Raw genomic sequence first — 126,414 nt, 5'->3', positions numbered from 1 at the left:
TGGTTGTTCAACAACTTACCATCCGAATTAGTTTTCCAACTTGCCAACCTTGTGTCATTCGTCGACTATCCCAACTAAATCCAACCTACTAGTTTCCAACGTTTTGCCATTGTCGACCGTTCCAACAAATCTCTACCAAAACTTGTTCCAACTTTGTCAACGTTTTGCCATTGTCGGTTGATCAACAACTTTCCATCGAACTAGTTTCCAACGTTGCAAACGTTGTGTATTGTTGGCTGTTCAGCAACTCTCCAATTAAAAATGTGTCCATCGTTTTGCCATTGTTAATTGTCCAACAAATCTCCAACACACTCCTTTCCAACGTTGTGTCATATTGTTGACTATCCAACTAATCTCAAACTTATTAATTTCCAACGTTGTGCCATTGTCGACGTTCAACAAATCTCTAACAAACTAGTTTCCAACTTTGTCAACGTTTTTGCCATTGTCGGTTGATCAACAACTTTCCATCGAACTAGTTTCCAACGTGCAAGCGTTGTGTAATTGTTGGCTGTTCAGCAACTCTCCAACTAACAAGTTTCCAACATTGCCAACGTCGTGTCATTGTTGATTGTCCATCATCTTTCCATCAAACTAGTTTCCAACGTAGATTCAACGTAAATCCATCAAGTTTGTCCAACGTCCAACGACTTTCAAGTTTTCAACGTAGGGCCAACGTTGGCTTTGTTTTGAACAAAATAGCGGCAAATGCCTGTGACGTTCGAACAAATTCAATTCTTTCATTTAAGCTACTACTGTCATCATGGATAGTAGTAAAATAAAGTGGCAGGATTTCATTGAATCAACAGATATGACTCACAGAAAAGCCTGGAAAACAATGCGGATCCTTGGAAAGATTATACAAAGTTTCAACCTGGGCTCCTCGTTACCGCCGTCCGAGTGGCCCACCAACTTTTCGTGACTGTATGTACAGTCTAGATAACCGTAATCATCGCCCGCAAAGAACCAACCTCTCTCAAGTTGGAGGGATAGCCTCCCAAGAGTCATCTGAATTCACAAGACCTTTCAGCATAAACGACTTGTGCAACGTTATCAAAGCTTTGAAGAACATCAAGGCTGTTGGAATGGATGATGTCCTCTGTGAGAAGATCAAACATCTTTGACCTGTTGCACTCCATTGGCTGCTTGACATGCTTAACTACTATCTGAATGAAAACAAAATGCCACTAGAAATGCAATCGTATCAGAACGATGTGCATGCATTGACGCATGTAATTCCTAGGTTTTGCAATCAATAAGCAATATAGAAATACCTGAAAATATGAAATGCGAATGAATATCGAAAGTTATGGCAAGATTATAAAAACAAAAATGAAGCTTTGCATTATTTTATATCAGGATTTTGGCAGATTTCCGCCTTCCATAGGAGGTTACATTCTCGAGTCAAACAGATTTCGTCCATTTTTATACCATATGGCCGCCCAACAAAGAGAGAGAGTGATAGGAATAGGCATACACATTTCCCTGACAATTCAGTGTAAATATATCAGAACAATGTGCATGCATAATACGTTCGTTTTTGCGTGAAACAGATGCTATAGACACTGTACAATTCTGTTGTTGATAATGTGTGCATTGTGAGTAGTATACCATGTGTTCAGATTGGCTTATGTTGAATTTTTTCTGTTGTAACCTATGTAATATTCGATATCACTTGAAAGAGCATTTCAATGCAGTGACATTGATACCACTTTTATTTGTGCGCTAGCAATAGACGGAAGTAAATGCCATATAAAGAAAGACATTAAAAATGAAAGTTTTGCAAAATAATTTTAAGCTGACGTCAGCTCTTTGTCAGTTTCTGTTACAAAAGGTTAACGAATGGTTGAAGTACTGTATTATATCAATACTCATGCAAGTTAGAAAGAATAAGCTTCAATAATAAGGAAATAAGACCAACTTACAGTTGTGCTGGCATTATAGCGTATTTTTGCGTATTTTGCTCATTTTTGGGAGGATTTTCATATATTTCGTCAGTGGTAAGGTATGTATTTTTCTAAATGGTTTGGAAGGGCAGATCTTGAAGACCCTAAATCAAAAAAGGGTACGGGTTTGGCCATGCATGATGCAATGAGGAGCATTCAAAGGTAAGCGTTTTTTGAAACTTTAGAGGGCGCTTTTTCAATAACAGAAAGTCAGTGATGCGTGAAATCTGAATGGTATATATGATATGGTATTGTGATCTATTCCTGAAAACATGAGCTCAGAATGAATAAAAACAAGAACGTTATGGCCATTTCACGATTTCTTGACTTTACAACTCAATAAATATGAAGTTTTTGAAGGAAGGCTATTTCGGATTTGAATTTATAGCATGAAGATGGCATTTTGAAGGTCAGGTTATGTGTCGCAGATGATGGAGCAACTCTTTGACTATATATAGCGATTTGTCAGAAGTCTGTAGCATGCAGGATTAGTGAGATATGACGGAATGAAGAATGGTATGAAAATTGACTTGAAATGGACAAAATGGCGGCTGCACGGTCATGCATGAGTGATTTTGGAAAATGAAATAAAAGGTGCACAACTAGGGATGCTGGAGACAATGACTTCCAAATTTGGATGAATTTGGATGAGGGACGTGGCCTAGGCAGAATTAACAAACTCTATGTGTTAAGTGAATGGGAGTTTTGGCAGAAGAAGACGAAGATTACGGAATAGGAATATGGAACAAAAACAATGCATTGTCGCCATTGGGCGTCAATGCAAAAAGTATGGGGGCAATCAATGGTAGTCGCCTTACTCAAATCAGGCAAAGATTCAGCCAGCCCAAAAAGCTCTGCTCTATCACACATTTAATTTCTTTGAAAGGCTCCTACTCCATCGCATTGCTCCCTTTGTTAATGAGCTCCTCAATCCAGAACAGGCAGGGTTCAAGTCAGGAAAGTATTGTACTAGTCAACTGCTGAATCTGACACAGTGCCTCGAAAATGACTTCGAGAAAGGGCTGGTAAATGGAATAGCCTTTGTTGACCTATCTTCAGACTGCAGCTTCATCATCGGATATTCGCAAGAAAAGTCTTTTAGATGACAAAGACCTTAAGCTGACACAGCTGATTCAGAACATCCTCTCAAACCGGCATGGTTTTTTTTGTGTGTGTGTGAATCTCGGTTGTTCCAGCAGTAGATGGCAGAGGCAGAAAATGGTCTCCCACAAAGAAGCGTCTTCCCCCCACTGTTCTTTAGATCTAAACGAATGACCAATAATCCACTTAGGACTAAGCGCTTCCTGTACACTGATGACCTGTGCATTGCTTAGAAGTAGCACCTTTGAAGAGGTGGAACAAGCGTTCAGCAATGCTCTGGCAGGCCTGACTCCTTACTATGCTGCAAATCATATCCGGGCAAATTCAGAGAAAGCTTGAACATAGTGTCCCCCCCCCCCTAAGAAAAGAGATGCGGACCGGAAACGTATGGTCGATGGTATGGGAAATTGTTGGAATAGACCAGCAAGCAAGTCTACCTCGGCGTCATCCTTGACCGTTCCCTTAAGTACAAAGCACATGTCGCCAAGACAAATACTAAGTTTGCAGTAAGAAACAGCATCCGGAAGAAGCTTGCCAACACGAAATGGAGGGAAAGATGCCAAGACGATCCGTATGAAAGCTCTTGCTCTTTGCTACTCGTCTGCTAAATATGCAGCCCATGACTGGTGTAGATCATCTAACTCTGCAAAGATTGACCCAGCCCCGAATGCAGATTGCAGAGCAAGTACTAGCTTTCTGCGATCAACGTGAGAAGATGATAAGTTCCTGATGCGTGGTTTGCCCCTCTATATACAGAAGAGAAGTGTCAGCACAGGTGGGGAAAAAGAAGCAAGAGGGTAATCCCCTTCATCCACTCTTTAACTACGAACCTCCCGAAAAGAGACTCAAATCAAGACGTAGCTTCCTTCACTCGATTGAATCCCTTCATTGATTGCTCTGGTCACAAAACAAAGAGTCACTCTACAGTGCGTATCAAAAAAAAGTTTACACTTAGAAAAAATCCTGTAAAATTATATATTTGTATTATCCTGACGATTTTTTCCACATTTTAGCATTGGTACAGATCCATTTAAGCAAGTGAATTGATATAAAACTATCGAAAAATATTTCCGCTTGAGTGAGCACCACTTACTTTTGAAAAGTTGGTGAAAAACGATTTGCGCAGAACTTTGAAATAGTTATGCGAATAAAAGTAGACCCTAATCATGAAGAACACGTGGAAATTAGTTAGTAAAATTGATTTGAAGATATATTTTACCTTTTTAAACTTGTTTCCTTGCCCAAACCCTTCAAAGAATGCATTGCGCCCCACCCCACTCCCCCACACACCGAGTCCATCATGATGATATTTGCTTTACACTGAGCTGTGATTTACATGATATGGCTTAGGCTTGATTTTCATGTTGTTAATCATTGCCAAGCTTGGGAAAAGTGTGGAGAAACAAGTATTAAAATGAAAAATGAAATGTAAACCAACTTTAAATGATAAAAACTTAGTGAAAAAATGCTGGAGATGTCTGATATAAACTTTTGTTCAGATTCAGTTATGTCCTCAGATCCAGCTGGCACAAAAATGGTAAAGGTTGTGCTTACTAAGCGTTGAAATTTCAAATTTGGACTGCAAAATTGTTACAAAATGCTTGAATGTATCCGTTTTGTGTCAATTGGCTAAAAGTGCTAGGGAAATTTATGAGAAATGCTTCGCAGGGTAAGTTTGATTTCGCCCTTTCCCCTTGACACAACGTGAAAACAAGCATTTCTGCGCAAACATATTCCTACAAAAATGGACAGTGCTCACTCAAGTGTAACATTCTGTCAAAATTTTCACTTTCATTGGATAGATGAGACCCAAACCAATAATTATATGTGAAAAAATTACCCACATGTTGTATATTTGTTAATTCCCATGGCTTTTTCAAAGTGTAAACTTTTTTTTGATACGCACTGTATAGTCCAACAACCTTCAGTCTTTGACACACAAACTGCCCTATGGACCCCGTGAATCACCCCCTCCTCCCTTATAAAAAAATTGAATGGTATACCATTGACTACCATTTATCATACACCATTGATATACCATTGGAATACCATTAGCACAGCACCCACCATACACCAATGGTATACCATTCAAGCCTCAATGGTATACCATTCAAACTAATTTAAATAATTCGGACCTTACTATTACCATATTCATGAGCACCATTTACCATTCATATACCATTGATCAAACACCATTCACCATTGATCTACCATATGGCCACTATAGACAGGTTTACCATTGACCACCATTCACCATTCAGCCACCATTCACTGGCCTACCATTTACCATTCAGCCACCATTCACTGGACACCATTGGCCTACCAATTACCTTACACCATTCACCATACACCATTCGCGTACCATTCGCCGTACACCATTCGTGTACCATTCACTGCTCACCATACACCATTCAACTACCATTCGTCGTACACCATTCACGTACCATTCACCGCTCACCATACACCATTCAACTACCATTCGTCGTACACCACACACCATTCACCATTGATTGACCATTCACTTTACACCATTCTACCATACACCGTATACCATTGACCTACCATTTACAGTACACCATTGGCCTACCATACACCATTGAACTACTATTCACCGTACACCATAGGCTTACCATACACCATTGGCTTACCATACACCGTACACCATTGACCTACCATTTACCATACAACACTGTCATACACACTATACTATTAGTCAACCATTCAAATAACACCATTGGTCATACACTATAGACCACAAGTTCAATGGTAGACCAATGGTTTACACTGAATGGTAGACAGTAGAACAACGATGTGCAATGTATAGTAGGCCAATAAAGTACAGTGAATGGTAGACCATTGGTGAACAGCATATCTCTGGGGTTAGTGGTAGGCTTAATAATGGAATAAGTATACACAAGAAAAAAATGAAAACAGTTACTTATTTCAAGAACGTCAATAAAATGTTTTTACTATAAGAAGTTTAAGTACAGCATAAATGGCACAGAGTATTCACAAGTATAGACTTTATAATTAAAGCACATAAGTTATTAATATATATGACTTAGCTACTCGTTGATATCTATACTCTGTCAATCTTGTTATCTAAAAGTAAACATGCATCAAGACAGAGTTTGATTGAAAAACACAACAAATGAAGGCTAACATTTCCAAGAATAAACCTGTTCTCTCATATTGCTTTTTACATGGATTGAGTACTTGGCAAAACCACTGTTCTGCATACAAACCTGATACTTGTAATACAATAAACTTGATGTTAAATCTGTTGTGTGTAATTGCTTTCAACGACATTAATAAACATTTTTTTACTAATAAGTTCAAGTACAAAAGAGTATTGACAGGTATGGCATAAAAGCACCATATTATGAATACATGTGACTGTGCGACTCCACAAGAGATCAATGATTGCACTCCACATAAATATTATGTTAATCTTCCTATAAACAAATTTACATGTAAGACACAGTTTGGACAACAAACTAATGAACACCAAATTTCGAAGATTAAACTCAAAATGTGTGATAGCCTTCACATGGCCAAATGAATAAAGGGTACCACACCTAGAAGAAATGAAATATCCCCAAAAGGGGGGAAAATAGTACTCCCAAATTGGTCTCTTTTTTCTTTTCACCTAAAAAGATATATCAATGGCATGTTTCTATATAGAATTGTTAAAAGGTATTACCCGCCTAAGTATCCAGAATCCCTGATAACTTTCCTGTAGAAACAGACGCGATGCGGTTTATTGATAAATTGCATCGCGCAAAATACGGTTTCTCATAACCATCTCTCTGAGAGGTGGTTATTGCCATGTTAATCCGTTTAACTTTCTGTGTAAAAACACGGGCAAAATAGCATACGTGTCTGGCTTAAGTGCTTGAACCAAGAAGTGCGATCTCACAGTAAACATATATTCTGGCCGTTTTTTATCTCGCCAGCTGATCGCGAAACGTGTACCTGCTATAATGAGTGAGATCTACCATGAATTTTGAAAATTTTCCTAACGAGATGCAATTTTTGACATACCAAAATGCAATGTGAGGTTATAGGTTGAATTTTCCGATTTCCACCGTATTTGCGACGCGAAATGCAAGTTAATCAGATTATTCAGTCTGTAGAAACAGGTTGGTTTAAGAACGATAAGGTTATTCAAGTCCGAAAAGATAAACTGTTTTTAATGATTTACTGTAGAAACACGCCAAAAGTTTATCATAAATACAATAATGATACATTAAGAAATAAATAATATATCACACATAGAAAAAAATATAATGAAAATAAGGAAAGAAAATTATTCAATTTGGAACACTAAAAACAGAAGAAAAATAGAGACCTTTTTTGCAAAATATATAGAAAATAATATATACAAGATACCAACTTATTTCTTTTCTGTCTATTTTTGTTGTGTTAAATATGTGTGAGAAAGATTATTGTCTTACACAGTAAATTAGTAGTCAATCGTAATTCGAGTCCGGAAAAGATAAACCGTGTTTAATGATTTACTGTAGAAACACGCCAAAAGTTTATCATAAATACAATAATGATACATTAATAAATAAATAATATATCACACATAGAAAAAAATATAAGGAAAATAAGGAAAGAAAATTATTCAATTTGGAAAACTAAAAAACAGAAGAAAAATAGACACCTTTTTTGCAAAATATATAGAAAATAATATATACAAGATACCCACTTATTTCTTTTCTGTCTATTTTTGTTGTGTTATATTGTCTTACACAGTAAATCAGTAGTCAATCGTAATTTTTTACAACCGAGCTTGGACAAAATCTAAATTCATATAATACAAAAAATATATAAATTGTGATCTTGTATATTCATGAGGACTTGCAGAGAACAGTTTTAGCAAAAAATAACAATTCGTCAAAACTTTGTTAATCCTAAACAAATTTGGATGAGATTTTCAGTGTTTTTTGTTTGTCTGATGTACACTTTGAATTATATCACATAGCTTTCAGTCTCGAGTACCTCTAGCCCTTCAATCAAATTGGTTGGACGACCGGTTACACTTTACATATAACATAGTTATAAGGAGAATGAAGGGGACCATAGAAAGAAAGCATGAGAAAAGGGAGATTTTGGTAGGGAGAGAATGAATCAGAAAAGGATCATGCTGAAAATTTCATTAAAATCTGATAATAACAAAGTTATTGAATTTGAAATTTAACAACATTTTGGTAAAAAATTAACCCAATGTACACACGATCGTCAGGAATATTTGTTAGGCTTATTCTATAAAATGAAATAATTATTTCATATTTTCATACATGTGTGTATGATATGTCCCAAGTATCATATCATTATTTCCAGCAATGCATATCTTCACATTAAAGGTCTAGTCCACCACAGAAAAGATTGTTTTGAATCAACAGAGAAAATCAGGCAAGCATCATGCAAAATATTTCATCTAAATCGGATGCAAAATAAGACCCTCACTTTTTGTTTTGGTTTTCATTGTTTGAATTGTACAATATTTCAATTTTTGTACAGATTTGACAATAAAAAATAAAAATAAAACTTTATTTCATAGGACAATGAGGAGAAAATTATAATATTTCATATTTAAAAAACAAAGAAAAGTGAATGAGTGATGTCATCAGTTCCCTCATTTGCATACCGACCTGGATGTGCATGTAACTATTAAGTGAAATTGAGCGAAACTTAAAAATGTCATACCTTTCTTATTTTTCATCCGATTTTTATGTTTGATTTTTCTCTTTTTAATCAAATCAACTATTTTTGCTAGGGTGGACATGTCTTTGAAATAAATTTTCACTCCATTTTTTATAGTTCTCGGAGGACAAAATGTAAATTAGCGCGACTTCTTGTAATAAAATACAAAAGAGCAAGTGGGGATATGACATCAGCTGGGAACGTCGTGGTCTAGTGGTTCTGACTCTCACCTTTCAAACAGAGGGTCGTGAATTTGAGTCCTAGCCATGGTGTGTTTTCCTTCAGCCCGAATTTCATCCACACTGTGCATCACTAGACCCAGATGAAGTGAATGGGTACCCGGCAGGATTAATTCCTTGAAGCTGTAATAAGAAATATTGGATGAAAACAATGCAAAGGACAGTATATTAGCTAAGGGTTCAAAATATGAATGCTTGTCATGTGTGTAAGCTTTCTTTAGAAGTTCATTTATTTTTTTATATATTGAGAAATTTGCAGTATACTCTACCATTCAATTGAATGATACCAATTAACAAATATCAACAAAACATTTTGTAAAATATGATAAATAAATTTATGTTTAACCATAGATGGGTAGACAATAACCTATTATATAATGGGAGGTTGCCCCAATGATGACAAATACCACAACAAATGAATACCTGGGGAAAAAGTGTCCACCCTTCCCCCCTCAGCCAACATACTGATTTTTTTCTGGGGGGGGGGTGTCAGAAAAGACGTGTGCTCCTCTAAATAGGGATGACATTTGTCCTTTCTAAGGATTTTTTACCATTCCTGACAAGGTTTTTTTTTCAGCTATGCCACTGCAGGAATACAATCTGTTTTATCTCATGAAGCTTTGCATTTTTTTCTACTGAAGAAAATTCTTACACACCTACCTTTCATAAACTCCAATTGTTTCTTGTACACGGTACGTTTTCTGTGTTCAACACCCGTCGTGTCATTCCAAGATAAGGCTGGATCATCTACCTTATCATCCAGTGTATCCGTCGTCCAAACTTTGAAAATGAAATAAAATCAATTTAAGTGTTGTAAAATCTGCACGTATGTGCAGATACAAACAAAAATAGAATACTAATATAGTAATAGAAAAATAATGATCTTAGAACTTTAATGTTAAAAATATTTTTCATGGACCTCTGATTACCAGCCCAGAATTTAGGATAAAAATAAGGAAATGTGATAGTATTTCAGCGTAGTTCAGACAAGGCTGTATTATAACTGTGCATGCTTTATACTAGTAATAGCTATGTCATCTGAAATCAAATTTCTAGAGCAGCAATTTTCAAGAGGGTAATCGATGACATAAATTCCATTTTTCTGGTATTGACAATCGCAGAAGCAGATCCAAGTGGGCACATTTGACCTGTGCCCCCACCTTGAGAGCAATAGTTGATGTGTTTGATAAAAATGTGGCTTTCTTACACAAGTGTTCTCCCCCCCCCCCCTCCTCTTTTTTGGTTTGCTTGTTATTTAAAGTTTCCTTGGGAAAATGTGCCCCACTACCCCCTTTGAGAAATCATGGATCCGTTCATGGACAATCATATGCCAGTGGATGAACTCCAGACGTTTTTTAGGCAAGTTTTGATCAGTAAATAAATAAAAACAGATAAAATGTGATCACAGGACAAACTTAACTTTAAAAGAGGATAAAATTTACTTTAAAAATTGATATGCCTAGCCCCATGAAAGGATCTAAGAATACCCTCCGGCACTAATGCAGTTTCACACCAGCCAACTCACAGTGAACAATTGTGTACAACGGATAGCGGAGCGTGAACGTAGCGGTCGTGTACATTTTTGCTTATTACATGACGTCATCCAGCCACTGCCGAGAACCAATTTATGAATGAAAATATAGTAAGCATGCGCAGTGCAAGCCTTTTGTTTCCCCACACAGAATTCCACCAAAACAAGTGTGCAATTCCCTATCACCTCGTACCAAAATCGACCTAGAATTTCAATTTTCCTATATTTTATATGAATAATGAAAGGTATTCTCGGAGGATCTATTTTCTCACCGATACCGCACAGGTAAGCGAATTTTGAATACTTCTTGCTTTTCCGTCAAAATCTTATGAATTAGCGTCTATATGTCATCGTGTTCCTTGGAATTTGTAGAGTCTATCGCAACGTGCATAAAGTCAATTGGCTTCCGGGTTTTGCAGCGTCGCGTGAATATGCATGAAATTGCAGTTTCGATAATTTTCGATCGATACCGGAGCGAACCGATCACGAACCAAGACCATTTACCGTGTACACAGCATGACCGGATATCGTTATCGATACTTCCGCACGCAGTCCAAAGGAATTATTTTTGGGACCACGTGGTCATGACGTGATCTGCGCTATTGACCAATCAGCGGTCTTCGAATCGCTGTGCGGAGACGATCTATCCGTTGTACACAGTCTATGGACAATTGTTTGTTGTGCAACTTCAAGCAAAACTCCCCACCAGAATTGTCTACACACATTTTGAGATCAATACACAATATGCCCACCACTTTTCAAAATATTGCGGATCGCTTGGATTCGCCGTCATGTTGATATGGACCGAAGTTATGCGATCAAAAGATTCGCATGCGGCATGCTGGCAGTTTGTTTGCAACATGTTAGCATGATTTGGTTGCTAACTTCAGTCCATATAAATATTACGGCGAATCCGAGAGATCCGCGAAGTGATGTCTACGGATTAGATCAACGACGTCGAGATCGAAGACTAAATACAGCCATTCCCAATATTTTGAAAAACGGTGGGTATATTAACATCGAAATGTGACTGAGAGACCTGTCATGACATTTGGGAACAAGTTTTGGTGATGAGGTATGCTGGTAATCGGACGGTGCAAAACTGCATTAGCGCCAGTTTTCTCTGCATATTTATTGCAGCCTCTGTAGAAAAATTGAATAGGAATAGTTTGTCACTCCGTCCAGTCACAGTTCCACACACAAAGTGCACATTTTACCATTGAAATAGTATGTGCAATGAGTGGTGTGTACAGTGTAGCAAAGTTATAGACCTGCGTAGCCTTTATCATTTTTTAAACTTTAGGACCCTTACCATGTTTCACCTCCATTTTATCTCATTTACCAACATCTATCAACAACAACAACAACAAATTATAGGCCTAATTTCAAAGCAATATTTGTCGGCAAGTTTTCAATTTCAGTAAATTAACGTGTGCAGTAACGGTCTATTTATTCACAATTAAAACTTTGACAGTCTTGACATTAGCATTAACAAATCATTCATTCACGAATTCAATGTATTCAGAGATGGTTTTTGTAAAACATTGACAATAAACATCAGGCAATATGAGCGAATTACTATCCAATGCTCGCCGATCTTAAATCTGCCAATACAAAGCATAAACCATAAGCACTCCCTATCGTCAAAGCCACGTCCCGGCCGTAGAGCAGCGGCCAGCGCCAACGGGGCAGTGACGGTGGCAGTGCAGTGGTCGTGCATGTCGTGGCAGTACAACGACATCTAACATTTTGAGACAATTTGAGAAATAAATCAAAGAAAATTGTTATAGAACTTACTGTTATAGCCTTCTACAAATGACTTTGAAGTCGCTGTCCGAATCTGACCCGTGTTCCTTTAGTTTTTGATGAATTATCGACGGACTTATCAACAGCAAAACGGTAGTACCGGTAGATCGAGTTTTCTTTTTCAAATATTGCACTTGGCGGTTAGACGTTCGCGCGTGCGTAGTGCGAGAACAACACGTATAATAGAGCTACCTGGCAAGCAGCCAAGCGGCCCCTCTCGCCAAAGCATATGGGGGGGGGTAAATTATGACAAAATATGGGGGGAGGGGACTTCTTCGCTAAGATAAATACACATCCCGATATGGGTGGGGGGGTGAATTAAAACCAAATCAGGGGTGTCTTCTTTTTCCTCTCGATTGGTTCTGGGTTGGAAACCATGATGGCGTGAGTGCATGCCACTGTTTTCTTGGATCTTGGAATCTATGAAAAAAGTTTTCGATCCCTTCACTTTTTTTTCCTGTTCTCTATGTTATTTTCTTTTTTATTTTCGTTGTCATTTTTTTCTTTTCTGTTAATCTTTCTTTTCTTCTTTGCCTTTTTTCTTTTCTTGTTTTTTCCCCTTTATATATATTTTTTTACTCACTCCTCTTCCCTTTTAATTTGCTTTTGTAATGATTGAAATTGAGATTTCATTCAGTAGATTTCTTTTCTGTTACATTGTACTATACCCTGTATGGCGGCAGGGAATTTTGATAGGGGTGAGGGAGCAAGACCATGTGGATAAATCATTTCAATCAAGTAATGCCGGCCTATAGAATAGCTCTCCTCTTTATAAACGCCGTCCACAAGTGGGAAAGAATATTTAGAGCCTAAAATAGAATTAGAATTTTGGAAATATCATTTGTAAAAAAAGGGTGAAATAATTCATGATTGGAAGCAGCTATAATAGCGTACAAATGGGTCAGATGGGGCTTTTGACGTTGCAGACAGACCAAATCAGGGTTTGCGGATGGGAATTTGATAGAGGTTGGGGGACCAAGACAACCAACAGTGAATTCATTTTTAGCAAAATATGGGGCATTGCAAGAAACTTGCAATCGAAGCAATCGAACGCAAATCAATTTCAGACTCCAAAATCATGAGAGTCATACTTTTCATTGCAAACTTGCAACTGATCCATAAAAAAATCCAAATTGATATGTTCTAGATAAACTTAATGTATCATCACCTGTAAATTTGCATCTGATCGAATTTTGGGATTGATTGCAAATATCTTCTTGGAACACTAAATATATAGTTCTTTTCATAAAAAGCGGCCATAAACAAGCAAAATGATTATAAAAATAGAATAAAACTTATTAATTAAAAATTAAAACCCTTTTTATCAAAAAAGATTTCATTGACCGATTGATTTTATTTTTGCATGCACCCATTGCATCAGATTTAAATTTATGTACAATAGTAAAATATAACAAATTTCTAATATTGTATCATAACCACTGGATCAATAATATTTAAACACATATAGACCTTTTACTTAATAAGGACAAAGACAATTTAAAAGAATGCAAGAGACCATGTTTACAATCATGAGCGATTACACTTGATTTGGGGAAGCTGCTCGCATAAAAGTCACAGGTCAAATATTTAATTAACTCTAAATACCTTTTAATCTTTGATATATTTTCTTTAAATCTTCGGAATTATGATAATGGGTAATGCAACTGGGCATATCATTCAGCATTAACACAAATGGCATTCATTAGGGAAACACCACTAAGCCACTATAGCTTTACAATTATCCAACATGATTATATTATATACCACTAGGCACATACTACTAAGACACCATATTGATACCAATCATACCATTATAGAGGCACATACTACTGAGACACCATTGGATACCACTGAGACACCATTGTATACCACTGAGACACCATTGGGTATATAATGGTATACCACGCAGTCATACCATTAGAGGCACATACTACTCAGACACCATTTGACACCACTGAGACACCATTGGGTATATGGTATACAATTCATCATACCAGTCATACCATTATAGAGACACATACTACTGAGACACCATTGAATACCACTGAGCACCATTGTATACCACTAAGACACCATTGGTGCATGGTATACCATTCATTATACCGGTCATACCATTAGAGGCATATACTACTGAGACACTATTGAATACCACTGAGATACCATTGTATACCACTGAGACACCATTGGATGTATGGTATACTATTCATCATACCAATCATACCATTACAAGCACATACCACTGAGACACCATTGAATACCACTGAGACACCATTGTATACCACTGAGACACCATTGGGTATATCATGGTATACCATGCAGTCATACCATCAAAGACACATACTACTGAGACACCATTGAATACCACTGAGACACCATTGTATACCACTGAGACACCATTGGTGTATGGTATACCATTGATCATACCAATCATACCATTACAGGCACATACTACTGAGACACCATTGAATACCACTGAGACACCATTGTATACCACTGAGACACCATTGGATGTATGGTATACTATTCATCATACCAATCATACCATTACAAGCACATACCACTGAGACACCATTGAATACCACTGAGACACCATTGGGTAAATGGTATACCATTCATCATACCAATCATATCATTAGTCACATACCACTGAAACACCATTCGGTATATGGTATACCATTTACCATTAAATAAACTACCAATTACCATTAAGAACTTACCATTGAAACACCACTTAAATACCATTCGCGTACCATTTACCATTCAGATTACCATTCAACTACCATTCGGCACCATTCAAATACCATTGGCGATTTTTATAAAGGCTCTCCGGATCAAGTGAGGAATGGCTAATCTGGCTACGAAAATATTCCCGGGAAAACCATGTATCGGCTCATGTCAATTAAAAAGGAAATATAACGTGAAGTAATCACGTTTGAAATAAAACAGAATCGTCGTTGGCAGGAAAACGACAACCATATCCCCCCCCCCCCTTCACAGTCACAGACACGCACAAAATGCACGACGCCGTTTCCATTTAGAAATTTGTTCTCTTTACAATTCAAATTGTAGTATTTCAAATGCGGGCTCTAAGTTGCATTATATCACGCTGCAGTTAATTTACTTTTTCGATATTAATAAAAGTTCCCCCTGCATTCTCAATTTCACGATAAACTATTCCTCTTTACAAGGACTCACAAAAATAAGGAAAGCGAAATTTTGGCCTAAATGGGTGGGAAATTTGTGTATGCTAGGCTTACGCAAACTTTTGCCACATCTTTTGATGGACGGCCAATGCATGACAGCCCAACGCAAAACAACTATCCCTGGTAACATGATGCACATCTTTCACGGAAAGCATTTCTTCAGGAAATATTTCAAGACTAACATATTTGTTTCAAAAGAAAATAAATAATTTTTTATTGATAGCAAGTGCAGGTAATCCGGGACTAAATAACATTTCCTTGGATTTTATTTTGTTTTCATTAAACAGGATTCGTATTCTATGGTATATTTGGCGGTGCCAGGTAAAAATGGCAGAGGTAAAAATGGCAGAGGTAAAAATGGCAGAGGTAATAATGGCAGAGGTAAAAATGGCAGAGGTAAAAATGGCAGAGGTAAAATGGCAGAGGTAAAAAATGGCAGAGGTAAAAATGGCAGAGGTAAAAATGGCAGAGGTAAAAATGGCAGAGGTAATAATGGCAGAGGTAAAAATGGCAGAGGTAAAAATGGCAGAGGTAAAAATGGCACAGGTAAAAATGGCAGAGGTAAAAATGGCAGAGGTAAAAATGGCAGAGGTAAAAATGGCAAAGGTAAAAATGGCAGAGGTAATAATGGCAGAGGTAAAAATGGCAGAGGTGAAATGGCAGAAGTAAAACCAACGATTTTTTAAATGTAAACACCAATGTGTGCAGCCACTAACCCTCTGAAACGAACAAGTTCGGGTCTACTTCGAACTACTTTCATAATTTAACCTGGATAAAAAAAAATAACTGAACATTCTGTAATAAAAGTATTTTTTATTTCCACATCATGATGGATCAAGATGAATAGATATTGATGTAACTGGCGGATCCATGGGGCACAGCTGGCCCGTGCCCCCCTTGAGAGGTACAATTAGAATCTTAGCAAATATGCTAACTCAAGTGTGCCCCCTTTTTAAAGCGAGACCCTTTTCTGCTTGCTAATTATCTTTGTGGACGAGTTAGTAGGCGGAAAACTTTTTTGCGTGTCATTTTTCAAGAAAATGTGCCCCCTTGGAAAATCCTGGATCTGCCCCTGATTAATGTGATATGTTAAATGTAAATGATACAATTATTGTTCAGTCTTTAGAGCAATACCTCAATGCAGCTAGTCCAAGTGGATGCCAGGTTCCAAAAAGGTTTGACGTCATATATGGGAAGCTGCCCCATGACATTTTATGCACTACAAAATGGTTCATAATTGTTTTTAAAAAATATTTCAGGAGCGTCAGTGAAATTATTTGTCTCTTGATATATACTGAAGATAAAAAAAAACATTTTGATTTTTTTCTAGAAAATTACATTTCATTTATATTTTCTATATACCAGATATGGGAAAGCTGCTCACAAATGACGTCATCATTAAAATATAAAAGTATAGCTTTTTAAATCTTCGATTGATTTCCTAAAACCCTCACCAATATCATTTTATTTTTTTCTGCTATTCTACAATGACTTTTAACTGAGGTTGAACTTCCCCTGTAATGAATTAAGTACAATTGCGATCAAGAGTGTGCTTCAAATTTGAATATTAATACAGCGATTTGACATGAGAAGGCCGTCCATGAGAGTCCAGAAAAATAAGATATTCCAGCCAAAAGATTATCAATTTGGTGTAAAAATGTCACCCTTTCCATTATTTTCATTTTCTTAGAACCTTTCTTAGTTAATCTATGTAGGGCTTACATGCGGGGATTTTTTTTATTTTTTTCATTGGGGTTTCAGAACCTTTTTACCTATGCCATTATTACCTCTGCCATTTTTACCTCTGCCATTATTACCTCTGCCATTTTTACCTCTGCCATTTTAACTCTGCCATTATTACCTCTGCCATTTTTACCTCTGCCATTTTTACCTCTGCCATTTTTACCTCTGCCATTTTTACCTCTGCCATTTTACCTCTGCCATTTTTACCTCTGCCATTATTACCTCTGCCATTTTTACCTCTGACATTTTTACCTCTGACATTTTTACCTCTGCCATTTTTACCTCTGCCATTTTTACCTCTGCCATTTTTACCTCTGCCATTTTTACCTCTGCCATTATTACCTCTGCCATTTTTACCTCTGCCATTTTTACACCGAGCCATATTTGGCAGCAATTATTAAGGAGTACTTGGTAAGTTTGGATCATTGACGAGTATCTTTTTAATCACATACCTTGTATTAAGATTCTAATCAGTGATTGGTCAGAACTGTATTATGTGAATCGCTGAAGTTATTCTGTCATTGCGTCACGGTTATTAAAGGGCAGCACGCTTGCAGAAAGTTGCCCCCCCCCCTCTTGCAAAAAAGTAGAGATATCATCCATCTTATGTTTGTTTAAGACAGTTTGAACCTAATTTATATTTCTTTTTTCCTCATCAGATTGTATACTTCCTATGCCTCTATTTCAGGCCCCGAAAATCCAAATACTGTTGCTATACTGTATATTGACAAAAATGTATATACTATGGGGTAAGTCGAAGCAAATGCTCCGTTTCTCCCATTGAAAAACTCAGTATCTACAGATGAAAGAAAATTTCATTTACTTTTTATTAGCACTCAGTCTACATCTCTTCTTTACCAATAAATAGTGTATCAGTGTGTGATTCAAGGGAACAATTAAAGCTTAGAAACATGAAGGGCGCCCTCTACCAATAATGGCACCCTCTGTATTAGTCCCAAACTTCATAAATAATGTTAAAAATTACAAAATATGATATCAATATAATTTGTATTAAGCGTTAGCGAGTATAGGGTGGTTGCAGCTATGGCACCCCCCCCCACACACACACACATTCCGTCAGTTGGGAATGGGGAGAAAAAGAAAGAAAAGAACAACATGAAATATATTAATTACCAGTATCATTATTACCAGTGACAAATCAGCTTTTCGTATTAAGAAGAAAAAAAACTAGAATATGAAGGAAAGCCATTTATTATTGTTTTCATGATAAATAGGAAAAGGGAACCAAGTCCATGAACAGACCAAACAATGAACCAGATGTAGACTCGTACTATACAGCTATCGTTAATAACGTTGGAGCAAGCATGAGTTCCAACGACAGAGAGGTTTGTTGCACTTATTACAATGTTTGTAATAAACATCACAAAGGAAATAATTTTAACATTTTACATAATCATTCGGTTTCTTCCCGTACTGAGTTTTTACAGAAGGTTTCCACTTCGGCGAGTTGGAGTTGCGAGTCATACGCGAGCTGCGCGAGCTCTAACTCGCCTTAGCTCGCACAAGCTCGCGTGAAATTTACATTTTTTCATGGAATTTGCTTCAGTGACAAAAGACTCAACATCGAGTTCACTACGCTCGCTGAACGAGTGAACCGAGCGCGAAACGAGTCAGGCCGAGCTTAATATGAGTTGCAATGACCTTTATACGACTTAAAGCGAGTTATGAACGAGTTATCAAGATTTTGTTACGAGTGATAAGAGTTTCATACGACCAAGGGGCGGGATATGCACATTTTTGGCACACAAAGATGGATGCCGGCGGTGGCGGCGTCAACACCAAATCTTAACCGAAGGTTACGTTTTTGAAATGGCATCATAACTTAGAAAGCTTGATAAACATATGGTTTATCAAGCATTACTAAACATCCTTCTTAAGTTTCAGGTCACAAGACCAAGGTCAGAGGTCATTTATGGTCGATGAACTTAAACCATGTTGGGGGATCAACATAAAAATCTTAACCTACGGTTAAGTTTTTGAAATGTCATCATAACTTAGAAATATATGAACCTAGTTTCTGAAACGTGGACATAAGGTTATTAAAGTATATCAACATCCTGCTTGAGTTTCAAGTCACATAACTAAGGTCATAGGTCAATTGACTTTGTCCAATAGGGGTATTTGTTAAATTAACATTATAACTTTGAAATTTTGTGAATCTTATTCATGAAACTTGAACATAAGAGTAATCAGGTATCACTAAGTATCCTGTGCGAATTTCAGGTCACATGTCCCAGGTCAAAGGTCAATGAACTTTAGTGATGTTCGGGTGATCTGTTGAATTACCATCATAACTTGAAAAGTTTATAGATCTGATTCATGAAACTTGGATATAAGAGTAATCGAATATTACTGAACACCCCGTGCGAGTTTCAGGTCACATGACCAAGGTCAAATGTCATTCAAGGTCAATGAACTTTGGCCATGTTGGGGGTATTTTTTGAATTACCATCATAACTTTGAAAGCTTATGGATATGATTCATCAACTTGGATATAAGAGTAATAAAGTGTCACTGAACATCCTGTGCGAGTTTCAAGTCACATGACCAAGGTCAAAGGTCATTTACGGTCCGATGAACTTTGGCCATGTCGGGGGTATTTGTTGAATAACCATCATAACTCTGAAAGTGTATGGATCTAGTTCATATAACTCGGACATATTAGAGTAGTTAAGTATCACCGAACATCTCATGCCAGTTTCAGGTCAAATGACCAAAGTCAAAGGTCATTTACATGTAAGGTTATTGAAGTTTGGCCATTTTGGAGATTAATACTATACTGCTGTCATAACTTTCAAAGTTTAGATACAGTTTATAAAATGTGGATATACGTATAGGGGTAATCAAGTATCACTGACAAGTCTTAGGTCACATGATCAAGGTCAAATGTCATTTTTTTGTCAATGAACGTAGTATTGTGTATCATTCTATGATTTTTTTTAAATAATTATTTTATAGTAGTTTTCAAAGTCAGCACCTCTGCTATATTGGAAAGCGTGATGCAGGTGAGACTGTCAGAGGCGCTCCACTTGGACCTAGTCTAGTTTGATGTCTAGTTCTTTTACCTTGGCTCTGCTCGTCATTGACCTCCTCTTCTTCTGGAAACAGTACAGTCCACCGTCTGGTGTATTGTCTTCCGTTTCAATTGTCTCTTCCTGCACTTCTTCTACTTCTACCCTTGTTTGAATGACATCTTCTTTCGCTGTTTCCCTACCTGAATGGCCACAACTCTTGGATCTTTTGGATAGAAGCATATTTCTCTCCTTATTTGTTGAAAGTTGTTATAATGCAGTGGCAACAGCCTTTTTATAAGTACGTGTACATTGCGTGGGTCAGTTAAAATGTGCTCTCACTTTAAAATAAACTCCTCAAAAAAAGTTTGGAAATCTGACTTTGATCAAAAATTCCTCCTCGGTTTGAGTAAATATCAATTGTTATTAATATCAATGAATAGATCATTTAACTTTCTTTAAAATGATACCCGACATGATATGATTATGGTTCACACGGAGGTGCAGTGTGTGTCTTGAAATGTGGGGCAAGGTCAAAAATCAAAAGTTGCAAAATGACACAATATTGAAAGTCACTGTTCCTTATACCGTGGTGATGAGTAGGTTTTTAAGTGGTTTCTTTTGAGTCTGATCGATAATCCCGCCTCGGTGTTATTAAATATCAATGTTGAATTAATATTAACGAAATAGATCATTTAATTTCTTTAAAATGATACTTTACATGATATGATTTTGGCTCAAATAGAGGTGCAGTGCCTTGAAATGTGGGGCAAGGTCAAAATTCAAAAGTTGCAAAATGACACAATATTAAATTCAATGTTCTTTTCTTCCATGATGATGAGTAGGATTCTCATCAATTGTTTTCATGCATCTTAACATCAACATTCAAATGGAATCAAACACACAACAAACAAACATAAACCACAACAAAACATTATAAAATGAAGAAGCAGGGGTTTGATTTAAATGGATTTTCATCTTTATTGACACAGACAAAAGAATCATGTTTGACCCTTCATGACTATTTCTGCTCGTTTTGCAACTTTTCACTTCAGACCTCATCCAATACTTTTCAATTTTGCTCTTTTGTTGATGGCATGATCACAACAAGCATGGGATCATTTTAAAGAGAATCAAATGATCTTTTGAAAGATATCAAATAAGCATTGTGTAAAATTTGGAGTCGGGAAAAATTAATGGCCAAACTCAGATTTCCAAACTTTTTTGCTCGTTTTGCAGCTTTTCAATTCAGACTTCATCCAACACTTTTGAATCCTGCTCTTTTCGTGATGGTACGATCATAACAAGAATGGTGTCATTGTAAAGAAAATTGAATGACCTTTTAGATGATGTCAAATATGCATTGTGTAAATTTTGGAGCTGGGAGAAATTAATGGCCAAACTCAGATTTCCAAACTCTTTTTGAGGGGTTTATATGTGGGGAAAATATAGATCACTGGACATTTACCATTCAGCTGGCATGCCTCTGAGCCCTTGCCACGCACTCGGAATAAACTCATACGAAACTTGCTGTAACTCGGGGTACTCGATCTAAAGTCGAGCTTATCTCGTGGGCACCTCCAATTGACTCGTAAAACGATCGCAATGCTCGTATCTCGCTCTTGAAAACTCGGAACGCACTCGCGTATACTCAGATGTGGCGAGTTATTACGAGTTATTGCGAGTTTATCTCGAGCTTCTTACGAGTTATTGCGAGTACTGCGAGTATATAACGAGTTTAGGTGAGTTCAGCACGAGTTACAGCGAGTTAGCAAACTTTTTGAACATGTTCAAAAATTTTGAAACTGCTCACGACTTCAAGGAGATTTTTTCCGAGCTTGAACGAGCTCCGCCGAGCAATGCCGAGTTGTCGCGAGTTATCCCGAGTTTCATGGTGAGGTTTATGCGAGTTATTGCGAGTGCCTTATTTTGGCAACTCGCTAGAACTCGCCATAACTCGCGATGTTGACTCGCCAAAGTGGAAACCTTGCTATGTTGTTAAACAGCATGGCTTTTTTTCCCCGCATTTTGAAAATTGAAAATTTGAAAGTCACATATTTTACTCTAACAAACAGCCTGGAAATATTTTTATTTATCTTTCTAACTTTCTCTACTTAATATACATATTGTGTAATTATGAAATTGTTAAATTTGAGGTACCATTATAAATTTCAAAAAGCAATCTAATGCTTAATTGCATTTATACACAGGATTTGATTATCTACTTATTTCAACGTACTAACTCTAAATTCCAGGTAGTATCAATAATCCATATTAGACCTAAAGGATAGGACTAACTGACCAATCGGCCATTAGACGAAATAACTATAATTGATGAAGGTGACTATATGACGACTGGTCATATATGTTTATACAAAACATGAAGCCTTATTTTTTCCAGTTAGACATAAGATTTAAAGTACAAAAGTTATAGCTTGTCTATACATTATATTCGACTTTTTATATTGTATATGTGTATGCGTTTATGCACCCGACAAAAGAAAATATAATTGGTATAGTGTCGAAAATCTGTCTATCTGTCGGTCAATCGAATCGGGCTCAGTCTAGCCACTAACCCGTCTCTGTGGTCTAGTGGTTAAGGCACCGGCATTCAAAGCTGGGGCCCGGGTTCGATTCCCGGCAGAGACATTTTTCGGCATCACCAATTTTTCCAAAGGGTAGATAGCTCTGGGGAACCTTGATTTAAGCTACGCCTACCTATGTTCTCTTCAGCCATTTCTTTGCAATCTTTAAATAAAAAATAGTTGCCAAAAGCTGTTGTACATGTAAAGCTTTACACACACACACACCCACACACACACACACACACACAACATATATATATATATATATATATATATATATATATATATATATATATATGTGTGTATGCGTATATACGGTCAAATACATGATGTGTATGTATGTGTAAACATAATATAAACTCCTCAAAAAAGTTTGGAAATCTGACTATGATCGATAATCCCTCCTCGGTTTTTTTATAAATATCAATGTGTAATTAATATCAATAAATAGAGCATTTAATTCTCTTTAAAATGATACCCTACATGATATGATTATGGGTCACATAGAGGTGCAGTGCCTTGAAATGTGGGGCAAGGTCAATTTTCAAAAAGCTGCAAAATGACACAATATTGAAAGTCACTGTCCTTTTTTCCGTGGTGATGATTGAGTTTCTCAGCGGTTACTTTTGACTTTGATCGATGATTCCTCATTGTTTTTAATATTATATATTTATAAATCAATGAAAGAAGCAGGGGTTTGATTTAAATGGATTTTCATCTCTATTGACACAGACAAAAGAATCATGTTCTGTATTGACCCTTCATGACTATTTCTGCTCGTTTTGTAGCTTTTCAATTCCTCATCCAACACTTTTGAATCCTGCTCTTTTCGTGATTGCATGATCATGACAAGCATGGTATCATTTTAAAGAGAATCAAACGATCCTTTGAATGATATCAAATATGCATTGTGTAAAATTGGAAATTGGGAAAAATTAATAGCCAAAATCAGATTCCCAAACTTTTTTGCTCGTTTAGCAGCTTTTCAATTCGGACCTCATCCAACACTTTTGAATCCTTCTCTTTTTGTGATGGCATGATCATAACAAGCATGGTATCACTTTAAAGAGAATTAAATGATCATTTGAATGATGTAAAATATGCATTGTGTATAATTGGGAGTTGGGAGAAATAAATGGCCAAACACAGATTTCCAAACTTTTTGAGGGGTTTATATGCAGCAGATTAGCCGTGCATCCCTCTCCCTATCTCTATTTTTCTTTCTATATTCTAGGCAGTTGTCATCGTATTGTCCACCCTCATGTACATGTGTTGTGTTGTGTTATTGTCTTTTTGTCTCTGAATTTCACAATCTTGTAATTTAGTTTTGCTCTTTTCGTTATCTTCATGTATTCCTTTACGTATATTTCAATATTCATTCTATCCTAACTTTTTGAGGGGCCCACATTTTACAAGCTTTGCTTTTCAGTGGACCCCTCCATTCTTCTCATGATATATAATTATATTGATTTAATTATATTGATTTAAATATAATATAAAATATAATTATCAAATGTTCAATTTTGTTCATGCTTTTATTTAAATTGAATTTAATTGAATCGAATATAGGTCCATGCCATCAAACTCTTGGTTGATTCCTATTGATGCATAATATGAAATACAGGTCGTATGTTAAACTCTATGCACTCAAATATGTTTCGTAGAATTTAAAACAATTTTGAGAAAATATTTTCAAAACTTGCTAAGCTCCATCTCTGAAAAGAGAACTCAGATCTCATGAAAAAAAAAGTGTCGCCTAAAACTGTTAGAAAATTATTAAAATAAAAGAAGTTCCTGCAACAGAGTCTCGAGAACATCTGTAATCTTACCAGATTGCGTATTCTTACATTATATCATGTAAACTTACAGGATATTGGTATTTGGTGTATGGATCGAACTTTACAAATTTCCACACTTTTCCCCTTTTTAAACAGACCTGTTCCGTTAAATTGAAGAAAAATTCCTGTTTTATGAATTTACAGAATGATTCTGTTATTGCTTTCTGCAAAATTATTTTTTTCTGTAAAATCAGGGTTTTTTAACAGTGTATGTGAAGCAGGGGTGTTTGTACATTGAATCTGCCCCGAAAGGTAAGGAGAATATCACACCCAATCTCCCTGAATTCAGGGCAGTGATATATCATGTATATTTCCATCTGAATATTGGTTGGCTAAACCCAATCTAACATTTAGTTATATTTTTTTGTTTCAATCATTTTCCTTACACAGAAGGAGAAAGCCAACGATGATATCAAAACCGTAACCGATATCAATCATCCTAAAAGTTGGAAGACCATGTGAAAATCGGGAATATACATATAAGAATAAATCAAAAGTAATACATGACAGTGACAGTTTATCACGATATCAGGGGTTCATATGACTTGTTTTATATTCTTGTTGCTTGAAGTAGGAATAGTGACGCGGGGGAGGAGGATGGGTGTGTATTTTGTACTCCATACGCTGATATTCCTAGAAATCAGGGTATTTTTAGAATGTTTGTTTTTTGCGTATCATTTTTTTTGTAAAATGTAGTGTAAATTGTGGAAAATGTATTGGATACCCTTTTGGGGCTATTTTGTTTTAACCAAACCAGCACCCTGTCTTAAAAGAAAAACCCTTCACAGGTTCGTGCCTAGTAAATGTGCCTTTATAGCTTGGTAGTCAAAAAACTTAGAAAGGATTTTTTAAATAGCTACATTTAAAGCATTAAGTATGTAAAACAAATCAAAACGACCTTCATCGGAAATTGGTGAACCGAAAGAGCAATTTTGTCCTATGTTTAAAAATTATGTCGTTTATTCAGGGTACACTGCAGACAAAACTGTTGTTTTGATTCACCAGTTATAGACAAGAATCTCTTGGTTGTCATTTGTCATGCGGGATATTTGGCAATACATGTTCTATGTCCTTGACTCTATCGTGCGTAATGCATATGCTCCTCCGTATCAGCAGAGGTCACTTTGGTCTAAAGGTCTGGTCACACTACCCGAGCGTTGTTGGAGCGGTCGTGGAGCGGTCGTGGAGCGGAGAGAAAAAATCACCGCTCGCTACCGTTCACCATTTTCGATTTCGATTTTTTTTCCATTTTTGTTTTCGATTTTTTTTTTGTGAGCGAAATTAGACCCTCTCTCCCTACCGCTCCACGACCACTCCAAAAACGCTCGGGCGGTGTGACCAGGCCTTTAGGTGGTGAACTCTCTCAACGGTGAGAGGCTAGCAACTACCAAGTTAAAGTTTAAATCATGGGCACGGCACGGTGTTGAAAGGGGAGGGGGCTGACCCTATACAGAAAATTGAATTAAAGTGGTAACTTTTCCGTCTTTGTTTACGTTTCTTGATACCCCCCCCCCCCCGGATCCGCGCCTCTTTACAACATCATGTGCAGGGACAATGCAGTTGTATATCAGCATTAAGATTGAATTAAGAATTTGCCTTTTTTGCCACCTCGGAAATTATGTGATTTTGAGCTATTTCTGTAAATACTTTTTTTTAATATGCATTTCGTATCACAGTTTGAAAAGCACAGGGTGAATTAATGTTTTGTGTTATCACACAAAACAGTGTTTTGTTTAAACTAAATATATATATATACATGTACTCAACGATCAAAACATGCCCAATAGTGTGTGATGAATTGCGGCAGCATTAATAAGCATGACGGCATACAACGGTTTGTAAATAACTGTCTTTCTTCAGTAAGTTGTACTATAATTGTCAAAATAATCAAAATTCGGTTGAAATGTGTTTACAATTCTGTTGCATGATCTGCGTTTCAAAAGAGAATCAATATGACAGTGAAAATTACACATTTTTAAAAACATCACACTGTCCAAACTTTGCTGGCTAAGCTCGACATTACGTATACACAAAGAATTTACTCATGAAAAGAAGCACTTATTGTGTTCTGTAACAAATACCAGCATTGACATCAATTTCAGAATCAGCATCTTGATTAAGGTGGTCAAGTGAATATAATATTTAAAGCTAGATGTATTCATGTAAATATATTTTCATATGTTTTATGCATTTTGTATTATTTTTTCAAATCAAATGCTAAATTCAGAATTTATATCGTAAACCAGTGTAAACCAGTCGTATACCAGATGTCTTTCATCTATTGAAAGTAATTGGATTTCTTCATTTTCAAAATGTACCTTAAAACAGATATGCATTTGGTTACTCGGGAGCTTTAAGTTAGACCTCTAGACCTAGTATTTACGAACACATTTTTTTTTAAAGTCTACTTTCACAAGATTCTAATTGTTCTTTATCATTTCAAATTTTTTGTATTAATAAGGTGTTCATGTTTTTTAAAACAATCAAACATTTTGTATGTGTTTATAGGACCGCGGAACAGTTTTGAAAGTGGGGGGGGGGGGAGTGAGCATGCAAAAAATCACAATCAGATGGTCATTTTATATTTTTGTACACGGTTTTTGAAGAAAGTGGCGTGCTGAAGCCCATCCTGCTGCCCCCCCCCCCCCCATTTCCGCGGTCCATGTATACGTATGGTATATTCCTGTTAAAGTCTCAGAATCGGGTTTGGAGCGAGGAAACAAACAAGGTACTGTTAGATAATTTGTTTTTCTGATTTCGAACTGGAAAAAGCACAAACGAAATATTGAGTGAAAATTGATTCTATTTTCGAGATTTAAAACAGAAACAGTCATTTTTCAACATTTTGATCTAAGAATGAATATGTAAAAAAGGTTCATTTTTCCGTTTTACTGTTTTCACATATTTCAATTTTGAGTTTTTCCTTTGAAATACACAAAATTGAATTAAATTCTCGTGTCGTTTTTTTCTGTTTCGCCTTCACGAAACAGAAACCAAATTGAGCTCGCCTTTTCATTTCCTTTTTCCATTTCGAAATCAGAAACACGATTTTTTTTATGGTAGCCCTAGAAACGATTAGATAATTCATTTTCCTTGGGCCAAACGGGGTATTGAAGAATGCTGGAGATTTTGCCAAAAAGGTGGAGCCAGAATTAACCACCTATGGATGGCCGGCCTTGTCAAACCTTGATGTTAACAATTATGTACTATCCACCTTGGTTTTAAACTATGGCTCAGCAAAAATGTAGCATCTCCTCTCCATCTATGCGTCTTAGTTTTAATACGTTGGTTTATGCCTAAAGTACAAACTTTTATCTAGGATGATGGAATGGTCTAAAAAATATGGCATGTATGTAACAAATTTTAACAAAGACTACCCGCTGGCGCATAAACTTTGATTTGGCGGCATTTTTTTTTTTTTTTTTTTTTTTTGGGGGGGGGGCGGGGTGGATTATAAGTGCAGTGTGAGTCGGTCGAGTGGGCTAGCCCTGTTACAACCGATAATGTCGCACCAACGCATAATGTCGCAGCAACGCATAATGTCGCAATCTGCGACATTATGCCAAGAGCGTCCGACGCATAATGTCGCAGTCAACGCATAATGTCGTAGTTTTTCTAACGCATAATGTCACATGTCGCAACGCATAATGTCGCAGCAAATCGTTAACGCATAATGTCACATGTCGCAACGCATAATGTCACAGCGGTATTTTCTTCAGGACTTGAGCTACAGATAAGATATAAAACATGCTTTTACTTAGTATTTTGAGACACGAAAAAGAGAATGAAATTATTTTGAAATCAGGATTACTCTTTGTATGGATATTTGTCGCTATATTGCCATTTCGTCTACTGCCTTTTCCCCACTATTGCATGGTCTAATATCATTTCGTCTACCATTAGTTAGTCAACTATCAACATAGTCCAATAACCATTTCGTCTAATTACCATCTCGTCTAATAGCCAGTTGGTCTAATAGCCGTTGTGTTTATCATCATTTAGTCTAATTGTATTTTTTTCAATTGGTCAAATATCCATTTTGTCCAATATCATTACGTCTATTACCTTTTGGTCTAATAACCACTTAGTGTACTCTCATTTTCGTCTATGTTCCATTTGGTCTAACTTCAGTTGGTTCGCTATCACTTTGTCTAAACCCATTTCGGCTAAGTATCATTGCCATGGGTCCAATCACCATTAGGTCCTATCACCGGTTCTAGGACAATTACCCCCCAGAAAATCACCTTCCAGACAACCACCTCTTAACATTTAGCCTCCGAGGACAATCACCCCCCCCCCCCGGACAATTACCCCCGAGGACAATTACCCCCGGACAATCATCCCCTGGACAATTATTTCACAGACAATTACCCCCCCCCCCCCAGCAAATGCCCCCGAGGACAATGATTCTCCAGACAGTTACCGCCAAACAATTCCCCCTGGAAATCCCCCCACCTTCTCTCTGGCATCGAATCAAGCGTGACCCCAGGGGGAAGGGGGCACTCGACCAAAAAAGTGGTAGGGGTGTGCCGCGGGCGAGACAAAAAACGGGGTCCTTGGAACGGATCGCTAGCGTGTCAGTGCTGATGCATCCCTGTTGAACAGACATGCGTGCATGATGTAGCTCGCCCGGCGGCACGTCCGCCGGGTGCGCTCGCGCAGTGGTGATGGTCGGACAGCGCTCTGCGGCCGCATTTCACCAAAATTGCAGCTCATTGTAGCAGATCAATGCCACCGGAACGGCTTAACGAAAAATGTGACAAGCTTTGGAGCGGATTTCCTTCTTCTTTTTTCTCGATAAGAAGAAAATGTTTTGCCTTGGAGCGGCTTTATTTGTTCTTTTTCTCAATAAGACAAAGATGCCATGCCTTGGAACGGAAATTTTGGGGGTAAAAATGGGGGTCCCCTCCGCTGCACATTATTATATACTGAGTGCCCCCCCCCCCGGGCGTGAACCATTATAATGGTCTGGGTCGGTGGCACAGGTTTTCAATATATTTTCTACTTTATCTTATGTTAATAACTTTCTCTTTTATATCGCTCTTTCTCCCTTTTTCTCGCTCCCTCTCTCTCATTTTCTTCTTTTTTTCTTCCTTTTCCGCCTTTTTTTTCTTTTTTTTTTTTAGCAATGCCTTCTGCATCATGAAAAATGGGGGTGGGGGCTTGCGCTATATAGCTACGCATATGTACATCAGAAAATGTGTAAACTGGCCCACATACTAAGTTTTCATAGAACAATTGAACATTCATGAAAAGACACGATTAGACGTAATAATCACAAATGCCTAATTTCTCTGATTCCAGCTGATCTGATTTTTTTTCTTGATTAATTTGGGGTTTAATTTCAGGAAAAAATCAGGAAAATAGATAAAACATTAAAAAGACTCCTTCACAGGTAGAAATATTGAAAGTCGGTAACGCAAACCATCAACACTACTTTGACAAGAAGAACCTATAAACCTGTTATTTTAAAACAATTCATCTAACAAGAAGCTAAGAATTATGAAACAATTGGTGCACATTCCAGATTAAGATGTGGCTTTAGTTTTAATAGAGTAAGCAAAAAAAAATATGCAAAGATAATATACACAAGAACGACTTGTAATTTTACTATTTAGGCCCTAACTCTGTGCACTCCCTTTGTCTAGGGGGTTATTGTCCCCGGGGCAGGGTAATTGTTCCCGTTGGTAATTGTCCTCTGGGGTAATTATCCGGGGTAATTGTCCTCGGGGGGGGGGGTAATTTTCCTAAGGGGTAATTGTCCGGGGGTAATTGTCATCGGGGGTAGTTGTTCAGGGGGTAATTGTCCGGGGGTAATTGTCCAGGGGGTAATTGTCCGAGGGGTAGTTGTCGGGGGGAATTGTCCTCAGGGGGTAATCGTCCGAGGGGTAGTTTTACAGGGGGTAGTTGTCCGGGAGTAATTGTCTAGGGGGTAATTGTCCGGGGTGTAATTGTCCTCAGGGGGTAATTGTCCTCGGGGGTAATTCTCCTCAGGGGGTAAAATTGTCAGGGATTAGTTGTCCGGAAGGGTGATTGTCCGTGGGGTAATTGTCCTAGAACCAATGATTGGACCTATTGGTGATTGGACCCGTGGCAACGATACCAAATGAGTATTAGCCGAAATGGATTTAGACAAAGTGATAGCGAACCAACTGAAGTTAGACCAAATGGAACATGGACGAAAATGAGAATACACCAAGTGGTTATTAGACCAATTGGCTATTAGACGAGATGGTAGACGAAATGGTTATTGGACTATGTTGATAGTTGACTAACTAATGGTAGACGAAATGATATCAGACCATGCGATAGTGGGGAAAAGGCAGTAGACGAAATGGCAATAAAGCGACAAATATCCATACAAAGAGTAATCCTGATTTCAAAATAATTTCATTCTCTTTTTCGTGTCTCAAAATACTAAGTAAAAGCATGTTTTATATCTTATCTGTAGCTCAAGTCCTGAAGAAAATACCGCTGTGACATTATGCGTTGCGACATGTGACATTATGCGTTAACGATTTGCTGCGACATGTGACATTATGCGTTAGAAAAAACTACGACATTATGCGTTGACTGCGACATTATGCGTCGGACGCTCTTGGCATAATGTCGCAGATTGCGACATTATGCGTTGCTGCGACATTATGCGTTGGTGCGACAACAAGCCCAAGCTAGGGGCTATAGTTTTTCGCCGCCGCGGCATAGCGAACACGTTGGTGCAGTTAGCATGGCGACCGGGCAAGCCTGGATAATCCACCCCCCCCCCCTTCTTCAAAGGAGGATAGTACATATTGTTAACATCAAGGTTTCACATGGCCGGCCAGCCATAGGTGGTTCGTTCTGGCTCCGCCCCTTTCGGTAAAGCTTCGGTCTTCAATATTCCGTTTGAGCAAAAGGAAAAGAATTATCTGATCGTACCTCCGGCAAGGTACGTGTTTTCTTTTTTATATCGAAACGGAAAGGTAAACAAGAAGTGGCACTCAATTTTCTGTTTTGTGAAGGCGAAACAGAAAAGGTAAACGAGATTTCAATACAATTTCTGTTTTCTGAACGCAAAGCAGAAAAAAGACTAAAAATTAAAGGAAAAGTCCTCCCCAACAAATAGTTGATTTGGAAAAAAAGGAGAAAAATCCAACAAGCAAAAGTTCATCAAAATTGGATGTAAAATAAGAAAGTTATGACATTTTAAAGTTTCGTTTAAATTCACGCAACAGTTATATGCACATCCTCGTCGGTATGCAAATTGGCAGACTGATGACATCACCCACTTACTATTTATTTTGTATTTTATTATATGAAATATTCTTATTTGGTCCTTCTTGTCAAGTGAAACAAAGTTTCATTTCTCCTTGAACATGTGGAATTACCATTATTTTAACAGTTTATAGCTAAGTTAAGTTGGTCCTCCTTATCAAATCTGTCAAAATTGAAATATTGCATTATTCAAACAATAAAAAACAAAAGAAATAGTGAGTGATGGACATCATCGACACTCTCATTTGCATATCAGCGAGTTGTGCATTTAAGTGTTTGGTGAAAAGTAAGCGAAAGTTAAAATTGTCATAACTTTCTTATTTTACATCCGATTTCGATGAAATTTGCAGTGTTATCTTTGTTTGATTTTTCTCTATCGATTCAAATCAATAATTTTCTGGGGTGGACTTGACCTTCGAAATAATGAACCGTTTTTCCGTTTTCCCATTAATACATATTTCATTCATGAATCAAAATATTGAAAAGTAACCGTTTTCTGTTTTAAATATCTGAAATAGAATCAATTTTCACTCAATATTTCGTTTTTGCCTTTTTCTGTTTCGAAATAAGAAAAACGAATTATATAACAGTACCTTGTTTGTTTCTTCGCTCCGAAACCTATTCTGAGTTTACAAAAAAAAATGATACAGCTCCTTTAAAGTCTACGTCAGTTTCAAGCTCCAACCTTTAGGTGGCGGTCTCAAGCATGTCATATGTATTACGTTGATATGCAGGAGATTTTGTTTCATTAATTTGAAAAACATAACATTTTCAAGTATAATTATATTTCTATGTGATGTTGAAAAATGATTGTACTTGTATATACTTTTGTTATTGGACTATGGAACTAAAGTAAAATAAGATCAAATATTAACGGCTCAACACATTTAATAGTCAATAACCAATTTCATTTTATGTTTGGTACTATGCTCAAGTAAAAAATGACCTAGCACCAACACCAAAGGTCAACTCTGAACTTGAGGTCACCCATTATTCACCTTGCTTTTTCTATAGTAATTCAGTACTTTTTTCTCGTCTGAACTGTTAATTATATAAAAGACAAATACATATCTGTTTTAGATTCTTATTGGGACCAATGCATTGCATTGGTGATACCAGGTCTTTTATCAAAACGCGAAGTACAAAATGTGATATTATATTTGTACTGTAAAATTTCAGATTTTTACAATTATTTTGTAGTATATCTAACTCGTAGTTTGATTTGTACATTGAAGGAGGGCGAAATAAGTGGAACATCTTAGCTTGCGTGAAAGCAAGAAATTTTAAAAAATGTAAGATCAACAAAAGTTTGAGTTTAATTTGACAAACACAAAGTAATGAACATTTGAATGTCGAGAACACTGTTGACGATGCGAACAAAATTCGCGATGTCACGCATGTACAACTCTTTTAAACATCTGAAATGTACCCGAAAACGTCTTTTTTTTTGCTCATTCTAATAAAAAAGGTAACTAATTTGACTTGATAATGTTGTGCATGCCCTTTCAGAAAAAGAACAGCTGAACTCTCGATAGTCAAGATACAGAGAAAGGCAATGGGAATATTGTCCACGTGTGACATAGATTTGTTTCGAATGGCCGATGGGAGGACTTGCACAATTATCGTATCAGTCATTAAATCTTCCTCATATTTTGATTGGTTCTTTTGAGATATTTGATTTTCTCTTTTATATGTATTCAACTGGTTTGATTCTCCTTTAATACGGAGCGTATGTCCTATAATATAGGCATGTCGCATGGGCCCTAGCTGATTGTGACGGTAAAACGGTCTGCTCTTAAAAGGGAAGTTCACCCTGACGAAATTTTTTTTGTAAAATCTAGCAGAAAAAATATTTTAAAATATTGGCGAAAGCTTGAGGGAAATCCATCAAAGATTAAAAACGTTATAAGAATTTTAGGCTTCTGATTTTTGACGTCATAATATGCGAGCAGCTTTCCATGTATCGTGAATTTATAAATCAATGAAATGTATTTTTTTATCAATAAAAATGAAATTGGCTTTATATTGTGCTTTGATCACGATATCAACACCTGAATTAGTTTAGACACGCTCCTGAATAAAGAAATTTTGTAGTCATGAACCATTTTGAATTGAACATTATTAGGCAGCTGCTCGTATATGACATCACAAATCAGAAACTTACAATTCTATTGATAACTCTCTTTGATGGATTTCATGAAAGCTTCACCAATATTTTTAATTATGTTTTTGCAATTTTATCCGAACTTTTTGTCAGGATGAGCTTCCCCTTTTAAGAGCCAAGAGCCTTCCTATCATGTTTTTTACTTATAGATGGGGGCATAACGCCACGCTTTCACTAATCCCCCCACCCCCATTTTCTCTTTTTATCTTCGATCTAAATATATTTAGTAATGAAAAGAAAGTTTTGTATAGCACAGGTTCACGTAGCTGTCAGATGAGTGAAATCATGTTTAATGTGATTCAGAAATTGTAATAATTACATTCATATATGTTTGGGGACCAGGAATTTTCCACTGTATACTTGTTATAATTTGTCTTGCTTGTAATCTTCCATTAAAAACAAACATTTCTTCATAAGTATATATGCATTAAAGATTCATCTTTCAACTGTTACAAATTGTAATAGAATGTGCGATATATCGACAAATGATTAGTTAAAATCTGGCAATTGGTATGAGGGATTACTAAAAGTGACGGAAAAGTAAAAAATGAAAGAATAAAAATGATCATTTAAAAATCTAGCTTCAAAAGGAAGACATGGAGTGAAAGAGAGAGGGGGGGGGGGGGGCAGGGAATGAATACAATACGTTCTTAAATAATGTCATTCAAAATTCATTATGTGTATTAATTGTGACCGTAAAAAAATCCAGATTCCGTACCGCCTTCTACTTTTTGTATAATGGCGAGGGTTTTTGTTCCCTGTTAGCATCGGGCTTACTTTTCATATACATTTATCTTGTGTAAAGGTCCTTATGTACATGGATATACAAGCCATTTCCGCTTGGATCAAAACAAATGTGTTATGGGGTGATTAGGGGAAGTCTTGACATCTGTAAGTACCGATTCTATTCATTTCCAATAAGACATGCGTATAGATTGTTAAGTTAATTGCTTTATTATTGGAAATGAAATCAAAATGTTTTTTTTTCGAACAGGAAACGTTACCAATTACACTTAGCTTTTATATCCTTTCGAAAGTGATTCGAACTCCAGCAGCCTTCATCAGACTCAAAGTAAATTATTGCAAGTTCATTATTTGAATGTCGTAGGAGAAAATGACAGGAAGGTGCGGAGTCTGCACCTTGGAAGACCGGCATTTATTTATTTATTTATTTCACGTATTTAAAAAGGGTAGACCAATTAGCACAATCTCTGGTTTTCACTTTGTCCCTTTACATTACAAAGTAACAGAGAGCAAAACTACAGAATTATGCATATAAGAGACTAATTGAACATGTTACAGAATCAAATACAAAGTTTGGTAGGTTCACTAATATAAACAATAATGTGAATCATACGTTCAAAGTTACATGCTAAATAACCTGATGTGATATGGAACAAAATGGATAGCATATTTCTTTACAGTGGGATCGAGTCATAAAACATGGTGAAACTTTATTTTCAGAATTTTAGGAGGCTATAGAATTACATTACTATCTAAAATTCATGGTTCCGATTAGCGGTGACACTGAATGTTTAAAGTACACACCCAAAAATAAGCCAAAGTATTTTATAATGACTTTTTGTGGTCATCATTTTAAAGGAGAAGTAGTACTTATCAGATAATATAAATTCACTTTCCAAAATAGTGATTAGAGTTTGCAGAAATCAGCTCCTAAAAATGCTATTTCTGCCTTCATTGGTCCTCCGGCGAGCTCCAGCTGAGTGACGTCACACCAAGAGCCATGAGCAGCTGAGCTGACAGCAGCCCATTGAACACGATCTTTCCAAATCATCATTTTTGCTCTTAGAATTGTTTATTCCTCACAAGGTTCGTCTTATTATATAAATAAAAGTTTGAATTTTCTGAACAGTAAAATGAAATGCACATTTAACATATTTTGGTAACCGATATTTAGCTTAGAATTTTTTGTTCAAAAAAATATGTGAATAAACAAAGCATATTTTCACTTAGAAATCACACTTGCGTCACGTTGATATTACAATCAATATAAAGCATAGACATGTTTCTTCACGACTGAACAATGGCCTTTTCGCAACTTTAGCTGTTCAGCTATGTTTTCAGTCATTTTCATTACTATATTGCACAAAATGGAAATCAGAAATGCCTATGAAAATCCCTCCAAAATATAATGTTTACTAAAATGGCTAGTCAACTCAATCGCCAATTTGAAAGAACACTTCTGATTGGTTCCCAGTCAGTCTTCTGTGAAAAAAATCTGCATGCAACGATGACCCTGATAGGCCATTTCATTTGGACATTTAACGCAAAATCTACCTACGATCATATGTAGATCAATACACCTTTCAACATTTAACATGATTCGATGCTCTCTCTTGTATCAAAAGCGTAATTTTCAGAGTTATCGCAATACGACGGCGAAAAATTCGATAACCAAGAAAGTCTTAACCCTATCTAGGACGGGGTATTTTGAGAGTTCATATGGCCGGGGGCCTCCCAGCCCCCCCCCCCCCCCTTGAGATCTCGGCCGTCGACCGCGCGATCGCGCCGAAAATTGGCACGCGGGTTGCCTGGGACATAATCTACACATTTGTATAGTAATTTTTTTTCATGCAAATCGCTATTAAAGTAAATATGCTTGATTGATAGATTGATCGAGCGATAGGTTGATCAACAAAATTTGATTTCACTTCATATTTTCAAATAAAATTACAAATCTGAACGATAAAGGCCTATAGGACAACCTCATATAGCGGAATGGGAACCTCTTGAAAAGCATAGTTAATTGAAGCTTTCCATGAATAAAAAAATCAAAATATCCCTTAAAATAGCATAGGTACAGTCTCACATAATATATGCAACTACTGAATGCTCCACGGTATATTCCCCCCCCCCCCCGCATTTATAGGGGCTCCCCCCCCCCCTCCTGCCCTTAATTTTGTTAGGTAGATTCTCACTAATTTCACCAAATGTGTGCACGTAAATCCTTTAATTTCATTTTCAAAAGTCCAAGACCTTCCTTAATGCTATCGAACTTCTACTTTTTTATGCATCTCCCCCCCCCAAAAAAAAAATATATCTGCATATATGACCGTGTTCAGGGGAATTTAGAGACAGTTGGATGGTCAGACGAGTGTGTGCTTAAGATTGGGGTAGAATGTGCGAGCTTGGACGTATGTGTGGGTGTGTGTGTGCAGAGATGCATGGGAACGTGTGTGTAGGTGTGTTTGTGTTTATGAGAAAAGTTCGGTGTCTGCAATAAGTAATAGCATCTCGTCACCCACCCATCCCCCCCCCCTCCTCCTCACCCACTAGGCAAAATCACACACAAAACCCTCACCCACGCTTCACTTACAAGACCTTGGTCCCTCGAAACTGATCTACCAATATCGCTAAACATGCCCAACTTGTCCCATACCTGGAAATTGTGCACGATATACTTTCTATAGGACATAAGTATGTGTGTCACTTGGTTTTTATTCATAATTACACTCCAAATCCTATCCCCGGCCCGACTTTAGGCACAAACACGCACAGTCGCACACACAAAACTCTCACAACTCCTCCCTTACACGACCTCTCAATCCCTCGAAACTGGTTTCGCACTGTCACCAAAGAGCTTCTTGACGGCCGACTTTCAATTGGCTCTGTAAACATGGTAAACGAGCAAGTTTTGGAAACCAAGCCTCAGTTTATTACTCTCATTACATACCGATGGATATGCAGCGAAGAAGGCTGTGGACATAATGAATTACCTGCTTCGATTGTTGATGTGTTTCCTCGTAACAAGTAAGTGTATAATATACATGAATACATCAGATTTACATTAAATTGAAATTATGATCAATATATTATGATTTGCAATTGCATTGATTTTGCACTCAATTTCAAGTTTCAGAGCAACTTTGGATCTGAAAGTCACGAATTGTTATGTAATTCTATTATTCGTCTATCCGGGGGTCGTGAAATTGGTGTCCTACTAAAATTAGGCAGACTTGTAAGAAGACGTCAAGGCAAGGCGCATCTCCTGCTTTTTGCCTTACAGATATATCGCGAAAATGTCGAGGGGGAATAAATCAACCCGACCCAGCCCGTCCCAATACATTATAAAAAAGGGTAAAATTTGGGGGCAGTATTTTACCCAATGAAGGAAGCATATTGTCCAGCAAGGTTAAACAATGGACAGCAATTACTTAACAATGGGCTAAATCTTCACTGGAAAAATAAAAGTGCCAAAAAGAAATGCCCGAAGTTGGTTGGACCCACGATTACCCTCATGGAGCACTTTAACCCAATATTTTTTAAGACTGTAGGGTTAAATTATGTTGAAAATTGTATGATTTGATGTTGTCTATTTATTTAAAAAAAATGGGGAAAACTCGTACCCTTCAGGATGACAATGCTAATAATCGATTACTTTGCTTTTCAGGATCAGTTGCTGCAAAGCTGGTCGTGAGGAGTAGCAGCCCGGTTACCTCCTTTGTCGGCGACCGGACTGAGTTGACATGCTCCTTCTCCCCATCCAGCTCCCCGGGATCCTCATTCGCTTGGTCTCTCGACGGCAAAAATGGATTCAGCGAGCAGGTACGATTATGTGGCGGCGAAGATTGCGATTCAACGCGACACCAATCCGTCATATCTGATGAAAACGGAACGGGGAGGATGACGATCATCATTTTGGATACGGTCCTGTTGGATGCTGGGAATTACACCTGTTTGGTGCTGAACAACCATGATGCGCAATCAGCCGTGGTGAATCTGGACGTTACGGGTAAGAGTTTAGGGGCGTAACCAGGGGCGCGTAGGGGCGTAACTTTGCTCAGAATTATTGTAACGAGCACTCAAAAAGCGGGTTCTGCAGTCTCAGGCTCGTCTCATTTTAGCGCAATACCGAGTAATGCATTCTGACGTTTTCCTCTAAGCAAACTAAGAAATTAATACTGGCATGAAGCCCGGGCAGGAAGCATATCAATATTCTCGTCAATATATCCTCCTTCATGCCGAACTCTTACATTAGGCCTATACATTAGTCTTTGATGTTCACATTGAAGCACAACGATCAAAATGCACATGCAAATACTTGACCCGACTTTGGCACATATTCTCATTTCCCAATATTGCCCTTACTGTCAAGAAAACGAATCCAATCCATTCCTTCCATATATCATAGTTAAATCGCATTTATTCAAACGTTCCCATCACCTTGGCAAAAATATGAAAATAATAATTTTCACGAAAATCCAATATGGCCGCAGAAATTGCCTATGCTGAACCCCATGGGACACGAAATAGCAAAGGGAACGTCAAAAATTGACATGAGAGCCCCCATTTCGGAATAATAAAGCAATATTGACTGGCCTCGGGGCGATACGACATATATCGCCCAAACTAGATTTATATCGCCCGAGTCGCAGACGAGGGTGATATCAATTTAGTGAGGGCGATATATGTCCTTTCGCCCCCAGGCCAGTCAATATTGCTATTATTAACCAAATCAGGCATCTAGAGCAAAAATCGTTATTAATCTAGATATTTTAAATTTTTAGAATGAGAATCTTAGTTTATCGTGTTGAGCAGACTGGGCCTCTGAACTTTACCATTGTGACGTAATTGAAATGATGCGTCCCTTGCCTGGGGACGCAGTATCCAGCTTTGTCTTAACTTGATTACCATTATGACGTATGACCACTGCGCGGTTCAAGGACGCGTGCAAAAACGCGTAGAATACCCGGATATTAGCGCTGCTTTTTATTGCCCGCTACATTTCCACGCATTTTCTCATTGACTTTCCTGAGCGGGCAATAAATTGGGCCCGTGGATAAACAATTGGAATTTTATTGACCGGCAATTTGATCCCAGTCTTAAGCAGGCAACAATGTTTGAAAGTTGCCCTGCTCAGATGTCTGATACGGTTAATAATATATAATGCATTACCTCTTTGTCTCTTGTATCTCATCATCTCGACAATCGGGATGTAATATATTGGTATATATAAAACCGGTACGCAAGGATAATACTTAATGCAGGTTTTTATAAAAAATTATAAAGGCCTATCCATGTTATCTGATCTTTATTGGGAAACAGTTCAAAATAAAATCAATTTTCCAATCCTAAATCTATATATTGTCATCAAATTTGAAAAACTTAACCATTCTGAGAAAAGTTTCTGTTCGTATTTCCGTTATGCTGCTAACTCCCCACTAATTCCTCTATTTTAAATAATACACCGAGAAATTAGTTTTTGTTTCTACCCATTATGCTGCTAATTCCCCACTATTTTTAACAATACACCGACAAATATGTTTTTGTTTCTACTCGTTATACTGCTTATTCCACAATATATATATTTTAAACAATACCGAGAACTGATGCGTTGCTAGATCTGGAATGAAATGAAAACAATGACAAGCAATTTATCGTATCAAAACCATAGGGAAAAGTGCAGATATTCTTAACCTTTTCCATCATTTGTTTCAAAGAATATGAAATAAGTGATTTTCATTAAAAAAAATCGAGAATATCCAGCATAATCATGCTGTTTATTAGGTCTTGATTCTGTTGCTAAATAGCATGTAATTTGTCTTCTGGTGATTCTTCTTTCTCTTCTGTCTTGTAGTGTACTGGCAACTATTCAAAAATTGACTAATTTGCCTCTGCTTGAATTTGGAGCCTTCTTTGTGAGGATGAAAAGTGTGTTTTTTCCCCTTCATCATTTTTCCCCCTTTAATTTTTTTTACTTCACATTTTTTTGTTTTTTTCTCCTTTTGTTTTCTGTTAATCTTTTTTTTCCTTCTGTTTTTCGCTGCCTCTTCTTTTTTTCCTGTTTACTATTATTTTCTTTTTCATATTTTATTTTCTTTTCTTTTCTTGTTCTTGTTCTTTCCTTATCTTATTTTTCTTTTTCTCTGTTTCCTCTATTTGTTTTTTTTTTGTATATTTTTTGTTTGCTGGCCTTGATCCGGTCTATAACATTTATTAGTTCACAATTTACAATCCTATAAAAAACGAGTTGGTTAACATCATCATGGTATAAGAAAATATTTGAGTCGTCAGCGAAAAGTATACAGTAACTTTGATGTCTTTTGAATATCATTAATATAAGTAAAAAAGAAGTAGGCCAAGAAGACTACTCGGTTGGACACCACTACTTAATTTGCAGAGTAGACGAAGTGTTATTATTAGCTGAGGTGATCCCTTAATTACTCCAATGCCTTCTCTTTGACTCCATAATGACGACGTTTATGTAAGAAAATTTCGTGATTAATTATGTCGAAGTCCTTGCAAAAGTCAAGGAAAATATCGACAGTATGACAACCATTATCGATGGAAGTGGTAACTTTATAATAATAAATTATTAATAAATGACAAAACTACACGGGAAGTAATATGTTTTTCACAGAATTCTAGTTGGAAGTTGTTTGAAAAAAAAAGCAGTTGTCCTATATATAGTCATGATTGTATGGACAAGTTTTTCTAACATTTTAGATAGTGTGGTAAGGATATTCGACGATGGGAACGAGTTGATTGTCACCTTTTTTCAACAAAGGGATGACTTTGGAGATTTTCATTTTATTGGGGACCCGTCCAGTGATAAAAGAGACATAAAAAATTTGTATGAATGGATCAAAGATGGCTATAACAGTTTTTTAATAGACAGTTAGGAATGCCGTCACATCCGGGGATTTTTTTTTTCTTCTTCATTTGTAGGTTATTTACAATATTAATGATTTTTTTCTCAAATAAGTCATTAACTAGAAACTTCAGGCAATACAAAGAAAAGTGGGTCAAACACGATGGTGCACGGGAATCCCCATTTCCGACTAGACTAATTTTCTCCCTCTCACCCCCCCCCCCCCCCCCCTCTCTCTCTCTCCATCATATCTTGCGATATGTCAATCTTTTACCTCTCGCTCTCGTCATAACACCGAATGTTGTTGAATTAAAAATGAAATACAAGAAATCATTGCAAGTGACATTAAATCGATTGGTGCAAGCTCTTTTCTGTCTAGCACCTTTCATAAGCTCGAGAAAGACGTTATGAATCATTTTATGCCTCGGCGTAGGTTCGATATGTCAATCTTTTACCTCTCGCTCTCGCCATAACACCGAATGTTGTTGAATTAAAATGAAATACAAGAAATCATTGCAAATGACATTAAATCGATTGGTGCAAGCCCTTTTCTGTCTAGCACCCCTCCCTCCCCCTTTCCCCATAACTCTCCCTATCTGTTTCACTCTTTCCAAAATAATTTTAAATCAAAATTGCCAAGTGGTAGTATGTAGAATGTAGAAAATAAATTCGATTAATATAGCCCTACATTAGATATCCCAATGCCGATAGACCGAAAGTAAACAGTTGAATTTTAAGACTACGACCAAGGATGGGCATGATTAAAGATGCCCTTACAATCCTTGATCATTAGGCAATTGTTGAGATTGTTTCATTATTATTTGACAGGAAACCATTTGACTTATTAGTTTCAGGGTTAAGTCCACCCACAAAGTGTGGATTTGAATCAACCGAGAAGACTTAATAAAACAATAACCATAGACCTGAAAATTCATCAGAGTTGGATGGTAAATAAAAAAAGTTTTAAAATGTCATAACTTTCTAACGTAATTTTACATACCGATTTCGATTAAATTGTCTACGTATGCTAATTTATTTATTTTCTTCTTTATCAAATCAATTCAAGCTGAAAATACATGTTCTAGCCATCGAAATGTTAGCCATCATTCATCAGGTCTGTATTTACCATTTGAATAATCTTGCACATAATTACAGAGTGTACTGTCCACCGACCGACCGTAGATTGCGACGACAGTATTGACCTCAACTCATTCATGGATCTCACGTGCTCATATCTTACCCCGGACCAGACTTTGGGAAAGTTCACGCGGATCGCCAAAATATTCCTCTCACCTTCCTTGAGACCCGAATATACATCAAGTTTGCCCGGGTTTGAGATTCACGTGAACGTTACCCGGGATAGCATTCCAAATGCCTCCGAGGTAGCGGCAGACCTGCGACTGATTTCACAGTGCTGTAGGACGGAGTCGTCTATGCCATGTAGACCACCTGATGGACAGAACGTATGCTCTGACGTCTGCTCCACCGATGTGTATTGTAAGTATAGGACTACAGCAGAGAAACGGTGAGGAGACTCTGTCCTCTTTTCATACTGCAATGGAACGTTGAAATCCTGGCACTTATTATCATAGTAAGCTGGCAAAACTTGATAAAGGACTGTCCATATACGATGCTTACGATGCTCACCGTATCCTTATATCGTAATGGAGTTGCTTGTTAGGCCTGGGTATATGGGCTTTAGTATATGATCCCCTCTGCACCTTCATGTAGGCCATGTAGTTCATATGGTTACAGGCTACGGAGATTATGTTGTTATATATTTTAATACTGGAGTCCCCTATGCTGTAATGGGAAAGTTCGTACTGATTGCGCGTATTTTTAATGTAACATTATGATGCAATAGAGTTGTAATTGAGACCTGGTAGGTATTTGCTTGAACTGATATATAGGAAATTATTGTATCATAACATAGTTTTTTGCCCATTTTAAAGCTTTTATTTTATTTAGCCTTCCCGTCTGAAGGTCTTGGTACTAAAGAGTATATGCGTGGATATTTGTCTTTAATCCTATGTCCATTATAAAAAGGATTAAAGGTTGTCACATAGCACTACATGTACAGGGTAAATTGACACCCGACCCCCCAACCCCGGCATGTATGATAATGCTCTAAAATTCCATAGATTTTTACTTTGCTACAACGGTCAAGTCTATTCTGAAAATATTACTATCTGTAGATCCACCTTCTGACCTCGTCTTGACCCGATCCCCATTGGAACCTTGGCGGGAAGGATGGCACAATGCATCCTTGGCGTGCAGATCAAATGGCTTTCCACCACCTAGTGTCTCCTGGAGGAAGGTTCAAGAGGACACCTCACCTGGCATTGTCTTAGCTAACGGGACAGGGTCATCCTGGTTGTTCATTGCAGAGGTGCATCGCAATCATTCTGGAGATTACCGATGTGAAGCCGGTTTGGCGGCGCAAAGAACAACTATCTCTGTGCAATGTGAGTTAGAATACGGAAACGATTGTGTTTGTATAATCAGTCACAAAAAACACCATTTATAATTATGATACTATGCTCAGTGACCCTAAACTACGTTTGACCTTGCTCGTATGACCGAAGACTTATGCAAGACGACCAGTGGTACTTGATTACTTTAATATGTCCACGTTTCATGAACTATTTTTTCTGGGTGGTGTAAAGTCATTTGTCCCTTGTAATGGGACCTAAAACTCAGGCAGAATGTTTATTGATGCTCGACTATTTTTATGTCCAACTGTTATAACCAGATCCATAAGCTTTTAAAATTATGATGACGTTTCAAAAACTTAATCTTTGGTTAAGATTTGATGACACCGCCGCCGTCGGAAAAGCGGCGTTTACAGTCGCGCTCTGTTATGCAAGAGAGAAAAAAATCACTCTTCTGCTATTTTTGTAGATTCTAACGTCAGATATGGCAAATAATGAAAAGATTTCGGAATTTTAATGACTTGAGTGTTTGACCTCTGTCATGGATCGATTTAATACAAGAAATCTGGCAGGTAGGCAACAGTAAACAAAGGACATTGTACATGTATACTAAGCCATATGGAACATTTTTGTGTTCTTTATATCAATGGATATAGTGTGGGCCGACAATCTAACGTTGAAAATATTTCATAATACACAAACAAGATTATTTAGTTGGAATATCCATCCAATCTTCAATAAACAGATCCCCCTGATATTGATCGACGGGTGTCCATTATTCACGCCAATGAGGGGACCGGAGCCATCCTTTCGTGTCTTGTTGATGCCAATCCTTCAACGACATCGATGATCACGTGGTCAACGCCTAACCAATCACAGGTCACTACTAGTACCTTCAGAAGACTCTCGACAACTCTACTGGAGAGCAGATTGCAGGTCGCAGAGAATGTTCACAGAGATGTCTTCGGGAATTATACTTGTACCGCCATAAATTCACTCGGAGCAGATTCGTTCGTTATTCAGCTCACCGGATACTGTAAGAACATAGTTCCTTGATCGTAACCTACTTCAAGGGTATTCGATTGTCTGTTTTTAAGGCTATAAGGAAAATTTAGAGATCCACTCCCGGTTATTCCTTTTTTTAATCTGATTTTTCTGTTTTGTGTAGCCATTGTTAATATTGCTGAAGCTTTAAAGAAAAACATGTACATGCGAAACGCTATAAATCATGGTCTAGCATTTTCGTGACTGCGGAGTTCCTTTCTTGCAAGTCCTGATGTGCTGTTACCTTTTAGCAATCTATTTATCCTTATTACCAGGTCACCAGGCATGTCTCGATAGGACACTGAGCCATCTGTCCTGTAGTTGCTTGTTTACAAGCATTAGTGCTTTGCAATCACTTATAAATCACTATGATCGACACCATAATAACTTTCTTTCCATACGCTTCCATAAAGGCTTCCCAGATCCCCCTCATGACCTGCAGGTTATCAGCTCCTCGAAAACATCCCTCACTTTCTCGTGGACACCCGGTCAAGATGGTGGCAAGCCGATGACATTCGCAGTCTCATACTGCGTCAACGACACCCAGGAAGAAAGGTGCCGCAGAGAACAGGGGATAACGGATTGGCAGTTCATCCTAGACGGGCTAAGGACCTATACTCAGTACAGAATAATAGTACGAGCAGAAAACGAAGTCGGGAGCAGTGATGGCGTTGACATCTTTGCGTCGACTGCTCGTAAGTCGATCGGCCTTCATCCAGTATGTTAATAATGTAAATGTTTAAAATGAAAATATCTATAGTGATGATATTTACGATGATGATAATTCCAGGCTAGAAAGAACACAATGCCACACAATGTGTACACGTAACGAGCTATAAGGATGTAGCAATGTGACACGACATTTGATCCGGCGATAATTGCTCCGGGTTTTATTCGTCTAAGATATTGGGTAAGGGTTAGTGTTAATGTTATGTTTTATGGTTAGGCTTAGGCTTAGTGTATAACGCGAAGTCCAGGGGAGCATTTCATCAATATTTTTGTCCGACAAGTTATCAGATCTGACATCTTTCCATGATTCTGATTGGCTGGGAGGCATTGTTCCTATGGTAACTGTCAGATAAAACGTCCGACAAGTCCTTTCATGAAACGCTCCCCAGGGTTGAAGTTGGTCATTCCAATAGTATGGGGAGTTTGCAGCGGAGCATTTGTCATTGGAGCAAATGTCATGGAATCGTTAAAAATTGATAATATGCTAAATCTGTGAACACATGTGGGGGACAGTATTGGAAAATATTTATATTAATGATAATAATATAGCTTCTTGCATCAGACTGATAAATCAGCCTATACGGAAAGAAACTATACAAGATACGACAGATGAGGTTTAAAGAGCAAAAATTACTGGGAAAATACTTGCCTGTCAAAATCTATATTAATCTCAGTACAAAGTTAAAATAATGGAAGTGTGAGTAACAAGAAAGGAAAAACTACAGTGGATAGCCAGCAGATTTCACAAATTTTCTTTTTGTTTTCTTCATTTTTTTTTCTTGCATGGCAGCGGGTACTGTAGATGAATTGGGTAAGTGGAATACTTATATAGACCTATATATGCACATGATTTATCAGTATCGTATATTTAGTCTGTCATTGTTGTGGTAGCACTTCTTACAGTACGTGGTATCTGGTGTCGTATAAGTTTCAGTACTTTGCCGAGCGATGATGACAACGAAGTAAACACAACTGATATGAAACTAATAACACTTCTTTCCAAGTTGAGGAGGAAAATAAAATTACTTATGGTATAATAGAAAGTGTTTAGAATTTCAAGTGGATTATGAACTGGCAGAATTGGTGACCTTCTATTTCACTCGAATTAACAAAAGATGATAGTGATACGTGAGTATAACGATTAAAAACAATTCAGTAAGCCGAAAAACACAATGAGGTGCATGTGGACAATGGCGTAACTACAGGGGGACGGTACCCCCCCCCCCATCGGCTGGCAAAAAAAAATGGTGGAAGAAGAAATTATTGTGTATTATATTAATTTTTTACACTTTTCGCGAGAGTGATCACGAATTTCCTTGTTGACCATAGTAGATTGGGAGAGAAATGAATACCCTTTAGCGATTATTTCAGTCCACAATAATGAACCTATTCATTTTATTTTGTGACATTATACTTCAGAAATGTTTTTTTCTTAACCTTATGAAAAAAAATCGCTTAGGGCCTTTGTGTTCATCATTCCTGGTGCTCGAATTGTCTGTTTAAAGAGATATATAATCCTGTTGTAATAAACATTCCGTTTTCACGTAATCATACACGAGATATATTTCCTCGCACTTCAGGTTATTATTGCTATATGTAGTAACAATTGCTTCTTTTTTCGACTTCTACAAGTGATTGCCCTGCAAGGTCTGAATATAAACCATTTCCATTCCGTCCCTTCGCTCGTATTAGTGGATTGGTGAGATATGTTTGCTTATCATGAATTCCTTTAAAAAAAATCCTTTAAAGGTCAAGTCCACCTCAGAAAAATGTTGATTTGAATCAATAGAGAAAAATCGGACGAGCACGATGCTGAAAATTTCATCAAAATCGGATGTCAAATAAGAAAGTTATGACATTTCAAGGTTTCGCTTATTTTCAACAAAATAGTTATATGAACGAGCCAGTTACACCCAAATGAGAGAGTCGATGATGTCACTCACTCACTATTTCTTTTGTTTTTTATTGTTTGAATTATACAATATTTCAATTTTTACGAATTTGACAATTAGGACCTCCTTGGCTGAAGCACAAAATGTTAGAATAATTGAATTCCACGTGTTTAGGGAGTGAAACTTCATTTTACATGATAATGACGAGAAAATCAAAATATTTCATATTTCATATAATAAAATACAAAAGAAATAGTGAGTGAGTGATGTCATCAACTCTCTCATTTGGATGTAACTGGCTCGTTCATATAACTCTTTTGCTGAAAATAAGCGAAACTGTTTGGGGTCAGTATATACAAAAATTTCAACTCGCGCTCACATTGTACGTATAATGATTTCAACATTTTCCTTATAATGTCCTTTTTTATGTCTGAATAAAAAAATGTTCAGCTCGCGCTTGACAATCGCATTATTTGATCAATGAGATACATATCCGTTTTATAGCACAGTACTTAAAATGCCTCCATTAAGTCAGTACGCTTGGCAATTGAACACGCTTCGCGCGCCTACTAAGTGATACAAAATTTTAGTTGGTGCCCCCCCCCCCCCATGCCGTAACCCACGGTACGCCACTGCGCATGGAGGGTTATAAAGGAGCAGGAAATAAGACGAATGTAGCAATAATTGGATTGTGTACAGTATGGTTCTTATGTTTATGATATTCGCACATTCTATTTTCACAGGTATAAGTGCAACATATGAAATGAAAACAGGAAGGCTTGACATCTCCTCAACAGAGAGGGACACAAGTGACCTCTGCATCCATGCTGAGTTTCACGTCGGCGGGTTGCAGAAAATGAATGAAACGTGTTTACTTCCGGGTCGGACGGTGTACATCACGAATGGCGCCAGGGAGCATCAGCTGTGGCTGGTCGTGTGTGGCCGTGGTGTTTGCAGTGCCTCAACACGTGTGGAGTACCTGGATGGCAGCGATGGAAGATGGAGTGCGTTATTTGTCATGCAATTACTCTGCAAAAAAAATCTTATAGGTTGATTTAACAACAGCCCGGAATCTATTTATGTCCACACCAGAAAAGTGTGAAACAACCCCAGTTTGGTTTTGGTCAAACACCAGATAGGTGTTAATACAACACCAATCAGTAGCAAAACAACTTTGGTTTGACTCCGAACTGGTGTTGTTTCAATACTTCTTTGATGTGGACATGTATAGATTCGGGGCTGGTGTTAAATCAATACCGGAGTTTCTGCAGTGTAGTAAAATTTGTTATGGTGAAAGTTATAAGATGATATGAAAGAATTAGAGTATATAGGCCTACATGGTGGGGTGCATGGGAGACCCACAGAGATCATAGTCTCCATACACCGATCTTTAATATTGTTTCTTCACAATGTCATAGGGCATAATGACGAGTCTGAAGTGAGACTAGATTTACTATGTACGCTGGCTGCTTTCACCAAAGACGGGGTTTCGCGCCCCTATATATGGTCTTCACATTTGATTGGTTAAAGTGTCAGATATGAGTCTGAGCTTGGAGACTACAGGGATCAGTAATATTTTGCTAATGTGATAAAATTTCCCCCTATCAATCTAATTCTGGAAGTATTATTGCGTTACTATCTAGCCGCACTGTATAAACTCCGTATTATTGCGTTACTATAGCCATACTGCATAAACTCCATAAGCGCGGAATCTATATATGTCCACATCAGAGAAGTCTTGAAACATCACGAGTTTGGAATCAAACCCATGCTGTTCTAATACTAATTGGTGTTGTATAAACACCTTTCTCGTGTTAGACCAAAACGAAACTGGTGTTGTTTAACACTTGTCTGGTGTGGACATAATAGATTCCGGGCTGGTGTTAAATCAACACCGGAGTTTTTTCAGTACGAGACCTCTCTGTTTTAACATACTTTTCTTCCTTCTGTCTTCCCCGGTGTCATCCTTTTTCTCTCCCTTTTATTCCGTCTTAAAAAATAATAGGGTACCTACGTCACCAGTTGCCCCCCTCTCCCCTACCCCACACCCTTGTTACACCGCACATGTATGTGATAGCTCAATCACTCGCTCACCTTAAAAAAACTGTGCGCACACCTTATTGAACACCCTCTCCCACACACACTTCTTTTTTTTCAGATTTCGCCTTCGCGACCGCCAAATCGCGAATCCCTACTGGAAAGAATATACTCTCACAAAGGGTTTTGCACATGCAGTCTTGAACAGAATGCGAAATGACACAATGTTGAATTTGAGCGTTTCAACAGTGTGAATGTTTATGAACACTGTGATCAGAAGGGATTTGTGATAGGTTCCCTTCATTCATCAGCGAAAGTGCCATATGCATTGCAGAAATTTAAGTCACTACCATGATTGCTGTCAGCTCAGTTTGATGGGGGGATATACCCTTTTAAAATGATGTTTTCTCGTCAAAACTGTTTTTTACAATTTCTGATTATTTCTGTTCCAGGCCTGCTCTTCATCTTGGTCGTTTCACTGGGATGTTGTCTCGGGGTGACTGTGTTAGTTATTATTTCCTACTGGCTGTGTCGCGTAACAAAAGAAAGACGATGTAAGAAATATCCTTGTTTGTAAGCTATTACATCAATCCGTTTCCCTCAATAATTCTGTGACGCCTTCTGCATGAGAAAACGTGGCTTATTAAAATCAGAGCCACGACATTATATGCAGTTGTGTGCTGATAAAGTTCGTGAACCACATCCTACATGCTGGTTGTTGAAATTATACAGTGCGTCCCAGAATAAACGAAACCGAGATTTAGCGAGCATTTATCATAACTTAATCATAAATAGAATAGACAAATGACCTACCAATTTAAAGCTGAGAATCTCCTCTTTCATCTGATTTTACTTAGGATATTTCCTATTCACGCATGAGTGAGCAAAGTTGAAGAAAGGATACCAAAAACTCATTTGGCGGGGGGTATCTGGGTTTCGAAAAGAAAACCACATTTCTAAAACGTTCAATATCTGCTCTTTATTTTGGTACCCCAATTACAGAAAATGGTCAAGAAATAAAAAAGTTGTGGTCATTTGAAATAAGGCTTGTATTTCCGTAATTTCATGAGATAACGTGTTTTCACCGGTTTCCCATAGAAGCTTTCGCATGGTGAACAAAAGATTAAATGCATGGCTGATCAACAAAACGGAGTGTCGAGTGAGTTTGAAAGCCAGCCTAGAGAACCTCTTCATTTTATGACATTATTGAAATTCAAGCCTTATTTCAAATGACCAGAACTTTGTTATTTCTTGACCATTTTCTGTAATTTAGGTACTAAATTAAAGAGCAGATATTGAACTTTTCAGAAATGTAGTTTTCCTTTTGAAACCCAGATACCCCCCGCCAAATGAGTTTTTGGTATTCTTTCTTCAAATTGTTTTTGCTCACTCATGCGTGAGTAAGAAATAATCTAAGTAATATTAGATGAAAGAAGAGATTCTAAGCTTTAAATTGGTAGGTCATTTGTCTATTCTATTTATGATTAAGTTATGATAAATGATCGCTGAATCTCGGTTTCGTTTTTTCTGGGACGCACTGTATAACAGCACTACAATGTTCTGAGAGCCCAGAGAAACAAAACTTTATGACAGTAATACTTTACTATTAAATATCTAAAACATGACAGACCTTGAACACTTTATTTTCTTATGCGGTTTACTAACTTTAAGCACTGTATGTGATTTCAATGCTGGGAAACTTACAGCTTTGATTTCCCTTATGCTCTCTTGTTTTAGCATAGTAACATTTACTGTAAGTAAATAGTTTTTGCAACCTGGTTTAGGTATGTTCTGATCAAGAATTGCTTTAGACATTTTAAAACAAAATGTTCAATTTTCTAATAGTTAGTGAATAAAAATTGAACGTAGTCTTTTAATTTTTTGGAAAAACTTTGTTTAAACCCACTTTAAGCTCTTGAAGAGCAATCGTAGACTTGCATCCACATAATAGTAGCCAGGTTGTAAAATACGTTTAATTTATATTTTACAATTGTAGAGGAAAACTATGAGGTTCCACTATCACTATTTTGTTATTGGGAGTTGGAAAACGGTTTGATAGCTTGAAAAGCTTCGATATATTTCAAAAATTAACAGTTCGATACCCTGTGATTTTCCTCCCAGTATGCGAATTAGGGAACCGATAAAGTTACCCATTCACTATTTTTATTATATTTCATAACATGAAATATGTGACATGCATTTTGATTTCCTCCCTTAGCATATCGACCTCAACCTATTGGAGAAAGGGTCTCCTTATGGTCAAACCTGGAAAAAAATAAATAATTAAAGCAATGAAATACAACAGACACGGAGAAAAATCAACAGTTCTTGAGTGACATCATCGATTTCTCAATGGTGTATGTTGTATCAATGTGTTATGCATAGAACTGTTTGGTAAAATAGAGCGAAACTTTAAATGTCATAATTGTCCTATTTTGCACTTAGATTGATTGAAATATCAGCTTTCTTCTTGTTTGATTGCCCTCTTCTTAAAGGAGAATGAAACCATTGGAACAAGATAGCTTGTGTGAAAACAGAAAAATCAAAGAAACAGATCAACAAAAGTTTGAGAAAAATCGGACAAATAATGAGAAAGTTATGAGCATTTGAATATTGCGATCACTAATGCTATGGAGATAGCAAATTGGCAATGCGACAAAGATGTGTGATGTTACTTGTGAACAACTCTCCCCATTACTTTAATATTTATTTCACTTGAATTGCCTTTTTTATCACATCTATCCATAGATCATGTGGTCTTTCCCCATGAGGGCATGTAATACATATTTTTTTAAGAATACATCATGGATAAAGAGTTTGTATCATCATAAGAAAAAGCAAAAAGAGACATTTTGAGGGTATTTTATAGTCCACCAAAGGGAAAGTTGTTCATCAGTGACATCACACATCCTTGTCGCATTGCCAATGGGAGGGTCTCCATAGCATTATTGATTGCAATATTCAAATCCTCATAACTCTCTCATTATTTGTCCGATTTTTCTCAAACTTTATTCTTATTTTTTTATTTTTCTGTTTCTACACAAGCCTATTTGTTCCAAAGGTTTCATTCCCCTGTAACCACATGGACATTCTTTTGGCATGGTTGGTGTAGAATTCTCCTTTAATATTTTTGTTTGTATATTTGCCTGTACGCAGGGAGTTCTGCGGATTTTGATGGCATGTCAACGATTCAAAGAGCCCTTCCCTTACCCCCGGCCTGTGCCCTGGCGATTGGAATAGGCCCCAATTCGTTCAAAAATGAGGACTCAGAACTTGTAAGTATCTCTTACTTGGTGGAAAAGTTTTAACAGACAGAATATTTTTTAACTCTCATTCATTACTCTCATTGACATGTATTTCTTTTCAAGGTTTTAGTCATTATTTGAAATTTATTAATTTAAAATAACGAAATGGTAACACACAATTTACTATTTAGTCGTGGTGAAGAGGGGGAATAATGCTATAGGGGTTGACAGTGGCGTACCGTGGGTCACGGCATTGGGGGGGGGCACCAGCAAAAATTTCGAGTCACTTAGGAAGCGCGCGAAGCGCGCTCAGTTGCCAGGTATACTGACCTAATAGAGATATTTAAAGGACATGTAGTGCCATTAAACAGATATGTATCTCACTGACTAGATAATGCGAGCGCGAAGCGCGAGCTGAAAATTTTTGATATTCAGACCTAAAAAAGGACATTATAAGCAAATTTTTGTAATCATGATCTGTCTCGCTAAACAAACAATGCGAGCGCGAAGCGCGAGCTGAAATTTTTGTATTTATTGACCCAAACAGGGACATTTTAAGGACTATATTTTAGGAATCCATTTAGAGTATAAATATCTCAGCATAGTCATCTAATGCTAGTGCCATCCTTTGCTGATTTTCTTAGAATTACATCTTAACACATGAAGCACTTTTTGTAGTCATTGTATCGTGATTATCATACGCATCTCACTAATCAAATACTGCGAGCGCGAAGCGCGAGCTGAAATTTTTTTTAATTCACACCTGAAGAGGGGCATTCTAAGGCTTGTTTTGTAGGAATTCACTAAGACCTTACGTATTTCACTAACCAAATAATGCGAGCGCGAAGCGCGAGCTGAAAAATTTTGATATTCAGATCAGAAAAATTGACATTTTAAGGACAGATTTTAGGAATTCATGAGGAGCAGACATCTCACCAATCCACTAATGCGAGCATAAGCACGGACAGGAAATGTTTTATATTAAGACCTTAAAATAGGGCGATCACTTTAGGTAGTCATGAAAAGAAGCAAATGTCACTACATAAAACAACTCGAATTGCGAGGAAATATATTTGGTGTATATTGATTTGAAAACGGGAGGTTTTAGTACAACAGGATCATATATCCCGTTAAACAGTCTATGCGAGCACCAGGAACAATAAAGACATAGGCCCTAAGCAAATAATGTTTCATAACGTTATGAAAAATGCTTCTTACATAATATAACATAACACAATATAATATAACATTTTAATGAACAATAATTTCTTCTTCCCCCACTACGTTTCTCTTCCTTTTCCCTCTTTTTCTCCTTTTCCCGTTTTTTTTTTTTTTTTGGCCAGCCGATTGGGGGGGCACGTGCCCCCCCATGCCCCCCCCCCCGTAGTTACGCCACTGGGGGTTGATTGAAACATTAAGTCAAGCTGTTGGTAGATCTACAGTTGTTTCATACATTCGATTATCAGAGTCACTTGCCTACGGATGGGAGGGGGTAGGGATGGGGGACATTTTTCAAGAATACTTTCAGTGCACCGCGTGTCTCTTCGTAGATGAGACCAGATAATCTTTTGACTCCACCTCTTCTTGCTAGAGCCTTGCGATGACGCTTGCACCACCCTTTCCTCCTTTTCTGTGACCTGATATCTTGATGAATGAGAGCTAGTTGTGTACGATGGGATAAGCCCGTCAGTCATAAGGACCATAAGTCATAATACTAACTGGTCATAAGGACCGCTAGTCATAACGTGTAAAATCCTATACCCAAAAGCTCGCTAGTCATAATAGGCAAAAGGGGTCGCTAGTCATAAGGTCATAAGGACCATGGGTCATAAGGTCCGATTTTCATAATGCAAGATAAGGGTTGCTATTCATAATGGACCATAAGGGTAATTGATCATAAGGATCGCCAGTCATAATCAACAATGAGGGTCGGAATTCATAATACTAGATGAGGGTCGCTAGTCATAAAAAGGAAGAGGCTACATTGATCATAAGGGTCGCCAGTCATAATAGGGGATGAGGGTCGCCAGTCATAATGGTAGAAGGGGTTCGCCAGTCATAATAATGGATGAGGGTCGCCAGTCATAATAATGGATGAGGGTCGCCAGTCATAATAGGAGAAGGGGTTCGCCAGTCATAATGATAGATGAGGGTCGCCAGTCATAATAGTAGAAGGGGTTCGCTAGTCATAATGGTAGATAAGGGTCGCTATTCATAATAGTAGAAAGGGTTCGCCAGTCATAATGATAGATGAGGGTCGCCAGTCATAATAGTGGATGAGGGTCGCTATTCATAATAGTAGAAGGGGTTCGCCAGTCATAATAATGGATGAGGGTCGCTAGTCATAATAATAGATGAGGTTCGCCAGTTATAATAGTGGATGAGGGTCGCTATTCATAATAGTAGCAGGGGTTCGCCAGTCATAATGATAGATGAGGGTCGCCAGTCATAATAGTAGAAGGGGTTCGCCAGTCATAATGGTAGATGAGGGTCCCTATTCATAATAGTAGAAAGGGTTCGCCAGTCATAATGATAGATGAGGGTCGCCAGTCATAATAGTAGAAGGGGTTCGCCAGTCATAATAATGGATGAGGGTCGCCAGTCATAATAGTAGATGGGGTTCGCCAGTCATAATACTGGATGAGGGTCGCCAGTCATAATAGTAGAAAGGGTTCGCCAGTCATAATAATGGGTGAGGGTCGCTATTCATAATAATGGATGAGGGTCGCCAGTCATAATAGTGGAAGAGGGTCGCCAGTCATAATAGTAGAAGGGGTTCGCCAGTCATAATAATGGATGAGGGTCGTCAGTCATAATAATGGATGAGGGTCGCCAGTCATAACAATGGATGAGGGTCGCCAGTCATAATGGTAGAAGGGGTTCGCCAGTCATAATAGTGGATGAAGGTCGCTATTCATAATAGAACAAAGGGTTCGCCAGTCATAATAATGGATGAGGGTCGCCATTCATAATAGTAGAAGGGGTTCGCCAGTCATAATGGTAGATAAGGGTCGCTATTCATAATAGTAGAAAGGGTTCGCCGGTCATAATGATAGATGAGGGTCGCCAGTCATAATAGCAGAAGGGGTTCGCCAGTCATAATGGTAGATGAGGGTCGCTATTCATAATAGTAGAAAGGGTTCGCCAGTCATAATGATAGATGAGGGTCGCCAGTCATAATAGTGGATGAGGGTCGCTATTCATAATAGTAGAAGGGGTTCGCCAGTCATAATGATAGATGAGGGTCGCCAGTCATAATAGTGGATGAGGGTCGCTATTCATAATAGTAGAAGGGGTTCGCCAGTCATAATAATGGATGAGGGTCGCTAGTCATAATAATAGATGAGGGTCGCCAGTCATAATAGTAGAAGGGGTTCACCAGTCATAATGGTAGATAAGGGTCGCTATTCATAATAGTAGAAAGGGTTCGCCAGTCATAATGATAGATGAGGGTCGCCAGTCATAATAGCAGAAGGGGTTCGCCAGTCATAATGGTAGATGAGGGTCGCTATTCATAATAGTAGAAAGGGTTCGCCAGTCATAATGATAGATGAGGGTCGCCAGTCATAATAGTGGATGAGGGTCGCTATTCATAATAGTAGAAGGGGTTCGCCAGTCATAATGGTAGATAAGGGTCGCTATTCATAATAGTAGAAAGGGTTCGCCAGTCATAATGATAGATGAGGGTCGCCAGTCATAATAGCAGAAGGGGTTCGCCAGTCATAATGGTAGATGAGGGTCGCTATTCATAATAGTAGAAAGGGTTCGCCAGTCATAATGATAGATGAGGGTCGCCAGTCATAATAGTGGATGAGGGTCGCTATTCATAATAGTAGAAGGGGTTCGCCAGTCATAATAATGGATGAGGGTCGCTAGTCATAATAATAGATGAGGGTCGCCAGTCATAATAGTAGAAGGGGTTCGCCAGTCATAATGGTAGATAAGGGTCGCTATTCATAATAGTAGAAAGGGTTCGCCAGTCATAATGATAGATGAGGGTCGCCAGTCATAATAGTGGATGAGGGTCGCTATTCATAATAGTAGAAGGGGTTCGCCAGTCATAATAATGGATGAGGGTCGCTAGTCATAATAATAGATGAGGGTCGCCAGTCATAATAGTAGAAGGGGTTCGCTATTCATAATAGTAGAAAGGGTTCGCCAGTCATAATGATAGATGAGGGTCGCCAGTCATAATAGTGGATGAGGGTCGCTATTCATAATAGTAGAAGGGGTTCGCCAGTCATAATGGTAGATAAGGGTCGCTATTCATAATAGTAGAAAGGGTTCGCCAGTCATAATGATAGATGAGGGTCGCCAGTCATAATAGCAGAAGGGGTTCGCCAGTCATAATGGTAGATGAGGGTCGCTATTCATAATAGTAGAAAGGGTTCGCCAGTCATAATGATAGATGAGGGTCGCCAGTCATAATAGTAGAAAGGGTTCGCCAGTCATAATGATAGATGAGGGTCGCCAGTCATAATAGTGGATGAGGGTCGCTATTCATAATAGTAGAAGGGGTTCGCCAGTCATAATAATGGATGAGGGTCGCTAGTCATAATAATAGATGAGGGTCGCCAGTCATAATAGTAGAAGGGGTTCACCAGTCATAATGGTAGATAAGGGTCGCTATTCATAATAGTAGAAAGGGTTCGCCAGTCATAATGATAGATGAGGGTCGCCAGTCATAATAGCAGAAGGGGTTCGCCAGTCATAATGGTAGATGAGGGTCGCCAGTCATAATAGTGGATGAGGGTCGCTATTCATAATAGTAGAAGGGGTTCGCCAGTCATAATGGTAGATAAGGGTCGCTATTCATAATAGTAGAAAGGGTTCGCCAGTCATAATGATAGATGAGGGTCGCCAGTCATAATAGCAGAAGGGGTTCGCCAGTCATAATGGTAGATGAGGGTCGCTATTCATAATAGTAGAAAGGGTTCGCCAGTCATAATGATAGATGAGGGTCGCCAGTCATAATAGTGGATGAGGGTCGCTATTCATAATAGTAGAAGGGGTTCGCCAGTCATGATAATGGATGAGGGTCGCTAGTCATAATAATAGATGAGGGTCGCCAGTCATAATAGTAGAAGGGGTTCGCCAGTCATAATGGTAGATAAGGGTCGCTATTCATAATAGTAGAAAGGGTTCGCCAGTCATAATGATAGATGAGGGTCGCCAGTCATAATAGCAGAAGGGGTTCGCCAGTCATAATGGTAGATGAGGGTCGCTATTCATAATAGTAGAAAGGGTTCGCCAGTCATAATGATAGATGAGGGTCGCCAGTCATAATAGTGGATGAGGGTCGCTATTCATAATAGTAGAAGGGGTTCGCCAGTCATAATAATGGATGAGGGTCGCTAGTCATAATAATAGATGAGGGTCGCCAGTCATAATAGTAGAAGGGGTTCGCTATTCATAATAGTAGAAAGGGTTCGCCAGTCATAATGATAGATGAGGGTCGCCAGTCATAATAGTGGATGAGGGTCGCTATTCATAATAGTAGAAGGGGTTCGCCAGTCATAATGGTAGATAAGGGTCGCTATTCATAATAGTAGAAAGGGTTCGCCAGTCATAATGATAGATGAGGGTCGCCAGTCATAATAGTAGAAGGGGTTCGCCAGTCATAATGGTAGATGAGGGTCGCTATTAATAATAGTAGAAAGGGTTCGCCAGTCATAATAATAGATGAGGGTCGCAAGTCATAATAATGGATGAGGGTCGCCAGATATAATAGGATTTATTTATTGGAAACATTTCTTAATAACTTTGGCGCAATCTCAAAATGTATCACTGCAAGGAAAAGACTCCCTGCAGATTATTCAAATCCAAACGTTAACATATATATATCTCAATTAATTATGATATCAAATTATTTGGGATAAGATGAGATAGGCCTATCCAGCCATAATGATTATGCATTCTCCTTTGGCGACTTGCTGTTTTGAAATTGACTGCGGTATGGTTTCGAATTGGGAGGGGGGGACTCGGGTTAGGTAAGTTCGAAATGTTTGTGTGTGTTTTGGGGGGAGGGGGTTAACATTGTACTGGTTTATTGAAAAGGACGGCAAGGGGAGGGATTGAGCCTCTCATGGTCCCGGTTTCCTGGGTCAGTCAGAATATCAAGGAAAAGTAATATTACATTTCAAGATATTGAAGGTCAAGTCGCAAGAAAAATGTTGACTTAACGTTAAAAATTTCTTATAGATTTATTTATTTAATCATTTATTAAAACATCTTTATACAGGATAAAATGTTCAAATAAAACACTGTTTTTCAACACGGTCCTGTTACATCAAGAATATGAAATAACAATAAAAATGCATACAAACTTAATTAAGTTAAAATACTGAATATGCTTAATTTAAAATAAAAGTTGCAAAAAATAGAGAGAGCAGGAAGAGAAATAGTGTGGTTTAGTATATGGCAGAAGTAGAGAGAGAGAGAGAAAGAGAGAGAGAGAGGGGAAAAAAAGGAGTACAACAGCATAATACAGAATTAACTAGACAGTTAAGTATACAATAAAATATGGATAAAAGGTCAGTCTACACTCTTAAAAATATTGGGTAAAAATGCTCCATGATGGTAATTATGTATCCAACCAACATTGGGCATTTCTTTTGGGCATTATTATTTATCCAGTGTGATGAAAATTTGCTCATTCTAAAGTAATTCCTGCTTACTTTTTAACCATACTGGACAATATGCTTCCCGCATTGTGTAAAATACTACCCAAAATTGGTTGGATACATAATTACCCTCGTGCTGGTTAAAATTTTGCCCAATATTTTTTACAGTGTACTGTTAATTTAAAAATACTTGTTTTTGTACGACCTCTTGAAATGTAGGAGGTTAGAAATATTCTGGAGTTCATTTGACAAGGAGTTCCATGTCTTTATTGCACTAAATTTAAAGGATTGCTTGAAACTTTCAATATTTGGCTTATAGGTAATACAGCATTCAGTGAATCAGCATTACGTGTATCCATGTCTATCAGTAAATAGTTCAATATCATTACAGAGTCTAATAGGGGCAAGTCCATATATACATTGGTAGAAGCTAAAATACATAAAAAAATCCCTCCTTGTATCAAAAGATTGTCACAATTTCAGTTAAATCTGTACAACTAATAGAAAATCATATTCTTTCATTACAATACGTGCCGCTCGCCTTTGCAGTCTATTAAGTTCCCTGTTTTTCAATGAACAATTACCCCAAACGGAACGAGCATGATCTATACATGACTGATTATTTTTTTCAATAAAGTATATGTAAGTCTGGTTTAAGAGTTTTACTTAAATGTCGTAAAGCATTTTATTGATCTACATAGATGTTTGACATGAACATTTCATATGAGATTATTATTAACTTCAACACCTAAATATCTTACAGAATTAACTTGTTTGAGTTGCCATTAAGCTTTATATAAAATTTTCCTTTGTTTTTTTAATAACGAGTTGAAATAAGCATAATACTTATTCTAGTAACATTGATCTTTAAACAATTGTTTATATACCACTTATCAATTTCATGTAAACATACCTGTAAATCGCATTGAATTGTTATGTAGTATTTTATGTAGTATGTATTTAAGTTCCTGTTATCCTTTCAGTCATTCACATTCACTTGTTTACAAACTCCCCCAATGTCATCTAAGGGTGCGTTTATTCGACACTTTTTTACCCTAGAATCATGATTAGAATCATGATTCAAATCACGATTCTGCAGAATCACGATTGCGTTTAGTCGAAATTGAATATAATCATGATTAGAATCACAAACATGAAACACGAAAAAAGGGGCGTTTGGAAAGATGTTTCTGTAGAATCACGAACGAAAAAGGTCGTATAAACGATATCGTGATTTGAATCATGATTCTATGACGTCATTGTGTCATGCTTCTTCCGGGTTCGACTCAAAGGCGCGCGCTGTGTTTCGTGCAGGTCAATTTTCGTGTAGCAGTATTGCCAGCATTTAGGAATTATCATTCTGTGTATTGTACCCCCGGGGTTGTACTGTAGCGTCATTTGTATATTTCATTGTTTTCATCCATCATTTCTTCAAGTTCCAAAGGCACAAATTGGACTGACGATGAAGGCTCAGGGCTCTGCTTGTGCTTTGGGCTCAGCCTGAAGCACAAGCATCCCTTACCGGGATTCACAGAAATAAGACGATCCCTTTCAGCGGCGCTTGCGAGAGAGGGATTTCAACGGAGATGTGGCACCGCCTGTCGAGACAAAATTAACAGAATTCGTGCCCAGTACAGGACCATCATAGACAAGAAAAATCGATCGGGAGGTGGGAGGGAGGATGATGACCCCTTCTGGTTCCCGATCAAAAACAATACGAGGTACAATACACGGAATTCTGGAAGTAAAAGATTTATTTTTCGGATGCCGAGTAAGCGTTGCACTTGCACAGACGATCGCGCGTTAGCTCCGGCGGCAGCAAAAATCTAGCAGAAACACGTGCGAAAATGTTGACCTATACTTCCTGGGTCAAACTGCGCACTGTGATGCGCACTGGATCGGCCCGAATTCAGGGAGAAACAGCGTTAGAAAGATGGTCGTATAAACGCTGATTCTGTCGGATCGTGATTCATGCTGCTGTTTTGAATCATGATTCAAATGGTGATTCAAATCATGATTCTGGGTCGAGGTCGCATAAACGCAGCCTAAGAATCCAAAAACCCCAATGCCATTTAAATCCTAAACCTTGACCATTAATGACCAACCTCCAGTGATGTCAGCTAACTTCAAGGAAGAAGTAGGACTCACACTTCCAGCCCGAGTCACTTGCACAGAGCATCACCACACCCCTTATACCAGAGAAAGTTTGATAGACAGTTACCTATAGACCAATCAGAACAAGTTAACATCCCCCACCTTGAATTGTTACACCCCAAAACTAATGATATAAATACGACTGCTTGATTATTGAAGAATAGAATACAGAAGAATACTAGACCCACGCTCATCCAGATAGAGAATCGGAAATGTACACAATTACAATCAGCAAAAATATTACAAACATGCAGCAGCACTGGCGTAAATCCCGGGGGATGGGGATATACCCCCCCCCCCTTCAAGGAGGGGGAGATGGCCCGAACAAACACCCCCCCCACACACACACACACACATACACACACTTTCTACGAAAGAAATGAAAAAAGTATCACAAGAGATAATTGTTCTATTGGTGAAAATTCTTCCTAAAATACCGCTAAACAAATAAAACAATATTATTTAATCATAAAATGCAAATAAAGAGCCAGTTCACCATTTCCAAACGAAATACTTATGTCATTGAAGAGAAACCCCGGTTTCTTCAAATTCATCAATGTTGGGTCTTTGGGAAGGGATTAAGATGGAATGTCAAAAAAATTGAAACATATAATAAATCCATTAAACCATCATCATGATGGGATAAAAAAAGATAATATTGGAGGGGTTGCCGTATGGACACACAGTGGCGTAACTAAGGGAGGCATGGGGGGCAGCCCCCCCCCCTCCAATCAGCTGAACAAAAAAACAAACGGGGAAAATGAGAAAACTCGGAGGGAGAATGGAAGAGAAACGTAGCGGTGAAGAGGAAAATATTATTCATTATAATGTTATATTATATGATAATTGTTACATTACATAAGAAAAATTGTAATCATACCTTTATGAAACATAATTTGCCCAGGGCCTACGTCTTCATTGTTCCTGGTGCTCGCATTGTCTGTTTCACGAGATATATAATCCTGTTGTACTAAAACATCCCGTTTTCAAGTCAATTTAAACCAAATATGTTTCCTAGCACTTGAGTTATCACTGTTTTATTTAGTGACATAGCTTCTTTTTCATGACTCAAAAAGTGATTGCCCCATGTTAAGGTCTTCGTATCTATGAAACATTTCCTTCCATTATTACGTTCGCTTTAGTGGATTGGTGAGATATGACAGCTCTTCATGAATTTCTAAAATCTGTCTTTAAAATATCCCTTCTCCTAATCTGAATAACAAAAAAATTCAGCTCTCGCTCGCATGATTTGGTTAATGAAATACGTATATGGTCCTAGTTAATTCCTACAAAGAAACCTTAGAATGCCCCACTATAGGTCTATATTATTTAAATTTTCAGCTCGCGCTTCGCGCTCGCAATATTTGTCAGATGCGTTTGTTAATCAAAATTGCAATGACTGCAAAAAGTGTTTCATGTGTTCAGATGTAATTCTAATAAATCAGCAAGCGCTTAGCACTTGCATAAGATGACTATGGTGAGATATGCATACTCTAAGTGGATTCCTAAAATATATTTCTTAAAATCTCGCTGTTTGTGGTCTAATTGTGGTCAGTATAACCATGATAACTGGCAATCACTCAGTGATTCAAATATTTTGCTGGCGCCCCCCCCCCATGCCGTGACCCACGGTACGCCACTGTGAAAGTTATCAAACCATTGTCCTCATCCACTATTATGACTGGCGACCCTCATCCATTATTATGACTGGCGAACCCTTTCTACTATTATGACTGGCGACCCTCATCCATTATTATGACTGGCGAACCCCTTCTACTATTATGACTGGCGACCCTCATCCATTACTATGAATAGCGACCCTCATCCATTATTATGACTGGCGAACCCCTTCTACTATTATGACTGGCGACCCTCATCCATTATTATGACTGGCGAACCCCTTCTACTATTATGACTGGCGACCCTCATCCACTATTATGACTGGCGATCCCCATCCATTATTATGAATAGCGACACTCATCCATTATTATGACTGGCGAACCTCATCCATTATTATGAATAGCGACCCTCATCCATTATTATGACTGGCGAACCCTTTCTACTATTATGACTGGCGACCCTCATCCATTACTATGAATAGCGACCCTCATCCATTATTATGACTGGCGAACCCCTTCTACTATTATGACTGGCGATCCCCATCTATTATTATGACTGGCGAACCCCTTCTACTATTATGACTGGCGACCCTCATCCACTATTATGACTGGCGATCCCCTTCTACTATTATGACTGGCGACCCTCATCCATTATTATGACTGGCGATCCCCATCCATTATTATGAATAGCGACCCTCATCCATTATTATGACTGGCGAACCCCTTCTACTATTATGACTGGCGACCCTCATCCATTACTATGAATAGCGACCCTCATCCATTATTATGACTGGCGAACCCCTTCTACTATTATGACTGGCGACCCTCATCCATTATTATGACTGGCGAACCCCTTCTACTATTATGACTGGCGACCCTCATCCATTATTATGACTGGCGAACCCCTTCTACTATTATGACTGGCGATCCCCATCCATTATTATGAATAGCGACACTCATCCATTATTATGACTGGCGAACCTCATCCATTACTATGAATAGCGACCCTCATCCATTATTATGACTGGCGAACCCTTTCTACTATTATCACTGGCGACCCTCATCCATTATTATGACTGGCGAACCCCTTCTACTATTATGACTGGCGACCCTCATCCATTATTATGACTGGCGAACCCCTTGTACTATTATGACTGGCGACCCTCATCCATTATTATGACTGGCGAACCCCTTCTACTATTATGACTGGCGACCCTCATCCATTATTATGACTGGCGAACCCCTTCTACTATTATGACTGGCGACCCTCATCCATTATTATGACTGGCGAACCCCTTCTACTATTATGACTGGCGACCCTCATCCATTATTATGACTGGCGAACCCCTTCTACTATTATGACTGGCGACCCTCATCCATTATTATGACTGGCGAACCCCTTCTACTATGACTGGCGACCCTCATCCACTATTATGACTGGCGAACCCCATCCATTATTATGAATAGCGACCCTCATCCATTATTATGAATAGCGACCCTCATCCATTATTATGACTGGCGAACCCCTTCTACTATTATGACTGGCGACCCTCATCCACTATTATGACTGGCGATCCCCATCCATTATTATGAATAGCGACCCTCATCCGTTATTATGACTGGCGACCCTTATCCATTATTATGAATAGCGACCCTCATCTATTATTATGACTGGCGAACCCCTTCTACTATTATGACTGGCGACCCTCATCCATTATTATGACTGGCGAACCCCTTCTACTATTATGACTGGTAACCCTCATCCACTATTATGACTGGCGATCCCCATCCATTATTATGAATAGCAACCCTCATCCATTATTATGACTGGCGACCCTCATCCATTATTATGAATAGCGACCCTCATCCATTATTATGACTGGCGACCCTCATCCATTATTATGACTGGCGAACCCCTTCTACTATTATGACTGGCGATCCCCATCCATTATTATGAATAGCGACCCTCATCCATTATTATTACTGGCGACCCTCATCCATTATTATGAATAGCGACCCTCATCCATTATTATGAATAGCGACCCTCATCCATTATTATGACTGGCGAACCCTTTCTACTATTATGACTGGCGACCCTCATCCACTATTATGACTGGTGACCCTCATCCATTATTATGACTGGCGAACCCCTTCTACTTTTATGACTGGCGACCCTCATCCATTATTATGACTGGCGACCCTCATCCATTATTATGACTGGCGAACCCCTTCTACTATTATGACTGGCGACCCTCATCCACTATTATGACTGGCGATCCCCATCCATTGTTATGAATAGCGACCCTCATCCATTATTATGACTGGCGACCCTCATCCATTATTATGAATAGCGACCCTCATCCATTATTATGACTGGCGAACCCCTTCTACTATTATGACTGGCGACCCTCATCCACTATTATGACTGGCGATCCCCATCCATTATTATGAATAGCGACCCTCATCCGTTATTATGACTGGCGACCCTTATCCATTATTATGAATAGCGACCCTCATCTATTATTATGACTGGCGAACCCCTTCTACTATTATGACTGGCGACCCTCATCCATTATTATGACTGGCGAACCCCTTCTACTATTATGACTGGTGACCCTCATCCACTATTATGACTGGCGATCCCCATCCATTATTATGAATAGCGACCCTCATCCATTATTATGACTGGCGACCCTCATCCATTATTATGAATAGCGACCCTCATCCATTATTATGACTGGCGACCCTCATCCATTATTATGACTGGCGAACCCCTTCTACTATTATGACTGGCGACCCTCATCCATTATTATGACTGGCGAACCCCTTCTACTATTATGACTGGCGACCCTCATCCATTATTATGACTGGCGAACCCCTTCTACTATTATGACTGGCGACCCTCATCCACTATTATGACTGGCGATCCCCATCCATTATTATGAATAGCGACCCTCATCCATTATTATGACTGGCGAACCCCGTCTACTATTATGACTTGCGACCCTCATCCATTATTATGACTGGCGAACCCCTTCTACTATTATGACTGGCGACCCTCATCCATTATTATGACTGGCGAACCCCTTCTACTATTATGACTGGTGACCCTCATCCACTATTATGACTGGCGATCCCCATCCATTATTATGAATAGCGACCCTCATCCATTATGACTGGCGACCCTCATCCATTATTATGAATAGCGACCCTCATCCATTATTATGACTGGCGACCCTCATCCATTATTATGACTGGCGAACCCCTTCTACTATTATGACTGGCGACCCTCATCCATTATTATGAATGGCGACCCTTATGATCAACGAACCTTTTTCCTCCTTATGACTGGCGACCCTCTTCCTTTATTATGACTAGCGACCCTCATGTTTGATTCTGAATGGCGACCCCCATCGTTGATTATGACTAGCGACCTCTATGAACAAAGCCCCTTATGAATAGCGACCCTTATGACTATTATGACTAGCGGTCCTTATAACTAGCGGGTATTATGACCAGTGGTCCTTATGACTGGCGGGTGGACCCCGTGTACGATACTGAAGACTAGGCTCCCAACAAAAAAATCCACGACCAAGAAGGGGGGGGGGGGATGAAATATATATTTTTTTTATATGTCAAGATCTATCACAAAATTAGATTGTTTTGTATTAAACATGTTAAAAGGTCTATTTGTATTAATCGCCTTGCTCACAACATGGCTATTATGAACGAAAACAGAATGCCTATGAAAATCGATGTTCTGCATTATTTCTTCAGCAGAACTATGATGCAATCTTGAATATCAAGGGTAAGGAAATCAGTGACAACCAGCACAACTCCAACATCAATACACCGGGAAACGCCATCACTCAATCGGATCTAAAGATCACCCATGGAGATCTGTTTCCTCCAGAAGGCTACATGAAGATGGATGCAGGCAAGACAGTAGGTGTCCCTGACCAAGGCATCTACACCACCGACTTGCATCTCATACAGGACGGGCCGAAGGAAGCTGAAGGAATTCCTTACGGGAACGCGGCGATCGTCCAGACATGCCAGAATTTGACGCCAAAGGCGACGGACAAACCTGTGCAGCTGCCCCACATCGAGGTCAATGATGACACCTACACGGTTGCCGAACATAACAAGGAAGAGCCTTCGGACTACATGGTTCCGACGAGTCCAGGATGCGATTCTATCCATGATACTGCCCTGTAACCCGAGGAAGTCATGCCCTAAACAGCACACTCTAACTTAAATCCGGGTCAGGTATATCAGGAAACTGGATCTGCTAGTGTGCGATCCGTTCTGGGTGGGAGAAGATGTCCATGAATATAGGTCCAATGTGACATAAAAAGGCCGGATCTGATCCGCAAACCGTTACATCGGACCATACTTCGGCCATGTTTACACGGACCGGAAAATGACGCCAAAAAATCAATTTTCAAGTCATTTCTACCCGGGTCGTATGCCTATACTTGCTAGCTGTAAACTTGATACGCTCAATAATTTATCTTAAAGGGTGATATATTTTCGCACAGTGTAAAGTTCGACCAAGTAAAGAATTGGGGCCAAGAATTAGCATTAAGTAGAATAGTAATATGTACCGTTTAATTGGTGAAAAGGTTCTAACAGAATTGAATACCTTTAATGGATTTTACGATGCTCGATAAGGCATGATATTACAATCTGGTGCACTGTTTGCGAGAGGGTCAAGCGAGCGAGCTGAACATCGATTCTTTGAAAATTATTGTCAATCCTTTATTAACTTGGCGCTTAAAAAGGAAGGGGAGACCTGTGGTTCGTATTGATTCAGCTTGATTTTCGCTTCCCTTGGCACTGGACGGTAAACAAATAATAATAATAATAGTATATAACAATAATTTCAAAGAAATTCAAAGACCCAAATAAATATGGAAAAAATTCAATTTTTGCCACTGGTGTCATCGGTGATTGATCCAATCAATCACAACAATGGACAGCCAGCATCGTTAACATCTAAATTACATGTTTCTTCGAAATATTTTCTAGATAGTGATGTATATAACATACATCTACTTTTTTGAAAATTCAGTATGCTTCTCTTAGTTTTCAAAGGACACTGTGCAAATTTTCTAAAGAAAAAGATTATGACATCGATGTATTTCCATATATTTTAGGTTGATTGGATCAATTGTAAATCTTTGTAATACGGGCGCCTCGTTTCACTTGTGATATTATTATCACAAAATGTCCATCTTCGAATTCGCATATTTGGATATTGACTCAAAGTGGTTTCCAAAGTTTGTGCGAGTGTGTGATTGGGTGGGAAAATGAAGTCCCATCATGCGGATGGAGTGTTGATAATTGGTTAAAATGAGAGGAAACATATAGGCCTATGTGCGTTCTAAATTTCAGATATTTTTGTTATGCAGGGGCCTGTGTATTGTGAAGTTTCATGCATTAAAGAGCTAATACTTTGATCATTTTAGAGAGACTTTAAACAAAATAAATATTATTTTACTTCAGAGAAAGGAGAGGGCCGCGGAACCGGGGAGGAGGCTGAGGAAGGCTTGGCCATCGACCCCATCACTACTTTTTTCAATAAAAACGTACAAAAATGCCATTGAATTGTGATTATAGGCAGGTACGACGCCTCCCTCACTTTCGGCTGAGCCTTCCCCCCCCCCCCCCCCTCCCCCTTTATTTTCGAATTTCTCCTCTGCGACCCCTCTGCATGCTTGAGCGCGCTTGTGGATGTTGGTGTTTGGATGAGTTTGAGATGGGAACGGGATGGGTCCATGGTTCCAGTATGACCGTTTTATTATGAGTATGTGGATAGGATCATATCGGCGGGATCACCCTTTCTCTATTAATATTTCTTCAATGAAAGTTTGCTTTAACCTACACTATCAATTGATACTTTGTGTTGGTTGATTGGTGTGTATTTATGAAGTTTATTAATTATTTATCAAAGATCTTGTTCTATTTCATTCCAGGATGTTTTAAAAGAAATGTATATATATACACAAGCATGTGTTTATTACCTATTTGTTTTTAAATTGAATACTGCACCGAAGATTTTGTTCAATACTTTAACTTGTGAAAATGTGTGTTTTTTTAACAAAGAAAAATAATTATATAATATAGAATTTAAAAATAAATTGCTTTAGCCTTCAGATGTACAGTGTGTGTGTGGGTGTGTGTTTGCGTGTGTATAAAAGTATGTATCCCCAAAATTGGGGACAGCTCACAAAAGCTTCTTTTTTATATAGAATTATGACAATAGTGGCAATTTTACATTGACTGACAGCTATCCGAATTCCTGTAAAGAACAAGCACTTTCTGCATGGGCAAATAAAGTATTTCCATAACCACAATTCCTAAATAGAGATTTGTCTGAGCTTTCATCTTTGTTTTAACTTCGGGGATTTTGGTGGTTTTGAACAGCCCCTCGTACATCACCTGTATGAAGATGTTAGCGAGTTTTCACATCGCCGTGCAGAACATTTTTTCGAAATCACAATAAATGTACTAAAAATGTGGGTCATATGACAATGAATAGCTGGGAGTTTTTTGTCGTAAATTAAAGAAAGGAAGGTGCCTCGTTATGAGCCAAAAGTTTTGAGGGGGGCAGATTGTTGCGCATCGAGGTGAGGAGTAGGCCTGTGACAAAATGAGATGACGAAGTCTTAATAAAAACGAAAGCTAAAGCTAAGAAGAATTGTTTCCTGTGTCATCTCCCCCTGATCTTTTGAGTTGATACTCATCTCATTTTATATATGTATATATATATATATATATATATGTGTGTGTGTGTGTGCGTGCGGGTGTGTGTGTGTATCTATACACACACACCCTCACAATCCATACTAATCCCATTTTCCACAAACTATGTACTATATATCTCCTGATTTCACGCTAGTCGTTGGTAAAAAAAAATAGCAAGATATATTCTGTCTAGTATCTTTTATTTTTTTCATTGAATTACTCACCAAGACTGGGCAGAAACTAGATTTTAGTATCTGAAAGCAACAAACAAGTCATTATTTTTATATACATGTTGTTAACCTTACCTTGCACTTATAAAATTCTAGAAAACAATCCCTTCTTTGCACTATTTGACTACTGCATCGATCTCAATAAACACGATATATTATTTACAAAGTAATAAAATATGTTTCATTTCCTTGTGCTAATTTGCTTTCGTGTGATTGAATTTGAACTTGTGAATAAGTATATTTGAGAAATGTTATAACTTATGATCCATGTATTTATTACGATTTTTACGCTTGTCATTGTTGAGTGGCGTCTTGAGGGGAGTCCTTTTTCAAGCCTTTGTGCATATGACTGTCCCCTCCCATGTAATGATTGTTTATCGTTATTTAACCGTGAAATATTGTCAATACATTTCATGTCGTATGATATTTTTTTTAATAGATATAAAGAATCAATCAATCAATCGATAGAGAGATAAAGTAGAAATTCTATCCAGTATCTATGATGGTTTTTTTAAGTAGTTTCTCATTACAGATTATGAATACATCCGTATATTAACATATTATATAGATAGATATATATGTGTGTGTGCGTGTGTATGTGTATATATGTGTTATATATATATACACACACACCCTCACATTCCATTCTAATATTTTGTCCACAAACTATGTACTATATATCATGATTTTACGCTAGTCGTTGGTAAAAACAAATAGCAAGATAGATATTCTGTGTTGTTATCTACGATTTTTTTTCACTGAATTAAACTAGATATTAGTATCTGAAAACAACAAACAAGTCGGTATCTTGACATACATGTTGTGAACCTTATACCTTGCACTTATAATTCTAGGAAACAATAACCTCTTTGCATCATTTGACTACTGTAGAGAGCCTAATAAACACGATACATTGTTTACGACTTACAAAGTAGTAACATGATTGTGCTTCATTTCCTTCTGTACTTTCGCTTTCGTGTGCTTGAATTTGACCCACGTACACGGTCTTGTTGCGTGTGTTTAATATTTCATAATATACAGTTTGCACATTGCCGTTAAGATTTGGGTTGCTGAAGCTGCCCCCCCCCCCCTCTGACAAAAAAAGAAAGAATGATAATGAATAAATGAATAAAAAAACAAGTTAAGAAATCAAAAATAATATGATTATAATAATAAGATGAATAAAAATGAAATAAAATTGTCACAAATAAATCATTACATCTTTCAACATAATTCATCGAAAACTAGTACTTTCATTCATTCATTTTGTATTCAATTTTTCCAACAAAATTTATAAGCAATAATTACAGTAAATAAAACATGACATCAGAAAATACAAATGGCATAAATATTCAAATAAACCAAATATAAAGAATATACACCTGATACTACAGAAGATAATATATCAAAATTGTTGGAAAACGGAGTGGTCCACTGAAATGCAAAGCTTGTAAAGTGTGGACCACTCAAGACGAAAAAAAAACTGTTATGATTTGCAGATTTAACTGTCTACTTGCCAGCTCTTTATGATTGGTCGATTCTGAGGCTTGTTAGTGTCTCATTTCGAGGCCCTGGCGGGTGCTCTTTGGGGCTCTTTGTCGATTATAGGCCGACCGAGCGAAACGAGGGATCCGATGAGCGACCTCTTAGGCCATACTCGCTAGATAGGGTGTAGGATTAGCAGCAAAAGCCTCGACAAGAGGCTATGGGGTTTTTTTCAGTTCCAAAAAAGAGAAATATGATGGAAAAGGGAAAGACGGGGGATAGCAATGAGAGAAAAGTCTCATGAAAGAGGCATCTTGATGTAACGTAATTATACCCATCCCCCATTTCAGGGAAGACACCGTGACCGCCAAGTGATTTATCCGCGGGTAGTGAAAGAGAGGGGGAGAGAAAAAGAGAAGGGGAGGAAAAAATGAGGAGTGACATGAACATAAAAAATGGAGCTTGGTAATTCTCCTTTCTAGGGAAAAGCTAGCCCCCCTCCCCGCCCTATATAAGCCCTTCTGCGCATGATCAGAGTACAAATGCACTGTAAAAAAAATGAAGAGCTAATTTAGCACTTCCAGTGCTTGTATAGTGACTGCACTACCAGTACTGATTTTCTAGTTCAAATTTAAACTAGAAAATCAGCACTCGAAGTGCAATCACTATACAAACACTGTAAGCGCTAAATTAGCACTTCAATTTTTACAGTGCATTTGTACTGAAATGACATGGTGGTTTAAAATCTAATGAGATAAGCACCAACTTTGATGTCTCGATTATTCATAAATTCTTTTGAATGGTATTTTTCATTTACATCCAAAAACAACAACGGTGCGTCCACGAACGACTGGTATTTCACAGTTTGCCAAGTTCATTGTGCAACATGCTATGATATGCATTCAAAGTAGGAATGCAACAAATACCTTCATAAAGTATTCATTGGTGTGCTATTCTAGTCTAGTCTATTCTATCCTGGTCTATTAAATTTCTTCATCCTGCTATGTAAGGCAAGCTTACGTAATATCTTGCTTTGAAATCTGCCTATCATAATGAAAGAAATGAAAGGTCATTTGACCAAAATTGTCAATGAAGTAACGACGAACTGGTCTATTCAAATAATCTGTCGCCCGCGCCCTAAACGATGCGTGAGCCATTCAAATAAAAACAAAATATTTTTTGAGAGTGCTGGGTTATTATTGGATACCTTCAAAGATCGATTTCCTATATAATGTATTATATTACTATTTAAATTTTGAAAACACGAATGCGTGTGATATTCTAGGAGTCTACCACACTTGATTAAGTTTGTGATCAACCGTACTGAGATTTTATAAATTCACAAAACATTACTATCTCTACCGGTCTTCCTGGCAACATTAAAATCTATATTATTTGGAAATTGCCATGCTTATCAAACTCGACTTAAAAAACCACCTAGCGGCGCTACAGTCCTGTCGTATGGAGGGGGTGGAGGGCATGTGAGGTCATCCCCCCGAAAAAAGAAAATCACGATTGAATCAGGTTATGAAAAAAGAAAATGAAAATTACAGGGTTGAAATTTGATACTATTTACTGAATAATTCGACAAAACAAATTTAACCAAAAATTAATGGAATAAAAGGCCAATGCCCCCCCCCCAAAAAAAAAGCTGTTTACACCGTCACGCGTTACGGGGCAGCCGCGTCCTAGCTGCTGCAAATTCATATTCTGTTTCTGTTAATGGTAACTTTCACAGGAACTCGACAGGAAAGCTTTTGCTCGTAAACGCAAAGCCAGAGGCCTCAATCCTGGCCTGGGAGGGGAGGTATCGCCCAACTCTAATGAAAATATTGGGGTGGCGCGCATATCACTTTGCCCTCCCCCTTAATAATTCCCTCAGTGAACAAATAATTTTTAAAAATATAGTTTTTACATCAAAAATCATGATTTTCCGCGCTGGAAATGGTTCCATCTATCATTTGAACTTTTGTTGCCCTACATTTCATCATATAGACATAAACATTGATATAAAAGTGCTTTAATAAAATGTGACCAGTTTTCAGGCCTTAGCATCAACATATTTTGCGCTCTCATTAGGCTTATTATATTAATAAATAAATTGATAATATATCCACGATGTTATTCCTAATAATAAAATTGGTAATTTTTATGGAATCTATGATTCTGATTGGCTTTTAAATCAGCATTGGCAATGTTAAGACAATATTATCTTTTATGCAACTGGGTATAGTGATATGCTGATTGTGTAATTTTCATATCTACCCCGGATATTCATTCCTTCAATGACGACAAAGGGGTTTAGGTTCATTTCAATTTGGTTGCAAAAGGGGTTAGGTCCTTAAAGATTTGTTTAAAGAATATAAAAAAAAAGATATATGAAGACAGGTACACTAGCGTACCTACGGTAAAAAAAGCTTGTAAGAAAGACAATAGATCTAGTTGGAATATGACATAATTAGTTTGCTGTATGAATTAATTTCCTGAAGATAATGCCTAAAACTGTGTAACCGAAATAATGCGAATTCGTATAATGGCATAATTTCATTATTCCTTGTACGATTTGATCACATTTTCATTGTTTTGTTTGTCTGATTTTCTATATCTGAAAATTATATCATTTCAGTATCCTTTTAACGGGAATGTAAAGCGCTGAAAATATTTGATACACGTAGTGTAGGCCTTCAGGGGATATTTTAAACACTGTTCGTTGGTAACAAAAGTTTTATTTTAATAAGTTTTTAAAGTGTGTGCTTAGTACAGCATTGGCATACCATAATCCATAGTCCTACAGGGTAGATTCCACACAGGATGGAAAATAAAAAAAAAATTAAAATGTCATAACTTTCTAACGTAATTTTACATTCCGATTTCGATGACATTGTCTGTGTATGCTCATTGATTTATTTTCCTCTTAATTCAAATTTTTATCGGGGTCGCAAAATTATATCAATGAACGGAACAATCAGTACAAAGCAAATGGCCTTCATAGTGTAATATGAACGTCCAATTTGCGTAATTCAGAACATCCAAGCTGAAAATACATGTTTCCAGCGATCGAAATGTTAGCCATCATTCATAAGGTATGTATTTATCATTTGAATAATCTTGCACATAATTACAGAATGTACTGTCCTCCGACCGACCGTAGATTGCGACGACAGTATTGACCTCAACTCATTCATGGATCTCACGTGCTCATATCTTACCCCGGACCAGACTTTGGGAGAGTTCACGCGGATCGCCAAAATATTCCTCTCACCTTCCTTGAGACCCGTATATACATCAAGCTTGCCCGGGTGTGAGATTCACGCAAACGTTACCCGGGATAGCATTCCAAATGCCACCGAGGTAGCGGCCGATCTGCTACTGATTTCACAGTGCTGTAGGACGGAGTCGTCTATGGCATGTAGACCACCTGATGGACAGAACGTATGCTCTGGTGTCTGCTAAGTATATGACTACAGCAGAGAAACGGTGAGGAGACTCTGTCCTCTTTTCATACTGCAATGGAACGTTGAAACCATGTCACTAATTATCACAGTAAGGTGAAACAATTTAATAAAGTGTTGTCCATATATGATGCTTACCATGCTCACCGCATCCTTATATCGCAACGGGGTCGCTTGTTGTGGGTATAGGGGTTTTGATGTATGATCCCCTCTGCATCTTCATCTAGGTTTTCCAACAAAATGTAGAATAATTACAATAAATAAAATATAACATCAGGAAATACAAATGACATAAATATTCAAATAAACCAAAGATAAAGAATACGCACCTAATACAGAAGATAATATATCAAAAATGTTGGAAAAACGGAGTGGTCCACTGAAAAGCAAAGCTTGTAAAGTGTCGACCACTCCAGACGAAAAAAAGTATAACACTTAAAACTGTATGGGCCAAAAACGAGCGGCACTACAGTAGATAATGAAATAAAGATATAAATAATAATTATAATAAAGGAAATTGAAATTAAAAGATGAGCAGAGACAAAAGACAAAAAAAGACATGGAGACAAAAAACAACAACAAAAATAAAACACACAAAACAAGAGTAAAAATAAACAAACATTGCTGCACAAACTGCGAAAACCGAAGAAGGAATAAATGGAGAAAGAGAAAGTCAAAGATAAAAGGAGCGGGAAAGAGAGGGAGGGGGGGTGTAGTCAATCTGACACCAACACCGAGGGCAACCTGTAAATAGGTAAACAATAAATAAACAAATAAATTATAGAGGAAAAGGAATCAATGTGAAGTTTTGTAAGATTGCCACAAAATAAATTTTAATTTTCTTTTAAATGAATTAAGAGAAGGGGAAAACTGGATATCTGGGTGAAGATATCATTACCACTATTTGTTTCAGTTATGTTTTGTTGATACCTTTGCTTTGTTCCATGTTATTTATTTTTTCTTTGTGTATATATACTTTTGTTCTCATTTTGTTCTTTTTAATGAATTTGGAAATAAATACTGAATTGAAATTGAATTGAGAGTTCCAAAATTTTGGGCCCCTATATATAAATGTATTTTGGGCGAACAGTGTTCTGAGCATGGGCAAATGAAGGTCGTCGCGACCTCTAGTAGGGAAATTGTGTGAGGAGCTGTTTTTTAAGAACATGTCATGAAAAATAAAAGGAAGCATATTATTATTGTATTGGTACATGAATTGACCAAGCTGGAGTAGGTAAAGATCGCTGATCTTCAAAATTTTGTTTTCGAAAAAAATAGGATCAGTGTGGGAACGTACGTGAGAAGAAAAAACAATTCGAAGTGCTTTCTTTTGCAGCAATAAAATCCTGTTAAGTAAAGTTTGATGTGTGTTTCCCCATATAAGCAGACCGTAGTGAAGATATGGTAATACTAAAGAAGAGTAGAGTGTGAGTAAGGAAGTTGACGGGAGGAACATTCTTAATTTATTCATAACACCAATATTACGAGAAATTGTTTTGCAAATACTGTCAATATGACACTTCCAAGAAAGCTTATTATCTACAGTGATACCTAAAAATTTAATATTCGATACACATTCCAATTGAAAAATATCAAACTTAATACTATTAGGTAATGAAGTTAAGGTGTTACTATACAACATATATTTTGTTTTTTCAATATTAAGAGAAAGTTTGTTACTTCTAATCCATTCTAGTATTTTATACAGTTCTTTAATGAGTGTTTGAACAAGAGTGTGTGGGTCTTTATCAGAAAAAATAAATTGGTGTCATCAGCAAAGATTATGAAAGACAAAATTTCAGATGATCTGCAGAAATCGTTCACATGTATTATGAAAAGAAAAGGTCCCAAAAGGCTTCCTTGTGGCACACCGCAATTGATGTCACATAAGTTGGAAGAATGGTCGTTCAGTGAAACAAATTGTTTTCGATTGGAAAGGTAATTCCTAAACCACTCCAAGGCCTTGCCACGTATGCCATAATGAAAAAGTTTGCTAAGTAATATTTCGTGGTTGATTGTATCAAAGGCCTTGGAGAAGTCTAGGAATATACCAACCATATGAGAAGATTTATCTAAAGCATGAGCTACCTTTTCAATAAATGACAAGAGAGCATGAACGGTACTGTGTTTTTCTCTAAAGCCGAATTGAAAATTTGAGAATATATCATGATTTTTTTAAGAAAGTGAAAGTTCGAACATATATGATTTTTTCTAAAACTTTTGAAAAACACGGTAGTAAAGAGATTGGACGATAATTATTAACACTCAACCTGACCCCCTTTTTATACAATGGGATAACTTTAGCTATTTTCATAGAATCAGGAACTTGCCCATTGGTTAAAGACAAATCAAAAATATGAACTAGGGGAACAGCAATGAATGGAATAATTGATTTTATTATAATATTATTAATATCGTCATATCCAGAGCTTTTCTTGTTTCCTAAGTGAGAAACAATGTCCATGACTTCATGAGTATGCGTTGGATTTAAGAAGATCGAGCTTGGGTTAGAGGGACCAAGAAAATCAGAGAAATGCCCACGAGAGGGCGGTATATTGTTGGCCAGTTTTTTGCCTATGGAAGAAAAATAAGTATTAAAAATATTTGCTATGTTACCACAATCCTGAATAACCACATCATTTGATGATATTTTTGTAATATCAATTTTGTTATCCGCTATGTTCATAGCTTGTTTAAGAATTTTCCAAGTATTTTGCATATCATATTTATGTAATTCTAGTTTATTAGTAAAATATGTTTTCTTTTCTAAGCGAATTATTCTCGTCAACGTGTTTTTGTAAGATGTATATTTATCTCTTTTTATTTCAGTAGGTTTTGATTTGTATTTATAATATAGGTTATTTTTTCGGTTTATTGAACGAAGTAAAGATTTTGATATCCAAGGAAGTCTAGGTGTTTTCTTGTAACTACTGTTGTTGTTATTTCTTTGCTTAGGAAGAAAAGTATCCATGTGCCTATTAAGGAGGGTAATAAAATTATCATATGAAGAGTTAACATCAGTTGAATCAAGAACACAAGACCAGTCCACATTTTCTAAACTATGATTCAGTCTACATGAATTCCGTGCGTTAACTATACGTTGAAGAGGGTGGGTGCCGTGAATATTGTTGGGTTGCGATAATTTGTAGGAAGTCATTATCGGGTAATGATCAGTTATATCTGAAAGAATAATGTATGAATCAGGATGAGGAACAACATTGGAAAAAATATTATTAAAAGTACTAGATAAATTTTCAACACGAGCGGGTTTGGTAACGAGTGGCAAGAAAGAGGCAGACAAAAATGTTTCTATAAACTCATGCGCAATATTATTAGAGGCACATTTAAGAATATTTATATTAAAATCTCCCATAATAAGGTTACGGGGATTATAAATGTTGGTATATGTTTTAATAATGGAGACTTATGCTGTCATGGGAAAGTGTATACTTGGAGCTGGTATATGCTTGTTTGCTTGAGTCCACGATGGCATGTGTTCTACCTACGTTTAGCAGCACCATTATGAAAAATACGAGACATTTGGCTTCCTCCTGCTCGTACGCACGGGCGTCCGTCGATATAACACATGATATTTTTATGAAAATATGCACCCTTTTTCTTAAAAGTTAATGGAGAGGGGGAAAAATTAATCGTATCAAGTCGGGGTATTCAGTAATGAGTACAGGAGAAAGTATATTTCACTGATTTTCATGATTTATTCCATTTGATTAACTCATCTATTCGTGTTTTGGGGCTAATCTTTCCCTTACGCATTGCTTTTTGGCAGAAGTTCTATGGAAAATGCACCTTTTTTCACACAAACTTTGAGACACTCTGTATTCATTCCCCCATTGCTAGAGAATGAATGGGCAGTTAACGACGGGGTTAAAGATTTATTGAGGAACGGAATGTATATTTCATGAAAATGAAAGCCATTTCCCCATTGGATGTCATCTTCAATACGTGTTTTTTAGATAAAGTTAGTTGTCGAATAGGCTCTCCTGGCATTTGAGGTCTCTATCGGTGACGTCACTCAGGATCGTCATGCCTGAACCATCGGCCGGGCAGGGATCGCAATGGTAGTATGATTTATGCATAATGCACTAGATATATACAATAATCTTGTCCTCCCGTTTAAATGAATGTGAAACTCATATAATTTTCATCAGAGCATTCAACAGGAGTACTGTAGTACACATTTCTTTGTTATAAGTGAATTAAAGTCCCTCCAGTGAGTTTGATCACCCCTATTGGGAAAATGTATCACCCCTACGTTGTAACACAGTCAGCTGTTTGCACTCAGGGTCACTCCGTGACCTGTGTGTGCGTTCAAGAGTTGTACACGATTTTCTGTCTCATTTAGGCAGAAATCTTTCATAATGCATCCATCTTCTCAGGGCATTCTCCCCTTTCTCTTTAATTTTTTTTGGGGGGGGGGTGGGAAGGGTGAATATATTTTTGGATATATTTTAGGACGGTTTGTTTTGTCCTATACAAACTATATTTTTTGATATCTTCGTATTTTATATTTTGTGAGTATTTCTCTCTCATTTATTTTTTTCTCATTTGATTACATATGTCTGTATTTGTACTCTGTTAATGGTTTTGTTATCTATTTTTGAGGGGCCCACATTGTACAAGCATTGCTTTTCAGTGGGTCCCTCCATTTCCATCTTAATTTAATTTCTATTGAGAATTAGTATACTTATTTAAAACCTCCAATGTGTTGCCCAAATCGTGTAAGTTTTTTTTTTCACAACATATGTATTATTATTTTTGTTTCTTTGCAATAGATACAAATACTTATATGGTATACAATTTGTTTTTGTTTGATGGAAGTGAAATAAATAAATTGAATTGAATTGTTTACTGTAACCTATGCCGCAATAGAGTTGCCATTGGGACCTGGTGGGTATTTGCTTGAACTAAAATATAAAAAGGATTATTTGTATCATAACATATTTTTTAAACCAAATTCAAAGCTTTAATTTTATTTAACCTTCCCGTCTGAAAATCTTGGTACTAATGAGTATATGCATGGGTATTTGTCTTTAATCAAATCTCCATTATAAAAAGGATTAAAACTAGTCGCCTAGCACCACATGTACAGGTTAAATTGACACCCCCCCCCCTTGCATGTAGGATAATGCTCTGAAATTCCATTGATTTTTACTTTGGTACAACGGTCAAGTCTATTCTGAAATCATTACTATCTGTAGATCCACCTTCTGACCTCGTCTTGACCCGATCCCCATCGGTACCTTGGCGGGAAGGATGGTACAATGCATCCTTGGCAGGCAGATCAAATGGCTTTCCACCACCTCGTGTCTCCTGGAGAAAGGTTCAAGAGGACAAACCACCTGGCATTGTCTTGGCTAACGGGACAGGGTCATCCTGGCTGCTCATTGCAGAGGTGCATCGCAATCATTCTGGAGATTACCGATGTGATGCCGGTTTGGCGGCGCAAAGAACAACAACCATATCTGTGCAATGTGAGTTTAAATACGGAAGCGATCGTGTTTGTATAATCATTCACAAAAAACACAATTTATAAGTATGATGATAGGTTACTATGCTCAGTGACCCTAAAATACGTTTGACCTTGATGGTATGACTGAAGACTTGTGCAAGACGACCAGTGGTACTTGATTACACATATGTCCACGTTTCATGAACTAGTTTTTTTCTGGGTGGTGTAAAGTCAATTGTCCTTTCTCATGTGACCTGAAACTCAGGCAGAATGTTCACTGATGCTTAATTTTTTTTATGTTTAACTTTTATTAACCAGATCCATAAACTTTTAAAATAAGGATGACATTTCAAAAATAGTTCAGGTTTGCTATGCAGGCGAGAAAAAAATATGCTAATTTTGTAGATTTTAACGTCAGATATGGCAAAGAATGGAAAGAGTTCATAATTTTGATGGATTGAGTGTTTGACCTCTGTTATGGATCGATTACAGGAAATCTGACATTTAGGCAACCGTAATCACGGAACATTGTATAATAAGCCGTATGGAACATTTTTTCGTGTTTCATTTATCAGTGGATGTAGTGTGGGCCAACAATCTAACGTTGCCGATATTTTATAATATAAACACAAACACACAAAAAAAAGATTATTCAATTGGAATATCCATCCAATCTTCGATAAACAGATCCCCCTGATATTGATCGACGGGTGTCCATTATTCGCGCAAATGAGGGGACCGGAGCCATCCTTTCGTGTTTTGTTGATGCCAATCCTTCAACTACATCGATGATCACGTGGTCAATGCCTAACCAATCACAGGTCACTACTAGCACCTTCAGAAGACTCTCGACAACTAAACTGGAGAGTAGATTACAGGTCGCAGAGAATGTCCACAGAGATGTCTTCAGGACCTATACCTGTACCGCCATAAATTCACTCGGAGCAGATTCGTTCGTTATTCAGCTCACCGGATACTGTAAGATCATAGTTCCTCGATCGTAAACTATTCAAGGGCATTCGATTGTCTGTTTTTAAGGCTATAGGGAAAATTTAGAGATCCACTTCCGGTTATTCGTTCTTTCTAAATCTGACTTTTCTGTTTTGTGTAGCAATTGTTAATATTGCTGAAATTTTGAAGAAAAAAACGCTAAGAACAATGGTCTCGCATTTTCGTGACTGCGGAGTTCTTTTCTTGCTAGTCTTTATGTGCTGTAACCTTTTAGCAATATATTTATCCTTATTACCGGACCACTACGCATGTCCCGATAGGACACTGAGCCATCCGTCTTTTAGTTATTTGTTTACAAGCAATCGTGCTTTGCAATCACTTATAAATTACCATGATCGACACCATAATAACTCTCTTTCCAGACGCTTCCATAAAGGCTTCCCAGATCCCACTCATGACCTGCAGGTTATCAGCTCCTCCAAAACATTCCTCACTTTCTCGTGGACACCCGGTCAAGATGGTGGCAAGCCGGTGACATTCACAGTCTCATACTGCGTCAACGTCACCCAGGAAGAAAGGTACCGCAGAGAACAGGGGATAACGGATTGGCAGTTCATCCTAGACGGGCTAAGGACCTATACTCAGTACAGAATAACAGTACGAGAAACAGTACGAATAACAGAAAACGAAGTCGGGAGCAGTGATGGCGTTGACATCTTTGCGTCGACTGCTCGTAAATCGATCGGCCTTCACCCAGTATGATAATAATGTAAATGTTTATAATGAAAATATTTATAGTGATGATATAAACGATGATGATGATTCCAGGCTAGAAAGAACACAATGTCACACAATGTGTACACGTAATGAACTATAAGGATGTAACAATGTGACACAACATTTGATACGGCGACAATTGCTCCGGGTTTTATTGGTCTAAGATATTGGGTAAGGGTTAGTGTTAATGTTATGCTTTATGGTTAGGCTTAGGATAGTGTATAACGCGAAGTCCAGGGGAGCATTTCATCAATATGTTTGTCCGACAAGTTGTCAGATCTGACATCTTTCCATGATTCTGATTGGCTGGGAGGCATTATTCCTATGGTAGCTGTCAGATATAAATGGACTTGTCGGATAAAACGTCCGACAAATCTTTTCATGAAACGCCCCCCCCCCGCGGGGAGTATTGTTTCATCAACAGTTTCATCCGACAAGTTGCCAGATCTGACATCTTTCTCTGATGTTGATTGGCTGAGGGGTACTGTTACTATGGTAACTGTCGGATAAAACGTCCGACAAGTCCTTTAATGAAACGCTCCCCAGGGTTTAAGTTGGTCATTCCAATAGTATGCGGAGTTGGCAGCGGAGCATTTGTCATTGGAGCAAAATAATGTCATGGAATCGTTAAAATTGACAATATGCTAAATCTGTGAACACATGTGGGGGACAGTATTGGAAAATGTTTATATTAATGATAATAATACAGCTTCTTGCATCAGACTGATAAATCAGCCTATACGGAAAAAAACTATACAAAATACGACAGATGAGGTTTAAAGAACAAAAATTACTGTGAAAATACTTGCATGTCAAAATCTTTATTAATCTCAGTACAAACTTAAAACAATGCAAGTGTGAGTAACAAGAAAGGAACAACTACAGTGGATAGCCAGCAGATTTCAAAATTTTTCTCTTTCTTCTCTTCATTTTTTTCTTACATGGCAGCGGGTAATGTAGATGAATTTAAAGTGGAATACTTATATAGACCTATATATGCACATGATTTATCAGTATCGTATATTTAGTCTGTCATTGTTGTGTAGCACTTCTTACAGTACGTGTTATCTGGTGTCGTGTAAGTTTCAGTATTTTGCCGAGCGATGATGACAACGAAGTAAACACAACTGATATGAAACTAATAACACTTTTCTTTCCAAGGTGAGGAGGAAAATCAAATTACTTATGGTATAATAGAAAGTGTTTATTATTTCAAGTGGATTATGAATTGGCAGAATTGGCGACCTTCTGTTTCACTCGAATTAACAAAAGATGATAGTAATACGTGAGTATAACGATTAAAAACAATTCAGTAAGCCGAAAAACACAATGAGGTGCGAGTGGACAATATGGCGTAACTACAAGGGGACGGTACCCCCCCCCCCTTCGGCTGGCCCAAAAAAAACTGGTGGAAGAAGAGAATATTGTGTATCATATTTTTTTTAGCTAGTGAACACTTTTTGAGAGAGTGATCACAAATTTGCTTGTTGACCATAGTAGATTGCGAGACAAATGAATACCCTCTAGCGATTATTTCAGTTCACAATAATGAACCTATATTATATTTTGTTACATTATACTTCAGAAATGTTTTTTTTTTCTTAACTTTAGGGAAAAAAATCGCTTAGCGCCTTTGTTTTCATCATTCCTGATGCTCGAACTGTCTGTTTAATGACATATGTAATCCTGTTGTAATAAACATTCCGTTTTCACGTAATCATGCACGAAATATATTTCCTCGCACTTCCAAGTTATTATTGCTATATGTAGTAACAATGGCTTCTTTATCTCGACTTCTACAAGTGATTGCCCTGCAAGGTCTGAATATAAACCATTTCCATTCCGTCCCTTCGCTCGTATTAGTGGATTGGTGAGATATGTTTGCTTATCATGAATTCCTTTAAAAAAATCCTTTAAATCCTTTCTTGTCTGTATATCGAACATTTTCAGATATCGCTTCGTGATCGCCTCATTTGGTTAGTAAAATACGAATGGTGAATTCCTACAAACACACCTGAGAATACCCCTCTTCAAGTCTGAATTTCCAAAATAGTCAGCTCGAGCTTCGCGCTCGCACTTTTGATTAGTGAGATATTCACGATTACAATGGCTAAAAAAATGTTTCATGTGTTTTGGTGTAATTCTAACGAAATCAGAATTAGATGACTGTGGAGAGATATGTACGCTCTTCATGAATTCCTAAAATACTAGTCCAATGTCCCTGTTTGGGGTCAGTATATACAAAAATGTCAGCTCGCGCTCGCATTGTACGTATACAAATTTCAAAACTTTACTTCTAATGTCCTTTTTTAGGTCTGAATATAAAAATGTTCAGCTCGCGCTTGACAATTGCTGATTATTTGATCAATGAGATAAATATCCGTTTTATAGCACAGTACTTAAAATGCCTCTAGTAACTCTTTAAGCGCCATTGGCAGCTATTTGTGCCCATAGGCCTCTCGTGCTAGTGGCAGCTATACGTGCCCAAGTAACTTTTTTTGTTTAACCAATTTTACAGCCAGAAAATCAACACCATACTCTGTGTTATTTATGTTGTTATACTGGCAAAGAATTTATAATTCATTTTATCACATAAAAAATAGTGGTTTACATAGACATTTTGAGTAAAATTGTATTTTTGCATCATTATTTTGAAGAGTTGATTTTGGACATTGCCGCGATCTGAATCAAGATTTCCCCTATAGACCAATTTCACAACGTGAGAGGGCAGCAGACTGGTCGCCATGCTGCGGGGGGCGAATCAATTTTTATAGTACACAAGTCAATAGGGTATTTGGTACATTCGTTCGATTTTTTTTTATTTTGGACCAATTGAGCAGATTTCTTGTAAGATTCACAATGAGCATTAATCGGAGAAGTTCAGGACGCAGCTGTGCTGTGTTCAATTGCCACAACAATTTGAGAAAGCTTCAGGATTGGAAGCAAAGTGAATGTGAAATTCACTCGCCTTGGACTCAATGAAGCCTGTTTGTGTGTGAAGCCGTACTCCCTGCATAAGTTGTTATGATAGCAACTCCTGCTGGAATGGTAACTACGATGGCAAAAGTGAGAATTCTGCTTCCTGATTGACTTTTATAATAAAAGTTGCCATTCCAGCAAGAGTTGCTATCATAACTTTTTTATGAAATGGGCATTCTCACTGTTACCATGGTAGTTAACATTCCAGCAGGAGTTGCTATCATAACAACTTTTTATGAAACAGGGCCCTGGCCCCCTCTCCCCCCCTTCCTCCTTTCTCTCTGTTTTATTCTCTTGCCTTGCCCCCTCCTTTTGGATACTTATAGGCCTGCATAAAATGTGGTGGTGTATGGTGTTTTTTTTGTGGGGGGGAGGACGGGGGGATTTATTTGATCATGCTTAGATGGAAATATCAGTCCCTCTCTCTCTCTCCCTCTCTATCTCACACTATCCCTCTCTCTCTCCCTCTCACTATCCCTTTCCATGTATTACACTATCCCTCTCTCTCACTCTATGTCTCGTTCACTCTCCCGCTACTCTAACACAATTTACTAGCAACAAGAAGTGAGCTCCCTGATGAAAACCAACAGCGATTCTTGGTCATCATCAACTCACTTTTACTGACAAAACTAAGGGGAAAAAGTAGCCAAAGTGCAAAAATTCATCATACCTTCATCGGTCAGATATGGCCATTGTCTTAAATCGTCTACCCAGGTGTCCATGCTTTATTTTATTGATTTATGATGAAGTTAATGACACAATATCAGAGCTTATCTGTAATCTTTAATTGAATTTGTACACAGAGCCAATCGCGGTCAGCGCACTTGCCCACCGCAGCAATGGCGTCGCCGATAGAGGGCCAAATACATAAACCGGCCGTGAAATTGGTCTATAGAAACGCGTGATACAACGGTTGTGTGTAGCAATACATATACCTCTATGGGCAGAGCAAAGGCGAGTGTGCGAAGGCATTCAGCTCGGAATTGACCAATGACAGAGCGGTACGATGTTCCGCACCCAGCACTACTCGCCCATTTGCTATTGTTACATGAATATTCATGAGCTATCGATCGGGTCTTTTGCTTCTTCTTTCCTTGGTTGGCAACCAGTCAGGATTGACTATTTTTGCCACAGCTTTTGTTCATTTTCAGTAGCTTACTATATATTTTTTTCCATTCCTTTTTTCCTTCTCTCTCTAATTCTTTTTTTTCTTTTTTTTCTTCCTTTTCTTTTCTGTTATTTTCTTTGTCTATTTATTTTCTCTTTTTTCTTTTCTTTTTCAGTTTATTTTTTTTCTTTTCTTTTTGTCTTCTCTTTTCTTTTTTTCTTCTTTTTTTCTTTTCTTTTCTTTTTTCTTTCTTCTGTTTTCTTTGCTTTTCTTCTTATATTTCTTCTTTTTTTTCTTCTTTTGAATTCTTTTTCTCTTTTCTTTTCTCTTTTTTTCCTTTTTATTTCTTTTTTGTTTCCCTTCCTTTTTAAAAAAAAAATTGATTTATTTTTCTTTTGATTACGTTCTGATTCTTGCAACACGTTTTACTTTATTCTGCTACAGTAAGCTGCAACAGAAAAAGCAAAAGTAAACTGGATTTGTGGCCTGATAAAACTCCAGGTTTCGGGAAACCGAAACTAAAGTATTGGATGAAAGTGCAAAGTGCAAAAAACAAACAAAACAAAACAAAAAAAATTGAAAATAGAACTAAACAAACCAACAAATTAACAACGAAAATTTTCTCTTCATCCTTATCTCCTTTCTGTCCCCCTGGCGAATCGCCAAATTAAAAAAAAAAACTCGGATAATCAGCCAAGGGTAAGAAAGAAGGAGAAAAGTCTCCTTTCTTCCTCCTTATTCAGACTTTATATAGTCGTTTCGTTCTGAGAACGAAACGGACCAGTGCAGATTGGGTTTCTACTTTAGTACTCTTTAAAAGATCCATTATTTTTTGGGAGGTTGAAAGATTTGTTTCTGTAAGTAGCATGGCCCTCTCTATTATATATTTGGGACATTCGATTAAGAAATGCTCAACTGTTTCAAATTTGTTAGGCCTACATGTATCACAAAGTCCCGTGGGGTGTATATTAAGTCTTTTTAAATCGTAGTTCAATCCTATTACACCAAAACGGAGTCTGTGGATAATGGTTTCGTGGAATCTAATTTGGGAACAAAAAAAGGGAGAATTAACAGTGGGATGGTATAATTTGAGGAGGCTGTGGGATTCATTCCTTTTTTTTGCCATTCTAGATTGTATCTTTTGAAAATGAGATGTTTTATTTCTGTTAAAGATAATTTGTTGTTGATTTCAATTTTTTTTTTTTTGCAATGCATTTTTTGCTTTCATGTCCGCCATCTCGTTTCCACTAATACCGCAGTGGCTGGGGATCCATTCAAAGTTTATATCTATGCCTAAATATGTTAAATTTGTTAATAGGGTAAGAATTTCTGAGACAAAAGGTACTTCTTTTTGTTCTGATATTGCTACGAGGGAGCTTAATGAGTCACTAAATATTACTACTCCTACACATACATCAAGATTTTCTTACCAGTGGAGGGCTAAGATAATTGCTGCTAATTCAGCTCTATATGATGAAGTATAATCAGTGAGGCGTTTAGACTGGGAGTAATGGAAAGCTGGAACGTAAAAGGAGGAAGCACAGGCTCCAGTGACGGGTTCTTTGGATCCATCTGTGTATCACAAAGTCCCGTGGGGTGTATATTATTTTTTTTTAAATCGTAGTTCAATCCTATTACACCAAAACGGAGTCTGTGGATAATGGTTTCGTGGAATCTAATTTGGGAACAAAAAAGGGAGAATTAACAGTGGGATGGTATAATTTGAGGAGGCTGTGGAATTCATTCCTTTTTTTGCCATTCTAGATTGTATCTTTTGAAAATGAGATGTTTTATTTCTGTTAAAGATAATTTGTTGTTGATTTCAATTTTTTTTTTGCAATGCATTTTTTGCTTTCATGTCCGCCATCTCGTTTCCACTAATACCGCAGTGGCTGGGGATCCATTCAAAGTTTATATCTATGCCTAAATATGTTAAATTTGTTAATAGGGTAAGAATTTCTGAGACAAAAGGTACTTCTTTTTGTTCTGATATTGCTACGAGGGAGCTTAATGAGTCACTAAATATTACTACTCCTACACATACATCAAGATTTTCTTACCAGTGGAGGGCTAAGATAATTGCTGCTAATTCAGCTCTATATGATGAAGTATAATCAGTGAGGCGTTTAGACTGGGAGTAATGGAAAGCTGGAACGTAAAAGGAGGAAGCACAGGCTCCAGTGACGGGTTCTTTGGATCCATCTGTGTAAATATGGAGTTGATTTGACCATTTTGATTTAATAAGATCGAGGCTCTTTTGTTTTTGGTATAAAGGATGGTCATGTTTATTTAATTCCTTGTTCAGTTCTACTGAAACCTTCGGGCGTTGAAAAAGCCAAGGAGGAAAAGCGTATTTATATGATTCTACAGAGTAGTTTATTTTTTTCCGCTTGGATTCCAAAAGTTTTATTATTTTTTTAGAGTTTTGGATAAATCGAATTGCCAGCACGGTCTTATATTAAGCAAAATTGGATGTTCTTCATGTGTTTCAATCTTTGTTCTGAACTTATCTGTGAGTACTCTTCTTCTCAGGTCGAGGGGCATTTCCCCGAGTTCAGCCTGCAGGGCTTCTAGTGAGGTAAGAGGGAGCCCTCCAACACATATCCTTAATGCTTGATATTGAATTGCATCTAATTTTGCTTTCATAGTTTGGGATGCACTATCATAGGCCTCGCACCCATAATCCATTAGCGATCTTATTATTGCCCTATAAACAATGAGGAGGGATTTGGAGGAGCTTCCAAATGAAGTTCCAGTAAGGCTTCTGAGAATGTTAAGTTTCCTTTTACACCTTGTCACTATATCCTCGATATGGGTATGCCATGCAAGTCGATGATCAAAAGTGACACCTAAAAACTTTTTAACAGAGTTGAAAGTTAAACTATTTTCTCCTAGTTTTATCTCAGGGCAATTATTTTTGGGGGCTTTTGTAAATAATACCAGAGCGGTTTTATGAGAGGAAAGACGAAAGCCCCATTTATTAAACCATTCGTGTAAATTATTAAGATATTCTTGAATATTTTTTGAGGTTACATCTAATTGATTACCAGACATCCAGACTGCTATATCATCTGCATATATAGATGTGGTGACTGGATTGATGATAGGGATGTCCCTCATCATGATATTATACAATATTGGACTAAGAGTACTTCCTTGTGGGAGTCCGTTTTGCATTACATAAATTTTTGATTCACTCTTTCCAATTGTAACTTGGAATGTTCTATTTGAAAGGTAGTTGTAGAGAAAAGTTAGCATTTTACCCTTTATACCACACTGCAGTAATTTGTAAATTAGACCTTTTATCCACAATCTATCGTACGCCTTTTCGACGTCTAAAAATAGAGCCAAAGTATGTTCACCATTATTAATAGTTTTTTAATAGTGTTTTCCAAATCAACAATACTATCAGTGGTGTTATGGTTTTTTCGGAAGCCGCTGATTATGGGAGGCAAAACATTATGTTTTTCAATGTACCATTCAAGTCTTCCTTTAACCATGCGTTCAAATATTTTGGAAAAGCACGAAGAAAGAGCTATAGGTCTATATGAAGAGACAAGTTTAGGATCTTTCTTTTCCTTAAGAATCGGAACGAGAGTAGAATGTTTCATTTCATGGGGTATATTTCCCGAGTCCCAAATTTTGTTCATTATTTTCAACATTACTTTTTTAGATTTAAGAGGAAGATTTTGATAAACAATATAAGGTATGTTGTCTTTACCTGGGGCTGAATTTTTGCAGGTTTTGAGAACCTTTTCTAGTTCCAAAATTGTAAAAGGTTCATTTATTACATGATCTAAACCTTCAGATTGTGCCTGAAGTATCTCCAATTCAAGGTTGGGTAGTAGGTTTTTTGTTGGAAAGGTAGATGATCCTATTTCCTGAAAATGGGTACCTAATAATTCTGATTTGTCTGGATCTTTTGTTATTACCTTATCCTTTTCAATAAGTGCCGACATTCTGTTAGATTTCTTGCTAGTTAAGCCGTTCATCCGTTTGATTGTTGCCCATATTTTGCCTTCGGGGACGAAACGGTTGAGTTTCTTACAGAATAAATCCCAATATTCCTTTTTCGTTTTGCGTAGAATTTTTTGTGCTTCTGCCTTTTTTTCCTTAAAAGAGGCAAGATTTTCTACAGATATATGTCTTGTTAATTTATTTTTAGCTCTATTCCTCGCTTTGATGCTTTTGGTACATTCGGGAGTCCACCAAGGTATAGGGTTATGCTGCCTTTTTGTGTTAGAAGGAACTGTCTTAAGAATAATATCTGTAAGACTTTTTATGAAAAAAGTATAAAATTCTTGAGGACTTTCAAAATTTATGAATTCATCCATCAATTCTTCACACTTCTGAGCGAAATCAGCCCATTTTGTATTTTTGAAGGACCACAATTTCATACTAGAATTATCTTTTTGAGGAGCGGTGTCTTTAGAGATATCCATAAAAAGCTCTATCGATATAGGAAAATGATCACTGCCAAAGGAATAATTGAGGACCTCCCAGGAGCATCGGTTTGATAAAGCTGGGGAAGTTAAAGTAAGATCCAAATTGGACAATTTTCCAGAGAGAGGATCAAGTCTTGTTCCTGAAAGATCGTTTAATATAACTAAATTGTGTTTATTAATGAAATCTTCTATGATAAGACCGTTATGATCATTTTTGCACTGCCCCAAAGGCTGTTGTGGGAATTAAAGTCTCCTAGTATGAGAAACCTATCAGTACCACAGGCTATACTCAGTAATTTATTTAAAATATTTTCATTTAATTTTTGACATGGATTGTAAAAGTTGACTATTCCAATATGGGACTCGCCAAAATACACTTTAATATGTTGGATTTCATGTTCTTCATCAAAATGAGGGGTTAAATAGTCGACTGTGTTGTGGATGTAAAATGCACACCCTCCTCTATTTTGATTTATACGGTTCCTGGGTATACATGTATAATTGGGAATGTTAAAAATGTGATCTTCCCCAAACCAAGTTTCTTGTATGCAAATAATGTGATAGAATAAATTGTGAGGGTTACTTAGCTATCTTATAAGTTCACTGCCATGGCAGTGTAGGCCCTGTGCGTTCCACTGCAATATTGCTAGGGACGCCATAATAAGAAAAAACTAGCTACCTCCTTCTGCCTGTTGGGTAGGGGTGGATCCACTTATAAGCAATCGTCCAGTTACCGATTCGACCAGAGCTAAAATTTCATTGATTTCTTTGTTTTTCCTTCCGCAAAAATGAATATAAGATAAGTAATAAAATTTATAATCTGTTCATTGTCTGCTGTTGTTAAAAAATTACTTTTCGTTTGAGGCTCGTATCCATAGGCGGCGGAAGCGGGGGGGACGGGGGGGACGTGTCCCCCCCTAAATTTTAGGTGGGGGGGACGGTCCCCCCTAAATTTTTTTTTGGATAACCTTTTTTTTTTTTTTTTTTTGCTTGTCAATTTTTTTTTCCTGCGTCCCCCCCTATATTCACGTGGCCCCACCTGAAACGTGTGTTGCCCCCCCCCTAAAATTTAGGTTGATGACCTTTTTTTTTTTTTTTTTTTTGCTTGTCAACATTTTTTGGGCGCTTGTCCTATTTTGTACATGTGTCCATCCCAAAATTTCAGGTGGACACCCCCTAAATTTATTGGCTTCGGCCGCCAGTGCTCGTATCTATGTTCTTCTTTTCTTGTTTGTTCATAATTAAAATCCATTGGTACTTCTGTTTGTGGTGCCGTCTTTTGGGGGAGGGGTTCTTTTGGACGGACCACTGAAGGGGCGGATTTAGTTTGAGCTACACGGGGATCAATTTGGTGCTTGTTGGTTGAGTCTACATTATGATGCGTGGTCAAGTTATTTTCTGTTGTTTTTTCTTCATTAGCGAGCATTTTTGCGGCGTTAGCATAAGTTGTGTTCTTAGTTACTTTTATGTGCTGTATTTTCTGTGCCTTTTTTGCCACGGCACAGCCGTTGTATGCTGCAGAATGTCTACCCCCGCAATTGATACACTTCCTATCTTCTTTCTTTTGACATTCCTCAAAGGTATGTGCTTCTCCGCACCTAACACAACGTATCTTTGCTCTGCATTGGGCTATGCCGTGGCCAAAACGTTGACATTTGAAGCATCTTGAAGCACGGGGTACAAAGACCTTAACTGGGAAAATTTGAAAACATAAGTTTACTTGTTGGGGGAGATTTGTTTTATTGAATGTCAAAATTACACTTTTGAGGGGTACCTCTTCGATGGGACCATTTTCATTTTGTTTTGCTTTCTTAGTAATTCTCTTTGCAAAAGAAACTCCTTGGGTCTTTAGCTCCTGCTTGATTTCCTCTTCTGAGATAGCTGTAGAAACCCCATAAATAACACCCTTCACACCGGCTCGCTTTTCTTCTATTTTTACTGGGATGTTGCCAATTTGGGTTATTTGTTGAATAGCGGTCATTTGCTTTTGGTTTTTGCACTTGACAATAATGCTGTGAGGGAGAGAGATAATATTGTCAATTGGATTGGGACAAGTGCTTTTAATTGCTCTTGCTATTTCTATGGGATTTACGTTATTGAAATTCTTGTTTTTTCTATTGGGCTAATATACAGAGTAAAATTGGCCCTTCTGTTTGTGGATGGGGTGCTATGTATCGTAAAAGTTGTGTTGCTTGTACTATCTGACGAAGATTCCGCCCTGGGCGTGATATTTTCCACGTCCAAGCTTCCTTCACGTCTTCGTTTGCCGCGAAATTTGATTTTAGGTGATCGTGCGTACGTGACAGTCCGGAATTCATCGTCAGTGGTATCTTGCAATGGCGGTCCCGTTTTCGCGTGACCCTCTGCCATGATTGGTCCGCCGCTACAGGGCGGGTTTTTTGAAATTACGTGTTAGCCTATGCGTTAGTGTGTGCGGAATGGAAAACAGTTAAAGGCCAACAAATCCTGCTTACCTTTGCTTTCTCTTTGCAGAAGAAATCCAAATTTGGTCCGAAATTATCCGTAAAATATGCGGCTTGATGAAAATAACAATTCTGATAAAGAAAACCAAAACCAAAAGGAAGGAAAGGAAGAGCTCGGCGAGAACCCTTCCTTTTCCGCGCGCAGCCACAGTGTCAAAAAACCATACTGCAGGCCAGTATGGTAGTATTCTTGTGTCAAGGCTTTTTTGTGCCTGCAAATGTGCACGGTTCGGGGGATTTTTTGGGGGGGAGTTTTATACTTTGTTTTTTTAGCATTCTCACAAAATTATTCTCGTTATGAATATATTAGTAAAGAAGTCTGTTATTTCCAACTCTCGTCGCACTGCAATCATCACACTCATTAATTATTTATTCATTTATTATTATTATTATTATTATCATTATTAGTATTGCTATTGTCATAATTATTTTATCATTAGTGTTATTGTTATTGTAGTTATTATTATCATTTTCATTATTCTTCTCCTTCACCTTCTTCTTATTATCATTACAGGGATGGTCCGGGCTGAACGTATTTATAGTTTTATAAATAGAGCAGAATTCACTGAGCAAAATACCGAAAAATTATCAACATGGGAGTTACATGATATAATTATATAAAGTATTCTCATGATGAAATCTGAAAGCTTCTACGACAAAAAATGATTATTCATGTTCCTTCTTTGCTCCTTTTCGTCGCATACAAGGCTGTAAGAAGGCTTTTTAAATCTAACAACATCAAATTACGTAACATAACAAGTTCGGTGGAAAAAAATGCAAAAAAAAAAGGTACGGAAAGAAACTTTAATATCATTTTGATCATCAATAAAATATATGTTGTCAATGCGGCAAGGGCGAAATAAAAAGTATGATGTTTGTAAGGAAGAAGAAAAAGGGAACATGGGAGTGAGCGAATCAAGCAAGTAAACGCACTTTTCATGATCTTTTATTTACAGAATTCTGTGAATGTTATGCATTTTTCGAAATGCGTTTTTTTATTCTTCCTCATTTGTTTTATTAGCGAGAAATAATTTATATTAATCAATGTATCATTTCTTCCAATGATCCGCTTTCTTCTGTTTCTCCCTTTTTGCCAGCAAAAAGATGATGGGTAAATTCCCCTACACCCTGAGCTCATATGTCAAATCTGATATCATATAATAGTAAATGAAAAAATGAATCAAGCAAATTTGATAACAAAACCAAATTATGAACCAAGTTTGGTGGAAAAATAAACATCAAATTTGCATCGGTTACGGAAAGAAACCTAACTATCATTTTGATCATCAACAAAATATATGTTGTCAATGTGACACGGGTGAAATAAAAAATATGATGGGTGTAAGGAAGATTTGAGAAAAAGAAAAATGTGAGTGAGCGAATCAAACGACTAAACGCACTTTTCATGATCTTTTATTCACAAAATTCCGTGAATGTCATGTATTTTCCGTAATGCGTTTTTTTTTTATTCTTCCTCATTTGTTTGATTGGCGAGAAATAATTTATATCAATGAATGTATCATTTCTTTCGATGATACGCTTTGATTGATTGTTTGATTGATTGATTGATAACGAATTTATTCATTCCAAAATTTTAATAAACTTACAATGTAAAGCAAAATATAACATTTTGAAATGAAATAGGAACCTTCTGGAAAGCAAAGCTTGTTATCGAAGGTTTCCTTTCTTTTATTTCCTTTCTTTTATTTCTCAATTTTTGCCAGCAAAAAGATAATGGGTATAATATTATATCCTTACACGCTGAGCTCATATGGCAAATCTGGTAGCATAAACTGGATTACTACTAGATGAAAAAAAAAATATATATCAAGCAAATTTGATAATACAATACAATTGCCAATGTTTACCTGATGACTTTTCATGTGCATGTGCTCCTTTTCTTCATAAGAATGTGTATAACCAGTTTTTCTTTACGTAATTATTATTCTCTCCAGTTCCTTGCCTTGCTGACACGAGCACGCGGTCCCGTAGGTCTCTACAGGAAGCGATTTGTTTTTGCATTTTGTGTTTTTCTCTTTCAATTCCCAGTGATTGAAAATTTCCCATTGTCAGCGTTGAATGATGATGAGTTTTTCAATTTGTTTAGGCCGGCCTCATAATAGACAACAAATTATCTTGGAAATCGCATATTTACTCTATATGTCGTACAATTTTTACGCAATATTGGTGTTTTCAACAAAGTTAAGTTTTTTCTTCCAACTTCCTCCCTAAAAATGCTTTATTCAACATTAATTTTACCATATCTAAATTATGGAGCAATTGTTTGGGGAAACACACACTCAACCCACCTAGATAGAATATTGCTTTTACAAAAGAAGGCATTGCGTGTTATTTTCAACCTGTCCTGGAGATCTCACACAGATGAGTTGTTTTTAAACACTGGGATGTTGTCTCGGAGTAACTGTGTTAGTTATTCTTTTCTACTGGCTGTGTCGCGTAAGACGATGTAAGAAATATCCTTGTTTATAAGCTATTACATCAATCAATTTTCCTCAATAATTATGTGACGCCTTCTGAATAAAACACGCGGCTTATTACAATCAGAACCACGACATTATATGCAGTTGTGTGCTGATAAAGTTCGTGAACCCCATCCTACATGCTGGTTGTTGAACGTATACAACAGCACTACGGTATCAGAGGGACAGCTTTACAATGGTTTAGGAGTTATCTTACTGATAGAATTCAGTTTGTTACAGTAAATGAATCAGAATCTCCAACAAGGCCAGTTTTCTGTGGAATTCCACAAGGTAGTATTCTTGGCCCCTTGTTATTTATTCTTTGTTAATGATATGAAAAATTCATCTCATGTTCTCTCATTTATTCTCTTTGCTGATGATTCCAATATTTTCTATACACACCATGCTCCACATGTACTTGTGAGCACTATGAATACAGAATTTAAAAAAGTAACAAACTGGATTAAAGCCAACAAATTGTCACTGAATCTGCAAAAAACTAATTATATGCTTTTTAGTCATTCTTTGAAACATCTACCGCATCAAATACTTTTAGATAATACTGAAATCAAAGAAGTGCAAACAACAAAGTTTTTAGGTCTTACTATTGATAACAAGCTTACGTGGAATGCTCATATCAACAAAACTTGCAAAACTGTGTCAAGAAATATTGGAGTCATCAATAAGCTTAAATACGCTCTACCAGCACAGGCGCTATCCATGTTATATTGTGCATTAATTCTACCATATCTTAATTATGGAATTCTGGCATGGGGTAATGCCTCTCACACTAGACTAAATAAAGTCTTGCTACTTCATAAAAAAGTACTGAGAATAATATGCAATATGTCCTTTAGAGCTCATACGGACGAATTGTTTCGTCAGAAACGTATTCTTAAAATCAATGACCTGTACCGCTTGCAACTATTCCAATTCATGTATCAGCTAGATAGAAATAGTGTACCTAATGTCCTACAAAAGAAATTTATGAGAAACAATACTTTACATTCATATAATACGAGACAATCAAATGACTATCACCTAAAAGTAAAACAATATTTTCTAGCAAAACTGTATTTTTCACAGGACCAAAAGGAATTCTCTGGACAGAGAAATGAAAGAGGCAGCTAATCTTATACGATTTAAATTACTCATCAAAAAATTTCTCCTGAATTCTTATTAATTCAATCTAATATTTGTGAACTTCATACTTATCCACGGTAGTATTATTTTTTTTTAAGTCAATATTTAATTTTGTATATAGTGTAAATACATTTGTGTTACAGTGTTTATATGTATATAATTTTATAGAATTTTGCTGATTATTTTACTCTATTTGTATCATATTACCCTTGTATAAAGTTTTGATAGGGGGTCTACATTTTACAAGCTCTGCTTTTTAGTAGGCCCCTCCACTTTTTTCATTTAATTGCTACGTTTCAATCCTGTATATGTTATGCATTTTTTTTTCATTGTAAACATGATTACGAAATGTACTTTGATGATTGTGGAATATGAATATATCAATAGATAAATAAATAAATAAGTAACAATGTTCTGAGAGCCGAGAGAAACAAACTTTATGACAGTAACACTTTACTATTGAATATCTAAAACATGACAGACCTTGAACACTTTATTTTCTTGTGGGGTTTACTAACTTTAAGCACCACTGTATATGATTTCAATGTTGGGACACTTACAGCTTACACGGGTCGTGTGGTCCAGTGGTTAGATCATTGGACTCATAATCGCAAGGTTGTGAGTTCGAATCCCAACTCTGCAATAGTCTCCACTTTGATAAAAAGGCCCGAGAGAGATATCTGTCGTCTATAACGTCAGCCGCTATGACTGATTAACCCAGACGTAAAATGTTTCATAGGTAATTGGTTAAATACTAGCTTGGCGTTTACCAGCAAAAATGCTGTCCTGCTGAGTTCATACGGGAGTTACCACAAACAGAAACAGCTTTGATTTTCCTTCTGCTCTCTTGTTTTAGCATAGTAACATTTAATGTAAGTAAATGGTTTTTTGCAACCTGGTTTAAGGATGTTCTGATCAAGCATTGTTTTAGACATTTTAAAACAAAATGTTCAAATTTCTAATAGTTACTGAATAAAAATTGAACGTAGTCGTTTAATTTTTTGGGAAAACGTTGTTTAAACCCACTTTAAGCTCGTGAAGATCAATCGTAGACTTGCACCCACATATAAAGTAACCAGGTTGTAAAATACGTTTAATTTATATTTTACAGTTGTAGAGGAAAACTATGAGGTTCCACTATCAGTATTTTCTTATTGGGAGTTGGAAAACAGTTTGATAGTGTAAAGTTTCGATATATTTCACAAAACAGTTCGATACCCTGTGATTTTCCTCCCAGTATGCGAATTAGGGAACCGATAAAGTTACCCATTCACTATTTTTATTATATTTCATAACATGAAATATGTGACATGCATTTTGTTTCCTCCCTTAGCATATCGACCTCAACCTATTGGAGAAAGGGTCCCTCATGGTCAAACCTGGAAAAAAATAAATGATTAAAGCAATGAAATACAACAGACACGGAGAAAAATCAACAGTTCTTGAGTGATATCAGCGATTTTCTCAATGGTGTATGTTGTATCAATGTGTTATGCATAGAATTGTTTGGTAGTGTTGCCTCACTCATCGGATGTGATGAGCTCCTTGAGAGAGACATAGGTGTTAAAATGACTACTGCGAGTGATGTACACAGTATTCCCTTCAAGGGTAAAGGAGAAATGAACATGTGTCTAGGAGGGAAGCTACGCAGGAAACTAATTTGGTTTGCAGACGTAAAAGAAGATGGAATTCTTGGTCTTGATTGCCTTGAGGACTGCAAATGCAAAGTTGATTTTGGGAGTCGGGAAATGTGGGTAAATGGGGTAAAGGTCCCTTGCCATAGCTTTGAAGGAACGCCTGCTTGCTGCAGAGTCACCGTGAGTGATACCGTCACCCTACCACCCCTCACTGGACAAGTTATCAAGGGTCAAATGGAAGACAATTTGGCATTCACTGACGTAATCCTGGAACCTTCGTCTAAGTGGACTGGCTCAGGAAGTGTTCTAGTTGATGCGGCACTGATGAGGCCGGGCGCCAAGACAATACCAGTGAGAGTCATCAATGTATTCAACCAACCTGTCAAGTTTTACAAAGGGACCACCGTTGGTCAATGTCAGAAAGCTGAGGTAGTTACACAGGAAACTGTCTCCGGAGACAACCCTTCTAAGACTGACAAGACTCCGTACATAACTGTTGATGGAATGAAGATACCAGAACATTTGCAAGACACATGGAAACACAGCGCACAACTTATTAGCAAGGACGAGAGGGTGAATTTGAGTAAGCTCCTTTTCAAGCATTCGGAGGTTTTCTTGCCATTACTTTGAACCTCGACACTGTACTTGGGGTTGGTAGGCAGAGGCTGCCAGGCTGTAGCATTGGCTGCATTGAAATTACCATTGGTGAAGTTGGCCCAGTACATAGGTCCACGGAAAGCATCATCACCGGCGGCACTCGTATCGAGGGCTCCAAGCTCTTCTCCATAGTAAGTGATGGGTGCTCCAGGAAGGGTGAGCTGAATGAAATTGAGTGAGCGTACATACTGCTCTCCAGCACGGCTAGCGATGAGAGACATACTCTCGTCACCGAGTGTCCAAGTATTCCATCTGTTTTCAAAAGCATCATCATCCTTGGCAGCTAACCAGCTTGCCACAGCACCCTGGATAGCGTCAACTTTTGGGGCACCATCTATAGCCTTAGCAAAGCCAAGGTTGATCACTAAGTCTGCTTCGTGGGTTCCGTTGCCAAACTGGAGGACAGCATCTGCGGGAGCCTTCTCGGTTTCCGTCACCATGAGCCTGTACTTTCCAAGGTAGCTTTTGTCGTTGAAGACTTCTCTCCAGCTAACAAGGAGGTTGTGAAGTTTGGCTTGGACACCAGGGCTTGAATCACCAACACAAGAGTATTGCGTAGCTGAGGACAGGCTTCCAGATGGGTCATTTGATTCTGGTTGAGTCGCAGGCACTGGTTCACTGGTTGGTTCTGGCCCACTGGTGGGTTCTGGCTGATTTGCAACAGTTGTAGAATTAGCTGGACTTGCAGTTCCTGCTTGGCAGCGGCGACAATTGCCAAGGGCTGTGGCGACATCACCAGATTCATAGATGTAATCAACGTCACTAAAAACGAAGCCATCAACCTTGCGCTCAAACCAGTATTTGAGGGCATCCTGAATGGCCATCTGGACGTTGATGTTGTCGTAGTTGAGGTCTGGTTGATCTGTTGTCAAGTAATGGTAGAAGCACTGACCCCTGACAGCATCATAGGTCCATGCAGAGTCTTCATACTTGTTGAGCCAATCATTTGGTGGGTTAGCTTGATCACAATCTTCCCATACGTAGTAATCGCTGTAGTTGCCACTCCTGTTACGACTGGCCAAGAACCAAGGATGCTCATCACTGGAATGGTTAGGGACAAATTCTAAGATCACTTTCAGCCCTTGATCATCAGCAGCGGTCATCAAGGCATCAAAGTCTTCAAGAGTTCCCAGACGGGAGTCCACATTGGTGAAGTCCACAACCTCTTGACCCAGGTCCTGTTGCTGTTCAGACTGTTTGTAGATGGAAGACAGTACCAACACACCAGCACCAATGCCTGTAACGTAGTCTAGTTTCTTGGTCAGTCCTTTGAGATCGCCATAACCATCGCCGCTGCTATCCTTGAATGACTGAGGCACAACTCGATAGAAAACACTCTTTTCTCACCACTCAACCAATCCAGAAAAGAATCAACAAGATGTTACGGGTCCAATTCCAGAACGGGGTGTCAGCAACTTCAAGCAACTCGGCTTTATTCAAGCCACCCCATTCATTATCCTCTTCGGCAGATTTCTTCTCATCGCTGGGATCAGTGATCTTCACTTTGCCTTTTTCGAGATCGGCTTCTGATTGAGGAGTCATTTCGTACTTTGCATCATATTCTGGCTTTCTGTCGTCGCCCATCTTGGCTTTTATATGAAGTCCCACTTCAGGTTCAAGTTAGAAATGAAATTCGACACTCGTGTCGTGGTCTTTGAATTTTCTTCAATGAGTTTCACCGGCCGGTCTTCTATCTGTTTTCCGTTCGAGGAAACGACACCATGAAAACATCGATCTTGAAGGAAGTCTTATCTGTCGGCACTAATACCGAAGATGATTGTCCTGAAGCTGAAATTATCCACGTCGCTACCTTAGGAACCCAGGAGGCATTACAGCTGACAAAACGTAGCATTTAAAACCCCATCAAATGGACAGGAAGATGCCTTGTGGACAAAGTCCTATTTGAGAGATGTACAGGGCCAGGACCCCGAGTTAGATCAAATCATCCAATGGAAGAAAATGGGGACACGTCCCTCATGGCGAGAGGTAGCACCCCTTAGCCCTAAAGTAAAGTCTCTTTGGAGTCAGTGGGAAAGGCTATAATTTGAAGAGGACGTCCTGTATCGTCGATGGGAATCCCTCAACGGAAAGGAAATCTCTCTGCAATTGGTTCTACCTGTTGCATTGCGCAAGAAAGTCTTTGCAGAGTGGCATGAATCCAAGGTTGCAGGTCATATGGGTAGCAAACGGAAAATTTAAAGAATTCGAAAGCGTTGCTATTGGCCTCAACTTAGTATGGATGTTGAACTATGGTGCAAACTTTGCCGCACATGTGAGTCCAGGAAGAACCCATCTCGGCGCCCTCGAGCCCCACTCCAGGTATACAACGTCGGTGCTCCAATGGAGCGTGTATCAATGGACATCATGGGACCCCTTCCACAGTCAGATCGAGGCAACAAATCTGTGACTACTTCACCAAGTGGACTGAGTCTTATGCAATGCCGAACCAAGAAGCAGCAACAGTTGCACGAATCTTTGTGGAAGAATATGTCTGCAGATACGGTGTGCCATTGGAACTTCATTCATACTGATCAAGGTCGGAATTTCGAAGCAGCTCTTTTCCAAAGTGTTTGTGAGATCTTGGGATGTTCAAAGACCAGAACTACAGCATTTCATCCTCTTAGTAACGGAATGGTTGAACGTTTTGGAGGATTTATTGGCCAAGGCTGTTGCTGATCATCAAAAGGACTGGGACGAATGTTTACCTCTGGTCATGATGGCATACCGCTCGTCTCAACATGAAGCTACTGGTTACACTCCTAGTGAGCTGATGATTGGTAGGCAGATGATACTTCCAGTGGATCTGCTGATTGGAAGCTCTGGGACTCCAGAATCTAGTTACCCTGAGTTCACAGAGCAACTCCAGGACCGCATGAATTACACCCACCAGTTGACAAGAGAGCGCTTGAGGGTTAACACAGACCGGAACAAGCGTACTTACGACACTCACAAGGCAGGGGAAGGTCATCAACAGGGAGATGCGGTGTGGCTTCACACTAAAAGGCGGAAGAAAGGAATTTCTCCCAAGCTACAGAGGAGTTGGACCGGTCCATTCTTTGTCATTGATGCTCTCAGTGATGTGACCTATCGGATTCAGGAAACGTCTAAATCAAAGCCAAAGGTTGTTCATTTCAACCGCTTAAAGATGTATGTTGGAGCCCCCGTGCCGAACTGGGCTTTGAAGAAGATCGATGACAAGTCTTTATCTTCAGCCACAGTCGACGCATCCCCAGAGGAACACCCGCAGACACAGCAAGATCCTCAATCACAGGAAGAAAGTTCTGTGGAAACTGGAGCTAGAGTAGACATTTCTAGCAAAGAGCATGACTGTCCAACAGATACAGATCGTACTGCAGAGATAGGAACAGGAAGGAAGAAGCGACTCTCCTCAGAAGTGGCCGCTATATCCAAGAGTAAAGAAACATCCACACCTGACCAGGAACCACCTCGTGCAAAGGAGCAGAAAACCGGCAACCAGATGCTAACACGCCGTAGTAAACGCCTGCGAAAGACGCCATCGCGTTTCTACTGAAATCTTTTAAAGCGAACTTTGTTGTTGTTGTTGTTGTTGTTTTAATGTAAATTTAACATTGCTCTAGATGTGTTTTCCAAATATTGAACCTTGGTTATGTTTTAATTCGAAACGAGGACGTTTCATTCTAAGGTCTCACAGGCCTAATTCATTCCCCATAGACTCATGTGTTAAATTGGCACTTTAAAAAATTCATAAAAAATAAGGATGAAATTCGGGGGTCGAATGTTTACTACCAATGGATAGGATTTATATCTGGCAATCCATATCTGACCAGAAAAGGGTCCCTCGACCGGCTCATTTCAAAAATAAATTGGCGTGTTTGAAGACACCGTCGGGGGAGCAGATTCATCAACTCAAACAGCAAAATGGCCCTAATCCTTCCGCCAGTCAAAATATAGTCCAAAATTGGTGATATTTCTTCCCAATTAGGGAAAAGGAAGTTCAGTAATTACCAAAAATAGAATCAGTGTTAGATGTACAATCATATGCATACACTTTGTCAATCAGCCATATCAAAATAAAAAAAATAGCAATGGGTTGGCTCGAATGAATATCTATGGCCTACCACTAGTAATTAGGCCCGTGAGACCTGTATTGTATGGCACATGAAGGTTTCTTTTTAATTTACCTTCCTGGCTTTTCTTCAACATCTGTACACTCACTTTATCACAAAGAAATGCATGAAATATACAGATGTGTTATGTAATGACCATTTCTAATGTTATTCCTAATGTGTAGTGCCCTATGGATTTACACACATCCTACATGCCTATATGTAGCTCAACAATGGATGCAATGTAGGGCCCAAATCCTATAATGCAAATTGTAGATATGAATAGTGTGCATATCTGGATTCAAGATCTGCCCACAATATAAATACCAGATTCACATGAGTTTAATTAGATAACAATAAAAAGAAATGAGAATCAACATACAAGCATACTATAAATTCACATCTTCCTATGACAAGGGCCCAAGCCAGGGTGTAAGAGAAAGAGACAGGGGGTTAGATGGCTTGTATTCTAAATGGATGGGGGCTAGTCTGGCTAGAAGTCAGTAAAAGTTGAACAAGATAGCAGTATGTAGAACTCATTCTCAGCCCCCCCCCCCCCACATACTAACTATGCTTTTTCTCTACCCCCCCCCCCCCCCCTCCCTCTTGAATCCACCACTCTTCAGCCAAATTCTAAAGTTTTCTCTTCTCATTCCCTTCCCCATGAACCAATTTCACAAGCACAATTGATGCAAGGCCTATCTAATGTGTACTTTATCTCGTGATGGGTGCAATACACGATTTACAGCAGCGCTTGTCGGTATACAAAAACACACGACAACATGCTAGCAAGTCCCACGCACAGCCTACACAGCCTAGCCTGGCCCTAGGACCTAGGTACACAAACACAGAGTTAGTTACTAATAACAACTTGTTACCTGTAGTACCCCTATGTAGCCTTGTATAGCCATGAAGTTCAGTTTTTGGACCTCTTGATGATTGAAACATGTCTACTAGTAAAAACAATCTGCTACTGAAGAGTTGGGCAGGTATTTCATCCACTAAGGAATTCCCCATGTAATAGGCTATGCCAGGTTATATATAGGTCTCACAGGCCTAATTCATTCCCCATAGACTCATGTGTTAAATTGGCACTTTAAAAAATTCATAAAAAATAAGGATGAAATTCGGGGGTCGAATGTTTACTACCAATGGATAGGATTTATATCTGGCAATCCATATCTGACCAGAAAAGGGTCCCTCGACCGGCTCATTTCAAAAATAAATTGGCGTGTTTGAAGACACCGTCGGGGGGAGCAGATTCATCAACTCAAACAGCAAAATGGCCCTAATCCTTCCGCCAGTCAAAATATAGTCCAAAATTGGTGATATTTCTTCCCAATTAGGGAAAAGGAAGTTCAGTAATTACCAAAAATAGAATCAGTGTTAGATGTACAATCATATGCATACACTTTGTCAATCAGCCATATCAAAATAAAAAAAATAGCAATGGGTTGGCTCGAATGAATATCTATGCCTACCACTAGTAATTAGGCCCGTGAGACCTGTATTGTATGGCACATGAAGGTTTCTTTTAATTTACCTTCCTGGCTTTTCTTCAACATCTGTACACTCACTTTATCACAAAGAAATGCATGAAATATACAGATGTGTTATGTAATGACCATTTCTAATGTTATTCCTAATGTGTAGTGCCCTATGGATTTACACACATCCTACATGCCTATATGTAGCTCAACAATGGATGCAATGTAGGGCCCAAATCCTATAATGCAAATTGTAGATATGAATAGTGTGCATATCTGGATTCAAGATCTGCCCACAATATAAATACCAGATTCACATGAGTTTAATTAGATAACAATAAAAAGAAATGAGAATCAACATACAAGCATACTATAAATTCACATCTTCCTATGACAAGGGCCCAAGCCAGGGTGTAAGAGAAAGAGACAGGGGGTTAGATGGCTTGTATTCTAAATGGATGGGGGCTAGTCTGGCTAGAAGTCAGTAAAAGTTGAACAAGATAGCAGTATGTAGAACTCATTCTCAGCCCCCCCCCCCACATACTAACTATGCTTTTTCTCTACCCCCCCCCCCCCCTCCCTCTTGAATCCACCACTCTTCAGCCAAATTCTAAAGTTTTCTCTTCTCATTCCCTTCCCCATGAACCAATTTCACAAGCACAATTGATGCAAGGCCTATCTAATGTGTACTTTATCTCGTGATGGGTGCAATACACGATTTACAGCAGCGCTTGTCGGTATACAAAAACACACGACAACATGCTAGCAAGTCCCACGCACAGCCTACACAGCCTAGCCTGGCCCTAGGACCTAGGTACACAAACACAGAGTTAGTTACTAATAACAACTTGTTACCTGTAGTACCCCCTATGTAGCCTTGTATAGCCATGAAGTTCAGTTTTTGGACCTCTTGATGATTGAAACATGTCTACTAGTAAAAACAATCTGCTACTGAAGAGTTGGGCAGGTATTTCATCCACTAAGGAATTCCCCATGTAATAGGCTATGCCAGGTTATATATAGGTCTCACAGGCCTAATTCATTCCCCATAGACTCATGTGTTAAATTGGCACTTTAAAAAATTCATAAAAAATAAGGATGAAATTCGGGGGTCGAATGTTTACTACCAATGGATAGGATTTATATCTGGCAATCCATATCTGACCAGAAAAGGGTCCCTCGACCGGCTCATTTCAAAAATAAATTGGCGTGTTTGAAGACACCGTCGGGGGGAGCAGATTCATCAACTCAAACAGCAAAATGGCCCTAATCCTTCCGCCAGTCAAAATATAGTCCAAAATTGGTGATATTTCTTCCCAATTAGGGAAAAGGAAGTTCAGTAATTACCAAAAATAGAATCAGTGTTAGATGTACAATCATATGCATACACTTTGTCAATCAGCCATATCAAAATAAAAAAAATAGCAATGGGTTGGCTCGAATGAATATCTATGGCCTACCACTAGTAATTAGGCCCGTGAGACCTGTATTGTATGGCACATGAAGGTTTCTTTTTAATTTACCTTCCTGGCTTTTCTTCAACATCTGTACACTCACTTTATCACAAAGAAATGCATGAAATATACAGATGTGTTATGTAATGACCATTTCTAATGTTATTCCTAATGTGTAGTGCCCTATGGATTTACACACATCCTACATGCCTATATGTAGCTCAACAATGGATGCAATGTAGGGCCCAAATCCTATAATGCAAATTGTAGATATGAATAGTGTGCATATCTGGATTCAAGATCTGCCCACAATATAAATACCAGATTCACATGAGTTTAATTAGATAACAATAAAAAGAAATGAGAATCAACATACAAGCATACTATAAATTCACATCTTCCTATGACAAGGGCCCAAGCCAGGGTGTAAGAGAAAGAGACAGGGGGTTAGATGGCTTGTATTCTAAATGGATGGGGGCTAGTCTGGCTAGAAGTCAGTAAAAGTTGAACAAGATAGCAGTATGTAGAACTCATTCTCAGCCCCCCCCCCCCACATACTAACTATGCTTTTTCTCTACCCCCCCCCCCCCCTCCCTCTTGAATCCACCACTCTTCAGCCAAATTCTAAAGTTTTCTCTTCTCATTCCCTTCCCCATGAACCAATTTCACAAGCACAATTGATGCAAGGCCTATCTAATGTGTACTTTATCTCGTGATGGGTGCAATACACGATTTACAGCAGCGCTTGTCGGTATACAAAAACACACGACAACATGCTAGCAAGTCCCACGCACAGCCTACACAGCCTAGCCTGGCCCTAGGACCTAGGTACACAAACACAGAGTTAGTTACTAATAACAACTTGTTACCTGTAGTACCCCCTATGTAGCCTTGTATAGCCATGAAGTTCAGTTTTTGGACCTCTTGATGATTGAAACATGTCTACTAGTAAAAACAATCTGCTACTGAAGAGTTGGGCAGGTATTTCATCCACTAAGGAATTCCCCATGTAATAGGCTATGCCAGGTTATATATAGGTCTCACAGGCCTAATTCATTCCCCATAGACTCATGTGTTAAATTGGCACTTTAAAAAATTCATAAAAAATAAGGATGAAATTCGGGGGTCGAATGTTTACTACCAATGGATAGGATTTATATCTGGCAATCCATATCTGACCAGAAAAGGGTCCCTCGACCGGCTCATTTCAAAAATAAATTGGCGTGTTTGAAGACACCGTCGGGGGGAGCAGATTCATCAACTCAAACAGCAAAATGGCCCTAATCCTTCCGCCAGTCAAAATATAGTCCAAAATTGGTGATATTTCTTCCCAATTAGGGAAAAGGAAGTTCAGTAATTACCAAAAATAGAATCAGTGTTAGATGTACAATCATATGCATACACTTTGTCAATCAGCCATATCAAAATAAAAAAAATAGCAATGGGTTGGCTCGAATGAATATCTATGGCCTACCACTAGTAATTAGGCCCGTGAGACCTGTATTGTATGGCACATGAAGGTTTCTTTTTAATTTACCTTCCTGGCTTTTCTTCAACATCTGTACACTCACTTTATCACAAAGAAATGCATGAAATATACAGATGTGTTATGTAATGACCATTTCTAATGTTATTCCTAATGTGTAGTGCCCTATGGATTTACACACATCCTACATGCCTATATGTAGCTCAACAATGGATGCAATGTAGGGCCCAAATCCTATAATGCAAATTGTAGATATGAATAGTGTGCATATCTGGATTCAAGATCTGCCCACAATATAAATACCAGATTCACATGAGTTTAATTAGATAACAATAAAAAGAAATGAGAATCAACATACAAGCATACTATAAATTCACATCTTCCTATGACAAGGGCCAAGCCAGGGTGTAAGAGAAAGAGACAGGGGGTTAGATGGCTTGTATTCTAAATGGATGGGGGCTAGTCTGGCTAGAAGTCAGTAAAAGTTGAACAAGATAGCAGTATGTAGAACTCATTCTCAGCCCCCCCCCCCCCACATACTAACTATGCTTTTTCTCTACCCCCCCCCCCCCCTCCCTCTTGAATCCACCACTCTTCAGCCAAATTCTAAAGTTTTCTCTTCTCATTCCCTTCCCCATGAACCAATTTCACAAGCACAATTGATGCAAGGCCTATCTAATGTGTACTTTATCTCGTGATGGGTGCAATACACGATTTACAGCAGCGCTTGTCGGTATACAAAAACACACGACAACATGCTAGCAAGTCCCACGCACAGCCTACACAGCCTAGCCTGGCCCTAGGACCTAGGTACACAAACACAGAGTTAGTTACTAATAACAACTTGTTACCTGTAGTACCCCCTATGTAGCCTTGTATAGCCATGAAGTTCAGTTTTTGGACCTCTTGATGATTGAAACATGTCTACTAGTAAAAACAATCTGCTACTGAAGAGTTGGGCAGGTATTTCATCCACTAAGGAATTCCCCATGTAATAGGCTATGCCAGGTTATATATAGGTCTCACAGGCCTAATTCATTCCCCATAGACTCATGTGTTAAATTGGCACTTTAAAAAATTCATAAAAAATAAGGATGAAATTCGGGGGTCGAATGTTTACTACCAATGGATAGGATTTATATCTGGCAATCCATATCTGACCAGAAAAGGGTCCCTCGACCGGCTCATTTCAAAAATAAATTGGCGTGTTTGAAGACACCGTCGGGGGGAGCAGATTCATCAACTCAAACAGCAAAATGGCCCTAATCCTTCCGCCAGTCAAAATATAGTCCAAAATTGGTGATATTTCTTCCCAATTAGGGAAAAGGAAGTTCAGTAATTACCAAAAATAGAATCAGTGTTAGATGTACAATCATATGCATACACTTTGTCAATCAGCCATATCAAAATAAAAAAAATAGCAATGGGTTGGCTCGAATGAATATCTATGGCCTACCACTAGTAATTAGGCCCGTGAGACCTGTATTGTATGGCACATGAAGGTTTCTTTTTAATTTACCTTCCTGGCTTTTCTTCAACATCTGTACACTCACTTTATCACAAAGAAATGCATGAAATATACAGATGTGTTATGTAATGACCATTTCTAATGTTATTCCTAATGTGTAGTGCCCTATGGATTTACACACATCCTACATGCCTATATGTAGCTCAACAATGGATGCAATGTAGGGCCCAAATCCTATAATGCAAATTGTAGATATGAATAGTGTGCATATCTGGATTCAAGATCTGCCCACAATATAAATACCAGATTCACATGAGTTTAATTAGATAACAATAAAAAGAAATGAGAATCAACATACAAGCATACTATAAATTCACATCTTCCTATGACAAGGGCCCAAGCCAGGGTGTAAGAGAAAGAGACAGGGGGTTAGATGGCTTGTATTCTAAATGGATGGGGGCTAGTCTGGCTAGAAGTCAGTAAAAGTTGAACAAGATAGCAGTATGTAGAACTCATTCTCAGCCCCCCCCCCCCACATACTAACTATGCTTTTTCTCTACCCCCCCCCCCTCCCTCTTGAATCCACCACTCTTCAGCCAAATTCTAAAGTTTTCTCTTCTCATTCCCTTCCCCATGAACCAATTTCACAAGCACAATTGATGCAAGGCCTATCTAATGTGTACTTTATCTCGTGATGGGTGCAATACACGATTTACAGCAGCGCTTGTCGGTATACAAAAACACACGACAACATGCTAGCAAGTCCCACGCACAGCCTACACAGCCTAGCCTGGCCCTAGGACCTAGGTACACAAACACAGAGTTAGTTACTAATAACAACTTGTTACCTGTAGTACCCCCTATGTAGCCTTGTATAGCCATGAAGTTCAGTTTTTGGACCTCTTGATGATTGAAACATGTCTACTAGTAAAAACAATCTGCTACTGAAGAGTTGGGCAGGTATTTCATCCACTAAGGAATTCCCCATGTAATAGGCTATGCCAGGTTATATATAGGTCTCACAGGCCTAATTCATTCCCCATAGACTCATGTGTTAAATTGGCACTTTAAAAAATTCATAAAAAATAAGGATGAAATTCGGGGGTCGAATGTTTACTACCAATGGATAGGATTTATATCTGGCAATCCATATCTGACCAGAAAAGGGTCCCTCGACCGGCTCATTTCAAAAATAAATTGGCGTGTTTGAAGACACCGTCGGGGGGAGCAGATTCATCAACTCAAACAGCAAAATGGCCCTAATCCTTCCGCCAGTCAAAATATAGTCCAAAATTGGTGATATTTCTTCCCAATTAGGGAAAAGGAAGTTCAGTAATTACCAAAAATAGAATCAGTGTTAGATGTACAATCATATGCATACACTTTGTCAATCAGCCATATCAAAATAAAAAAAATAGCAATGGGTTGGCTCGAATGAATATCTATGGCCTACCACTAGTAATTAGGCCCGTGAGACCCTAAGAAGAGGGTAGTTGATTGATATTGAATATGATGGCGCTCTTCAATCTCACCAGATTATACGCGCCAGTCGCTTTCGTAAGTAGGACGTCGTCGGCAAAGGGGATCCATACGACGTCAAACCATTGGTGACGATTATTATGAAGTATTAATATAGATTAATCACCCATCCACCTATTATATCAGTAAGTCCTACCACATTAAAAATCTTTGAGGAATAAACATATTAATACAAATAGAGAAATTGAATATCGCGCGTGCTAAAAGATTGTTCGTGAAAAAGGGCACAACAGCTAACCAATCGGCTACTAGCATGACTAGTTATATATTTAGTTAATTTCTTAAAATCTTAGTTATATAACAATTCAATTGTGACATCACATACAATTTCACGTTATTCTTTTGTTTTGTCTTTTCTTATTAATAGGAAATATCAATCCTTCTTTCATGTCTAGTGTTTGAAGAAAATGACACACACCTAACTGTCAAAACGGTTAGTAGCATATATAAAACATAGTAGTTCCCGCGTATAATCGGGATTAATCAACAATTGTTTTAGATTCGGGTCATTCATCTTAAGTTTATTAAACATGATGCGTCTCTCCTTTACATATTTTGAACAAAATAAAATATAATGTTCAATAGTCTCAAATACATTGCACACCTCACAGAGGCATGAAGAGTGCTGTTTAATTTGAAACATGTAATAGTTTAATTTGCACTTACCTATTGTGATTTGATGAAGGAGGCATTCCTCTTTCCGAGAAAAACCTTTTCTACAAGTCTGCTTAAAGAAATTATCGTGAATAACATATAAAAATCTACCATTTCTAGACGCATTCCAATCTGCTTGCCAGACACCTTTATAAAATGTCATACGTGAGCATGTTAATTTTTCGCGGCTCCTTTCTTGGCAGCTTTATCGACGATCTCATTGCCGTTAACATTACAATGTAAGGGAATCCATTCAAAATTAATACAGATATCTTTTAAAATAAATTTATGAATTTTGAATAAAATTTCATTAACAATAGTGTATTTTATGAAATATGAATCGATCATATTCAGTGCTGACAAAGAGTCGCAAAAAATTACAACGGAACATGGTTTATCAAAGGAGTCTAACCACTCAACTGCCATTAAAATGGCCACGAGTTCAGCTCTCATGATACTTACATAAGATAACCTGAAATACTTTTTTATTTTATATTGCGGAACATAAAATGCTGCCCCAGTTCTAAAATTATCCTGTTTGGATCCATCAGTATATATATGAAAGTAACCATTCCACACAATTCCAATTCTTACTAGAACTAGATCGATTTCATCTCGGCCGTTAGCATATCCTTTTTTCTAATTATACGATGTGCATAAAACGACAGAGGGCGGGACAAACGCCATTCCGGGATTTTTGTTAATAAGTTGTCTTGCTTCTCTACAAGTACCTCATCACTACAGGCTCGAAGATTGAAAGGTTTTTCCCCTTCCTTCCATTCGTGTCTGTTCGTATGTTCAATGAGAATTTCTCTACTTGGATGACATGAAGTACTTAACAACAAATAATATCTAAATTTATCATTAAACAGTTTTCTCCGAAGATACAACGGTAGTTCACCGGTCAAAACTTGTAGAGACTCGAATGATACATTGTATATCGTTCCTGTAATGATTTTCAAAGCTCTATATTGTATAGAGTCAAGCTTTTTCTTAAGAGATGTACAAGCAGAGTCATACATTTCACTTCCATAGTCTAAAACAGATAAAATAAGACCTTTGTATATCATCATTAAAATTTCATACCTATTCCCCCAGGACGTACCAGAAACACAACGTAATAAATTCAATCTTTTCTTACATTTATCAATAATCGCATTAATGTGGCTAGACCAGGTTAGTTTCGAGTCTAACCACATACCAAGAAATTTGAACTGCTCACCATGAGGCAAAATATGCCCATTTATTTTCAAAGTAATATCTTTCTTTTGTTTATTGGTAAAAACTAAAACTACAGACGTAGTGTGAGAAATATTTAATTTCCATCTCCAGCACCAGATTTCGATTTCATGGAGGGCTTCTTGCAGCTTATGGCGAACCAGATCTAAGTTTGAGCTAGTAAACCAAATCGCGATATCATCTGCATAACATGATAGTTTTACTCCACTTTCTTTAACCTTTAAGTCATTTAACATCAATGTAAAAATGACAGGACTTAATGAGCTCCCTTGCGGGATTCCATGCTCTAATACATACTTTTCTGACATACTATTGTTAACTTTCACGTTACAAAATCTATTTCTTAAGAAAGCTCTAATAAAGAAAAATAATTTTCCACTAATATCCAACAATGACAACTTTTTCAAGAGACCTCCTTTCCATAACGAATCATACGCCTTTTCCAGGTCTAGAAAAACTGCCACGGTGTATTTTTCTCCTTCAATGCTAAATGAACATCTGTTTCAAGCCTGATCTTCGACACTACGATATTTGCAGAATCCTGACTGAAGTGGGTTTAACGTTTTCTTATTATCTAAAAACCAATTCAGACGGTTTTTAATCATTTTCTCCATGACTTTAAACAGGGTTGATAATAAAGAAATAGGTCTATAGGACGACACTAAACTAGGATCCTTTCCAGGTTTCAAAATAGGTATTTGAACAACTTCATACCACTGACAAGGGAAATGTGAAGTTTTCCACATGTCGTTGTACAGATCTAAAATAACATCAAGCGCTATTTGGGGTAAGTTTTTTTAACATAATCGAAAGAATATCGTCCTTACCTGGCGCTGAGTTTTTCAAATCTTGTAAAACACTCATCATTTCATTCATGTTAAAATCGTCATTAATGCAGTCATCATTCGACATTTCTTTAAATAAATTATCTTCATTTCCACCATCATTATTATAAAAAGATCTGTCAATAGACTTGAAAAAATGGGCAACTGCATTAGCCTTATTTTCAGATTCACTAACGATATTGCCGTCAACGATTAGATTGTGGAAAATATGAGTATTCATTGCGCTATCTCTAATTCCTTTTACTTGTTTCCATACTTTTCCGATATCTGTAAATCTATTCATTTTACCGCAGTATTTAGACCAATAGTCATATCGTGCTCGCCGTTGCACCTTCTGAGCAGATGCTTTCTTTTTCAAGTATAGTTGAACATCATTTCAATCATAATATCTTCGTAATCTGTTTTTAATGTGATTTCTCTCCGCCACCGCTTTTTGACATGCTTCGTTCCACCAGGGAGTTATTTTACCTCTGTTTTCTCCTCCTCTTCGCACTCGACGAATACACCTTTTCGAAGCATTCAAGATTACCTTAACTATCATATCATATCGTCCTTGAATATCCAAATTACATGCCGAGTAATGTCTCTTGTAATTTAGATTAAGTTATTCATTTTTAATAGCTTTTCTATACTCTTCCCAGTTTACGTTTCTAAAACTTCATCTACGACCTATATCTGCATTTTCTTTAATATTTACCGTTATTTGTCTGTATTAATTTCAACACGATTGCATTGTGGTCGCTGCCAAAGTTATTTGTCAATACTTGCCACTCAATACTACAAGCTAGTTCCTTGGAGACTATAGATAAATCCAACATGGAATAAGAACCAAAGTGTGGGTCTAGTCTTGTTGGTGATCCGTCATTGAGTAACGCTAGATCATTAATCTCCATGAAAGATTCAACAGTTTTTCCGTTGGAGTCAAGCTTGCTGCTCCCCCATAGAGGATTTAGGCTATTAAAGTCACCTAAAATAATAAGCTTCCCTGGCACATTTATAATCCTGAAGTTTAATTCTTCTAGTTCAATCTTTTTACAGGGATTATAATAATTGATAATGGAAATAACTCCTTTCTTTGAAAAAATATCTACCCTTTGATATTCGATGAACTCTTGGACTTTTATAACCTGGAAAGCGATGTCCTTTTTAAAATACATAGCTAGACCACCTCTCCTACCATCCTGTCTGTTTCTACAAACACAAAAGTAATTAGGAATGAACGACACATTAAAATCATTAAACCATGTTTCCTGAATACAAATAATGTCTGGGTTGGAACCCAGTAAATTATTATCAAATATAGAAGTTATAAAGTCCGACCCATGCGAAATCATGCCTTGAGCATTCCACTGGACTATTACTAGATCAGAGACAGACTGTTTTATTTAAGGTGACACTTGACCATTTCCATGGTTATGTCTGTCTTTAAGAAATTACGACTAGCATGTACAACAGATTCCAAAAACTGATCATCATTTTCAGACTGTGGTAACTTACGTATCACAAATAGAATAAACATAATGAAATCCATGGGTGCTACACTCATTAATGTGTTGACATTATCTTTCTTTTTGTTATTCGAATCAGTTCCTTGCCCTGACTCCTTATCTCTTTCCCGCCTTCCTTCATTGTTCCTTTGTACTAATCGGATTGGGTGCGGAATCTTTGATTGTTGGATTGATCCGTGGTCAGATGCCATTGAATTTGAAATGGGACCAACATTCTTTAGTTTCCTTTGAGTCGTTTTTTTTTAGTATCGCTAGTACTAATGGTCTTACTGGCTTCTTCCACAATTTCACTTTTTTCAGTGAGATACACCCTAGTCGCTTGTGCGTATGTTATGTTTTCCTTCAATTTAACCTTCTGTATTTGTTTAGCCTCTATGTAAATTTTGCAACCTTGATACGCCGCCGAGTGTTTATCTCCACATCTAAAGCATTTTCGATTTTCCTTTTGTGTGCACTCTTCAAAATCATGTTCCCCTCCACATCGCAGTTTACCCTTGAAATTTTCCTTCATGTGCCCAAAAAGTTGACATTTGTGACACCTTGGCACAGGTGGACTAAAGTTGTCTACACGTTTAAGCTGATACAGAAAGTTTACTGTCTCGGGGTTATTCTTGCCTTTGAAGGTGATGAGAACTGATGGGGTTGATACTATTTCACCATTGACTTCCTTCATAAAACGCTTAGCATGAATTACCTTCTGATCTTTCAATACTTCTGCAATTTCCTCATTACTTATTTGAGTATCTATTCTATGAAAAGCACCTTTCGCTGTGAAATCATGATTATCTTCATAACGCGTTGCTTTAACGTCTACACCAGCAAGCTTGGTTAGTTCCAACAATTTCATGACTTGTGTGTCATTCTCACATTTCAAAATCATCATATTTTTCACTTTCTCTTTTCCATTCAGATTGCCTACAAGATTGTGAATTTCTTTGAACACCTGTACTGGGTTTGCTCTGCAAATATTCTTATTTTCAAGTCCAACAATGACTACCCTCCTACTTGAATGCGTAGGAGTAGAGAATTTGGGCATTTTACTGTTCTTCTTATTTATAGTACTATCGCTATTGATCCTAACCCTTGCCCTTTTCTTAGCCGATCGGATAGAATTTCTATTGATCGCCGTTTTCCAAGAACAATTCGATTCATCATCACTGTCCTCATCATGGACAGTGTGATCATCGGATGATATCACTAATTCATCTGGCGCTTACCTAAATATATTACTCGCTGCTGCTAAATAATCCTCTTCGCCCGAGGACATCGAAAAGTATGCGCCATAATTATCTATTTTACAAGAACATAATAATCTTTAGCTAGGCCAATTGATAAATTGAAATTAGTCTCTTACCAGTTAACACAGTGTTAATAAGGTAAAACTATGAATGAAAATGAGTGAATATCACCATGGGAACGACTATGATGGTCACCCAAGCCTCCAACTCCGCTCACCGCGGCAACTGGACTGTTCAATCCTCGATCGACTACAACTGGTGATCAGTCAGAATTCAATTTCGTTCAACAGAAAAGGGAGAGCAGGCCGATGGACTGGGGGTGGCTAGGAAGCGGCACAGATCCCGGTGAAGAGCGGGGTGTAGCCGACTTGAATCTCCCGCCAAAACGTCTATGTGTAAACAACACTGCTGCAGAGCTCCTGTCAAAAGCGTCCGCTTAGCTTGGGCGTTTGCACTCTTCTGCCCTGTAGCGCCTGAAGGTTCTAACGTAGAGGGCGCATGGGGAGGAGAATAGGGCACACATGAGTATTACAGACCCCCATTCACTCACGTGTTATATCATAGCTCATCAAAAAATCATTAAAAATCAATCCCTCGATAGATTTTGCTTTAATTCACTGACATTAGTCACAATTAACAGGACATTAAGACTTGATATGTTAATCAGGTACTTGACCAGCTCAATCAAAAGTTAAATGGCCTGAAATAAGACTAACCATAATTTCGGCCAGTTCATTGCCACAAAAACCAGAACTGCATTGTGGGTAATAATAATTAAAATGAAATACAAAAATGCAGTCTAGCCTCCCCAAACGCCTTGATTATGAAAGAGTATTAAAATAGCATTATGTCTATCGTTTTTCTTTTGATATACAAACATTTGATCTATTTTTAATGAATTATTTTAATCAATAAAGTCATGTGATCTTTACTTACGCCTGTCCGGCATGCTTTGCGCGCGGTTGAATTACTCTCATGTGCCCAATAACGAACGGAAAACAGATAAAAGATCGGGGGAGATACAAGAATTGTAATCCAGATTAATCGGTAAATATTGACCTATATAATCAGTATTGTTCATGATTGGATTATGGAATACTTACTAAATAAATTGTGTTAATGTGAATGAAAACTGATCACAGAAGGATTCTTATTTTAGCGTGAATCAATGGTGTGTGATTGACGTATACGTGATTTCAATGAGAGCTACATTGGAGCACACGGAGAAGATTGATTTGGCGAGATTTGAGAGTGGGGAGCGTTACAATACTTATTCAATGAAAGTTTGCTTTATGTTAGACCTACACTACAAATTGATATTTTGTGTTGGTTGATTGGTGTGTATTTATGAAGTTAATTATTTATCAAAGATCTTGCTCTATTTCATTCCAGGTTGATTCAAAAGAAAAACCTACATATGTATAATAATAATTGTAAATTTATATTGCGCAATTTCTATTTGGATATACTCAACTGTGCATTACAATACATAACAGATAAGCAGAAAAACAATTATTAACAGGATACGCAAAAATTTAGTTCGCTAAATTAATCGAAGAAAAATAAGATTAATTATTTCTACAAAATACATAACCAAAAACATGAAAAAGTGACTTCTTTATTAAAAACTTTCTTGAAGGAGGTGGGATTTCAGTTATATATATATAAATATATATATATATATATATATATATATATATATATATATATATATATATACCATTGTTCTCTTCATCCATTTCTTACAATATTTAAATAAAAAAGAGTTGCCAAAAGCTGTTGTACATGTATAACTTTACACATTTATATATATATATATATATACATTGTGACGGACTCGCTCGGCGGGGCGGGTGGTCCGGTCCGCCGGCAGCTCGCTCTTGTCAGGATGCCTGCCGCCGGCGGTGTGTGTCGCCACGTCGATTTCCAAACCTTTAGTCGTGGATCCGTTTGGCAGAAATATACTGCCGCAGTTGACACTTGTACACGCCTCGATCCTGTCAGTACCACCACCAGGCAACCTCCAGACGGCTACACTCTTTGTTATCAGCTCCAAAAGCTCACCCGACCATATGCATCTGATTCCTGTAGTTAAGCTCCTACGACCATATGCATCTGATTCCTGTAATTAAGCTCTCTCGACCATAGGTATGGGTTTCTCTGTAGTTAAACTCCTACGACCATACTCATGGACTCTGTTCATTTCTTCCGTCGTCTGCTTACGACCAGCTACTACGTCTGTTCAGTACAGCAACCATGTCTGAATTCCGTACTGCAACCAGTCCGCCGGCAGCTCGCTCTTGTCAGGATGCCTGCCGCCGGCGGGTGTGTCGCCACGTCGATTTCCAAACTTTTAGTCGTGGATCCGTTTGGCAGAAATATACTGCCGCAGTTGACACTTGCACACGCCTCGATCCTGTCAGTACCACCACCAGGCAACCTCCAGACGGCTACACTCTTTGTTATCAGCTCCAAAAGCTCACCCGACCATATGCATCTGATTCCTGTAGTTAAGCTCCTACGACCATATGCATCTGATTCCTGTAATTAAGCTCTCTCGACCATAGGTATGGGTTTCTCTGTAGTTAAACTCCTACGACCATACCCGTGGACTCTGTTTATTTCTTCCGTCGTCTGCTTACGACCAGCTACTACGTCTGTTCAGTACAGCAACCATGTCTGAATTCCGTACTGCAACCACGTCTGTTCAGTACGCGACCACGTCTGATACCGTACTGCAACAACGTCTGTTCTGCACTGCAACCACGTCTGTTCAGTACCACGACCACGTCTGAGTCCGTACTGCAACCACCGACATCTGTTCAGTACTACAACCACGTCTGTTCAGTACCACGACCACGTCTGAGTCCGTACTGCAACCACTGACATCTGTTCAGTACTGCAACCACGTCTGTTCAGTACCACGACCACGTCTGAGTCCGTACTGCAACCACGTCTGTTCAGTACTACGACCACGTCTGAGTCCGTACTGCAACCACTGACATCTGTTCAGTACTGCAACCACGTCTGTTACCGTACTGCAACCAGCGACCTCTGTTCAGTACCGGAACGACGTCTGGTTCTTCGACCATATGTATGGGTCCTTCTGCATTCAGGCTCCCACGACCACACCCATTGGCTCTGCTCTACTTGTAGTTTCCCCGTTGTCTGCTCCGGACCTCCGACCGTCTGCTTCCAGACCAGCAACCATCCGCTTCAGACCAACCCGTCTGCTCCGGACCACCAGCCGTCTGCTCCAGACTCCGAACCGTCCGCCTCCAGACCAACCAGCCTACCAAAAGAGCAAGCCCTGGTATAGTCTCTTGCTGGCGTGCAAAAGACCCAACATGCAAGGAAATCTAACCACAGTCGTCGCCTAGGATTCTAGGTTTCCCCGTGGAAAGACATGCGAACGATCATATAAATCATTTCGATCGCATCCACCAACTTTATTTATTGGATAGCGAATCCAAATCGATCTGCATACTTTACGTGCAATGCACCCCGTGGGCGCCGTATTTCAACAGATCATCGGCAAAGCCTCACGAGTACATTCACTTACTGTACTTATGCATTAATTATACAATATCTGTTATAGTTAACCTCTGTTACAATCTTAGAACAGCTATAACTTTGCTCTCCGAAACCGGATATGCATGAATGACATATCAAATTAAAGCATTCATTTAGATCAAGCTAGTGATAACCATAATAATCAGTTAAACATCTCCAGGAAATTGTTATTCCACAAAAACGGTTCAAAACATGCATAACTTTCAATGTCGTATCTACGTAATTATTACCGTAGAAACTTTTAGGTAATATTGCCAGCTACGACAAAATCATTATAAATCAACCAAATATAATTTTCTAACACGAAATAAAACCCATTTCGTGACACAACTCCCTTATTTTTCAAAGCTCGGCCCCGAGCGTCATTTAACAACATCAGACACTGTAACACGTTAACAAAACGTATCCATGTGTATCAAACTATCCATTGTGTCTTTTCTCCACAAACAAAAATGCATAAAGGAGTCAACTACTGTTCAGGGTCAACAAAACACAACAGCTAAAGTCCAAAGTAACTCTTGAACAATTCGGCATGAAGAATGATGTCCAAGGTACATGGTGACATGCCTTCTTTTAGTGTCCTTGTATTATAAACATAACTCCAAAGAACACGAAAGGGATACTGTTCAAGACGACTTTTTTTTTTGAGTTCCACTGTCACTCCTTTTAACAGTTCTGCTGCCATAGTGATGTAACGCTCCGTGGTACGAACAAAGCTAGGTGACGTCTGGTGGAATCTGGAATGTGTCGGTTGACTTGTTCAGGGTCACCTTCTCTTCTGATCCGCCGGTTCTCATTGTCTGAATTCTCTGGCAGGGGTTGTCAGTCTGCGTCTCAGCATCCTTACCGGTGCATTCTATCCATTTACTGGTAGACGGCATCTCCGACACCACTTTCTTAGAAGCGTATTTCAAATCAAGCGCTGAAGGCGACCTTTCATCATAGTCCAGGTCCTCTGGTTCAGGGGTAGAATTCCGACCATGCACTGGAGATACTTCTGGTCGGTCAGGTTGAGGAAACTTTGGACGATCTGGAACGGATGATTTAGGTACGTCCTTTTGTGGTGTCCTGGACCTCCGTCTTGGTGATCGGGAACAGGAGCGTCGAGCCAAGCTTCCACGTTCTGACTGACGTGGTGAGCGAGAGTCAGTGCGACATAGTGACCTATTAAGAGATCGACTCACTCGCAGTTCCCTATCTTCCCGGTCCGGCGGAACAGGGTCTATTCGAACAAGACGGCATGTAGAATCTTCCGTCAGTTCTAAAGCATCCCAATGTTCCAGTAGATGTCTAGAAGCCATGGAACACGTGCATACTTCATCTTGATCTGGCCTGTTGCCAAGTTTCTTGGCCGTGTAGATAGGACGTATGTCCTTGTCTTCTTCTTGCCAGTCAGCTTTTTCCTGTGAGCTCCGGTCAGTGATGGTTTCATCCAGTTGTACCTGTTCCTGAATGTCATCAATTCTAGGCAGCAGGTAGGCATCCTTAATGGTCTCAGCATTGAGTTGACGGTAGTCAACACACAATCTTTGGCTGCCATCTTTCTTTTTGACCAGTATGATGTTGGATGCCCATGGGCTGGTCACTGGCTCAATCAGGCCTTGAACTAGTAAATTCTTTACTTGCTCGTCTATTTCTTTCCTGTGCGTCAGGGGATATCTCCTCTGGGCTTGACGTATTGGTTTCGCAGTACCAGTATCTATGCCATGTTGGACAATACTGGTCTGTCCAAGATCCGAAAGTCCTGTAGAGAAAACATCTGCATTCTCAACCAGCAGTTCTTTTATCGAATCATGGCATTGGGCTGGCACTTCGTCAGTACTGCGATCAAAGAGGTCCTTCAAATGTTCTGGTATGTCTTTGTTGGTATTGGTCTCAGTTGGCTCGGCAAGGTAACACATTTCCATGCTCACTTCTTCCAGCCCTGACAATGAAGCAATGGCAGTGCCTGCCTTTATGATCCTTTGTTCCTTGGTTGGGTTGAAAACCCGAACAGGTAGTACATCTTCGTCTGCCTTCACAACAGATCTGGCGACGATGAGTCCTTTCTTGATTAGTTCTGTTGGATTTACAGGTGGTTCTACTAATCCATCACCTAGTGACACTTCTCTGCCTGTAACTCTACCTGCTAATACCATCTCGTGTCCTGGAGGAATTGAATAATCTTCTCCCGCTACTATCCTCCTGCAGAATGATTCTCCATTACTATCTAGGCATGGAATTATGCCATAGTTGGTCCTCAATTCCATCTTTTGGCAGTCTAACACAGCATTGATTTTGACTAGGAAATCTAGCCCTAGAATGCCCTCATTCTTTAGACTAGCCACTGTAGCCATTGTAGTGACGGCTATATCTCCAATCTGCACTTCCAACATTGACTTTCCTCTGATTCTCAATTGAGATCCATCTGCTTGTAGTACAACACTTGTTACTGGTAGTAATTCTGGTCTTCTGATTTCCTCTATCTGGTCAAACACTTTCTCTCCAATGAGAGTGTTGGTAGCTCCAGTGTCGGACAGTAATTTCAATTCTTGTCCATTAACTTTGCCTTGAAGGTAAAGCCCTTTTCTCTTGGTATCTAGAGTCGCTCCGACTCTGGTTTGTTCCTCTTTCTTTTGTCCTCTTTTTTTTTGTACATCTAGAGTCACTCCGACTCTTGTTTGCTCCTCTTTTTCTTGTTCCTTTGTTCCTCTTTTCTCTTGTCCATCTAGAGTCGCTTCGACTCTGATTTGTTCATCTGTTTCTTGTTCTCTTATTCCTTTCTTGTCTTGTCCATCTAGAGTCGTTCCGACTCTGATTTGTTCCTCTTTTCCTTTTATTTCGTTCATTATTTCCCTTTCGGGTACTTGTAAAGCTGCTGTTCTTCCTTTTATTTTCATAGGATATGGGCAGTTGTTCCTCCAATGCCCCAATCCATTGCAGTTGAAACATCTTTGTTCCTCTTGTTCATCAATCCTTGATTTATTTGGTTCCTCTCTTTTTCTTTGTGGCTCAAAGCCATCTTTTCTTGATTCCTGATATTTGGTCCTGATTTTTGTTTCCTTTTTCTTGTCTCTTTCATCCAAGGCGTCTATGACAGCCTTTACTATCTTGTCGATAGTTGGATTTCTTGGTTGCTTTTCCTCCACTGCTGCAACCTCACACTCCTGCTCTTCCAGAGCTCGGCTGTACCTTATGGCCCGCTTCACTTCATTCCTCTGACCCTCCATTCTCAGAAAGGCCTCTGTGTTTAAAGCAGCTTCCACAGCATCATCCAATGTGCGAGGTTGAGCACGGAACAATCCCTCTCTTATTTCTGGTGTTATTATGGCATCTAGGAAATGCCCTCGGGCAAGCCGATCTTGCCCCTTTTCGTCGAATTCGGGATACGCCAATCCACACAGCTCCCGTATTCTTTGTCCTAACTCCTGGAGGCTTTCCTTTGGTTGGCGACGACGTTGCCTCAACTCCGCAAGGTATACCTCAGCTTTGCCTCCTAGGCCAAACCTGTTTCTGAGCCTGTATACCAACTCGTCGTATGTCAACACCACTCCAGGTTGTTGGGTCAACAACTTCACAGCAGGGCCCCTTAAACTTGCAGCAAGAAACTGAACTGCTTCCCTTTTTTTCCATCCGTTTACTCCAGGACAGGCCTCAAAGTGATGCAAATAATCTTCGACAGGTGAACGTCCATCAAATCTGTCCGGTTCCAGATGTGGTCGTCTGCCAATCATAGCATCAAAATTTGCCATCCCCGCATCCTGAATATGTGGGGAAAACTGTGGGGGTGTAAATTGAACACCGGGTCTTGCAGTAGATGATCGTCTCATCTGCTCTCTGGGCGTTGCGCTGAATCCAGCCTGCTGTGCCCCTTCCATCTGTGAGTCATACCTTGGTCCTCTGTCCGCTTGTCCACTCACAGTTGGGGGAATATCCTGTCCACTTGATTCTGCACCGGGTGCTTGTCTTATGGACAATCTTAACTGCTCCATCATTTGGTCAATCTCTGTCATGCTCTTCTCTAAGTGCACCATCATCTCTCCTGGCGTCGGTCGATATCAGCTCCAAAAGCTCACCCGACCATATGCATCTGATTCCTGTAGTTAAGCTCCTACGACCATATGCATCTGATTCCTGTAATTAAGCTCTCTCGACCATAGGTTGAATTACTCACAGAGAGTGGGCAGAAACTGAATATTAGTATCTGAAAACAACAAACAAGTCAGTATCTTGACATACATGTTGTTAACCTTACTTTGGACTTACCATTCTAGAAAACAATCACTTCTTTCCACTATTTGGCGACTGCATCGATCTCAATAAACACGATATATTTTTTACAAAGTAATAAAATATGTTTTATTTCCTTGTGTTATTTCGCCTTCGTGCGCTTGAATTTGAATGTGTATAAGTAAAATTGGGAAATGTTTAATTTATGATCCATGTATTTATTACGATTTTTACGCTTGTCGTTTTTAGAATATAGATAAAGTAGAAATTCTGTTCAGTTTCCATGATTTTTTGTTTAAAGCAGTTTCTCATTACAGATTATGAATATATACGTATATTATATATATATATATATATATATATATATGTGTGTGTGTGTGTGTGTGTGTATGTATATATATATATAACATTGTATATACTCCTGAAGAAGACGGAGGACCGTCGAAAATTCGAGCAAAGAATAAAAACTATATTGGCATTGAAAGCATTATCTTCAGCATATTGTATATATATATTTAATGTGAAGACATGGATGAAGAGAACAATGGTATAGGCGTAGCTTAAATCAAGGTTCCCCAGAGCTTTATACCCTTTGGAAACATTGGCGATGCCGAATGTCTCTGCCGGGAATCGAACCCGGGCCCCCAGCTTTGAACGCCTTGCCTTAACCACTAGACCACAGAGACGGGTTAGTGGCTAGGGCGAACCCGATCCGATTGATTGTCAGATAGACAGATTTTCGACACTATACCAATTATTATTTCCTTTGTCGGGTGAAGGTGGGTTTTGAACAATGACAAGCCGCCATGCCTCGGCTGGATCAAAACTATTGCTTTGATACAGTACACGTATGGGAGAATGTGTACCATTGTTCTCTTCATCCATGTCTTTACACAATATTTAAATAAAAGAGTTACCAACGCTGTTGTACATGTATAACTTTACACACACACACACACACACACACACACACACACATATATATATATATATATATATAATATATATGCGTGTGTGTATATGTGTTATACACACACCCTCACATTCCATTCTAATATTTATTCCATAAACTATATGTACTATATATCATGATTTCACGCTATAGTCAATGGTAAATAAAAATAGCTGGACATATGTTCTGTCTAGTATCTACGATTTTTTTTCACTGAATTACTCACCAAGCCATAAAACTAGATATTAGTATCTGAACACAACAAACAAGTCAATATCTTGACATACATGTCGTGAACCTTACCTTGCACTTATAATTCTCGGAAACAATAACTTCTTTGTTTAACAAATTTTCGGCATTACTCCTATTTGTTTAAGATCAGTATGCACGATCTGTAATGAAAATCATAAGATCAGTATGCTCGATCTGTATGAAAATAAATCATAATTCAGAAAAAAATGGAACCATTGGGATTCGAACCTGCCATCTACTGCTTTCCGGGCAGCGACTCAACCACCAGGCTATCAAGGGTATTTGAATTCCTCGTGGCTTAGCCGTGAACCAGAATAGCCTGGTGGTTGAGTCGCTGCCTCCTAATTTCATTATTTAATCATTATTTAATAATTTCCTCCTATAAAAGCCTCTTAATTTACTAATAACTTCTTTGCATCATTGGACTACTGCAGAGAGCCCAATTACACGATATATTGTTTACAAATTACAAAGTAGTATAACATGTGTTTCATTTCCTTGTGTACTTTCCCTTTCATGTGCTTGAATTTGACCCTCTTGCAGGGTCATGTTGCATGTGTTTAATTTCAGTTTGCACGTCGCCGTTGAGATTTGGGTCGCTGAAGCTGCCCCCCCCCCCCGAAAGAAAGAATAATAATGAATGAATTAATAAAAAAACAAATTAAGAAATAAAAAATAATATGATTATAGTGATAACATGAATAAAAATGAAGTAAAATTGTCTCAAATAAATCCTTCAACATAATTCATCGAAAACTAGTACTTTTATGATTTGCAGATTTGACTCTCTACATGCCAGCTCTATGAGGTAGTACTAAATTTATGGGTCGATTC

General features: G+C 38.2%; 4 protein-coding genes and 1 long non-coding RNA gene across 5 annotated transcripts; 2 read left to right on the top strand and 3 right to left on the bottom strand.

Annotated features, from left to right (window-relative positions):
- Positions 1-9,106: 9,106 nt before the first annotated feature.
- Positions 9,107-12,367, bottom strand: LOC121412728. The gene is made up of 3 exons (XR_005969659.1): positions 12,327-12,367; positions 9,659-9,778; positions 9,107-9,121 (listed from the first exon to the last, which is right to left on the bottom strand). It is a non-coding gene; the product is annotated as an uncharacterized LOC121412728 (long non-coding RNA).
- Positions 12,368-37,774: 25,407 nt separating this feature from the next.
- LOC121413041 (titin-like) lies at positions 37,775-67,759 on the top strand. The gene is made up of 12 exons (XM_041605804.1): positions 37,775-37,925; positions 38,566-38,907; positions 42,922-43,263; positions 43,962-44,231; positions 44,944-45,234; positions 45,656-45,937; positions 46,762-46,782; positions 48,607-48,867; positions 50,353-50,454; positions 52,423-52,425; positions 53,057-53,175; positions 67,319-67,759. Exons 1-12 carry the CDS (start codon positions 37,883-37,885, stop codon positions 67,757-67,759), a joined length of 2,517 nt encoding a protein of 838 aa, XP_041461738.1. The 5' UTR covers positions 37,775-37,882.
- A 31,588-nt stretch (positions 67,760-99,347) lies between these two features.
- Positions 99,348-101,209, bottom strand: LOC121413040 (neutral and basic amino acid transport protein rBAT-like). Its single transcript, XM_041605803.1, is given in 2 exon segments — positions 99,348-100,941; positions 100,943-101,209. Coding segments are annotated over 2 exon segments (1,824 nt in total). The 5' UTR covers positions 101,173-101,209.
- A 1,095-nt stretch (positions 101,210-102,304) lies between these two features.
- LOC121413039 lies at positions 102,305-103,120 on the top strand. The gene has a single exon (XM_041605802.1). It carries the CDS (start codon positions 102,305-102,307, stop codon positions 103,118-103,120), a length of 816 nt encoding a protein of 271 aa, XP_041461736.1.
- A 12,453-nt stretch (positions 103,121-115,573) lies between these two features.
- Positions 115,574-116,392, bottom strand: LOC121413038. Its single transcript, XM_041605801.1, has one exon. The coding sequence runs from the start codon at positions 116,390-116,392 to the stop codon at positions 115,574-115,576; it is 819 nt and encodes a 272-aa protein (XP_041461735.1).
- Between the last annotated feature and the right edge of the window lie 10,022 nt (positions 116,393-126,414).

This window comes from Lytechinus variegatus, chromosome 4, assembly GCF_018143015.1.
Source record: "Lytechinus variegatus isolate NC3 chromosome 4, Lvar_3.0, whole genome shotgun sequence".
Classification (NCBI taxonomy): Eukaryota; Metazoa; Echinodermata; class Echinoidea; order Temnopleuroida; family Toxopneustidae; genus Lytechinus; species Lytechinus variegatus.
This window is presented reverse-complemented; position numbering and strand designations above follow the sequence as displayed.

Excerpts from the sequence above, each read along its gene's own strand:
- LOC121413038 (XM_041605801.1), bottom strand. The coding sequence starts at position 116,392 with ATGCCCAAATTCTCTACTCCTACGCATTCAAGTAGGAGGGTAGTCATT.
- LOC121413039 (XM_041605802.1), top strand. The coding sequence starts at position 102,305 with ATGGCATACCGCTCGTCTCAACATGAAGCTACTGGTTACACTCCTAGT.
- LOC121413041 (XM_041605804.1), top strand. The coding sequence starts at position 37,883 with ATGAATTACCTGCTTCGATTGTTGATGTGTTTCCTCGTAACAA. Across the intron at positions 43,264-43,961 it reads CTGCTCCACCGATGTGTATT|ATCCACCTTCTGACCTCGTC; the intron begins GTAAGTATAGGA and ends TACTATCTGTAG. Across the intron at positions 44,232-44,943 it reads AACAACTATCTCTGTGCAAT|ATCCCCCTGATATTGATCGA; the intron begins GTGAGTTAGAAT and ends TTCAATAAACAG.